The 144,179-nt window shown below is 39.7% G+C and overlaps 7 protein-coding genes across 39 annotated transcripts; 4 read left to right on the top strand and 3 right to left on the bottom strand.

The window, feature by feature from the left end:
• The first annotated feature begins 394 nt into the window (after positions 1-394).
• Positions 395-4,793, top strand: LOC127370270 (kynurenine--oxoglutarate transaminase 1-like). The gene is given in 14 exon segments (XM_051412197.1): positions 395-461; positions 543-601; positions 1,797-1,809; positions 1,811-1,945; positions 2,125-2,274; positions 2,393-2,479; positions 2,571-2,696; positions 2,880-3,000; positions 3,269-3,345; positions 3,429-3,518; positions 3,789-3,975; positions 4,153-4,229; positions 4,325-4,411; positions 4,513-4,793. Coding segments are annotated over 13 exon segments (1,257 nt in total). The 5' UTR covers positions 395-461; positions 543-548; the 3' UTR covers positions 4,567-4,793.
• A 568-nt stretch (positions 4,794-5,361) lies between these two features.
• spout1 (SPOUT domain containing methyltransferase 1) lies at positions 5,362-9,624 on the top strand. Its single transcript, XM_051411944.1, has 12 exons — positions 5,362-5,433; positions 5,517-5,556; positions 6,171-6,284; positions 6,369-6,528; positions 6,626-6,715; positions 6,801-6,850; positions 7,512-7,642; positions 8,014-8,086; positions 8,200-8,298; positions 8,407-8,509; positions 8,993-9,140; positions 9,301-9,624. Exons 1-12 carry the CDS (start codon positions 5,386-5,388, stop codon positions 9,385-9,387), a joined length of 1,143 nt encoding a protein of 380 aa, XP_051267904.1. The 5' UTR covers positions 5,362-5,385; the 3' UTR covers positions 9,388-9,624.
• A 10-nt stretch (positions 9,625-9,634) lies between these two features.
• On the bottom strand, positions 9,635-18,306 carry st6galnac6 (ST6 (alpha-N-acetyl-neuraminyl-2,3-beta-galactosyl-1,3)-N-acetylgalactosaminide alpha-2,6-sialyltransferase 6). 2 transcript variants are annotated; one of them, XM_051411945.1, is made up of 6 exons: positions 18,190-18,306; positions 17,679-17,757; positions 16,705-16,899; positions 12,862-13,274; positions 12,652-12,759; positions 9,635-12,251 (listed from the first exon to the last, which is right to left on the bottom strand). In XM_051411945.1, exons 2-6 carry the CDS (start codon positions 17,700-17,702, stop codon positions 12,065-12,067), a joined length of 927 nt encoding a protein of 308 aa, XP_051267905.1. In that variant the 5' UTR covers positions 17,703-17,757; positions 18,190-18,306; the 3' UTR covers positions 9,635-12,064. The 2 variants fall into 2 exon arrangements, with proteins under 2 accessions (XP_051267905.1, XP_051267906.1); XM_051411946.1 differs by lacking the exons at positions 16,705-16,899; positions 17,679-17,757; positions 18,190-18,306 and adding an exon at positions 15,648-15,968.
• A 533-nt stretch (positions 18,307-18,839) lies between these two features.
• On the bottom strand, positions 18,840-24,696 carry st6galnac4 (ST6 (alpha-N-acetyl-neuraminyl-2,3-beta-galactosyl-1,3)-N-acetylgalactosaminide alpha-2,6-sialyltransferase 4). Of its 4 annotated transcripts, none has more exons than XM_051411948.1 (7): positions 24,581-24,696; positions 23,838-23,937; positions 23,548-23,754; positions 23,302-23,448; positions 22,136-22,545; positions 21,088-21,195; positions 18,840-20,982 (listed from the first exon to the last, which is right to left on the bottom strand). In XM_051411948.1, exons 3-7 carry the CDS (start codon positions 23,557-23,559, stop codon positions 20,796-20,798), a joined length of 864 nt encoding a protein of 287 aa, XP_051267908.1. In that variant the 5' UTR covers positions 23,560-23,754; positions 23,838-23,937; positions 24,581-24,696; the 3' UTR covers positions 18,840-20,795. The 4 variants fall into 4 exon arrangements, with proteins under 4 accessions (XP_051267908.1, XP_051267909.1, XP_051267907.1 ...); XM_051411949.1 differs by having other exon boundaries at positions 23,548-23,736; XM_051411947.1 differs by having other exon boundaries at positions 23,548-23,672.
• Positions 24,697-24,731: 35 nt separating this feature from the next.
• On the top strand, positions 24,732-35,895 carry miga2 (mitoguardin 2). Of its 4 annotated transcripts, none has more exons than XM_051411943.1 (16): positions 24,732-24,832; positions 25,695-25,972; positions 26,133-26,343; positions 26,442-26,557; positions 26,662-26,782; positions 27,189-27,316; positions 27,582-27,699; positions 27,892-27,998; positions 28,190-28,302; positions 28,897-28,969; positions 29,997-30,083; positions 30,221-30,319; positions 31,364-31,498; positions 31,588-31,641; positions 31,757-31,873; positions 32,061-35,895. In XM_051411943.1, exons 2-16 carry the CDS (start codon positions 25,877-25,879, stop codon positions 32,259-32,261), a joined length of 1,776 nt encoding a protein of 591 aa, XP_051267903.1. In that variant the 5' UTR covers positions 24,732-24,832; positions 25,695-25,876; the 3' UTR covers positions 32,262-35,895. The 4 variants fall into 4 exon arrangements, with proteins under 4 accessions (XP_051267903.1, XP_051267900.1, XP_051267902.1 ...); XM_051411940.1 differs by having other exon boundaries at positions 27,865-27,998; XM_051411942.1 differs by lacking the exon at positions 24,732-24,832 and adding an exon at positions 24,861-24,967 and having other exon boundaries at positions 27,865-27,998.
• A 2,433-nt stretch (positions 35,896-38,328) lies between these two features.
• dolpp1 (dolichyldiphosphatase 1) lies at positions 38,329-44,815 on the top strand. The gene is made up of 8 exons (XM_051412890.1): positions 38,329-38,494; positions 39,182-39,282; positions 39,441-39,525; positions 40,412-40,511; positions 40,849-40,947; positions 41,543-41,671; positions 41,816-41,905; positions 43,408-44,815. The coding sequence occupies exons 1-8, from the start codon at positions 38,419-38,421 to the stop codon at positions 43,442-43,444; spliced, it is 717 nt and encodes a 238-aa protein (XP_051268850.1). The 5' UTR covers positions 38,329-38,418; the 3' UTR covers positions 43,445-44,815.
• Positions 44,816-75,743: 30,928 nt separating this feature from the next.
• On the bottom strand, positions 75,744-140,369 carry ntng2b (netrin g2b). Of its 26 annotated transcripts, none has more exons than XM_051413001.1 (42): positions 139,968-140,369; positions 137,909-138,661; positions 125,441-126,084; positions 105,593-105,765; positions 103,116-103,145; positions 101,997-102,200; positions 98,558-98,644; positions 96,322-96,711; positions 94,038-94,145; positions 93,544-93,648; positions 93,354-93,452; positions 93,079-93,186; positions 92,798-92,899; positions 92,552-92,647; positions 92,214-92,312; positions 91,915-92,013; positions 91,634-91,741; positions 91,347-91,448; positions 90,956-91,042; positions 90,690-90,779; positions 90,402-90,491; positions 90,112-90,201; positions 89,823-89,912; positions 89,534-89,638; positions 89,237-89,344; positions 89,025-89,144; positions 88,273-88,371; positions 87,988-88,080; positions 87,656-87,742; positions 87,380-87,463; positions 87,086-87,181; positions 86,841-86,939; positions 86,583-86,699; positions 86,275-86,370; positions 86,057-86,152; positions 84,780-84,884; positions 84,563-84,685; positions 83,858-83,971; positions 82,873-82,947; positions 80,858-81,025; positions 78,260-78,394; positions 75,744-77,080 (listed from the first exon to the last, which is right to left on the bottom strand). In XM_051413001.1, exons 2-42 carry the CDS (start codon positions 138,125-138,127, stop codon positions 76,857-76,859), a joined length of 5,364 nt encoding a protein of 1,787 aa, XP_051268961.1. In that variant the 5' UTR covers positions 138,128-138,661; positions 139,968-140,369; the 3' UTR covers positions 75,744-76,856. The 26 variants fall into 26 exon arrangements, with proteins under 26 accessions (XP_051268961.1, XP_051268964.1, XP_051268962.1 ...); XM_051413004.1 differs by having other exon boundaries at positions 89,534-89,623; positions 89,823-89,891; positions 90,187-90,201; XM_051413002.1 differs by lacking the exon at positions 82,873-82,947 and having other exon boundaries at positions 89,823-89,927.
• Positions 140,370-144,179: the final 3,810 nt, after the last annotated feature.

Below are 144,179 nucleotides of genomic sequence, written 5' to 3'. Positions count from 1 at the left end.
CATTCCTGTTGTCAGCACACTGCTGACAACAGGAATGCGTTTTAATGGTGTCTGTGAAGAAATTTAAGAGAAAAATTATCTATGTAGAAATGAAAACAAAAAGGGTAGAGACGTTGAAGTAAATTCACCAACAAAAGAAGCCATTTTCCATGAACAATCGGAGCAGAAACACCATAAAATCTTGCACAATTAAGAAAGCTGTAAAGGCTGTAAATGAGTATATTATTAGTTTTAACATTCTTACTGTTTCTTGCAGACTGCATCGTTACCTGACCCTGATATTATTTAGATGTCATGACTCTGCATTTCATTCAATAAAGAATTATTAAAAGGAAACCAAAATGTCAGCATATAAAGGTACAAAGGGTTGAAAGGTCAGGGGAGGGAAGGAGGGGTGGAGGCGACTGAAGGTTGTGGTAAATTTGACTCTCTGTCTGAGTTCAATTAGAAGCCATTAACAGGTGGGTGCAGCCGCTGTACGGAAGAGACAATCATATAATAATTGAGGCTTTTGGCGAACTTTAACTGTGCTTTTATTTCAGATAATCATGTCAGGACGGCTTCATGCACGCAGGACAGACCGTGTCGTTAAAAACGTTTGGTAAGTGGTAATGACACAGGTGGACCTTTGACACCTGAGCTACGCCTGAGTTTATGGGCTATTAACTATACAGACAACAGGTTAGTTCAGTCAGCTTGTAAGCAAACAGTTTTTAATCATTCAGAGCGATAGAACAATGCATAGGGAACCCTGAAGTAAAACCCTGAGTTGAGCCTGTCAGGAAGCTGTACTTCCTCAGCTTTAAATCCACCCATCTTCTTGATCATATGTCCTAAAATATCTTCTTACAGCAACATGATCCCTTGACTTTCTGTTATTTTATTGCTTTATTCATTGATTTACTCTCATTGAATGAAAACCCAACTTTTACACTTAAATGCAGCATTAATAATTGTGCGACAAAATAGAGAAAAAATACGACAGCAGGTTTCATATAATCTACAACTAATCAGATAGTTGGACGTGTTTCATGTTTATACTCTTTGAACATATTACAAAGAGTTTTTAACTGGTTATGAAACAGTCTCAGTTTAATACGGATGCCTCTGTGTGACCTACATAAACAAATAAGACTCTCAGTGAGAAGATTGGTTGTTTCTATATATTTGTATTACATGGAACTGGGTCAGATTTGGTTGGATTTCCCTTGAAATCAATAAACCTATGGAGTAGAAACACTACCACTTTTGTCCACAGAGGCTCCCAGAATCAACAAATAATTAAAGTCCCATCTTGCAGCTTTAACTGCATTTCATAACTTTTTACTGTATTATGCTCTAAAATATTACAACTGTGGATTCAGGAAAGTAGGTCTTAAATGATCATCCTATAAAAACAACAAATTTCTGTCGATTAACAAACCAAATCTGTTACTTTCAGATGAAAGCATACGTGGAAATAAGTGGGTTTCTTTTCACAGTTACTGTTTTAATCCCTCCAGTATGTAAACATCATTGATATTTGGGTATTTTAGTTGATGAACGCTCTCAATGACAGTCCTATAAGCATTTATTCTAAAGCATTTCTTATCGTCATTTACTATTTATTTATGATTGATTGATTATATAGATTTGATGAAATGGCAGGAGCACATGTGCCTCAAAAGGCCTTACATGATCTTTTACATACTATATTGTTATTTAGAATATGTTCATACTTCCTATACGCCTCTATTAACATTTACAGATAATTGTGATGTCATTGCAACGCTTGACAAGCAGTTTTGTACCAACAGGGTTGAATTCACACAACTTGGCAGCAGACTACAAAGCAGTGAACCTCGGACAAGGATTTCCTGACTTTTCCCCTCCAAAGTTTGTCCAGGAGGCTTTCTGTAAAGCTGTGAATGGAGGGCCCCTAATGCATCAGTATACCCGAGCTTTTGTAAGTGGAAATACACACTTTATCTTTCTATGAATGTCAGAGAAGTGCTAAGAGAAACCATGCTGCTTTTTCCTGGGAATTTCCCAAATCCTGAGGTTCCAGTTTAGTTATTTTCAACAAATAGATGCAGAACAAATAGTGAGAGACGGCTTATGTTTTCATGTAATTTCATTCCTCAGGGCCACCCGCCTCTTGTAAAAAGTCTGGCTAAATTCTTCAGTAGGATTGTGGGACATGAGATCGATCCATTTGAAGACATCCTGGTCACAGTTGGAGCTTATCAGGCTCTCTTCTGTGCATTTCAAGCTCTGGTTGATGAAGGGGATGAGGTACAAACATTTCTTGCAAAATGTAAACAAATTATGGATGGGGATTTCTCCTAATTTCTCCTAATATTACTAACAAGTATAAGCTAAGAGATCAAGAAAACCAAAATGTGTCTTTCAGGTTATAATTGTTGAACCGTTCTTTGACTGCTACCAGCCAATGGTGAAGATGGCTGGAGGAAAGGCAGTGTATGTACCTCTGAGGCCGGTGAGTGGTTTACTCAAGAGTTATAAAGAGACTGTTGCAAGCTTTTCTCACCTTCCCATCAGCCTTCAAGGATTTATTTTGTTACTTACAGAAAGCTGAGGGCAAGGGCGTCCTGTCAAGTGGAGACTGGGTTCTTTCTGCAGAGGAGCTGGCTAGTAAATTCACTCCACGCACAAAAGCCATTGTTATCAACACTCCCAACAACCCATTAGGCAAAGTAAGACATTAATAGACTATAGTGTCTCTTTAAAAGCCAACTGGTTGATGGACTGCTGAGAGAAGGTTTGATGTGCTCAGAGATTTTGCAGAAAGGTTGAGAAAATTATTTGTTGAACTGTTAAACTTCACATTTTCTTCTTTTACTGGATATAATGTGTCTTGGACTTCATGTCTCCTACAGGTTTACAAGGCCGAAGAGCTCCAAATGATCGCTGATCTGTGCATCAAACATGATGTGCTGTGCATCAGCGATGAGGTGTACGAGTGGCTGACTTATGATGGAGTCAAGCATGTAAAGATAGGTGTGTTGGAGTAATTCTTATAAAAGATTGAGAGTTGGTAGTTCTCTGAAGAATTTACCGACACAATGGTGCTTTGATCTGACAGTGTGACTATCAACAGATTCTTCTACTTCCTTCTACCATAAAAATCAATACCCCCTAACCCAAACTTAATACATTGATTACTCCATCTAAAACATTCATCTCCCACTGATGAGATACAGACAGAGCTCATCAGATTGTATAAAGCTGCATTATTAATATATTCATTGTATTAATATATTGACAGCCAGTCTTCCTGGGATGTGGGAACGAACCATCACTGTTGGCAGCGGTGGAAAGACCTTTAGTGCTACTGGCTGGAAGGTAATGCACAGACTGTCTCAGTATTCAAGTCGTGTGTTCGTCTTAACTGCACGTTGTTATGATCACATGTTCTTTCTTTTCAGGTTGGCTGGGCCATCAGCTCTGGGCATATCATGAAACACATGAAAGCCATGCATCAGATGTCTGTGTTTGATTGTGCAACAGCTGCTCAGGTAAACACACCAGTAATTTGCTTGTGAACCATATTTTTGCAATAAAACATTACTTCATAAGATTTGATCAGAACAGGCTTAAAATGAAAAATCTGCTTCTGCTGCTTCTACTTTTAATCTTGATTCTTAAAATCAAAGTATCGTCCTGCTGATTTGTGTCAGAAATTTTGTCTTTTATGAAGTTCTTCTACATGTGCCTCCAAAAATGATCTTCGGAGTTCTGAGTTATATCAATCTTTTGGACTTTTCATCCATTCCTGCCTTCATAAGGAGGCAGTGGCTCAGGGATTTGAGAGGGAATATGAGCTGTTTGGGACTCCAGAGAGCTACTTCCAGCAGCTGCCTGCGATGCTGAATCACAAGAGGAAGAAGCTAGCTTCATGTCTGGAGAGTGTGGGTTTGCAGCCCATCATGCCAGAGGGAGGATATTTTATGATCACAGACATCTCCTCTGTCAGTGAGTGTCACTAATATGGAGATATGAAAGGCTACAGTATAATAAAACATAATATTATTATCTGTAAGTGCAAACACTTATGTGTATATATACACATATACATATGTATTAATAATAAAGACATTATGTTTATTAGCGTACATAGTGTATCTATGACTAACTTTTATTTTTTGACAGAGGTGGACTTCAGTGACCAGAGCACTGAGGATGAACCCTATGACTTCAAATTTGTTAAATGGCTAATTAAAGAGAAGGTAAAAATTTAATAAGTTGTGAAAATGTTATTGAAGATGGGAAGAAATGACTCTGATGTATTAAGATTATCCTGTTTTGGGTTTGTTTTCTGCAGGGTTTAGCAACAATCCCCGTCTCCGCATTCTACAGTTCAGAGCACAGCAAGGAGTTCGACAAATACGTCCGATTCTGCTTTGTCAAAGTAAAGAAAATGCAATTTATTCAGATTAATTTAATCTTAATTAAATTCAATTATTTTATTTTGTGTCAGTCTCACTCAAACTCACTGTTTTTGTCTAAAAGGAGGACTCCACTCTGGATGCAGCTGAGGACATCTTAAGAAGAATCAGTCAGTAAAATATAACACAATGTGTAGCATGCAGTCATCCATTACCTGTCTGGTGAGATTTTAACAGGATAGTTAAACCTCATGCTGTACTGGTGAAAACACTCAGGCATTTGTGTAATCATTTTTATTTTAAGCAGAAAACTGTACATAAAATACTATTCAATATTTTATTCCTCAGACATATTTGTCATGTATCCAAGTATTCAAAATGTTTAATAAACCTTTTAAAAATCCACATGTTCAGTTTTTGTTATTACCTTATTGGCACAGTGTCTCATTAAGGAATGTGAATGTTGAATGAGTGTTTTGTTGTCCATATAAAGAGCGGAACACTTTGTCTCTCATTCATTGAATAGTTTCAGCACAAAATGAATAAATAAAGAAAACAATGATTTTCTTGCAATAGTGAATAAATCCCACTATACCAACCTGATCAAAAATTAGAGTAAGAAAGGTTTGTAGTGTTGATATTTGATTCAGAATCAAGCAAAAGCGCCCCTTGCTTGTTTTTATTTTTTATTTTTGGGGATTCTTTGGCATGTTTTTATTGTATACAATAATAATTCACAAAAAAGACAGAAGTCACATTTTTAATATATCGCCTCCTAGTGGAAATTGTAGTTTCCTATACATAATGTAGGTAAAGAACGATAAACACTATTTATAGGCCAATACCTCTATAAAGTCACAATTGTGTGTTAATAAATCACAGCACTTCAATTAATAACATACTCGGCTTTTTATCAGCGAATACCGACAGACTTTTATTTTGAAACGCAGATCGCAACCCGGAAGTAAATAAACCTCACGTGTTGGTGTGTGTAGAAATGTCTACCGACGTTGCAGTGAAAAGACCCAAAATGATGTCCTCTCAGGTATTATAACACAAGTGTGTAGCATAACGGTGACACTGTGGGTTTCTTTATATCACACACAATGTGTTTGTTTGTTTTTACAGCCTGAGGAGAAAGTGGACTGGAAGAAAAGGAAAGGAGAAAGTGAGTAATGAGCTAACTAATGCTACATGTAGCTGACTGCTTCCAGCTCAGTTTGAGTTGATAAGTTACTGTTCTGTCTTTTATTCGCTTTAATGCTCAGTTAAAGTGTCTTTGGTCGACAGTGAGTGTGTGCATAGTGTTTGTTTTACATTGTTTTATTGTGACATCTCAGTATTTCATTCACAGCATTGATGTTGAATTTATGGTCGTTTAATGTTATATTCATAAACTGAGCTGAACTTTATTTAGTGAGTTAATTAAATAATACATATGATATTATTTAGGGCTTAGACAAGTGGTTCCCAACCTGGGTGTCAGAAGCCCCCCCCAATGGGATCCGTAGATAAGTGAGTCACAAGATGATTAAAGAATTAAGAGAAAAAAAATATATTTTTTTTAAATGTTTTTTTTTTTTTTTTACACCTTTTTTATTAACTTTTAGCACTTAAAACCCAAAGATATTCAGTTTACTATCACATAAGTAAAAGAAAAAGGGGCAAACCCTCACAACCGACTCGTTGTTTCAGCTCTTCAAATCTGATTTGAGGTCATTCTGTGTACACACAGTATATTTAATTTTCTTACAAATGTTATTGATTCTTCCTCAATAACAGTAAAGGAGACTCAGAAGAAAAGAAAAGAGGCCAAGCTCATCAAAGAGTTGGAAAAGCAGAAGCAACATGAGGCTGCAGAGAGAGCAAAACTTGAACAAAGCCATGACAAAAAAGGTAACCTTACTGCATGGATTGCTCTCAGCCATCATACCTGTTAATAGAGTGCTGTAATGTGTGCTCTGTACATGTTTCTCTTAGGTCGGGCTTACACGGTGAGCGTGGCCCTGCCAGGTTCTGTCCTGGACAACGCTCAGTCCACTGAACTTCGTACATACCTGGCCGGTCAGATCGCCCGAGCCTGTGTCGTGTTCTGTGTTGATGAGATCGTTGTGTTTGATGAACAAGGGGAAGATGTCAAGTAAGTTTAATTGAAGAGGCACAGTTTATTGGGAAACACTCCCTAAACCATTACAAAGCTAATAGAGACTATTTTGTTTTATTTTTTTGTTGCTCAGGAGCGTTGAAGGAGAATTTAAAGGTGTTGGAAAGAAAGGACATGCTTGTATTCAGCTTGCCAGAATACTCCAGTACCTGGAGTGTCCCCAGTAAGTAGGAACGTATTGTAATCGGATCACCACCAGTATCAGCACATTTATCAGACTGTTTGTACAAGCTTTTCTTCTCCACCAGGTACCTGCGCAAGTGGTTTTTCCCAAAGCATCAAGATTTACAGTATGCAGGTAATTGTCTAGATTTCCTTTTCATACGTTCAGTAGCAGCTGGGGTTTTAAAAGTCTGACACCGACAAAACTGAGACGAAATGATGCTGAATTAGCTATTAGGAGCTCCTGTATGTAATGTAATGTCACTGGATTACTTTGTTACTGAAGACCAACCTTTTTAAGCAGATTTATGGATGTTTATTAGCAAATGGATTATCGGAAATTATGCTATCCTTGTTTGTTTAGTTTAAGTCGCACTGAATCTTAAAATATGTTTATTATGTACGTATGTTGAGATTTATGTGAGTTGAGACTGAGAGAATACAAGCATTAAGGATTTTTAAGTATCTTCATTTCCTCTGTTTTCTGACAAGATGTATGTAAATTCAGCCATCTTCACTACCGTTGGAGTAAAAGAGCAAAAACCACACCACTTTTAAATGTTACATCATCTCATCTGTAATGTTTTCAAACACTAGTAACAAAAGCAACCTGTTTTTTTGTGTTTCCTCCTACACGAGTCATAAAAGACTATTGTTGCTGTAGTGAATCAGTATATAAATAGTTATCTGAATACTATATCTAGGTAGAGATTAGGTATAAACAGACCTTTAAATGAAGGCAAAAGAAGACACATTTTCACTTACTTAAGTCACTTGTCTTTTTTATTTCCTACCAGGATTGCTGAACCCTTTAGACAGCCCTCACCACATGAGGATGGATGATGAATCAGACTATCGGGAAGGAATAGTCCTCGACAGGCCGACCAAACAAGGACAAGGCTCATTAGTCAACTGTGGAATGAGAAAAGTGAGCATGTCTTAATAGAGGTTACTGTCATCATATTGTGGACACTGATCAAATATATTGTTGTCATTTAAAGGAATACAGACTGTAGGGCTGCAACTAACAATTGTTCTCAGATTAATCTACCAGCTATTTCTCTAAATTAATTGATTATAAAATGCCAGGAAACGGTTAAAATTGTCTTGTTTTGTGCAACCAACTGTCCAAAACCCAAATATATTCAGTTTACTATCACAGCAGACAAAGTATTTTCAATTCAAGAAGTAAATTCTTGGCATTTGTAATTAAAAATGACCCAAACAATGAATTAATATGAACTGTATCAGATTATTATTCCGTTGATCTGACTGAACTTTGTCCATCTGCTCCCACAGGAGGTTCGGATTGATAAACAGCTGCAGTCTGGACTTCGAGTCACAGTACAGCTCAGGAAGACACAGGCTCAAGGTAATTCAAAAATCACATCTTTTGATTGTTTTATGTATATTTACTCTTTTCTTATTGCGTTCAAGATTCTGCACATCAGTTCAGTGTGTTTGTGTCCATCTGTCCCTCCTCAGAGAACAAACTACATAAAGGTGTGGTGGTGGCTCCTCACGTTCCCCGGACTGAAGGAGGTCTCTACTGGGGTTACAGTGTCCGCCTGGCATCTTGCCTCAGTAGGTTTCCTATGCTCATGATACACTCGTATAACTCAAACATGTGACTCCAGGCTTGGCCCTGCTGTGAGTGCTTTATACTTATTGCTTGTCTGTCTGTTAATGCAGGTGCAGTTTTCACAGAAAGTCCATATGAAGAAGGATACGATGTGACCATTGGCACATCAGAAAGAGGCTGCAACATCGACCAAACCACGCTGTCACCATTCAAGTAGGTTCAGAGCCAGTAAGACGCCTCTTTTTATTAGCCATTCTAGCGGCATGGCAATGTTGGTCTGGCACTTGGTCTTGTCTAAAAGATTTTATTGCCATAAAATTTAGTACAGACATTTATGTCTCCCTCAGGATGAACTGTAATAACTTTGGTTATTCCTTCACCTTTCCTCTTGAGCCACCATCAGGTTCATATTTTCAATTTTCCAATTTTTGTGACCAAGTACCTGCTAAACTAATGACATTCCCATCAGCCTCAGCTGTACTTTGTCTTTAGTGGTATTTAGCAAATATTAGCATGGCAGCAAGGTAAACTAAGCTGATGAACGTTGGTGTGCTGACATGCTGTTGTTAGCATTTAGCTCAAAGCACTGCTGTGCAGCCTCACAGAGCTGCCAGCATCGCTGTACACCCCTAGTGTTACACCATTAATTGTATTTTATCATTTTTAATTTAAACTGGACTTTTCCCCACTTTTTAGGCATCTTTTGGTAGTTTTTGGAGGCCTTCAGGGATTGGAGGCCAGTGTAGATGCTGACCAAAACCTGGATGTGAATGACCCCGGTGCTTTATTTGACCTTTACCTCAACACATGCCCCGGCCAGGGCAGCAGGACAATTCGCACAGAGGTGAGGGAATATTATAGGACACAATTAAGCATTGTGTGGCAAGATAAAATTACTCTTTGTATAAGCAAATGCCTTACAGTCGGTAAGCAACATGAGTTTAACTCGCCTCTTTCTGCTCACCAGCGTGTTCATTTAGTGTTTCCTATTTTCCTTTCAACAGGAGGCCATCTTAGTCTCCATGGCAGGGCTGAGACAGAAGATCACAGCTGCCTTTTCAGACGTGTCCAGTGATTTATTAAAGAGTTAGCAATGGAGCAAGGTGTAAACAAAGTCATGCTGGCAGACGTTTTATCATCTTACTGGCGTTCACTATGAAGTTTAGCATTTCTTACTGTTAAAACAGCTTGTACCTCAAACATCACATCACATCAGTGCATTGTATGCACCTGTTGTTGTTATTTAGTCTTCATTCTGTGTGTCTTTGTTTCTAAACGGCTCAACAAATTGTACATATTTAAATACAAATACTATCCACAGACTGAAACTGACTCGTATTGTATTTTTCAAAGCATATAATTTGTTTTTCGATAAACAGTACAGAGCTTTTCATGAAAAAAACAGTGTTGAGACCAGCACAACATGGACAGACAAATGGCACTGAATTGCTGAGTAAGATTTTTACCAATAAACACCACTCTACTTCAGGGTTTGTGAGCAAGTAGGCCAAACACATGCCTGCATCAAGATAAAATCTGTGATATCTGAAAATTGGAAGATGTTGTAGTACAAGACTACAGGCCTCTCAGATTGTGTTGAGGATGCAATCACTCTCCAGTTGCAATGCATGCTGCGTGCATGTTCCCTTAATATGAGCATTTGTTTCTCCCATATCAAAACAAGAAAGACAGGCACATATTTATTTATATGAGGCCTGCTGTATTATTCTGTATATAAAGGGCTTGATACACACTCAGTTTCCAGATTACTAGGTACACCAAGCAAAAACGATTGCAGTCTGGTGCAGCAGCCCTGCAGTAAATCCTACCTTCAAGGAGGTTTTAATGTTCAGTTGAGGTTGAAACTGTTTTTAAAGAGGTGCTTATTTAACTTTTTGGTCATTTTGGAGCTAGTAGTTTGTGGTGCTGCTGAATTGTATTGACTTTTATTCACAGGTAGTCTTCCCTCACTGATAAAAACTGGATTGACAAAAGTTGAGAAACGGCTATGCCATAAAATTTGAGTTTCAGCTGCTACCTGGTACTCGGTTCACAGTTGCTCAAAACATTTGCATCATAAAAAAGTCAGTACTGTTACACTTTCAGGCTAATATATAAATACATTTAGCAGGCAATTTGATTTAAATAGCACAACAGCTGATGTGGTGCTTGTATTTTCTTCCTATTCATTATTGTGTACATAGTTGTGATAAGAGCCTCTCCTGAAGATGAATATTCTTAAAAAATATGTCTACAGATAAATAAAAAAAGGCAACATAGTTTAAGAAATTGCACCCTTCTCGGCTTCACGCTTCTAACATAAAACTTGCAGTTTAACTTTTAATTTAATCGTGCAGTCCTTAGAGCAACATACTGATATATAACACGACCATGATGCATTGTGTGGACCATCTGAACTTAAGCTGCATGCACTGAAATACCACTAAGGTAAAAAGGTTCCCATGAGGTTCATGAGGCAACAATTTCATGTACGTTGTCCAATTTGCATGAAAACATTAAAATCCACATCTAGTGCAGCAAAAATGTTACAATGAAGTACTGCTACCATCAAATTGAGGGTATATCAACTTGTTTGAGATCACGACAGACTGGAAAAGTGAGTGACTGTGTAAAGTGACAATCTGTGTCTCTGGAATAAACCTGGTGCCACAATTTCTGCAATCTAAATGATTATTATTGACACACAAACAGTTGTGTACTTGTTTGTCTCTGTTGAATCAACACAGATAAAATCCTTTAAACTTTAGCTACCTATGTGTGTCATCCTAATCGTGATCTTTATTATCTTTATTAACATTGTGTGACATTGACATCTGTTCCAGGGTGGAAAATTAGCACCATCCAAATGCTGCTGAAATATGAAAGTAGTTGGTAGATTACAGACACAAAATAATGAGAGTGGGTGGTGAGTTTGAACGTGTATCTGTCAGTGGCTTGTAGATGTTCCCATTTTGTTAATTACGTTCCTTTCCCACCATGCTGTTAACTAGAGCTGGAATCTGAGCCTCAAAACTTGTTTTACTTGCACCAAGTAAGCTGTCATTGTATCCTTACACTGTTACACTGTTAACTTTAATAAATGTTAATAATCAGATATTATCTGATTTTAATTTACAATAAAGCCTATTTTAGACTTTTATTTAGTTGTACAGATGCTTTATGTTAAGATGTTAAATACTAATGCTTTTAAATGCAAATGTATGTTGAAATGTATAGATTCAAGCTAATATACTGGAAAAAGTATGAGTATGGTATCTGTTCAGGAACTGCTTTTGTAAAGTATCAACAGGTACTGCAATGTGGGGCTCCAATGTACTTTGAATCTGTAGATTATATTAGTGATCTAATGTATCTGACTGCAGTTACTGTAGAATAATCTCTGTATAATGGCGAGCTAATAGAATATAGTATTTTGTAGGCCACTTTGTCGCATCTGTAAATGCTTGCTGATATAATCCACCCTCAACATTGGAAACACGAGTGCAGTTTCGATACATATTAATAAAAATTATATAAACATATAAAAATTCACTCCTCTTCGACAGAAAACATTCCCAGACATCTCCTCCAGTAATTTGGTCCAATAATAGTTTTCCAAAAGCTTTTTTCATCCACGTGGCAACTCTTGAAAGTAGCTGTCATTCATCATGTGGCTGTTTAAAGGCTCATTCGATCGGACATTACGCTGAAATCCAGCACTCATTCAGGCCTCTGTGAGATCTCTTTGTGGTTTTCACAAAAGTCTTGTCACCATTTGGGATGAATGAAGGTGATGTTGTACTGTTTTGCCCAGCGTGCAAACACCTGTTTCTCTGTAATAAAGCGATGGTGGTTCCCTCTTCGGCTGCTCTCGTTCTGTATGTATGTTACGCATTCATCAGACCCCCTGGGCTTGTAGTAGTGGTAGGGCATCTTCTTCAATCCAGATTTCTTTCTAGAAAAAGAAACGTGTGAATATTTTTAATTAGTTTAACAACCAGCTTATCTGTAATTTGTGGCAACTGATGGGTTGATAGTGTTTCAAAGAACCAGTGTGTATGATTAAATGGCATTTACCCTTACTTTTCAAGTGCGATGGAGAAACTACGGTAGCCGGGAAAAAAAAAAAACGGATTCTAGAGCAAGTGTTTGGTTTGTCTATTCTGAGCTACTGTATAAACATGGTGGCCTCCATGGACCTGTGACGTATGTAGATAAAAACTGTTCAGGTAATAAAATATGATTCCTATATTCAGGTAATTAAACTCCAATGAAAACATACCTATTAATATTATATTGCATTTCTGCCAATAGATCCTCTTACGTATGTTGATTAGTGCCATGGTTATACTCACCCACAGTGGTTGGGTGGAACCATCCCATATACTTTGATGTTATCACATATCTCAATGGCTATGACCATGGTGAACCAGCCTGTGCTCAACCACGAGTGAGATTGTTGTCTGGAAAAAAACAAATGGGGAGTAGGGAGTAGAGTTTGTAACATTTACCCAATATACTCAATAAAACGTGATTCACTTTACACTAGCTCCCTAAATACTCACCTATCTCGCCCCGTCTCCCTATGAAACAGACTGTCAAATCTGCGCATCTTGTTTGCTGTGATACTGAAACACGACAAGTTGCTGTAGGTCATGCTGACTCTCTGGATCAATCTGTACAAGGTTCCTTTGGCTTCCTTCCCAATCTTGTTTGGGGGTCCCCAGAAGATGATCACAGGGTTGCTGTCTGCCCGGTGTAAGAACTCATTAGGCCTCCGGACCACCCTGAAAACACTGGAGTGAGCCACGACCCTCAGAGAGGTCTGGTTCCCTACATCAGTCTCGTACCCCAACGTGGGGGCGTCGTTCATACGTATCACACACTCCGTACGGTCGATCTCTTCACCTGCTCGAGTACCCAGGACGTGGCTGGAGCTCGTCACCAGCGCACAGTTATGACAGCGTAGGGTCATATTCTGAAAAGAAAAGACGACATGAAACTTTTTAAGCAAAAGGTCCATCATTAGTTACAATTATCCATTTTAGCCACGTTAGTAGTGTGGCTCTAGAGATGGTGATGTCGGTCTGTTGATCACAAATATTACTACTAGGTCCACCATGAGGTTTTTGGTTTTTAGTGACACGTATTGTCAGCTATTGGCTGGATTGCCGTGATATTTGTTGTACACATTAATGTTTCCCTCAGGATGAAATGTAATATCTTTGGTGATACCTTAATGTTTCATCTAGCACCATCATCGTGTCAAAACTAAGTCGCTAGCATGGCTGTTACTCATTGTATACACCCCTGCTGTATATATACTTGTTATAAAATGTTAGTATTATATATTTAGTTTTATTTATATATATATATATATATATATATATATATATATATATAACTGAGTCAATTAGTTGAGTTACCAGAGCTCATGGCAACACTACTGGGAATAATGCGTAGGGTTTAGACAGCTACTTTCAGTGTCAGATTTTTTGTTTACAAGTGTTTAGGCTCATCTAGCACCATCACCGTGGTTACTGCAGTAACAGGCAGAAAGAAAAAAAATGATTTACACACTGAGAAACCGAACAGGAAGGCGCTATCTCCCTCACGTGACAGGAAAAATCAAGAAACTGTTCACTGCAATTCCACACAGTATTAAATGTGTCACATAAGCTGCAGTTCCCTCCTGCTGTGATGTGGAGGTTCATGCTTTTCGCCGTTCATATAAGATATGATAATGAGAACAAAACTGTTCAGAGGGTTGGAATCACCTGTTGTATTGATGTTTTTCTTCTTTCCTTCCATCATGGCTATTTTAACATACGTACTCTAAAAAATAGTTTTGGCTCTCAAAAAAAAAAATCTTCTTCTCAAAAGAAGATTAAATAATTGACTAAAACTTGTATTTAGCTGATGTCCCCACACTGTTGCATGACAGGAGAGAGTAATGCAACCATTCTTTCCCCCAAATACCTGATAAAGAAAATTCACATTAAGGCAGTGCAGACTTGCTAAACAAGTGATATGTGGAAGCCAGTTCTGGCCCGCTCGCTTGATCTGGTCTGTTGTATGCTCCTTGATCTTGTCATATAACAAATGTGTACTCTTGTTGTCTCCTTCCCCCCCTTTGTACATGAGAAATGTGGATTTGGACAAGCTTCTCACTGAGCACCATAAATCTTTTTACAGAGCCACCTCTTATTTTGGTAAGACCGGATCCTGTAGAGAGAGGACTTCCATCTTGTCTGAAAACCGTAGCTACAGCTACATTTACATTTCTATCCTTATTATTTCTATTCTTAGAAATAATCTCTCTTTGCTACTATTACCTGTCCTACCTTTGCTGATAGAGAAGTAAGTGCCATACACAGGTTATATAATTTGTCTGAAGTAGCTGAGCTAAATGTACTGATGAGAGCCTGTCATCTGGCAAAAGGTCAAACTGTGTAACATTTACACATATTACACATATGCTCATGAATGTTTACATGACTTTGGCACACTGTGGGCAAACTCAGGATTCATTACATCCTTGGGGATACCCGATAAACATGGCAAACTGATTGGGGAACAGTTAGATACATGCCAACTACCTTCATCTGTTACTGTTGTTAAATGTGACGTCCAAACCAAATCCAACCCCTGTTTTATGAGGCAATGTTTGGGCCGACCACGCAGCCAAAGCAGCTGCCAGAAGTGGCATTCCTCACCATATAAAACCCTGTCACTCTCCCAATGACGTGGTTCTCTTACAGGAGAATACTGATGTAGAGAAACATAGGTTGTGGATTGACCATGGATGTGTAAATGTATGTAAATCCCACATCCCTGCACCCATCGCTAGCACACATTACATGGCTTGTCACATGTGAGCAAAAAGAGGATGTGTTGCAAAACTACAGACGACAATGACATCTGAAGCTCTACAAATTGACTTTTGTATGCAAAATATGATCGATACGACAATATTCTTGTATGTGTTTAGGTCTTCATACTGGCCTTGAAGCCTGAGCTTGCAAAAATGCTGACATTGTTTCTTTAGCAAAAAGCGTGCTGTAAAGAATGGTTCCAAGTTATTGTATTCCACACACCATCAATTCAAACAGAGGTAGGCATTTCACTGGTCATATGACTGAACTCTATAAATCACATCTACAGGGCTAGCTGAAAGGCAAAATGGAGCCTGAAATTCAAACTAGTCAAGCCGTGTACTGAAACAGGCCCTAAAGACGAGAGAGGACCAATGAGTTTTACCAAGTACCGAGTTTACTCAGTACGATGTAGGAAAATATGTTCTGCTCTAACCTCTGCAGTCCAGCTAATCCACAGACAAGTAAAAACTGACCAAGACAGCAGTGAAGTGCAAAGGTCCTCCCACTCCTCCATGATGCACCAGGAAATCAACAGAATCCCCCTTTATCCCCTGGGTCATACATCCCCAGGAAGGACTTCCTCTCCTGAGAAATAACGCAGGACCCAGAGTCCCAGAAGAAGACGTTGGACACCCACAGTCGTCAGAAGAGTAGAGGAAAAACCGTAGTGGATTATTTCTCACCAACAGAGAAATCCACAAAATACCAAGAGGGGAAGACACCTACTGCAACAAACACTGATAACTGATAATTCCTTAAAACCTACGGACTGTTACACGTGTGGATGGCTTTGCCTGTCACTCCCTGAGGTGCTTGTGTTGCGCCATCCGTCACAAACTAGAAAATTACACTGTGAACAACTTTGATCATGTGATACCAGCCATGTGAATCTTTGCAGGAAATACAAAAACCGTTTGAAAAGGACGTTTCATAATCCTGTCACCACTGGTTTGCTTGGCTGGTTTAGGGAACAGTTAAAGGCACTGAACCCAATGTCAGCATGCTCCAGTTAACTCCACAGCCAACCCTCTGAACTGGTTTCTTCCTGATTTCTTCAACATACCATTCAACTGTGAATTTGTTTTTCAGTCCAGAAAAGTGTGAGTGACCCAAGATCGTTATTAATCCACGACAGTGCTTTCACCTTTTTCAAGTGGTTAGATTGAATAAGTTTAAACTGTGAATTGTTTGGTCCATAGTATGTACAGTTGATATTCCACAATCAAATTCCAATAATGCCAACCCTAGAATAATCTTGTATTTCTATTCTGAAGTTTTAAGCAACTCGTAACGGGGCATTATTGTGCCCTTGAGATTGAAACAGGAGCCTGTTCCTCCGTCTGATTGGACTTAACTAAGCTTTTAAACAGCAGTACCACTTTGTTGGCTCTGAGTTGTGTGCAGTTTGCTGGCATCATGTTGCATTTTCTTTTAAGTGAACAGATTTCCGCTTCCATACTTGCCATATTAACAAATCACATGACATCCAAACTAGTATTAAAATCAGTCCGTGTACAATCTATTAAGTACCTTGTTCCCATTAACTGGCACATAACCTTCTCTCCCAGCCCACTTCTTCAGATCTGTGGTCTTGAGTGCGTGATTTGTAGCCACACGAAATGGAGCATAGACCTCATCGATGACATTGTTGGACCCATACAGGATGAGGAGTGTCATGAGGACGAAGATGGCCGCCAAGATCACCATCCTGTGGCTCTGTTGTCCCTGCAGAGTGAACACGAAAGCTAATTTACACAACCAACTTACTTTATACTTGTACTCTACTATGATTCAGAGAGAATGAATGTATTTTTTTTTACTCCACAACTTTATTTAACAGCTATAGTTGCTAGTAAATTTTGATTTTGCATACAAAACCTATGAGGAGTTTATAAAAGATGGTGCATTATTATGGATTAAACTGTCCAACAGTATATAATCTGCAACTATTTGAGCAACTGATTGATGTAAAATGTATGGTTTCATGATTATTCTGCATTTCCTTGCACTAAAGTATCAATTCATTAGCTTTAACCACTTACTCTTTACACACACATACATATGCACAGTCCTAATGCAAACTTAATGATTATGATTAAATCAAAATACATTTATATTATTATATAAATGTAATATTACACTATCATATTACATTTACTTAAGACGATAAAGAAATCTGATGAAGCAAGATACGAAATGCATAGGCTGCTCCTTTTTTATTAATCTTTAATGTAATTAAACTCTTAAAAATCTTAGTATCTGTGTGCTGGAATACATTTGATAATATTCTATATTCTATATAATGGCCTACTGTCACCTGTGATACCTACTGTACATTTTACAGAGGATACTATAAGATTCTTATATTTAGTAATAATTGTAAACATAATGCCAATGATAAAAGCCTGCGTGGGTTTAACACTATTAGCACTAATAATATTAATGATCATAATGATGATGATGAAGGCCAAGAGGTCTGAGGGGCCACACCCCAGCTGTCTTACCTTGCCACTGAGCTTGAGCCCCATGCTTTCTGATCAGGCTGTGTACCAACACACTGGCCGCGACTGTCTGTCATCATAACTGGGAGGAGACACACACACACACACGCACACGCACACACACACACTGTAGGTTGAAATTCTAAACAAAATTTACAACACGAAATGTACATTTTTCTAGGTTTTAGGTAGAAAATTTTAAATGTCCAGTATCACAGCGACGTCTCAACAATACGTGAAGTATGTAGCCTACAATTGAATTAGATAGCGGGGGTTAATTACAGTGCCTGGCGAGCTCTACCTCGTATTATTACCTAACGCCACATAACGCTGCAGTCACTGCAATCTAATGTCTTATTATTATTATTTTCATTAAATACAAATGCCATCCTGCGCAGCAGCTCGCCTTCCGTTGCTGGAGTCCCACCGTTTACCGAGGACACAACATCCCCGCTGATGTGATTAAAGGTATAAATCTAATGTGAGCTAATAATAACGGGATAATCCGGTTTACCGTTTCATGGCCTATGCGGTCCTGGTGATTTTTTTGAGGTCTCCCTCATCTCTCGTCGTCCCCCATCTTCCTGCAGCACTTGCTGACGTCACCGCTACGTCTCTCACTGCAGCACAGTAATGGTGCTGCCCCCCCCCATCATAATAAACAACAGTGGTAGTTTATTCTTACGCAGAATTTACTGGGTGTTCCCCGGATTCAGGGTTAATTAGTGGACTCTAAAATGAGAGGTTTTTTCCCGGATGGGTGGGGACAGTGTGCTTCCCAAATAATACAAAGCAATAACAGAACAGAGCAGCTGATAAACTGCAGGAAGTTTGTGTAAAACAAGTGATTTGGATCAGATTATATTACATTTTAAGGAACTTTTTATACAATTCTGTCTGTATTATGTATTTTTTAACAATCATACTTAATAGGCTTCTTTTTCTCTCTGATGCTGAGCCATTGTTCTGTTTGCTCTTTGGTTGTTTTAACTGTGTTGGCTGTTTAACAGAGACTGAAGGCTTCCAAACCATCTTGGGAAGACGTCTAACCAGTGAAAACGCGTGTGTAGAGCGTTTACGTGAGTTCACATGTGCAGATACAAATCAAGAGGAACAGTGGTAAAGTCAGTTTGTAAAATCAAACTCACACACAAGCAGACAGTGTTTGACAGCAGGTTGCGGCAACCAGACAATAATACATTTTAATTCAAATGATTCATGTCTGAAATGTACATGACAGCAAAATGATTTGACACAGTAGTTTACTCAGTAGTGCAAATACTATTACGGTCTTTGGAATTAGTCACAAAATAAGCATTATGCAAATGAAAAGGCAGCGCTATGTTTTTTTTTTTTTTTTAAATTGTAAACAGGTAGCAAAATATAAAGGGTAAACCATTACAAAGTAGTTGTCTGAAGACAAGTAATACATTTTGTGTGCACGGTATATCGGGCCTGTTATAAGAATCCTTTTCTTAGCCTTTAACCACAACTTTCTGCAGATTTCTGTCAGAGGGTGACACTCAGTGGTGGAACTGCACCAGTGCAAATATCCCATCAGCCTTTTAAGAAACCTGGTGGGTCTCGATACCCCCTCCCCTCGAACACAGATAACACACATCAACCACAAAGATCTACAGGCTTTGTTTGTATGCTCTCATCATTCACGTGGGCTGTGCATTACTGGACTGCAGCCGGTTGACAGTGGACCCATCTGCAGTTACATTTTAATATTCTCTGCTCTGTGGTTGGTGCAGTATACACATGACACACTGTGCTCCAACACCCATGTTAAACCACGGATGCCACATGTAGCACAACTGCAAACTGAACAATCACTCTTTCGGTTAAATGGCACTCCCAATGGCAATAACTGAACACTGTTCACATTAACACTGGTTAAATGACTACTACTACTACTACTACTACTACTACTACTACAAGCTTTAAAACACTGTAAATGGCTGCAGTCAGGGCAAGTAATCAGCATAAAGCTGCAATATCAAACTTTACAAAAATAACACTAAGTAGTTTATGAAGAAATAAAGTATCAGCCTGAAGCTGCATGACCCAGTTTGTTCATTTGTTGTTGTCTGGTGTAAACTCGAACTGCTGGCTGTAGAGTTGAGGCCCAAAGCCACACCATAGACAGGCAAAAACAACAAAAACACCAGAGGAAAGAAAAAAAAGGATCATCAAATGAAATGTGCCACAAACTAGACTTTGATTTTTAAAATAGACTGTCTATGGTTTACTATGAACATGACTCTGCTTCAAGGCAGACATGTCACAAGAAGAGCGTCATGTTTTGTGGCAAAATACTGACCAACTTACAGGGAGGAGAGCAGGAAAAACAATACTGGAGCTGAAAAGATTCAATTAATCAATTAGTCGCTCCACAGGACATTAATTTGTCATTCTTTACACAAAAACGGCAAAAATGTATTCAGTCATTTAAATACGTCAACTTGAGTTCTGTGAAACAGGGATTTTTGACAATTTGTAGACCAAAGAATTAACTGATTAACTGAGAAAATAAACACCAGATTAATCACAAATAATTGTCAGTTGCAGCCCTAGACAACACACTTTGTGTATCAAAGAGTAAAAGGTGCATATTGTAGCTGCAGGCCAGATAGCAGCATAAAATAAAAACAGAATAAAACAAAGTCAAGGCACAGATACAACGAAATGAAAAATTGTAAGCTTTGGTATAAACTGGTTTAAGTGTCTAGTTTAGTAGCTTAATATTCTTTATCAGTATCTATACTGATATATGGCTATACAATACAGAAGTATTCAGTAATACTGAGGGCGTTACCACTTTCTGGTAATTTTTCATCTTAAGCATAGAAACAAACTATTATTTTATGTTTATGGTTGCAGATAACTGTATCCACTATTCACTAGTATCAAATGGGCTCTTTTTCTTCTTCTTTTTTGAAAAACTGTTGAGTTGGTAAAAAAGTGGAATAAAAGAAGTGCCCACCAGTAAAAATGCCATGTGCTTGATAAAGTTCCTGCTCAGGTAACACTAAAAATCTTCAGCAAAGACGACCAAAAGCCAGCAAAAGTGAATACTACTGTACAGTCGAGGAACATCTTCCTCCGTCTCCTCCTTTAGAGGCTCCATGTCGGATGTTTAAACACCATCTTGTGCCGCGTTGCCCATCTGGCATAGATGGCCTTCTCAGTGATGAAGCGATGACCCCCGCGCTGTGTGTGCTCGTGGACCCTGTACATCCTGCACTCGTCGATTCGGTTCCTCTCGTAGTAATGGTAAGGAACAACACTGTGATTGGCTCGACTGTCAGAGGAAGAGCACGGGAGGAGGTAGAAGGTTATTTACAAAACTTAATGATTAAAAAAAAAGCTTGATTATGATCGTATAGGTCATGAAATTGAGCCTCACCTGCAGTAGTTGTCATCAATCATTCCGTAAACATGGATGCTGTCACACATGTCAATAGCCAGAATCATTGTGAAGAATCCTGTACTGAGAAACGCACCCGTCTTCATTCTGAGTGACAGACACCAAACGTCTGCTGTTATAAACTCTTAAATGACTAAAATAAAAGCCTAAAGCTAGGACCAGTCATTAACTGCACATTACATCATCACTGTCCACATTACTATACAGCACACTCACTGTAAAGGACACTAATATCAGTGATTGACTGTAACTAAGTACATTTACTGAAGTACTGTACATTTATGATACTTTACCCTTCTACTCCACTACCTTATGTGATCACATTTATTCCTTCCTTTCCAGATCATTAATACAAAATAGAAAATGAATATAATATGCAGTATAATGTTGCAAAAAATGCTTGTGGTAATATATTGGTCTCACTGGAAAGTTTATCTAGCAGAGAGTGCTGTGATTTACAATAATGTGGTCAGCAGCAGAGAGAGAGGAGAGGAAGCTCTCAGCAGTGTCAGCTAGAGTGGGTTCACTACGTGTATGTTCAATTATTTAACATGTTAAAGTAGTTTGTGATTCTTATGCACCAATGTACCAAAGCAAATTCCTCCTATGTGAAACATTAGTTGGCAATACACCTGATTCTGATGCTGATTCATATGAAAACTTTTGCATTGGTGCAAAATCAGTGCACAATCCACATAGAAAAGGTATTTTTTCATCCCAGCAGTCAGTAATCGGTACATTTTTTACCATCCAAAATCAGCATAACCCATATTCGTCAAGCTCTAATTTAAATACAATAATATATAAATGATTCTGAAATAGGCCATTCTGCACAATCAGTACTTTTATTACTTCGATCGAGTACTTCTTCCACCAATGTCCAATACATAGTGTGTCACTCATAACTGAAATGTGCAAAGTTTACATTTCAGTGTGTATTTTGTTATTTCCTTTTATTTTAAAGAAAGTTTTGTGACAAACAGTAATAGTGGCTATAAAAAAAGATGAGAGTAATCTCATACTGTACCTGTTTTTTCCAGTTTCATTCTGAAACACACTATCACAGTACTGAATCTTCTCTCTGGTCACAGCGTAGATTCTCACATTTGGATACTTATTTGCTATTTTCAGGAGAGTATTGAAGATACGTCCTTTCCCGTCTTGCCTCATGTTCCTCTCGGGGCCCCAGAACACATACGTGGTGTCTGCTGATTGCTGGAAGTAGTAGAGCTCGTTTTTCACCAATAGGGGAACACTGGTGTGAGACACTACCCGAACACTGGTGCGGTTCCCTACGTCTTTCTCATATCCCCGCGTGGGTGCATTGTTCATCCGGATCACGCATCCGATCTTGTCTATCTCCTCTCCGACGCCAGCGCTGATCATCTGCCCCGAGCTGGAGACCAAGGCACACTGGCTGCAGTGCATGTCCAGGAACTGTTGAGAGAGAAGAGGCCCATATAAGAAGAGTTTTAGGTTTGAATTTCTGTAAGTAAATACAGTAAATTGTCAGATGAACTCTAAATAAAACATTTAACACTATTATTTATATAAAAGTGGATATAGTAGTGCATGTTACAATGTTTAGTCAGTGTTTTCAGATTGGTTAAGTTTGCACACTGCTTGGAGTAGCAGAAGCTGGATGTTTAAACTGTTAATCCAAGACTTTAAACTAACTATTTCAACTGTTTATGCATTTCTTTTAGCCCAGCAAACATGCGGACCAACTGGGAGTTTAGCGTGGGCACTTTCACTATTTTAACACATTACTGAACAAATGATTGATCAACTAATCAATGAATTGAGAATAAACCATTAAGATACAATAATATTAAGATAATATAGTCTTTATTTATCCCACACTGGGGAAATGTGCTTGTTACCGCAGCTGAAGAGACAACACAACACAATAAATAAGAGAAAAAACTCTTATAAAAATAAAAAATACAGTAATATAAATAGAAAATAAGAGTCATATGTACACTCTATACACCTTTTACATACACAGATATGTTTGATTGGAAGATTAATCAATAAGGAAGATATTTTGTTTATTTTCAGCCTTATTCCTGACCAGTATCACAGCAAGATACTAAAACAGCACAATGCCACCATTATAGCTGAACTATGACTTAAACCCCAAACCCTTGTGGGTGCTGTATGTTGTGTGACTCCCAGCCCTGCCCCTCTCACCTGGTCCACCTTGCCCGGGGTGATCCTCATATAACCCCTGAGGCCGGTGCTCCGCACAGCAGGCGACAGGCCGTCCCGTCTGATCACATGTCCGAACCAAAACAACAGAGGAAGGCTCAGGCTAACCAGACAGAGCCAGCGGAGCGTCTGGAAGAAAGGGTGTATATCCATGTGCTGTAACATCCATCTCATATATAAGAGTTCACACACGTTACAATAAAAAAAACACAACACACTCGTTCTTACCAGAGATTTCATGTCAAGGCCTTTGGGAAAGCCCTGCTCCAGAGAGCCAGGCGACAGTCATTTTACCAGCCGCTTAACGTGAGGCAGAGGCGGCGAGAGAGACGAGCCGAGCCACGGACGAGCCCCTGATCAACAGGATTCATATTTATAGATTTTAATGGCTGCCCTCGGTTAATTCTGGCGAGTGCTCTGAAACACACGGACGGACTGCAGCTCCGCTATTATTGTCTCATCTACAGCATGTATTAGTTTAAAAATAAATATGTTCAAATGTTGTACTGTTATCTTACCCGGTGTGTTGACAGAGTAGCCCACTTATGGTTTCTAGGATCCGCACTGTTTCCTACTATCCAGTTTCCGGTCCGACTTTTTCCACAACAAAAGTGTCATCTGAACGATTTGAACACATATAACACAAAATACAGACCGGAAAAGGTGAATGTATAGTTATACAAATAAACATGGCCTTAAATGTTTACATAAAGTGCGTACAATACGCGTGGAAAACTCCTACATAAAAGATATAGGTCAACGCACTTGTTGTACCTCCCATGCTTTTATTCTGAAAGCTAGATGCCACAACCGGAAACAGTTTTATTGTTTTATTGTTGTGAACTTAACCAGAGAATGTCTGCCGCCTTCAGGTGCCACTCGTAAATTGACCTTTCCATTATACAAAGTCGTAGAAATTACTGTACTAAAAAAAAGACCAGTCTTCCTCTCTCTATATATAAAAATGTTATTTACGTGAGTTTACAAAGGCATTAAAAGTATTATAACAGAACTAGACAAAGATGGGTCTGTTAAATACTAAATACAACTAAACACTGGCCAAAATGTAATTTTACGCCCAGGTGCAAAACTACCAAGAAAATAATATAATAAATAATTATTCAGGTCTTATACATGTATCCTAATCTAAATAACTCATCAGATTATAACAAACACAATTTATTTACACGTCTTCCATTTTTTTTTTTAATTTAAATGTTGTCAAAAACATAAAAGCACCACAGAAAACTTTCTGCTTTACCTTTTGATTTTTGCTCCTGCGGGGACGACGCTTTATGATCTACAACCTGATTGGTTCCTGCCCCTCTCACCTTCCATCCGATTGGTCGAGCGGGACTCAACCGCCGGTACTCGTCCCCTGATTGGCTGGTGGTCGCGTCAGTAATCCCGAGTTTCCAAACGCCTTCGCCCCCCGAGCAAAAAAAAAGCTAGTGTGCGGCTTTCATTTACTGTGACACAGGAATGTCCTTCCCTCCCGCCTCGGATACTCACGGTATGTACCTATATGAGGGATTATCTTATGAGTTGGGCTGCCGGTGAGCCACGCAGAGCCGCTGGAGCCACCGACGTGTCCGCTCAAAGCCCGACGGTCGGTGTCCGGTCGACCGGATGATGCTGTGATGTTTAGGTGACAGATGAGGCTGAGCTAAGTGTGCTAGCTAACGTTAGCGTGCTTGCCTGTGAGGACTGCTGCCTACTCGCTCATGGTGATTTCGGCCTGTCATTAGCAGTTGAATCAGAGACAGAAAGCTCAGAGTTTCTACGTGTTTTACGTAAAATCAGAGCGTTTTATTCCTGCTTTTTTTTTTTTTTATAGCTGCCTGGAGATGCTAACCGCCTAGCTGGCGATTCACGTTTTTAGTCAAGTGTCTGTCATCTAGCAGCCCCTACATTATCAATACATTGTCCTGTCTGACTGGAAATCTTCTGTAATCTGTTGTTCATTCTGTACATCAGTCGATTTGTTAATTAAATTAGCCAGGTTTGCTCCAAAGAGAGAGACAATGTCAGCCAGTCTCATGTTGTAGTCGCACCTGCTGTTTGTCTGTCAGTAGGTGTAGGACAGGCTGATCCAGACAGCTGCATACCAGACAGTGTAGATTGTTAAGTAGCTGGAAGAATGTCAAGTTGCCCTGCTGCTTAACAGTTAATGCGAGCTCGATTTTCCCAGCTTAAACCATGGACCTTTTGGAAGTTAATTCTCTTTTTGAGTCCAGAGGGTTTTGCCCTGGAGGCGACAGCCCTGATAATTATGCCTGTTGATATCTTTATTATCACAAGGCCTGTGCAAGGTAATGGGAAGAGGCTGGCGCACTCATAATTTCAATTTCAAACTCATGTCTTGTCCCTCGTAGGGTAATAAACCTACAGTCAGACACTGGACCAGTGTGGAGTACAAGCCCAGGAGTGGATGACGACAGGCGGTTCATCAGCAAGCCCTGAGCTGGCTGATCTCAGAGCAGAGAGGACACCTCGTTTACGGCGAATGTGAGGGAGCTTCCAAGAGCTGCGGCCTGAAGGCATTTTGATTTCTGGGATGTCAGTCAAACAACCAGACGGGATGTCCATTGCTCAGGCTTTGGCCATGACCGTAGCAGAGATCCCGGTGTTTCTCTATTCCACATTTGGGCAGGTAAACTTGCACGTACAGCTAAGTTTTGCATCTCCATACACAAGCACTATTCGCTATCTCGTGTAGACTTGTTCAATAAAAGATAAGTAGTAACACTGGCTATTCAAGTTTTATAGAGCCTTTTATGTTGACAGTTCATGTTTGCCTCTCCTGCCTTCAGTCCATATTTTCACAGCTAAAGCTTACACCAAGCTTGAAGAAGGTGCTGTTCGCCACAGCACTGGGCAGTGTAGCTCTGGCTCTCACCGCTCATCAGCTGAAAAGGCGAGGGAGAAAAAGGAAGCAGGCAACACAAGGGAAGGAGGGCCAGAAGACAGTGGGAATACCTGAGGCGCTGATGAAGACAGGAAGACCCTCGTCATTAAAGAGAGGTGTGCATGACTTAATGCTAATTTTGCTTTGTGGTTACTGGTTTATCAGCAACTGGTGAGAAATATGCAGACAAGAGAATGTTTCTTTCTCTTTACAGGTCCGTTTAGTGGCCGACAGATGATGAGTCCCAGCACTCGGAGCAATGACACCATGAGTGGAATTTCTTCCCTGGCCCCCAGTAAACACTCAAGTTCCTCACACAGCCTGGCATCTGTTAGTCAAACATTTTACAACACATTTGATGTCCTTTTTGGTAACCGTTTGTTTTCATTCACAGTTTCCTAATGTGTATTTTTGTGCGTATTTCTGTGGCATAGATGCGGGTCCCAAGCTCTCCAAATCCGTCTGCCAATCCGTCCACGCCCTGGGAAGCAGAGCCTGTGGTGGAAGAGTCCGGGGCAGTAGAGGATTCAAATGCAGAGAATCTCTATTTAATGGGTAGGTAGTTACTATTACTCATAAGTTAATATATTAAATATAGTGTTTTTACCATGTTATAGGAGCCATAATTTTAACATTGAATTGCAACACAGCATTTCCAACATGGTGTGAAAGCAGCACTAACCTTCTGCTGATGTCAGTGTAGAACAAGTGCAGAAAATCTAGGATATAATCAGATGAAAGTTGGACTCTTGGACCCAGAGTGCTGTTGTTTTGCATTTGGATTATTCTGTTTAAATTCTCTTTTTTTCCCTATTTTGGAACTGTACAGATTCAGGTCATTTAACCTTGCATTAAGCAATATTTTTGATAAAGTAATCATATCCACAGTGCTGAAAACAGCTCAATGCTTTGTTTTGCTCACAAATAGTTCACTTAAGTCTAATCACCTTTTTCCTGCTAGGGATGGAGCTGTTCGAGGAAGCTCTACAAAAGTGGGAACAGGCCCTGAATATTCGCCATCACACCCACTCGACCTCGAGCAACAACAGCCTCGCTCTGCAGGGAGCAACGTGTCAAGACTTTCCTTTGGTAAACATCAAATAATCATTACCAGTACAGACTAATTGAAATTATTGATTCATTTCCAGTTTTAGTACATGATTGTATTTTATGGTGCAGTTAGGTTTTCAACTGCTGTACTTGTGATGTTATTGGTTTGGTGATAGGAGACACACACCAATGCAGTACAATTAAAAGAAATTGAGTTGCTCCTGAATGTAAGCTTTTTATTATATACTATTAAAGTAAATTTCGCCCTGTTTTATGCTTTTTTTCCCTCCCCTCTTCGTTACAGGGTGAAACCCGTAACAAAGTGTTTGCAGAGAAGTTGGAGACACTACTGCACAGGGCCTACCACCTACAAGAGGATTTTGGCAGCACTATCCCAACAGACAGTGTGCTGGCAGACTTTGGTAAGAGTCATATTGAGCTTTAAATGACCTTAACAGAAGGTAGGAGTAGGATTCATACAGAGTTTTGGTCTGTATCAAAAGTAATACAGTTTTTCTTTTTACAGTGGGGGCATACGTTTTATATTTCTGTTAAGTACATCTGTGCTTTGATTCTTTCCCTGTCAGTCAGAGTTTATGTTGTTCCTTTGGCAGAGAGTGAAGGAACTCTTATCTTGCCTCAAGTGGAGAGTTTCCACAGACTGCAAGACGATGATGCGACTACTGTTACCTCTGACGATTCCTTCTTCTCGGCTGCAGAGGTGAGCTCCGTTCCTCTACTCTCTAAACACTGACAGAAAACAAGACACATGATGGCAGTCACTGATTTCCCAGGGCCCCCTGGTATTTGTATGAATACACACACTAGTACACTCTTATGTCTTGCAGATGAATTCTGCTTTTCTATGTAAAACAGATTGTACATTGAGGTTTGTTTGTTTTGTCCGTGCAGCTGTTTGATGCCATGTCTTTAGAAGAAGTCTACCCGTCACTTAGACCAGCGGCTCTATATGAAGAAGCCTTGTCTCTGGTTCGGGAGGAGAAAGTGGCCTATAGGTCCCTGAGGTAACTATGAAGTGTAATCTCTGTACCTAAATACTTAAAGCTGCACTTATGAGTATTTTTATATATGAACAGTTAAATGACTATGTGTGATGTCAAAGGAGTCGCCCTTTAAATCCGAACCCACAGAGAATTACCACTACTTTGCAGTTACCCTCGGCTCTATGGAATGTTTTAATGTCTTTCGGCTCATTGTTTTGGTTTTTCAGCCCACTAATTTTGCGTCTGTTTCGGTTCATCCTCCCTGCTCTCATCAGCGTCATTTCCACATGCAGCAGGCAGCTGCTTTCACCAAAAAAGCTCCAAAACAGACAAAGTTAGAAACTAGCTGGGGAACATATTGGAGCATTTAGCAGCTAAAGAGACAGATATTTTTTCTCAGGAGTTTGGTGAAAACAAAAACAGAGCTTAAAAGAGAGCGGACGAGGGACGTAACATCAAGTGACCAGAAACACGACTCCAAATGAATAATGTCAATATTGATAGCATGTTCCACTTCTCCTAAGCTGCCAAAAATCTATTTATTCTGCTTTAAATGTACAGTGGATAATAGAACGATGTGTCACTGAGCTTCATACCTCTCTCTCTATTTACCAGGACTGAATTACTTGAATGTTTTGGTGATCAAGACTTCCTTGCCAAGCTCCATTGTGTGAGACAAGCATTCCAGGTCTGTTTAAGCTCATATGACTTACCCATATTACTTATATTATTCTCTTTGTATGGATGATTGCCAGTTATTTAGTTTGTTTTGCCTTTTTTACAACCATTTCTTAATGTTTTGACCTCCAAAAACCTCATCAAACCACTGTTGTATAGCATTACAAGTGGTCGGAAGTTTAATCTTGTTCCTGTAAAATTGGCTGTGAACAAGTGTGGTATTTAAAACAAACTAAGAAAGCACCCATATACGTCAGCGTTTTTCCATGCTCTGTTGGCCGATGTCACTTTCAGCAGTTAGTAACTCAGCCAAAAGGCAATAGTTATGTCTGATTGTCAATTTTCCAATTTGTAATCGTAATATCGAGGAAAGGTTTATTTCTTTATCATGATGAATTTCAAAATGGCATTGTAATTCACACGTAAGCAAGTCACCTAATATAGTATAGCTCTCTTTCTCTTTTTGCTGCTATTATCATCTCATTCAGTGCATGTAATGATACCCTAGTAGAAACCTTGCAGCACATTCCAACAAACCTGATTTTGTGATCTGCTGCCTTTGTGCAGGTGCAAGTCTTAGCGCCCACAGGCGGTGAGTCACATTTCTTTGCTTAGGGGACATCCAGACAAAAGCTGAGGTCAAATAAATAGACAGCAGCTGCAGAGGTGACCTATGGTGTGCTTTAAAAAAATGGATGATACTATAGTCGTCGTCTCTACAACTTCAGATTTTTAGCTTTGTTCTTTAGTCTCAGGCAAACGTCTGTACTGACATGGAAATTCAATCCAGTGACTCTACACAAGTTTGGTTTATATGGCATGTGTGGACAATTGCACAGCTGGAGTTGAAGCAAGTTGTGTTTTTGTGTTTTCAGTGGCTGTGTTGAATGATTGTATTTTGCTTTGCATTGATCAATCCCTCCCAATGATGAAGATGATTCACTTTGAAGTTAACTGTGGAGATAAATTCAATGTTCACTGTATAATTATTAAGGAATCACTGTAGATAATGGATGATAATGCTTTGTTTTCTTCAGGTCTTGTTGTTAGATGAAACTCACCGCACATTTTTCATGGAGACCGGGAAGCAAATGATTACAGGTTTAATGGTGAAAGCAAACAAGGTAAAAGACTACTCATTTAGATCCTCTGTTATTAACTTGTCCTATTTGGCTTAACAGGACAAGCTTCTGCTTCATGGACATATTTGTACAGCTGTAACTAATTAATTCCTGCGTTGTGTTTTGCTTTTTTATCACAGAGTCCCAAAGCCTTCCTGGAGAGCTATGAGGACATGCTGCTTTACACTCAGAGAGAGGAAACGTGGCCCATCACTAAGATGGAACTGGAGGGCAGAGGGGTGAGCATTCATGTCATGTTATCTCCTCTTCATTTTGTTTTCCAGCATAGACCCCGTGTGTGCCCTCGTGAATGTGTTTACAGTGGCTCAAAAGGCTTATTAGGCTATATTACAATGTCATTCTTTGAGAAGACCAACATCAGACTACAGGATTTATGGGCAGATTTTCCTCAGATTCAACCCTCCCGACAATTAGAGGAGAAATCAGGTCCAGGACTTTGCTCGGTGCCGATGCTCGGCCCAGATTATCTGGTCATGTGAGGGGTTTACAGATCCAGTCTTAAACCTCCCGACCTGCTCGCAGACTCATTGGGGCGGTGGCGATTATTTTTCTATTTTGTGTGTTTAATATTTAGAAGTTGAAATCTGGATGTAGGGAAGCTTTTTGGCCCTTAAGTCTAATGTTAGCTAGCATGCTCCTGTTGACAGGTATTAAAACTGACTCAACTCTCACCTCCAGTTCTCACTGAAGAATAGACAACCCGCGTTTACCACACCTCCCCAACCGTTTTCTCATCCAGGCTCGTTTAGCCTTCTGCCTCTGTTTTTTCTCACTGAAAAGCATTAAAGTTACTACAAGGTGTGCCACTATGTGAGACTCCATTTTATTTACATCTGCTACATTTTATTCTAACTGTAAGCATATATGTTTATTGGTTTATTCATGGAAACAGCGATGCTCAGGCAGTTAACATGAATGTGTCTAACCTGAATTAAAGTTTAACTGAAGTACGGCCAACAGTCAGGTTACTCTGTGCTTTACTCAGTGTAAAGCTCACTTTCTGTAGTTGATTGTGCAACTGGCAAACAATCCATCTTTGTATAAATGATTGATTTGGCACAATACGCATCAGATCTCTTAAAAGAGCCGCAATGCACATGTGGTCGTTCCTCTTTCATTTTCAACTCGACATAATTGCTGAAATCGCCCACACAGGTTGATTAACAAGCGCCATCCTGAAATACATGTGCCATGAGTGTAATGTTAATCACTGTCCTATTAAACACAGTGTTGTTGGGGTTGTCATGTCATGATCTCTGCAGGTGGTGTGTATGAGCTTTTTCGACATTGTGTTGGACTTCATCCTGATGGACGCATTCGAAGACCTGGAGAGCCCTCCCTCCTCTGTGGTAGCTGTGTTGAGGAACCGCTGGCTCTCTGACAGCTTCAAAGAGACGGTTAATTTATACACACACACACACACACATTCCTTGAATATTCCACTGATAACTTACTTAGAACTTACTCAGTTGTGTTTTTCTGTTAGGCTCTGGCAACTGCTTGCTGGTCCGTCCTAAAAGCAAAAAGGCGTCTTCTAATGGTGAGTCTGAGCAACTTTGTATTGCATTTTGGTTTCACAAACCACCGTTATATATATATATATATATATATATATATATGATTCTGACAACTTGTTTTCTTACCACTCTCCATAGGTTCCTGATGGTTTTATCTCCCACTTCTATGCCATATCAGAACATGTGAGCCCAGTTTTAGCGTTTGGGTTTTTGGGACCCAGGCAGCACCTAAGTGAAGTGTGCACCATCTTCAAGGTGAGAGCATACACAACTAACATGCTGTGATATTGACACCATTTTGGACAGTGAGTGACTGTTTGTGGTGTAAAAAGACAGTATCGCGTTGCATTATGGGAAGTGTGGGATCCAGGGTTTTTGGGGTGCGACTTATACATTTGTACTGTCACTATACTGTCATTCACTTCTCTCTTTTCCTATGCAGCAACAAATCGTGCAGTACCTTAAGGATATGTTTGATCATGACAAGGTCCGCTTCACCTCCGCTCAATGCTTGGCTGAGGACATCCTGAACCTTTCCCACCGCCGGAGTGAGATTTTACTGGGGTACCTGGGAATCAATAGCCTCATGGAGCTCAATGGTGCCCTGCCCAGAGACACAGACGACTCCTCAGGGCCCAACTAAGACAACTAGAGGTCACTAAGGGCTTCATCGGGCTTGTACAGGCCGAACGCAATGGGCTGACCAGTAGAGAACGGCAAGGACTCACGGCTCAACACTTATTCTGTATCTCCATTAAGACTGGATTGAATCATGCTCCTGTGATACACTGAGAACCAGCATTATTGGTTCATCCATCTTTGCTCATCAAACACAGCTACTGTAAGAGGATGTAATTTCACCAGATCCACAGTATCACTTGTCCTTGAGCTAATGAGGGAGAGCGGTTGGAGAATATGATTCCATCTCTCCCTTGTTATCAGCTGCTGTGTTGCGTATCAAGAATGCCTACTGTAGTCGTGTGATCTCAGACGTGTGAGGACTTGTCTCTGCCTTGTTGGGTGACAGATTCTTCTTGAAAAAAACACACTGACAGAAGCGCTCCCAACGCAGGAAGACTGGGCCTTCTACACTATTACTCCACATGGATTGCGTCTCTTCAGAGAACCCGCGGTTGCACTGTAACCTTTCATTCATCTGACTTGTGGAATCAGATGGGATGTCATTGTCTTCATTATTGTGTGAAAACAAATGGCATGAGAGTTTGTGCGTTTGTATGTTTTACATAAAAGGGGAAGGAAATTTGTTAAAACCATGATGATTCCTGACAGGCTTGGCAACTGAAGACTTGAAGGACGCAATGGATTTGTCTCCACACTGATTGTTCTTAAATCCCCTATAATCTGAAGTATTTATTCCAATTTGGTTTAATTGAGGGGGCTAAGATGTCACATATCCAAGAGACTGTGTTAAATGCAAAAAGACATCATATGAAATTATTGTAGGGTGCTAATATGTTACTATTATAGAAGTTGCATTATCCCAAAGCTATAAAACCCCAGACCACAGTTTCTTGTCATACAATCTTCACAGTCGAAGTGGACATAGCTAATCCAGCTAAAATACAAATGGTTAAGTTGTACTTTCATTAAGTCACAGTGATCCCTCAGATTTTATTTGACAGTGGATAGCATTAATATTTTCAATTTTAAGTGCTGCAGAGGCACAAAATGGAACTTCCCACCACAAATAACCAAATACCAGATGTGAAAACATCTGTCTGAATACACCGCACAGAGGATTATTGCCAGATTTGAAGGTGTAACCGAAAACAAATATCTCAAACAATGTAACACATCAACACTCTCAGGAAGTAATAAGTAACATTGTAACTTGAAATCACTGTTAGGAAATGTGTTACTTTTTGACTAACAAACTCAATGGTTTTCTTTTTTCAAATTCTTACCATTAATGTATTTGCTGATTGGTTGTGGCACTTGAATTCCTTTCACATATTTAGGCCTACAACTTGCTAAGCTTTAATTTACTGAATAAAAGAAGTAATCAAAGTGAAAATGTTTAGGTAAAAGTACCCAAGTTGATATAAATCATTGTTTTCACTCTACAATTTAGGACAATACTACTTCCGGATTATGGTTGTTCTGATAATCTTAAAGGTTACTGACTGAAAAATAATCAGCTGTTTTCACTAGATATTTTTCACAGCCGGCATTTGACACAGTAGGAAAAAGCCCAGGTGTTACGTATGATAGCAACACTGGTTCTCTCGTACTTAAGTCACGATAGTGTGACAGAGAGCCAATATGCACAATACCAGGAGGCTGAGACTGAAGCAGCTAAATGGCATTCAGCCATCATTAATTGTATTATTTACACACTGTGCTTTTCATACTGTGACATGTCAAAAGGCCTAACGGTGTGTAGCTGTCTAACACCTTCAGAGACTGAAGAGAAAAACACTCGGTATAGTTGATTGATTACAAACACAGATATTTTCCATCACTATACACACTATACATGTGTTGCTGGTTTTTAATTTGATATTTATTTATTCAGTTTCTTAAAAATATCTGTCATTGTCAATTTATCAGTTTATCTAATTGTCTGTTTTATTAATAGACAACACAACCTCCAAATTGAACCGTGCCATCTACTAGTCTAAGCAAGAATATTGTTTTCTTTCTGGTTTCATGAAGAAGCGGGCATTGTACTGTCGGACTGTAACCTATACAACAAGTGCACTGATGAAAACCCCCAAGTTCTCTCTGTTTTCCCAATGTGAAATACTGTTGGAGCACAGAGACATGGACGGGGCACTAAGATGCCAAGTTAAAAGTTAGTTTTCTTATGCGATCCTAACTTTTACTCCACCACTGTAAAAGCAAGTTTGTGTTTAGCAAATTGTAGTTTAACAAATACTAAATGATCGTTATGAAATATGATGATAAGAGTATTTATTATTAACTGCAGTAGAAGCACAGAATGTATGCTTATGGATGTGTGCGTGAATGAGAAAAAGGGACGACATCTCTGTCAAATCATTTAGATCGTGGGGCTCAATAGTTTATCATGCACATTAGTAGAAGTCAGCTCTTTGTTATTCATAATCATAAGTGTGTGTTTTGTGGTCATGATAATCTAATTCTCCCTCTTGTTGCAACACGCCTCTGAAATTCAGAGCTCAGAAATGTGGTTTTGTTTTTTTTGGTTGCAATTCAATACGATTGTGTTCTCCTTAAAGTGAACCGTGTCGAGAGTAATCAGCTTTGCGTGATTATTTCTATTTCTATGTAACATGAACCAGAACTGTAAATAGAGCTTTTACAGACAATAATTTAGGTCTTTCTTTTGACAGATGTGCAGCTTTGTGTTTTTAAGCATTTTGCACTTTATCAAGAAAAACAGAAAGATACAGAAAAGTCCAACAACCATTTTTGAATAATCAGTTTGATAGTTTAACTATACATACATATTATGATTATTTATTACACCATAGAACTAACATTTTATTAATAGCATAGAGCCTAAATGCTGTATAGTAGAGAAACTATCTTTCCCAGAAAACTATATTATGGAAATCTATTCTGGTTACTATCCAAAGTTTTTGTTTTAGTCTCCATCTTTGATATGTTCTCCCATTTTAACTGCGTGTGGTCCAATCCGTGGTGCGCTGCTTTAAAAAAAAAGTTCTCCCATGTTTTAGTCCTGTTATTGTAGAGTCTCAAGTATATTTGCAACAGTATGCATCATGCAGGTGAATGCAATTATGGAAAAAATGCTAATGTTTAGTCTTGTGTTTGCATATTTGTCTGCTTTTTATGTGTCCTGAGAGTAGATGATCAGAGATGAGTTCCTCCAACAGCCTTTGCATGTAAACAGTGTAGATTCTCTGAAGTGCATCAATCAATGTAACCCTGCGACATTTAGACCCAGACTCAACTCTAGTTGTTGTTAGTTTTGAAAATCTCAATTAGAACTAAGCTAAAGAAAATGTTTAGGAACTTATAATCATTTGAAAGTCAAAATTCAGGCATGGACTCTCCTACTTAGCATATATTCGATAGATTATAGAGTTTTACAAGGATTTCAGGTGGCCAAACTGTGGAATGGATTGTTTCCTCTTTTTCTTTTTTTTTGAAAGTCACTGCTGTACATTACAAGTGTCCTATTCATGCCTTTTGTCTTTTCTATTGTTCAATTACAATGCCAGCACAAACTGTAAATTGATTTTGATTCTCCATATTAAATGTTATTTTTTGTTATTAAAAATATGTTTATTATGCCTTTTCCCAACTGATGACGGCTCATTCTATTTCATGTTCCACCAAGAGTCAAACTCGAAATGATTTTGTTACTGTGGTAGAGAGGTATATTTATATATAGGACAAAGTCTGTCCTAATAGAAAGTAAAAATAAGTGAGAAAATTGAGTAAAGAGGCATTTTGATGTTCTGAGATGGCTGAATTGTTCCTGTAATTATGAGAACAGTAATGTGAGATTGTCCACAAGGTGGCAAAACTCTGCACTCTACATTACAGTGTATCAACTGATACAAGATCCCAGGTCCCTGTAGTCCTATAATTCAAAACAGCTTTATTCTGATGCCTTTTGTTGACAATAGCCATGTTAAATAACATTAAACATTACATCTGGTACAAATATTTATCTTTCCCTCTGGATAAATAGACCTTTTTCAAAGCAGTTTTGACATGAAATAGTAGGGTAAACACGTGTTGCCAGTGATACTAATTAACTAATTAAGGTTCTGTTCCATTTAGTGTAGCAGAGCCTTTGCAGTCCGACATGCTCAATACAAGCACCGTGTTTGACCAAAATTAAACAGAACATTATTGATACCAACTGTAATTACCCTACTATTTCATGTCACAATGGCTGCTGTGAAAAAGGTCTATTTTAATCACTTTGGTCACTAAACCATCAAGATTGTATCTGTTAGCACTGCTAAGTAAAGTCTCAAAGAGCCTGTGGCACAGCTGTAGACTATCCTGTTCTTACATACCAAACATCTTCTGTTTGACTGTCCCCCAATCCTAGAATAATAAAGGGCCTGTTTGCTCGGTTGCCAGTGTTAGATTGGCTGCAGCGGTAAATAAGGTGTGACATTTGATGCAGGACTCTCATTAATTATTGGGTTTAAACCTACTCAAACCTTGAGAAAGTAAGCAGAGTCAGTTGGAGAGATAGAAGAGAGAAATCTCCTGTAGTGATTCAACATTAGGCCAGTGGAGGGTGCACAACTCTTACTGTAATTTTGCTGAACAAGTTTTAAAAACATGGACACTGTTATATCACAGGCTTTCCTCCCTTTAAAGAAAATTACAGTTTTATCACACTTTTCATGGAAAATGTGCATACATCAGATTCCAAACAGAATCAGTATTGATCTGGTTTGGAGGCACTGGAACTCTGGTTTGTTCTGTTTTTCCGGTTTGTGTGCACTTGTTATTCATGTCTGAGTTCAGGTGGAGGGGCACCTGTCACTTACTCTCTCATTTCATTCCTAAAGCAAGGCACATTCAGGTTGTATTCGCTGGTTTTTGTATGTTTTGTGCTCATTATTCAACTGTTTATTATTCATGTTTGCTACATGCTACACATACGTCCAGCGTCTTCATTTTCCAAAATCCTATTCCTGCTCTGTTCTTCTCCTACTGGGGGCTGAGCAACATCAACATTTGTATATCAGCAGTTATTCGTAACTCATGTAGATGGAACATACTGTATCTAACATGAATTCAGTGTCATTAGACAAACTCAAAAATAGGTCATGATGCTGCAATCCTCTAATTCTGGGAGATAGGCTATGTGCTTGTTTTGAGATATTGACACTTGTGCAATGTTTGTTTTAGGGTGTGGAGGCTGCAGTCTGTGGTGCTGTTTAATCGTACTGCTTTATACAGATAGGTGTTTTCTCTTATTTGACCTATGCTCCTTGATATAAATGAGACGGACAAAATAGAAACACCTGTCAGTATATATGAAATAATTGATATAATTGATATGAAATGTATGACATATCAGTTGAATATCTCTCTCAGAGTTAGTTGGTTGATCAAAACAAGGATTTTGGAGATGTAACTTTGGGCCCTGAGAAAATTAAACAGGACATTTATCACAATTGTTTTACTTATTTTAAATGACTAAATATTTTAATCTAGAAAAGAAAAAATCTGAAGATTAATTGATAATAAAAAAACAAGCGTTAGTTACAGTCCTGTTGCTATTGTTGCTGTTTTGATGTGATGTGTTGAATACTACTATTTGCGCTGTCTTGGTTAGGTCTCACAAATATATTTTAATCTCAATGTGACTTAGTTAAATAAATGTTATATACGAGTAATCATTTATAAATTATTTTATATATATATATAAAGCATTATAGTACACCAGCTTGTAAACCCTTTATAAGGATGGCTTCTTAGAAAGTAGTAAAACATCTGATAATGTGACACTATAAATTCAGATTTCCACACACAGTAATAAACCCACGTGATTAATAGCCTACATTAAATTAATAATCCTAAAAAAAATCCCTTCCTTTTTTTATTGTATTTTTTGAATGAGTGCATGTCTCTGATTTAATGTGGAATGCTAGACTTTTTGTGTGTATGTTTTTTTTTTTTTTTTTATTCATTCAATAATTCTTCTCTATGGACAGACTATCTCCTCCCCAGTGTGCGGCTGGGATTGGACCGCTCCTCCGCTGCCGGGGCCCGCTTCAACACAGAGCTCCGTTCGCCATTGGTTAGACACGTGTCTGGGGCGTTTCACTGGGGCTGCCCGGTTGTGTCCGGGTAAGATGGCGTTGGAAGAGCAGTGCTCGGCACCACCTCGATGGCGGTCCATATCTCTGACACACGTAGAGTTCCCTGAAGGTACGTAAACTCAAAACCCCTTTCTTTGACTACTTGAAGCTCTTGCCGGCCGCTTTGTAGTTTTCGTAGAGTGCGTGTGTTTTGCTTTGCCAGTGAATGGACACGGCCGTTGGTGCCACTGCCAAATTGTGAGCCGCTGTAAAAACCCCGAGCACAGCGGGGAATGTAACCCGGACTGCAAAATTGTGAGACAGCACCGCATGCGCAGTCGGCGGCTGTGGCCACAATGAAGGCTAGCTAGCCTGTTAGCTCTGTTAATATCGGCTTTGATACGTCCTCTCAGGAATTAGCGAATAAACCGTGTCCTATAGAGATTATTCGATAAAATTCACTCGGTCTGAACAGCAAAATATGACCAAGAACCGCGGTGGAAACAGCGAGCTATTTCACCTTTACAGAATAGTAGCCTGGACTATGGCTAACGTAGCTAGCTCCTTGGCCTGATACTGATTAATATAACTCATTAAAGCACATTGCACCGAGCTGTCTGAGTGTACAGAATAAAATAACGTGGTTTGTTAGCGCCGTGATTGCATCGCCGTAGCTTCCTACCTTAACTCACAGTTAAATTATTTCTACCATCCGGGTTCACTGGGTACCTCCAAAGTGTCCCTCCCACCAATGTTATGGGACTTTACTGGGGTTTGTGATATGCCTTAACAAAAGTATTTTGTCACTATGCTTTAGGTGATCTGACGGGGCATTTGCTGGCCTACATCAGTCTCCTACCCATTGCAATTCTTGTGGGTTTTGTTACACTCATAGTGTTTAAACGGGAGCTGCACACGGTGAGTTGTGCATACATGCACTTATAGTGGTGTTTTCCAGAAGGAGCATCACTTTTAAAGTCAGCCTGTTTTGAGCTGTTACTTGTCTTACATGAGTCTGGACAGTGGTGTCAGGCAGGCCAGAAGTTTGCATGTGCTAATGGGTTGTTTTTGCACAGATTTCCTTCTTTGGTGGGCTCATCCTGAATGAAGGGGTGAACTGGCTGCTGAAGCACATTCTCAGAGAGCCGCGCCCATGTGCAGGTGAGTGAAGCAACAAGCTGTTGTCTTCATGTGTAGTTTGCAGGGGCTCTGTTGCAAAATCATCATAATATCTATTTCTTATATCAAGCACATTATCTGTTAAGGTACAGACAGTTCAGTTGTTTCATCACATTGTATTATGATGATAAGATGGTATTCTTATGTACTATTAGCTGGGCCTCTAATAGGTTAAAGAAAATAAGGGCTTAGGTGGTCAATAAACCATTATTTTTATTTTACAGCATGTATTAAATTGGGATAACATAGCTGACATTACATCATGCTCAGTTTTGCTTTCAAATACAAGTGTTACTGAAACTGAAGTTGTACCTACAACCAACGTGTTTGGCAAGTTACTCAGGAAATGTAACTTATTTCTCCTTTAAAAAGTAATGGTATTACTTTATTCAAACCTGATGTGATATAGTATATGTATATATTTATACATATATATTAAAAAATGAAGCAACACATGCAACAGTCTTTCCTGACTTTTGAACTCTTTATATTCCTTCATAAGAGCAGCAATAAAATGTTGCATAACACCACATTTAAGCTGATATTGTGTCGAGCTTCTTGTTTTGTTATCTCTGCCCTGATGTTTTAAGGAAGGTTCTAATGTTAAGAGGTGAAACAATGATTGTATCTCATGAGTAGACGCTTCTCAAACCTCTTATTGGAAAGTATGATGGTTTCAAAAGGGTTAAATCATGTTATCCAACATAAAGCCAGATATTTATATAAAGTTAAGTCATTAAATGTGCTCACTTTAGTTGTATACTTTAGTTTTTATCCTGACCAAAGTAATTGGTTCTATATTTAAATGAGGCTGTACTCCATATTGTAAATGTATATATTTATATCAGGTTCTGTTGTCTTTCTGCAGGTGCTCACACAACCCTGCACACAGAGTATGGGATGCCCTCCAGTCATTCCCAGCTTATCTGGTTCTTTGTTGTTTACTTCTTTCTTTTCCTTTATTTAAGGTAAGCTTGTTTCTTCTTGGTGCTTGGGGGGGTTTAAGGGTGGAAACAAAGGGTTATGTTTGCTGGTATGTTTGTATTAGTAAACATTTTCTGTACAACTTCCCCCAATGTTGAATAAGTTTGTAATACATACATGCATTTTATCAGTGATCGATTACACCACATTCATGTAAAACATATTATTTATATGTGTATCTGTTGTTTACATGATTTATTCTTGCCGATGACTGTCATCACATGAATTACATAAATGTTTTTTGATTGTTACTCATTAGATGCTCTACACGAGGTAGATGTCATGGTGTGAACTCATGCTGATCTCTCTCTCTTTTCCCAGAATGCATCAAACGAACAATGCTCGGTGTGTGGACCTGCTGTGGAGACACATACTGTCCATCATCCTGTTGGGCATAGCCTTATCAGTCTCATACAGCAGGTAAGTGACTGACCCCCCCCTCCCCTCACACACACCACCTTTAAAAGTTCCAGCTAAATCCTAAAATCTAAAGTGAATATAGAAGAGGAGAACATTAACACCCAAGGGTTATAAAATGAGGCATTATATTCATTCATCTACTGCCTGACAAAGGACTAAAAACCAAAACCCAAAACAAACAAATGAGGGAAAAAAAGAACATCTGTTTTAAATCTTAAAGAACAATAACTGCCACAGAAAAACAGTGTAGACCACATCTTGGTAATGGTATCAACATTTGTGTAGTTTATTGATTAACTGTTTCACTTTTGAAAATATGTGAAGCTCATTAATCACAACATGTGTGGCCATTTCCAGTAACTGTGTACTAAGGGCAGGGGCCTAAGAACATTTTGAATATTGTTTGGCGTACCAGTCTGCTCACACTGTGACAAAGTTATACTACTTCCTGTGTAACACCATTTCGGCTGTGGGTGTAAATTAGGTGTGGTACTACTGTATTTGACGTGCATGCTGCAAGACTTAGTAGTTTTGTTTAGGATTAAATTTGTGTTTTCTCAAGCATTTATGTTTTTTTTCTCTCTCTCATTTTCAGGGTCTACCTGTTGTATCACACCTGGAGCCAGGTTTTCTATGGCGGAGTGGCTGGTTGTATAATTGGCATAATCTGGTTCTTTTTCACACAAGAGGTGCTGACACCATTATTCCCCAAAATAGCAGCCTGGTAAGTAGTGCTCTCATTTCTCTGCTCTCTTCTTGTGTCACAGGGGAAGACAATTCATCCTCAGCCTGAATAAGTGTCTAAAACTGGTCTATTGTGGCTGCTCTAACAATTTGTTCTTTCAATTTACTTTTTCACAATTGATAGGCCAATATCAGAGTACTTCCTAGTGCGAGACACAAGCCTGATTCCCAACATCTTATGGTTTGAGTATACAGTGACCAGATCAGAGGCAAGGTAAGTTGTAACCCGCACTACACCACATCTATCACCATTAGGGCTTGGTCACACCAGAAAGTGGCACACTGAAGTTTACCTACACAGCCTGGTGACATACTGAGTACTTGCAGGACTAGTCGCTGTAGCTCACAAACTAATGGCCAACATGCTTGCAAGCCAGGAACACGTCAGAACTAGTAGTCACTATAGATAGCCGAGCTTCTTTCTTTTTTCTGTACTGTGTGTTTTGTTCTCAAGATTGCACATGATTGCATTCAATAGGATTATAGAACCAATCACAATATTTGTTTACAATAACTTCTAGGTAGAAAAACCTGGAAACCCCAGAAAACATGTTAAATGTTTTATTTTTTCATGTTATTTCAAAGTGTATACATCTAATTAATCTAAAATTAGTAAGCAGTTAACACCGTCTTAAGATAGAAGAGATAAGATAAGATGGACTTTATTGATCCCACACTGGGGAAATGAACTTGCTACAGGAGCTACAGATACAACACAATAGATAAGAAAATACACATTAAATAAAAATATAATAGAAAAATAGATTGAGAGTTATATGTACACTATATACAGCTTTTTTATATACATATGTGACTGAACATTGCACAGGTCACAACAGGAGGAAGTGGCATGGTGTAAAAATAAATCCTTGCACAGGACAGAAATATGTACAGCAGTATAGTTTTGTCTTCAGATTAGATCAGTCTTTGTGGCCATTAGCTGCAGGCTGGTGTGGCGGTATGGGGTTGTTTATTCGTGCCTGGAACGTAACCGGTATGAAACAATCAGAAAATAAAGTTTTCTTTCTCAGCAGCTTTCTCTCTCACACCAAAGCACACTTCTTGGTATTGCTATTTTTCACAGCAGACAGCAAGCCAGACACAGACGTTCGAAGCTGGGTACACAAAATAGACCAAGCAAGAACACAAATGGGAGAGTATCATAGTTCAGCCGGCTGTCTGACCGGCAGTAAGATGTCTGGGTTGTCAAACATGCTAGCAATGGAACGCAGTTCATAAACTAATCACAACAGAAATGGATAAACTTGCAGGTTTTTGTATCTTCCACCATTCAAATCAGCTCCCAGCTCTCTATCAGGAAGTGACTGCTGTTGTTAGTGCAACATCACAGTGATTTGGTCTGTCGAAGAGGCAAGAAGAAGAAGGCATTTGCTGTTGAGACGTTCACACAGCTTATTTTAAAAGCATTTGTACCATTGACTCCTATCTCCTAACTGTCTGCAAACATTGCCACTGTTTACTCAAATTAAGTTTATTCTTTGACAGAGCTTTAATAAAAGTGAATGGTGCAACACGGAATAATCTAAAGTTCACTGGAGTTGGACTTGAGCAAAATATTTTTGTGGGTTTACCACGTGCCTGTTGCGGATCCACTGAACGCTACAGTGTTTTAAATGCTGGTGTGACCGGGCCTGTGGTACGTTAGAGACGTGCATTTGTTACGTGACTCAATTATCTTTTTGTATTTTCCTGTAGGAACAGACAACGAAAGCTTGGAACAAAACTTCAGTGATCTACGCAGTTTTATTGGGAAACTGGGTTTAGGACCACACACACACACACACACACACACACACACACCAAACACCACACACAGACATGCAAGTACACACACAAACAAATGCTCACTTAACAAAAACACACTGGAGAACCATCTTTTGGACTGACGTGGTTGCAAGGAGTAAAGGGCAAAACCGTTTACAGGTGGCGAAAGAGTGCCTGGACCTGGCCCGGAGCCTACAGCCTGAGCAAGTCCGTCCACCCGCCTCTCCTTCTTGTACAGCTTGCCCAAAATGCTCTCCAATGCATGCAAGACTGTGCAAGAGGCATACTATTTAATGATAGATTAATATATATATTTTAACTATAAACGCACGCTGACAGTAAAAGTGTACTGTAAGAGATTCAAGGAGCCTAAAAAGGAGGCTTTGGTCAAGTTTCAAACAAATTGGTGGGCGTCATTGCAGCATGTATTTAGTGATTCCTTTTTAAATATTCTGACGGATAGCTGGTGGGAACGGGGGGGGAGGGAGGGAGGGTGGTTATGGCTAGGTTTTCCATTTTTCATTGTTATATAATAGAAAATGAACAATTTCTAAAAATTGGTTATGATGTAATATAAATGAAAATTTGCACTTTGTGAAATTTACAAGTAAAAAAAAAAAAAAAAAACGACTAACACTAGTTAAATGTTAAGACCCTCCCCCTCTTTTCCCTCATCAGTCTTTGCTTTGTATCTATGACTGTCAGTCCTAATATATTAGACTCCAAAGCTGATCTGCAAGCAGTGTAAATTTAACGTACCTTCTGTACTATTGAGCATCGAGGTTGTGTTTTCTGTTCATATCCACGTTTGAGGATTATGAGACTGAATCACAGCAGCAGGTTTCAGTTATTTTTTTTTATTTTGTTGTTGTTGAACACACTTTGGACTGAGGTGGTGTTTTCTTAATGCCTCACACACAGTAGCAGCCTGGGAACAGAATTCTGGGAATCAGTTTTTTTTATTCAGTTTCTTCTTATCTTGTTTTCTGCTGTTGCAGAGAACCGTTTTTCTTTTTACCTACATTTCCAAGATAACATTCCATATCATTTAGTGAGAAAACATACACAATGACTGCTGAGGGGATATGTTTTCTTTTTGTATTATTTTTGAAGAAAGGAGTTTAAAAAAAAAAAAGCCTCAGGTCAGTCGTAGCATGTGATTATGCTTAATTCCTCACAGCCCACGGCAGCTAATGTTGAAAGCTGTCAAGTGGGGATCTGAAGCTGATTTAAAACTGTCATATCACTAGCTCCACAAAGGGAAGTAGTTCTCTTAGACTTTGATTTTTTTCCATGTGTAACCTATATAAGGCTAAATAAAATGTGTTTATGTACAAGAGATTGTTCAAGTGTTCTTTTGAAATATTGTGGGATCTTTATTTGCATTTTGTAGCGTTTTTTTCCTGGTGAGCAAATGTGGCACTTGATAAATGTACTAATCGTCTACTCGCTGCAACAGGCAGTGTAATCCCTGTTTGATGGCGGCTGGGCTGCTTTCCCACTACAGTGCCTCAGTTATTTGTCTTCATGCATCACTCACTATAAAACTGAGGACGGAGACAAATTGTGACAGAAGATGAAAAGATTTTTGTTAAGCACCAGACATGATAATATAGAGTAGATATTATTATCACAGCCCTTTAGAAATACTGCTGTGACGCTATGCGAGTGAAGAAAAAGGTGCAAGAAGGCTATAGTAACACTAGAAACAGCTGACTGATGCACAGAATGCATTTTATACAGTATATTGTGTAATACATTTGAACAAATGCAAACACAGCTCTTGAGCTAAATGCTAACATCAGCATGCCACCATACTCACAATGACAATGCATACTGATACTAAGCCGGTGTAATGTGTCACTGTCTTAGTTTTCTGTATTATCATGCTAATGTTTGCTAGTTAGCATGAAACACAAAGTTCAACTGAGATTGATGTCAGTGTTGCAGATTTTTGGTCATAAACCAAAGTATTGGACAAACTGAAAAGTTTAGAGACGACAATCAATTACAATGGATCCTGAGGAGTGCATGAGTGTCAACACCAAATTTCATGAAAATGAATCTAATACTTGTTTAGACATGTCACGCAACCATGGCAATGTCATCGTGGCATTAGAGGAAAAGTCAGGATCACCAAAGTCATTCATCCAGGGGCGGGTGGCAGCTGCCACCCTTAAAAATAACTGGCCACTGCAGCTGCCACCCCAGTTTGGTGTCAGATTTAACACATTAATTTAGATTAAATTAAAAAACGAGCAGAAACTAATTTAATCATCTGTTATGGACCCATTTTCGACTACATATCTTCACATAATTTCAATTAAATGTATTTGGAAAAATGTCTGAAGATTTGAAAAAAAAATGCCAACTTTACATATTTCTATTCAATGCTTTACTAATATGCCACAATAATGCATGTTTTTGAGTTAAAATGTCAAAGCAAATATTAATATATGTGATTGTTTACAATTAAATCAGAATATATTTCTGCCACCCTCCGGCCACCCCATGAATATTTCTCAAGATCCACCCCTTGATTAATCCTTTGGGAACCGTGAATGTCTGCACACATTTCCCTGGCAATCCATCCAATACATCTTTATCGCAGCAGCCATTCTGACATGAAATAGTTGGGTAAACACAGATGTTACCAGTGATACTAATTAAAGTTCCCTTCCATTCAGGTCAAACAGAGTCAAGGTGCTACTGTTGTGGATGTTGGCTTACTGGTAAGGTTCTGCCACACTAAATTAAAACTGAGTCTTAATGAGTATCAAAGTAGTAGTAGTCAAAATGGCTGCTGTGAAATGTGTCTATAATTGTAGGTATTTCTGGATCAAAGTGGAGGACTGACAGGCTGGGAAACAGATGGACATTGCCTTCCATGGAGCCATGGTGGTAGCATGGCTTAGAAAGGTAATATAAGTGAAGGCTTTCGAAACACATAAATTATCCGAGGACAACCCTTTTCTCCTCAAAGACACAAATTGGTGTGAAAAATGTGTAACAATTAATTAAAAATGTTGTGTGTATTGGGAGACTATACGGGGCTAGAATAGGTGACAAATGAAAAATAGCTTTCTGTTCAGTTCAAACAATGAACAAGCTGCTTGTATTGTGAAGGCAGCGTCATGCATTTCTCTCCCTGCACTCTATTCCCCGATGTGACTGCTGAACACTGCCTGAGAAAATGTTTCTATCCTCCTGACTTGTCGAGCGCAAAAGAAACATCTGCCCTATTTAAACGACCCATTCCATTTTTGATTCACTTTTCAGGTCTAACCTCAGGCTATCCCCAAACACCCGTCGGGAACGGGCATAGCCTAGATAAAAAATGATGAAGACCTCGACCTATTTCTGTTTCTATAAGCTATTTTCTCTGACCTGCACTGTTTGGATGAGACGTGAGCACTTCTGCAGAAACCTTTTTTGGATGTGAACCAAAGTGATGGTTCAGAGCTGGTGGTCACCTTCCCCCACAGAAATGTCTTTACTTAACTGAGCCTGACAGTACTGCACTGAACAGATGTTTAATTCTGGTCTCTCATACTGTCTGGGTTATAAAAGGTTAAAGCTATTGTCAGCTTGGACATAATACATGTAGATTTATTACACACTTCACTTCCAACAGAGGTGCCAAGCTGTCCCATATTGGCAAAGCCCACTGATATTTAAAACATACTGTAGGAGGACTGACATCCACTGGATGAAGCTTGTTATTGCAATGTTGTGATCATGTCACAAGGCTTAAAGATCCCCTCCCGACATGTATTAAGACATATACAAATTGTCTGCTGTGTGTGGCTGATGTTTTTTCTGAAATATATAAGTAGAAATATATAATTCCGACATATAAAATCCTTTAAAAGGACTTCTTCTAGCTCATTAAAAATGTAATTATCTATGAATATGCTAATTTTGTTCATTTTTAAGGTTTTTCTGCCGGACACAAGATATCACCTCCTTCACTGTAAAGTCAAATTCAATTTTAGGAACAAGAAGAACAACATGTTTTTGAGTGAAAGAGGACTTAAATGTAAGGAAACTTTCATAAAATAAGTTGTAAATGTTGTAATTTGTAATTTGTAAAACATGATATTAATCCACAGAGACATCACTGTATAATGTCTGTAAATGTTTTGCTTCTAACTGAGTGAAATATATAAATAAGTAAAATATAATGAATATGTAATCAGGGGAAATGAATGGCACAAATCAGAAAAACAATCTCTTCATTTTCTTTTATAACTTTCATAAGAGCATGTTTTGGCTAAACCCTGTGAGTGAAGAATTTTCCCACAGGGAACAAATACAATCAAAAGTGATGCATGCTCCATTAAAATTAATGGAATTTATTGAATAGTCTAAAGTAGATATTATGTTTTTCTGTACTGAAACACACACAGTATTGACATTCTTGTAGAATAATAACACACAAGCAAATACTACCCCATTGCATTTGCCTTCTACTATATTTCAAAGAGAAATCTTGTACTTGTTTTTGTCAGGTGGCTGTCATTAGGAGTTACTTTGCAGAAAAAGATTTGGCATGAATAAGACCTGATGAGCTCATACATATACTTTAAGATTAATTTAGTTTAGTTTAAATGATTTGATTGACCTTGTTGGTTGGGTAAAACACCACCTGGAGTAGCTAAAAGGTTAAAACACTGCACACACATTATCGCACCATTATTGTGTTTTGGTATAAAGTTGGCAGGACTCAGTTAGGGAAAGGTAATATAATGTATTTCCTCGCATCAATCAGGATTTAGGAACAGCTGAATCTAAGTCTTATGACAGCTGATGACTAGATCCCCAAATGTGGATTAATCGGCCCCTGTAAATAGTCCCCGACAAATACACTTATTTACTCCTGTTTGAGTAATGTCTGCTAAAAACTACAGTGCCCAGCTGTTTTAGAAATGTTTTTTAAGATATTGTTCTTCAGTAGGAGTAATGGGTTTTGGCCTGAGAGCCTCAAAGAGGAAAATCTTGAGAAATGGGCTAATACATTTTTGGTTTTGGTCTTTTCATGGGATTTCTTGACAGTTCAAAAAAATATACAGTTGTAAGGAAATTTTTCATTTGTGGTGAACATTTTTCACCTACCTGCTGATGTTCACTTTAATGTGCTCCCTGGGGAACAAATCAAATTGCTAAACAAACAGCGGCCTTAGTTTGATTAACAAGCTGCTGTCTAACTGCAAATCCTCCATGGTGGACTCATTTATTTGCATCCTATGTATCGCTGAATAGTTTGCTATAAATGACCAAGCTGGACACTTTTCAGCTAAGCTTTCCATTTCAGCATTTTAGCTTTGTATTGGTTTTGTAATAGAATGAAAATCTAAAGAAAATAAGCAAACAAAAATGAAACTCTGATGATTTTTGTCCAAATTGTTCATTCTTGTTGCACTAACAGTCCAGAAATGGTGACATGTTAAACTAGGTAATATTCTGTTGCTTATACTATCTGAACACTAATCAGTGGTTTTGAATCAAAGGGGTTTAACTGGTATTTTGGATGAAAAACACACATATCAAGTAAAAGATCTTGAGGGGATTTATTTAATGAAGTAAACAACTTGTTATTCGTATTTTTGTTGGGTCCCCTGGTTTTGGTTCGACTCTCCTGTAAAGCTCTGCCAAATCTGCCTCAAATCCCGGATTCAAGTCCTTGATAACGTATTTTTGAAGACAACTGCCTCAACATTTATTACAACAAACACTGAAGTTGTCTTTCTGATTTAGAATTTTTGTCACATTTTACTGACTGAAAAGAAGTTACATTTCTGCCAGCAGACATTGGCAGGAATTTCAGAGTGTAATCTCACAGGATACCAGCGCAGCTTTGAGTGTGTTCACTCTTTGGAAATGGAAGTTGTTCAGATTTTAATGTTGTCTGCTCAAGTCTAATGTCAGGAAAATGTACTGTGTGAGGCTTTAAAAATCCCCATTTTACTGTGTATGCATGTGCAGAGAGTACTTTTAACAGTATAAAAGAACATACAGTGTTCATAAGACAAATAAGAATATTCTTGATTTATAAGTGGTCACATTGCCTTAAGAGGATTTTATTAAGAATGTAAGAATTTATAAATGTTATGCAGTCATATTTGACTCTTCAGATACTCACATGTAACTGTTCTAAATGCAACAACTTCTGCATTAATAACTGTAATAATTTATCATTTTGGGATAAATCCTATAACCAAGAATTGATGGTCACATCTTTCCACCAAGCTGCTCAAAAATGTCAAAACAAAAACAAGTTAAGTCGAATTGACCAAGTACCTCACTGTATATGTTTGTATGTTTTCCACCTCTACTGTTGAATCAGTACCACTAGATGGCCCCCATCTTACATCTACCACCAACCACAACATAAGCAGACCTTCAACATGCATGTGAGCTACATTAAACTGCCTTTAACCCTTTTAATGGTATTTTCTGCCATTTGGTGGAGCACATTTTGAGTTCCATTATTTTATCAAAAAAATGTGTTGTATTTTATTTAACCTGATTAAGCTAGCACTCACAGTTTAAGTACTATGTCACGCCTAACAAATACCCAGGGTACACTGCAGTTTTCAGAACCGGCCCTTTAAAAAATGTACATAAAGCAAATGGAGTTTTAGGTTATCATGTTTGTTTGTTTGAAACAAACAAATAGAATATGAATAGAATTATGTAAATCGACAAACAAGTCTAATATTTGTAATATTTTTGCTCAACCAATCGTTTGAAATGGCCATTCATTCCTAAAAGTCTTATTTCTAATGTTTCTTTAACTGAACTGAACATTGCTGTGGTATAAAAAGAAAAACTAATGCTTACAATGTTGAAAGTGCACTTTGTGGACATTTCTACTGTTTAGCAGACTCATGATTTAAAAACTATAAAAGGGTTAAGTCAGTCAGTGCAGATGTATCCACAGACCTTTACTAATCATAATAATACTATTACCTTTGTTTTTTAAATTTTGCTAGATTTTGTTGATATTTATTAACTCGCTGACACATAATATCACTAATAAATGTTCCCTTTACATTCACTAACATTTCCATGTACTACTGCTAAGTTACAAAGAATCAGCCCATGTGAGAAATATAAATTATTATGACTTACTGTCTGTAAAGACTTACTGTCTCAGAAGTAAGATAATTATTATATTATTATCATAAGATAATTTCAAATGTATATTTTAAGAAGATACCCAACAAAATTAACAGTCAAAAGTTAAAACAAACAGATCCACCCATTAGGATAAAAAGAAACTATAAAAGACTCAGGAAAGGGTTTTAAAGAGGTTTTTAAAGAGTTTTATGCCGACGCAGCCAACTTATCTTGAAGACTCTGTGATAATTAGTGTCCAAAGAGCCACTATCTCCTCCGCTGATACATGCAAACAGTGTTTGTACAGATAACACTATTGTCTTAACAAATGTATGAGCAGTGGCATAAGGCGCGTTCAAACTGCCGCCCTCAGATTCCTTTTTTTGTCTCTTGGATAAAACACAAAATACCACAAGCAACCTGCCTAATCTTAAATTTAACTACAACTGTGTTCTAACAAATGTTGACTTCCATGTGCTGATTTCTTATTCTTTTTTTGGTTTTTGGCTTTGTGGACATATTTTTGATATTTTGGGAGTAAAATGAGCATTGTTCAGGAGCCAAATGATTGTCTTCATCTGATCCAAAATCCTAAACCAGATCACTGAGCCTGTTGATTCACTGAATTGGATGGAGAATAAACTTTCCTTTATTTCACCCCTACATTGATGTAATTTGCATGCTAAGAAAGTAAAATCATCAGGTGTTGTGGCAGGAGATGTCTTTTTTCCAGCCGATGGACCCCTGCTCTGTACTTTTTGAAGAAAAAGCTTCTGCACACGAGTAGATTGTGGCTGTACTCTTCAGATTCAGAAGCTGCAGGCACCAACAATAGAAGACTAACTGGAGCACAGAAAGGAAAACGAAACAAACAAACAAAACAAAAATAAAATTGTCCTGTTTGCCTGGGTTTGACGGTGAAAAACCAGTTAAATTATATAAAACCAAAAACTTTTAAGCCATGCTAGCAGAGTGGCTCCAGGGATGGCATTGTTTGTCTGTCTGTCGGCCCACCATTTGGTCCAGACTGAAATATCTCAACAACTACTGGATGGATTGCTGCTAGCATGGCTGTAGGCTCTTGTTTTCCCCTCAGTTATAGGTAAAATGAAGATGTGCGTGTGAGAGATTTTTGGATATTGGGTCCACGACCTATTTAGCAAAAGACATTTAGCTACATCTATCCTCTAATGTGTCTCCCTTTCAAATTAATTGAGATGAAGCCACTGTGGCCTTATATCCTTTGTAACGTGGACAGATTTTAGGTGTCAACTGTATTCCTGTTCATTATCAAGACTCATGAGAAATGTTCTAATCAGTTTCTGTCCATTTCACCTGAGCAAGCATATCTGTTTATCCTGACTGCAGCTCCTTTTTAATGTGTGGGGTCAGAGACATGAAGCGCTGATAATAAGTAAACACTGGTCTCAATAAGATGAGCAGCCATGACAAGCAACAAAGTACCAAACTGATATTCACTTCCACTTTTATTTTCACAAAATATTGTTGTCCATGAGGGTGTTACACATTTTTTATTCATTCATCACCTTATTCTACAAAACTGAACCTCATATGAATTCATAAAGTCTTGCTTTCCAGACCAACTCTTGGCATTTTCAGTTTTTACAATCATCAGATCAAGTACAACAAGATCCTGCAGTCAAAACTTTGCATAAGTAAAAACAGAATGTATTGACATTTGTAGTATCAGAAATAAAAATACTGTAGCGTGGCCCTTTTCATCTAGAGTAACATATAGATTATATTATTGATTTATTGTTCCTGATTCATTAAAGTTCAAGTTGCCTTTTACCATAGCAGCTGATCAACTTGGAGCTCTGCTTTGCATTAAAAGCAGGCTGGTACAGACAAAAATTACTTGATAAGAATGAGATGTCTTGCAGTGATTACTTGAAAACTCTTAATAAACTACTAACTGAAGCACAAGATAAATGTAGCAGAGTAAAAAAAATACAATATTTCCTTCAAAACTAGAATTACCTTAAAATGGAAATACTCTAAAGTACCTCAAAAATAAAATAGAATGCTTGAGTAAATGTACTTAGTTACTTTCTACCACTAAATGTACCTATAAAAGGTACCAAGTTTGTTAAATCTATAATTTATAGATTCCAAATGTCAAAAGCCTTCACTGCCTGAACGTCTGTGGTTTTTCCACAGTTCTCCACTTGGGGGCAACACACACTGCCCTGAAGTCTTTTATAGAAGGTAGAAGTTATCATGTAACATGGGTTGGTTCAAGGACAAAGCAGTTATTTAAAGGACAAACATTATTAGGAGTCAAACTGTGATATTTTTTTGGTTTATATTTTACTATTGTGTTGTATTAACAAGTTAAAGGCATTAAATATTTTCCTGTCTTTACAATTGACATTTTTAAGGGCTGGTTTAACTCTTGTCCTTGACTAATAACATTTGTGCACTGATACCTTCAGTACATTTTGTTATGGGAGTAGTTATACTCCATATCAAGCAAACTTCTAGTAGACTAATATTACAAGCTGATTTAAGGCTTTGATTGCTGAGATTTATTTTTGTTCTGTCCTCTCACCTCCAGTAGATTTAGTCTTTATTTAGACACAGAGAGAACAATGAGGGAAACAGTAGCGAGAGTCTCTGTTAGGTCCTGATCCAAGGCCAGCTGGTGAACATGTGGTTCTATTTTTACACAATATGGCGCTTATGTTGCACTAATTTTAATATTGCAGAGGGTAAAACAAACAAACAACACTGAAACAGTTCTCAAGCTGTGGCCTGGCACTATTTATACCAAATATTGTGTCCATGAACCACGACATCTGCTTCTGCACACCTGCTTTTGTGAAATCCCTGCCTCGCTGTCTCGTGCAACTTCAGAGTGCATCTAATTGCCTCAAGTTGTATACTAATTTATGAGTCACTTTCACATCTCAGAATGTCATCCCAGAGAAAGACCAGTTGGACTCTTGTGCTGCAGATGAGGGTGAAATCTGCACTGCAGTATGATTGATGCAATGGGGAAATTTTCCTTTGGTGCCATGCAGCCCTCCTCTCCTTAGTGAAACAGTGAGCTGAGAGCCTGTGGAGGAAAATAATAGTATTTTAATCTCATAAGCAACTACATGACTAATAGACCTTTTTCACAGAAGCCATTTTGACATGAAATAGTAGGGTAAACACAGGTGTTACTAATGATACTACTTAAGGTTGCATTCCATTTAGTGTAACAGACCCTTTCCATTGAGCCAACATGCACACTAGCAGCACCCAGACTTGAATGGAATAGAACCTTAATTAGTATCATTGGTAACACTTGTGTTTACCCTCCTATGTCATGTCAAAATGGTTACTGTGAAGGTTTATTGCTGGGGTGGTGCAGCAATTTTGAAAGTGTGGGGATTCTAGGGGTGGGGCAGGAGCACTGCAACCTCCACCTTTGGCAATATCCACAACATGCCGAATCAAAATTAATTTCTTTACCACAACATGCAAATAATAAAAGTTTAAAATGTACATTGTAGCAACACACCCTTCACCCCAAGATACTATATCACCAGCATTCAACATACCATAGTATTAAGCATTGACTCTTTAATGTCTGTTTAAAACATACATAAAGCAGTGTATAAACATTTAAAAAGGTGGTTTATAACGCACTATAAGTAAATGGGCGGCACAGTGGTTCAGTGGTTAGCACTTGCTGTCGCCTCACAGTAGTCATGGGTTCCAATCTGATTTCAAACCTATAAATTCTTTGTTATTTAAGCTTCACCATTAAGTATTACTTCTATAAGAGCCACAACTTTCCACAACTGCACATCCACTCCCTTATTGAAATATCAAACTGGTTCAGTTTCAGTTCATCATGGTTGGTTTGGTGACACCTGTGATTAATGTGGTAACAGCAAGTGCTGGTGGACCCCGCCACAAACAATAAAAACTACTATACAGGTATTTACAGAATGTAAATGCCTCTCTATTTATAGGGACGGGCTATTTCCAAAAAAATGTAGACCATAAATTATATCAAAAATTGGGTTTATTTCATAAAAAATTTAAGGACTGTAACTTTAATTTAGGAGATGTTGCTTTGCTCTAATGTCTTGGTGAGCAGTGATTTATATTTAATATGTGTATAATCATCCTCTGAAATTTGAGCCTAGCTGTTATGCTTACTGTTCTGCGTATACCTTTTTTTTATACTTCATCCTTCTCATGTACTTTTTCAGGTTTTTGCCTTCTTGTTCTCTCTCTGTCACCCCCCTTGTCCAATTCTTTTCAGCTGTTTTCTTCAACCACACACTTACCTCCCTGTAGCCCCAGGCCGCCACTTTCCTTCACCACCTAACCTTTTATTTCTTCACCGTCTCTCTGCTTTTTTTCTCTTGCCTCTTTCCATTGATGCCTCTTCATTTCACAACCAGACCTTTTGTCTGCTGCCCTCTCTGCTGCCCTACACTCTCTCCTGGTTATCACAGCAGCCAGTAACTGTTTCAGGTGATAGCCACTTTCTTGTAAAGAACCCCTTAAGTAAGAAACACTTGCCACGGGGCAGATATAAGGTGTTAAAAGAGCCACATAATGAAAAATGTAAACTGAAACACTGTATCATCTCCCCTACAAAACAGATAAGGATAGCAGAGTTTGCGCCTTGAAGAATAAAGATCATAAAGACCAACCTATAATTATTCAATATATGCTTGATACAAGGAGACTTCAGTTGAAACTATAAGATATAGTAACTGCTGTGAAGTGTTCAGAGAAAGAAGATATTAACCAATGTTCATAGAACTGTACCAGGAGTGACAATGTCTCTGTGTTTTTGCCTGCTTTTGCTTCTTCTGATCATATTCATATAAGTGGAAAGATAATAAGACCCACCTTCCCGTTTCCTACTCTAGCTATCTTTTATCAATTTTCTATCAGGTCAAGGATCACATTTGTGGAATTATTACATTCACAGAGCAAAATAATCTAAATCCCTCAATAAATATAGATACAGACTTAAGACCCTTTTGATGAACAAACCTGTCTGAACACTCCCACATACAAACACATGCGTGCATTCTTTTAGCAAGGTTAATGTGTGGCTCCAGGGATGGCAATGTCGGTCTGTCCAACACTTTTTTCCAGTCTGAAATATTTAAGAAACTATTGGAGTTTGTACAGATATTTATGTTCTTCAGAGGATGAAATGACTTTTCTTTCAATGCCACTGGCACATTGACATTTTTGATATTTAGTGAAATGTCTCTTCAACAGTATGTATTACCATTAAAAACAGAAATTCATGTCCTCCACAGGAATACATTTAATAACTTTGGTGATCCCTAGCTGTAATATTTCATCTAGCACCATCATCAGGTCAAGATTTTGTTACCTAAAAAGAATTTGACAGTGTTAGCTAGTTGCAATCTGCAATCTGGTCCTTTAACACATGTTAGCATGCTAACATGCTAAACGAAGATGGCAAATAGTATACTGGCAAAACATAGTATAACACTGGACTCACACAAAACAAAAAAAGATTCAGACTGGAGTCTGGATTTTAAATATTTCTATTTAATACATTCTCATACACATACTTTGTACACATTGTACACTGGAAATGGGACCCACTGGTATCGAAAGACAATAAGATAGATTAATAGAAGAGTGGTAATGTCTAATTCTTCCTTTAAGCTGCTGGGGCGTAGCATTTCAAGGTAAAAGATATATCTGCATTCACATTGGAGTAAAATTTGATGCACATTTGCACCACGACAATTAGGAAGCATCATGCCAATGCCACAGATTGCATTGCAACAGCTCATTTAAGATCAGTATGGCAGATAGCACAAAGTATAGCTTTTTAAGGCACAGTTCAAGCCCTGCGAACCACATATTTTTTCCTATTTTGAACTTGCCACATCACTTCTCTGCTGGTACTGAGATGGCCAAGATTTGGGGCCTGACAAAAGAATGCACGTACTTACTCCTTCACCGAGCAGGAGATTGAAGTCATCCTGTTTCAAAAAACTACTTCTCTAACTGCACCCACAGTCCAACGATGACCTTATAAAACAAGTCCAAAAAGAATCAAACCTCAACTGCATGGGTCAACTTTCAGCGAATAAGTTGCACGCAAAACGAATACCCAGAGGCTGGCGCATATAGAAGATACCAACCATTGGCTGAAATAATGAGGAGTTCTGCACAAAATGGTGGGAAATCTTTAACAAGGCTTCGCTGAACCTGACAGTCCTCGTGATTGATTTCACAGAAAAAGATCTTTAAAAAAACACAGCAAGAAATTGATTCTGTGGAAGAAATACTTAAAACTAATGAAATTGATTTTGATTGAAAAATGTGAACCAGTATTGCAGAAAAAAAATCTGGAAATTCAAAATAGATGTCCATGGCTATCAAGTAAAGAAATGTCAATGGGTTTTAGACCCAGAAAAACTCCTCTCCAACCTATACCTCAATATCAAGTGCTTCACTTCCCTCTGAAATTGTTTTAGAAGGGGGACACAAGAAACTTAGGGAGCCAAAGACTTGGCAACCGCCAGACATCTAACAGCCTAATCTATCTTCGTTCATTTTGTGAACTTGTTTGGCAAGGGCTTGAATGTAACAGATAGTATAGTTCATTTATATGTAAAAGACCTGCATTTGATTTAGTGGCATTGCAGCTCCCTTGCTTCACCCTCCCTTTCCGAGTGTGAAGGAGAAACTTTAGCGACAATGCAAACCAGCAGAAGAGCAAAGGTTTTTTGTTTTGTCCAGTCTGGACTACTGTAGAAACACAGCAGTCCAAGATTAAACCACATAATCATCACTATCTTGTTGCAGCTGTTTACATTCCCCCAGACGCAAATTCAAAAAATGCACAGCCAAATTATTTCCTAGGTGTATATGTATATATATTAATAAATAACTGTGCATATATTGTTTTATTTATTTAGTTATTCAAACTATGTACTATGTGTGTGTAGTAAGGAACTACATCTTTCTCTTCAGTGTGTATGAGAATGTGTCAATATGGAATTATATTTTTCTTATTTGTTCGTAATGGCTCGACCTTTTGGTTTCGTGTGTTCAGCCGAGCCCTGGATCACTGACTAGGTGTACCTGTATATTAACTAATAGGTCACTCCTCATACATGCCTCATTTTTTAGTCTAACATGGACTGAAATGTTTGTACAGCCTCACATGGCAGCTGGCTTTTTTCCTTTTATGTGTGTAATATCTTCTTATCTTTTTCTTCCTTTTCATGCTTCCTTGAATGCTTCTAATCTAAAATCTAAATATTTAGCTGTTTTCCTTGTCCTGACTAAACAACTCAGCTCAGCTCTCCTGGACCAGGAGGAGATCAGGCTCAGGATCACAGCCAGGAACTGCTGGTGTTCCTGGGACTCCCTCTTCTTTATAATCCTCACAGTCTGAACGAATAGCCTGTGATCCTCCTTAATGTTCTTGTGTGTTGTTTGTACTTCTGCTCTGTCTTAATAGGGATGTTGATAATTCCCCCTATATAGCTTCTTATTATTGTGCTGTGTTTTTTTCAGGTTCTGTTCAATCAAAAGTGATTATGAAAGTGGGTTTGGTTTAAATCACATACATTAGAACACAACAATACATGGCACCCATTATCATATTTGTACCTGTCCACTGGTTGTGTTTGTTACTGCAATATTTGAATAATTAAAGATAATAATTAATAAAAAAGTTCTGAAACAGTAAAATATCCAGTAAGAAAATCATCTGTCTATAAAAGACCCTCAGGCATGCTTTACTATTTCAAAATGATTAAAAGGCCCAATCAAACAGCTGACTCAAGTTGGGCCTGAGCACAAGCCTACTTTGTGGATTGTATATGTGTGTGTTGGACTTGAATTTAATTGCTGGTGGAGTTTGGCCATCACCAGCCCCTTGATGTGTGCAGACTATACCTGACTTGATAAATCACTTTGCCTTTTTATGAAATGGCTATGGTGAAAGATGCTGTTTGTATTCAAGAACCCACAGAGAACTTTGAAGTTCCTCTGAAAACTCTTAAGAGCAATATATTGTCTTTCAGCTCACTGTTTCAGTTTTACAGCCCAATACTTAACTGTTTTGGTTCACTCTTTCTGTTCTCATTTCTAGATGTAGCAGGCAGTTACAGCAATAATGCTCTGATAAACTGGTAATATGCTTGTCGTATATAAGGTGTGTTTGCATTTAGTGTTTAGTGTTCATTTTATGAAACTACAGTCTTCTGCATCATGCACTTAGAATCTCTCATTGCCTTTTTGCAAACTCCAGGCTGCTGTCTCCTGCCATCTGGCCACTCTCCCACACAGTCCAGATTTGTGAAGTGCTGCACTGACTGTTGTTTTTCCAGAAAATTCTCTTGTAGCAGCCAAGGAACGCTGTAGTTCAGCTAGACAGGTCCTTGGATCTTATTCACCTCCACAACCGGGGTCCATTGTTGCCTGTCGCTTGATTTGTGGTCAGACATCCAGCTCTGGAAAGGAAGCTTTACTCTGGCTGCTTCAATATTCTGTGTGTTCTCATGTAACCCTAACACTTCCCAGGAAATAACTTTTCAATTTGGCGAAATAGCATGAAGAAAACACAGTAAAAGCACAATAGAAACGCAGTATGTGTCTTGTGCAGTAAACAGAGACGATGTGAGTGGCGTGGGACACAGTTTTCTCTCTCTTTTGATGCAGTACTACTGCAGACACAGTAAGTTATTCCTGAGGAGCTCCTTGTCATGCTTTGTGTTTAACTGATGGAACGTGTCATCAAGTGTGCAGTGATGGACAGCAGTGATCCATTTGAGAGCTGCAGGGAGCTTAGTCCACATGCTTTTCTGATTTCCTGAGCTTTCTGACAGCATCATGAATATTTGCCCATACTGACACCCTTCACTGCTGCGACACTTTTTGTTTTATTCATTTGAATGTTTCCTGACTCTCATTAAATTCTAAATACCCTACAGGGGGTGTAGCTTGTAAGCTATTTGACCAACAGTAGGCCAGCAAGAAGAAGCATTTGTTGTTCATCAAAACATTTATTATATCAACACTGATGTACTAAATAAAAAATAAATAAATTGAATTGTAGTTGGTTTACCACAAGGACTTTTATCAAGCACTTGAAAAAACATAAATATAGTGGTCTTTTTCTTTGAAAAATAACTTTCCTCCAAGTACAGTACAGATTAGTCCACTTATCCCATCATCTAAAAAAAAACTCTTCATAGAAACTTTAATAATACCTGGGAAAATAATATATATTTTTTACCAATATTTTACTGAAGAAAATGTTAGACCTTCAGAAAAATAGTACTCTGGGCATCTTCAGTTTTAATAATGCTTCTTCCCAACTTGGAGCAATCCTAACCCATCTGTTTACCCAACATACCTTTCTCACAGCAGCAGGTGCAAGAAATAACCTTAATGACGTCTCTGTTCCATTTATGCTTGTCAGTAAGCAGTAACTGGCCATTGCAATGATGATTCTTTATACCTGTGTTTGACAAGTTCACTATAAGAAAGGTCTATTACAAATAATTTAGCAGTATTTCATATTCCACAGTCCCGGGGCACTGGTCAGAGGAAAGAGAGGAAAACAAAATGGACAGCAAGTTAGGAAGGTGGACACAGATTGACATAACTGCACAAAGCTGCACTCAGTCACACTGCTACTGTCTCCACTCTGGGAAAAACTGTATGAATGTGATAAGGTTTGACATGATCAGGTGAGAGGCAGCTGCTTGTCCAGCTGTCTGCCCTCATTTCCAACCAGGATTCAACCTTTTGGTGGCAGATAAATGTGTGCATGGTGTGTGTGTCTGTCTGAGAAGAGAGAAAGGTATTTGCAAAAAATACAAAACTAGAGCAAAGATGCTTCTGGTGTATTTGGAAAACACCTTCTAAACAGAATTACCCTCCCTCGTTAGCTCAATCGCTTCTTAAGCTACAAATCTCAAGGTAAATGCCTTTATCTAAAAAAAAATATCTATGAAATCCTCTTTATTAATAACAGAAATTATTGGTGGAAATAGTCACATTACTGTTAATATCCCCTATTTTATGTCTTACATTTTGCACACTGCATTGCAGATCTAATAACATTTGGCAGAGCTTTAGCTCTCCTGTCCTTAGGGAACCTCCTGGCACTGTCTCATCAATACCATGGCCTGGTGGCAGACTCAAAACAACAGCAACAAAGGAGATATGTACAGTGTGTGATACACATCATTACATTTTCAAAATTAACTATACTTTTGTACACCATCACTTTCAAGGTCAAACGTATATAACATACAAGAGTATATTATTGTCATTATAGAGTACAATACAAGATTGCACTATGAAACGTGGTTGTTCTCCCATCCACACTAAACACACTAAACACACTTAAATGCACCAACAAGTCAAATATTTTAATTTAGAGTAGAATAAAGAACAAGGTACAACAAAATAGTATAACTGCCGGACGAAACATAAAGGAAACACACATATATATACAGTTTCTATATTTTGGTCAACAGGTTTTATAGACAAGTTTAGCTTTTTCTAGCCTATCTTCTTCCAGTAACTCAGATGACTTTCTTAATTACTTGTTATGTTACATTCGTCAGACTGACATTAAAAGACATTAAGAAGAAAATGCAAAAGTCCTGGCAGCTCTACGGTCTCTGTGTGGCATGCAGAGACTGAGATGGTAGCCATATCCACTAATGTCACAAAAAATGAATACACTTTGATTAAATACAAATCCTAAGCAGTCTTATTTATTTATTTATTTGATTTAGGGGGGCTTTATTTGACAGGACAGCTCAAGGTAGACATGAAAGGGCAGAGAGAAAGGATGACAGGGGCTGCAGCAGGGCCACAGGTTGGACTCGAACCCATGCAGTGAGGACTCAACCAGGACACCCCCCTTACCAATATTCCTATAAAACTGGATACTTACAGAAGAAATTCACATAATATTAAAACTATACTCCCTTACATTTTAGTAAATACACTTGTCTGCAGTCTTAAACAGATTTACTTGAGATGATCAATAACAATTTCATCTCAGAACATCAGAGATGTGTTTTGACTGGCTCTGCTTTACACAAAAGCTGTTAGCAAGCAGGATATGTTAGCCTAGCTGCGTCTAAAGCTAGTCTTATATGTAGGAATCAACACATATTGATTAGAATTATTATTTCTGTCTATATCAAACAGAACTATGTTAAGAAAAACAAAATCCTGCATCCCGTTGGCTCCTCTCTGCTGCTCTCTGGCAGTGAAAGCAGAAGTCATGTGCTCCAACACGTTCTCATCATCAGTGGCAGTGGTACAGAGTATGATGGCATGGCAGACCTGGTCACAGATGGTACACTTAGGCGCCCCAGAGGCTGCCTGCTGACAGGACACACACGTTACACAAGAAACACTGTTATCCTCTGCTTCCGCTTCAGACACTCTGACCAAACACCTTCGTCAGGTCCTCCTCACTGATATGTGTATCACTGACACACTCTTTGGGTAACTGGCAGACTTATTCATATATCTGGACATAGTTATAAAATAATTGTGAATCAGTCTGGATTTGAATGCCCTGATGATCCATAAAAGCCCTGGATGGGACACGTCCTGAAGCATTAGTGCACTGAAAAACAGAAAACAAAAAATAATCATAAATTACAACCTAGATTTTGGAACTATGCCCATTTTTTTGTGGATATAATAATAATATAGAAAATCCAGATTTGTGCAAAATGTAAAAATGCCCATAACCTTCTGTGCAACCGATAATTGCGCTCTGTGGTGTTAGTTCTGAGTTTCTGCTCCCGGGTCTGTGGGGAGATTCTGAACAGCCTCACTTTCTTGCTCTTTCTAAATTGACCTTATTGACTCCATCTCTGTCTCTTTCTTGTGATAAAGTGCTTTTGGCAGATCTCATTAAAGCTAGACGTTACATCTAAAAGAGGCTTATAGCAGATCTCCCCAAGGCCTCACATCTCTTTAGCAACATCGAAAAGTTCTTAAATCAATCAGAAATTTGAAAGCGCCCGCTGTTCCTTGTCCTGACAGTCTTTAGACATCTTTAGCCTTGACAGTTGGAGAGTATAATGATGATATAACTACCTAAAAACCAAATATAAAACAGCATAAGTAAATAAAAGAGAGCACTGTGTTAGTACACAGTAATTCAAAAAGTGTAGTTTGTTTAATTTTATATGGGGGCACGGCTATATATATATGGAAATAGTAATAATAATAGTCTGTCTATCAGCTGGTGCAACTGAGATTCCTCGAGAACTATTAAATGGATTATGCTAAACATCAGCATGTTAGTATTATTATTATTATTATCATTATTATGTTAACATCTTGACTTTAGCATTTAGCTAAAAGCTTCATTGCCTAAATACAGCTTTACTGAGCCACTAACACGGCTGTGGGCTTTAGAGTCTTATTTCCTTCTCAATCATATTTTCCTGCTCATGCATAAGATGTCAGCTGCCCTTTTAGGGAACCTGCTGACTTTTAATGATAGATTTGAATGGAATTTGAAATCTTCTAACCTTGTGAAAGAGTAACCAACTATTGTTTCCTTATTTCAGAAAATAGTTTCTTTTTTCCATCAGTATACAGTAAATACATATCTGAAGCCTTCGCATGAACGTTCAGACGTGTGACAGTAGCTGACACAGTGCTCTGCCATCCATGAAGGAACTGCAGGAGTGGGATAGCTGTGAGTGTCTGAGAAAGACGTACAAGAACAGAGACCACAAAAAAGGGGGAAATACACTTTCTAACAGAGTGTAGAAAAACAGAGCAACTTGGGGAGCCTTTCCAAAATCAGACAAATAGAGAAAATCCCCTGAAAAAAAAAGATATCTGTGAAAATATCTGGAAATGGAAGTGCTGTTGAGCTGCTAAATATAGAGTATTAAGTAGCTACATGTCCCTTTACTGATATCATGGTGAGCTGCCATCATCTATTTATTATTTTACACTACTGTATACAATAAGTATGTTAATTACTTTTTGTGCCTTTTTGTATCCCGTCCACCAAAAAAACAAAAACGTTTCTCAGTTTGTTCTGTCAGTTTCTTTTGAAAAGGATGTTCAGACTGAGCTGTGCCATCTTCTAAGCAAAACTCTCAGTCTTCAGGTAAGTTAAAGCTACAGACATGTCACTGCTGGAGATGGTGTTTACACTGCAGAGTCATATATTTCTTAAATGTCAGTGCTTCTTTGTTCGTGAACCCAGCTTCCTTCCCCTGTGTCACTTAACTGCCAAGTGTTCTTTTGTATCTGATTTTTAAAAACTAAACTATTTCTTGCTCCAATTTCTCATGACCTTCATATTGCTGAGAGGTGGGTTTCTCTCAGATCTAATTTTTAATCTCATCTCAGTTGGACAGGCTGAAATCAGAGAAGTGGGTCTGTGAATTCCCTCCTGCTGCTCAAATTGAATAACTGTCACTGTGTTTACACAAATTCCTGTTTGGTCCCATGTATTTGGGCAAATTTTGCTTCAAAGGTGGTTCTTTAAAATACTCCTTCTCTCCTCTTCTTTAACGCAAAGTGTTTTCTTTCAGTCTCTCTTTGTGACAGGTACTACTTTCCACACAAATTTGTTTTTAGACAAAGCCATCTGGAGGTATGTGGACTCTGCTGTTTCCTACGACTGTGAGGAATGACGGTCAGGTCCCTCGTGTCCTTAATGGCTAAAGTTTCTTCAAATGAATAAAAGTGTCCAACCTTGCAGATGAATGCACCTGTGTCACCTGTGGTTTTGGCATATCATTGCCAAAAAACACACCAGATGTATCAATGATGAGTATGCAAAAATATTCATGCCCAACTCTCCAAACAAAGACTGATATTTAATTAGGAGGATTTATTTTGTCATCCAAACAACATCCTACTGTACTCTCAGCCAATTATTTTATTTTGGTATACATACATTTGTTAACAATAGTTTACACTGATTCATTAATTTGACCTATCGCAGTGTATAATGAATGTCCCATTAATCTGCAATTAAAGAAATGCCAATCACCTTATCACAGATTAAACATCGGATCTGTAAAACGTTTGAGACAAAATGTCTTTGTTTAATGATTATTTTTTGTTATGCTGGGTTTTCATTTGATTTGTTCCTTGTTTTTTTTATAACAGAACTCTGCAGGAATTGTCCATTTTAATTTGCCCAGCACCAAAACAATGGAAAAATACACTTCTGTAAGGGACTTTTGAATGACATAAACAGTTCATTATGCAATAGCATGTCAAAATACAAACCACTTTTCAGTCTAAAAAAAACACGATAAGTAGAACAGACTCTATGGGAGAGGATTATCTGCATTATACCTACTTGCTCTCTTTGGGTTTGCCAGCCACTTGTTACTGAGAGGTGAACTGTTTGATGTCTGAGCCCTCAAGGCTAATGAAGAGGAGCTTTGACAATATCTTAACTGGGAGTCTGAGCCTCCAGTCACTGAAGCCCCTCTGGCTCGATGCAGCTGAACGTGGCAAAACAAGGATCCGTTCACAAGGACAGAAAAAAAGGCTTAAATTGACGCATTACATATAAAAAACACTAAAAGTTCATACAGCTTACTGCGATCCTGGCCTGCCCCAAATAACAACTGCTACTGTTTGCCTGCAGTGGTGGAAGACGTATTGAACTTTCACTTGTATAATGGAGTATTTCCATAGTATGGTTTCACTACTTTTCAATCAAATGTAAGTGTTATTATAAAATCAGATCATCAGTATTAATGTTTTAATATTGAAGCTGTATTGTCAGTGTTGTAGTTGGTTGAGTTGGAGCTGATGAGTGTTGCGCTTGCAGATTTAATTATTGTAAGCATTACTCTCTGTATAAATAAAAAGTGTATTTTAATTTTAATACTAAGTTTTTACACCTGTTTATAAAAACGGTAATACATTAAAATAATTTATTGTCATCTTAAAAGCTTGTCAAACATTGTTGGACCAGCCAATTCACTGGATTTAGATCTAAAAGAGTCAAATCTTTGTATGAATTTTGACTGAACTTGGACACCGGTTTTCAGTAAGTTTCTTCCAATGAGTGAAACAGCGCCCCCCTGGGTTATAACAGCTGTCCAATGCCCCGCAAGGCTCAGTGGTGAAACACGGTACTACACCCTTAAAGCGAGGGGGCCTAATGAAGGACAGCCAGGTGCAGTTGCCAACTTTTGGTTTAAAAAAAACCATTATGCTAAATATAAAAACAAACAGACGAGGGGACTGCCGTGCTCTCTAAAGAGAGACTGAAAGGAATTGTCACGCCAACTTTACTCTAGTCTCACAACAAACAACAGAAAGTTATAATTTAAATAAAACAACCGAGATCTGCTATCAGCTGCTGTTAGCTAGAAGCAACCCAAGGAAGAGAGATGAGGCACTGTGACAGCAACCGGTGCAGTGGGACATGATACAGTATGCATATGGACTCACTTTACTTCATATGAGTGAGTCAGAATGTCTCTGTCTTTTTGCTTGCTTTCCTAATGGTTAAATGCCACGCCATGGCTGTGTATAGTTAATTCAATTACTTGCTGTGTTGTTATGGAGGTCATATTAAGTGCCTTGTTTGTCGCTGGTGTGTTATTGCTGCTGTCCACCTATTCAGCAGGGACAGGACAGAGCTGCTGGGGCTTTGAATAATTTGGAATTGACCTTATTTTGTAGCTATTTGTTGTTGGGTCATGTGCTGATTGCCTCTGATTAGTGGTTGTTTATGGCCTTGTGCAGGAGGTCTGCTAGTTGTTTGTGAGAATTTATACATTGTTGGTGTGTTTTTAAGCTGTGCTGTGCATACTGACTCATTTGCTTCCCTGTAAATAGCCAGGATCAGGATATACTGTGGGCTTTTGACAATATGCTGAAGATTTGGAAGAGGGTCAGTGTGTTTGATTCATTGATGCTTTTTAATGTGAACATGTATGCTTTTGGTGCTCTTTTTACTATTTAATACATGGCTGCACAATTAATTGAAATATGACTAAAATTGCAATATGCAAATAGCAGGAGCTGCAATTTTTTGATAAAGGTAAAATGTGTGACAAAACAGCATTGTAATGAAGTATGGTAGTGCTGCAGAGATGTCTTGGCCTACAAATCTTGTTCTCCATATTTAAGAAAACATGTTTGTTTGGTACAGACCCCCCCAAAAATTTCACATTATCATGATTTAAGTAGTTTTTTCACTGAAAATTAAATTTGTGATGCAGAAATGATCCTTCCCATACTAATCATAAATCATATTTTAGTTGCAAGATCTGTCAAAATAATGGCAATATGATGCTTTTACCATATTGTGCAGCCCTAATTCAATACTGAGCTGTATCTTTATTGGATTGTAAGTTTTGTAGTATATAAAGATACATAAGATACATACAAAACATGCATATGAAGAAATGTGTAAGTCATGTATCTGTGATATGTGCATTATTTGTTTTTGGCGTGAACATAATCTGTGGTCTTATAAATCATCCTAAATTCTACTTACTGAATGTTAAAGAGTTTGATGTATGCCTGCTATCATAGGAGGAGGAATGAGATGTGATAGGTTCAGCAATTGGGAATAATGGCGCACACTTTGCCGAGGCATTCATGTTGTTTTTCAGGTGACACAAGTGTAAAGAATAAAAAAAGATAGTTTCAGAGAAAAGTTCATACTTTTCCAATCGCTGCGTGAAGTGGCCGTGAATGCTGGATTGTCGGGTTTGGAACAGCTACACAATAGTGGGACGCAGGCTCCCCTGTTCTGTTGTCGGAAAGTTGTGGGGGGGTTTCAGATGCTTTTAGACAATTCGACAAGTACTTGATTTGAAGCACACTGATACCTACAGAGTTTGACACTTATCCACAACTCCATTCTGTGTGCTGTGTCTGAAACTCATTCGCTAAAAGTTTGATCAGACCAGCCGTTCTACATTTTGAGTCCTGTCAAAAGTCTGCGGTAGAAAGTGCTGCTTACTCAAGACCCCCCCCCCAAAAGGCAATTCAATGGTGCATATACTCTGCTGTCTTATTAAGATGCAAAACCCAATCATTTCCGATATAGGGTAGGGATATTGTCTTCGTGTTTACTCTTCATATCTGATTAGCCTGGTCTGCGGAAATTCTCGGACAAATTAGATGGTCGAGCTCCATCTTCTTCAAAACAAACTTAATTTGCCAACTGAAAGCATGCTGACATCCCTAAAAGCACTGCAGAATTCACCAAAACATCAAGGAGAAAAACATCCTTCTCACAGCATGCACAAACTCCATCTGTGACAGTAGTCTTTAAAAATTCAAAGACATTTCACTGAGACACTATCAAAGCTTATTACAGAAAAGTCCATGAAAGTCACTGCAGATGTTTCTACCAACAAATGTTTAAACATTGGATTCATGAGCTCCAAGCCAAAGGCATCGGTTCTCACATCTCCACACTGCTGTACGTCTGCAGGAGCAGCGAAGAGGGCAGACACCCCAGCCCATCCCTGTTTTACGACTCTTACTGCTCTGTTGTGAGCCCCGCTGGTACACTGAGCCTGACAGCTTAGTGAATTGACAAAGATTTCAATTTTTTGCCTGAAGCACAAGAGTTTTGAGGGTTACATACTGCACAGCGGCAGCCATTTCTCAGACATATGCCAGCATGTTTGAAATATGGCACATTGATACTTCAGAAGTGCGTGTGGTGGTAAAGGACAGTGTGAGAAACAAGGCAAAGACACTGGAAGACAGCCAAACTAGGGCCTGTTGTGAGGACTCTAAACTTGCTTATTCACAAACAAACAACCTCCAAACTTTGCAAACACATAATTGTCACCTTGATGTCTTCAGCATGGTGTAACAGGTAGAACAGTGTACTTACTTTTTATAGATGTAGCATATTGTAACCTGCCATTCATGGATAATTGACCAGACTTTCTTTATTCTCCTTCTGCTTTAAGGCGATAATGAAGACAATAAGCTTTTGTGATGTATCTTTTGCAGATGTTATTTATGTAGAAGGAAGTGGAAGGTAGGAAACAGACCAAAAAGTGACAGCAGCCAAAAAACGTCCCTCTTACAGGCTGTTTTCTTGTACTGCAGCAGAGTTTTACATGGGTCCATTTAAGATGTGGGACCTGTGAAAAACCTATCCAATCGCGACATGCATAAATTAATTTTTCAACAAGAGAGACACGATCTTCAGGGGACCCCAGCGCAGCCAGACCAGACCTGAATAGACTCGAGGATAATTAGACTCGATCCAAAATGTGGTCAGACCCTGAACAGAGAAAGAACACCAGCAGTAGCATGATGTCTTATCAGTTAATAAGCAACTGCGGTATAAAACAGCAGCAACATAATAATGATGTCCTAAGAACAAAAGTGAAGTTGTAGAAACTAATTCCAAAAATAATTTGCTTATATGCTTCAAAGACTAATTTATAGAAATAATTGAAAGTCATATTTTCACCTCCTGCATCAACAATAAAACATTCTGTAGCCAGCTGAGTGATAGGCAGAAGTTCATTATTTTCTTGCCAATTTAATATTTGTGAATTAACTGCCCAAATCATTATCATTTAATAGCATAAATCTTTTACATAGGCTACTGATTTCTTAAAAAAAACAAAACGTTCTGCCTCGGAGATTATGACATAGGCTACCACGTGATCAGAGCTGATACAGAATACGGACAGGGTGGATGCTGCCTGGCTTTTGAGGAGTTAATTATTCCATGGCGAATAATTAATTCAGAGTAATAGAAAAACAATAAACAAGGAATAAAGGCAGTACAAGAGGGCATTAACGAGAGAGGGAACATGCATATGGACAGAAAGACAGGTGAAAATTTATACTTCAGGGCCTCGGTGTAATTCAGTTGAGTGTATTAAGCTACAATGCATTACATTTCTTCACCTGCAGTTATTTGTATTCATGACGAAGATCCTGACTTACCAACCCTTTCCATGGATTTAAACCTCCTCCTCAGGGAAGCGTGTGCTGGGGGCTTGTGCCCCAGCACTTTTTTTAATGTTTGGAAACGCCTCTGGGTGTCTTTACAGATTTCCTTAGCTCGGCCTCAGGCTGGACGCCTCAGGAAGACATCTCATCAAGATGAGTGACGGGAACTTGACCAACTAACGGAGAGCAGAGTGGGGCTGCAGTCTGCTGACTCAAAGTTGCATAATGTATATTCAGTTTAATCATAATATAGGTTTGATTTTCATTTGTAAATGTTGTTCATTGTTAAGTCCCTCTATCAGAACTGTGTTTCTCTGTATGCCCTGGTTGAGGAAAAAGTAATGTGTGCACCATGCACATGTCGATGTCAAACCTCCAATCCAATTGTTCGCATACAAGTTGATGGCCTGGTGATACATAAATTATTTGTGCAAATTAATGTAGTTTTCAGTGATTTTCTACAGGTGCAACACTGCTGCCGCACCACTTTAAGTGCTAACAGGTGGAGTTTTAAAGTATAGTTTCATATAAACCTAATTTTAGTTACTCCATTCATACTCAACTTCACCTTCCATATCTCTGCACCCGACAAGTGGGATGCTGGAGGTGAATTTATTTTAGTGGTTTTATTGTTAAGTAGTTTTTATTCTTTCCTGTTCAGAAAAGGAAAGAGTACAGGGGGGATTGTTCTTTATTACCTTTTATTTATTCAGTTTCAGTGAGAGCAGTGCTCTCTTTTTCAGGAACGCCCTGATCACATTCACACAGTTACACATTCACACCTGCAAGCTGCCCAGTACACCCACAGTCTCACTCAGCCAGTTTTTAAGGACCTTGCTCAAGGGCACCGCAGTGATGGTAACCAGGGAGGAGCAAGCACTGCTTTTCACTTTCCCTACCCAGATATATGCTGCCAGTCCGGGAGATTGAACCGACAACCTTTCAGTCGCAAGAGAGATTATGTTGCCTGTGTGTAAAGGATTTTCTCCAGAGTGACAGCTGACAGTAGGATCCACATCTTAGCACTGTCTCCTTTAGGACAGTCTATTCTATGCAGATGGACATATTTCTTCCCTGTCATCAGTATTGATAAGCTTTTCTAGTCTTTCATGATACAAGTTATTTATCAGAAAGATCATTGTACCAGGAAACAGATTATTAAATACATTTGAACAGGAGGGAAAACATCCACCCAGCCCACCCAGTCATGACATTGATGGGTCTTTTATCTTTTCATTGTTTTTTAGGCAGTAGAAAATCTATAATGCTGTCCTAGAAGATTGTTTTTTGAGGAAATTATGTTTTAAAAGCCTTCCGTATCGTGTTTAGTTATTTAGTTTGAAGTCTGACTATTAGATTCTGAAGTATTTTGCTCTTTTTATCTCCTTGTTCTGTCTTAAAGTCAAACTACGGTAAGGTATCGGTGTACAGGAGTGCCTTTTAACAGCACAGTAATCACAGCAGCGTTGTAACCAACCAGCCATCATTGAGTCTTAAAAAGGTCCTTGAGCATCAGCCACAGGAGATTAGATTTGCGACTTAGAACCACAGACTGTGTAAATATTGACATCGTCATTACACATGGACTTGAGTGTAACAGTTTGACTATGTGTTATCACATGTATGCATTATCTCAGAAGAGATTTCACTGTACAAAGATGCCTCAAAAATATTTCTAATCCGTCAGTAATGGTGTTTAATCATGCTGGCACTTGTGTTGTTGCCTCCAGAATCACGATATGAACTGTAGATGAAGTCCAGGTCAGGAGGGACGGCATCACTATGTCCTGTGTCTATCAAAGCTGTCTGTACCGAGGTGCAATAAGCTGAAGGAGTATAACAATGTGTTTAAAGTCAAGCCTAATATAGTATAGGGTAATGATTTCTATCTAGGGATGCACCGATCCAGTCCTTCGGATAGGTGCAGGCTCTAAAACTGACCTTATTATTGCACTGAGGAAGTAACAGTAGATTTAATAACATGTTTGATGAAGCTTTGTAGAGGACAGCAGTTCAGAAAAAGAGGACTGAAGAAAAAAGAAGACACAATATTCAGACATGCACAGGTGAATTGGTTAGATGAAGAGCTGCAGGAACATGTAATGAAGCTGAGCAGTGCCCTTTGCCTTAGCTCTGGACACACAGAGGACAGCAAACACAGCATTGGATTTGGTCATTGTTGTTCTGCTATAACAGCTTACTCATTGTCAGCAGTGTTTGTGACTATCTGTACACAACTCCTGTAATGTGACAGCACAAACTGTGCCACATGTATTGGACTAGTTGAACCAACAACAAAAAAATGTTTGTCAAGACCCTAGAATGAAAGAAACGTTTGCTGATCTGATGATTCTGACAAATAAATCCATTTTATGTGGACTATAGCAACGTCACCTGACTTCCTCCCTTTGCTTCTGTCACAGTTACTATGGCTGCAGCTAGAAGGCTTTGTCACTTAAATGTTAACGTTGTTTTGTTTCAGTTGATCCGGATGGTGTAACCTGCCCTCAGGTCAGGATATGATAAAAAGTTAACCAGTTTTGCTTTATGCAATCCCGTAAGCTGTGTAGAAACATTTAATTAAAATTTACACAAGCCTAAAAAGAATGAAAATGAACATTCCCACTTTTAGTTTAGTTACTTTACAGTTACAGTCTGTTAGCCAGGGTCCAAAATTAACTTTTTGGCTCATTGGCCAATGGCAAGTAAACTGAGAAAATGCACCAGAAAACAATATTTTTTACCAGTTTTATAAAACTTATTTGACTAAAAATAATTACCTCATGTTTTAAACCTTTCTGAACCTTTTTGGGGTTCATATTGTTTCCAGGATCTTGGGGCTCCTAGACCCCTCCTCTCAAAAAACGTCTGTGTCTAACACTGAGAATGTGACGACATACAATGTATGTTTCTTGCGGCAAAATCATAGACATTGTGTAGTAAGCTGTTTTGATTTGATTAGCTGATGTCACCATAGGTGGTGATTGTGGACAGTGAGGGTCATAGTAGTCTCAGCTGGTACACAGTGATTAATTTATAAACATATGCTGTGATTTCAATTTATCTTCTGGCCACCTGGCTGCTGATGATTTACCCGCATTTGCTGCTTGGCGGGTTTTAATTTTGGAACCTGCTGTTAGTTTACCTAATAATGATCCCAATAAGTTTCATGCAGTGAGGTAATGTTACATAGATTTTTTTAAATTTGGGGGAAAAAGTACTGGTATCAGATGGGTACTCACTGTCAGCAGATATCCTCAGTTTAGGTATTGGATTTGGTATTGAGAGAGAAAAAGTTGGACTGGTGCATCCATTTTAAAATAGTCACTTTCTGTTGAAGATTTACACGTCAGTCAGGAACTGATTTTGCCTAATCTGAGTTCTTGATATAAAGTAGGACTTGGTTGACGTGGGGATGTCAGTGTACAAACAGATTGGGACTTCAGATACTAAAAACACAAGGTTTTTGGGCCAGATTGCATCCATGCTATCCTCCCAAAAAACACGAGGTGCCCTGTCAGGCCTCTTCCAGAGGGATTTGTCTCGCAAAGGTTTGCTGTACCTCTAACCCTACTTGTTTTTACAAAAGATGATGAAACATGAGATCAGCTCAAGTGAAACCTCAAAGAAACATGTGACCCTAAAAGGGAAACCAGGCCATGTACAAGAAATGCTGTACAAAGTATGGCTGACAAAGACCCATGGGCACAAGGTAACTGACATGTGTATTCTCAAAACAAAGCATGTCTGGAAAAGGGAATTTAAGGGCAATCAAGACTTGGACGACTCAAGGACCCGTGTGAAATTCACAGCCGAAAATAATCCAGACAGGAGGCAGTGGTACAGCTGGGAAAACAGTACAGAGATGACAGGGACAAATAGAGACATTTTTCACCAAACTCCGAGTCACATTCAGGAGACCAAAGACAAACTTGTTCAGCCGCTGCTCTCCCACGTGATGTCTTACACACACACACACACACACACGTAACAGCGTTGGCAGGTGTTACGGTCTACCTTTACGAGTCAATTTATGAGATCAGATAAAAGTGTTACGATCATGGTGTAGCTGTGACAGTATGTACTTATTTCTGTATCTGCAGTACTCTGTCCTGCTATCCATCTCTTTATGTTAATAAACCCGTTTGGGTTGTCTCACTGTATGTGCCGGGCCAGTTTGAAATGTAATTATGACATCCACTCACTCTCTGTAAAGAGATATGTATATAAAAGATCAAACATCATTTGAAAGATGATTTAGTTTACCACTCATTATTCAACTGTTCAGAGGAGCTTTTTGTTGTTTAGAGTTTACTCTCATTCATTTTTTATGTGTCTCCGGGTTCATCTCAAAGCAGAAAAGTGCAGCGTTGCTCCAGTTTAATTTAATTAGTCAGGTTGATCTGAATATTCATTTATTACTGTAATAAACCCTAATGGTAAAATTATTCACAGTTTTGTCTTGAATAGAGACATCATTTAGAAGTGTTATTTGTCAGATTTCATTCATGAGAAAAATTAACAACAGTTTTTTTTTTTAAATCTTGATTAACAGTGTATTAATGGAACATGCCTAATTAGTTAAATGTCAGCACAGATTATTTTGTTCATCAAGCCACTGGATGGAACAATTGGTCCTGTTGCACATTTAATTACAATAGACTTGTTATAATACAAGCAGCATATACTGTTCATTAGTGTTGCAATGGATCATAGCAGATCTGTGACGCTCACCACGGTTCAGCATGCATGTGAACTGTAGACTAACTCATTATATAAAGTGATAATTCCCTAAATCTCGGTGCAGTGGAAAAGATAGACAAAACAGATGTGAGTTGTGTGTTTTAATTTGAAGTGGAATAAATGGTAGGGAAGAGCAACTGCTTTAAAAGCTGATCCGTGAGTTTTGTACCCTATAACTAGTATCCAGTCCTATTTGGAAGTTCGGATAGGTGTATTTTAACTTTGGACAGAACCAGGCTGCTGTAGTTGTTTACCCCCTGCTTCCAGTCTTTATGCTGTGCTAACCTAACAGACTGCTGGCTGTAGCTTAATATTTACCGGACAGATGTGAGAGTAGTACCTACCTTCTCATCTAGCTTTTGACAAGAAAGTGATATTTGCTGAAATGTTAAACTATTCCTCTGACCTCTCTGCCAATGTAAACTTAAATTTCTATTTTTAGATGTGGGATCAATGAATTAGCCTATTCCAGTCCATGTTTGCACTGTATCTAAACACCACACTACAGTCAGTCAATAATGCATACAGTATACTGCAATACATATTCTTCTGGCTATGACACTCCCCGCTCTTTGATCCACAATGAAATGTGTTCCTTTACATCATTTCTCAATGTTCTACATTCATAAACTATTCCCTCCCAAGTCTCAGTTCTTGACACCATTCAGGCTCAGAGGGGATGAGCCCTACACACAGAATAGCTAATACAGCTACTACCAGCTCAGAAATAGAGGAGTAATACCAGAATCCCTGTCTTGTCATTTCTCACAGGCTTAGTCTCTCCTTTTATCTTTGATGTACACTGTATCCTGGTGTAATGCAGCATTCATGTCTCTTTATCCACTGTGTACCTGGACTGACTCAGCAATAGAACATTTCTCAGTAAAATGATGTTGATGTTGTTTGCTAAGGGAAAAGAACTTGAAGGACATTTTTGATAAACACAAAATGTCACAAGAACATCCTTGCAAACAGCAATCAGCGATCTCAAGGTGACTTAAAGATGAGAAACTCTGGCCTCAGGGTCAGTGGCTCTGTCTCTCAGGACTGTCAGGACTGTTTGTACCTTGGAAAATGTTGTTTAGTAGCCCATCACTTGGCATGTATCTGCAAGCGACATTTATAGATATAAAAGCTCTTTGCAACTTTTATCAGAATAAAATGATTTATATTCTCTCAACAGGAAAGCAATTCTGTGTGATTGTCAGACAGACTGTTGGATTTCAAACTAGAATAATTCATGTGTAATAATAAAAACATTCAACACCATGTCCAAAGTGAATGACATAGATCAAATGAATGACTTGGACTGGCGGCTCTCTCGTCTCATCTTGCTCTGTTTTTTTTTCGTTTTTTTTCACCCCGCTGGAAAAAAAAGTTGTTAACAGCACGTAATCATGAGCATTTGATTGAATGAATAAAGTACAAGCAAGAAGGCAAATAACAGTCATATTTACTGCAAGGTTTACACTCAGTGTAATAAAATGCTCATTTGGAATAATTGTAAATGTCATTTTTTATAATTTATTGTAACTCCAAACAAAAATAATTTCTACAAAAAATATTCAAATAATGTCATATAATATTGATACGTGGTTCATACCTTTTCTCTCTTTTAGACTTCTCATTTGTTAAATTCTGTTAAATTCTGCTTCCTGAATACTGTGTGAAGATTAAATCTCGCTAAGTGTGGCAACAATCACTCATTCCTATAACAACCATAATAGTGACTATTTTTTAAATAATTTGTAACCCCCTGGATATTATATAATATGTATAATCTCAGCGACTGTGGGCACATTAGATACAATGACTGAAGTTATAATTAAAAAAATGCAGCAGAAATAGAATAAATGTCAAATCAAGTCTCATCTTTTGAGAAGAAATGAAACCTGGTTAATATACTATGTAGGCCTCAGCAGCAGGATCAAACGCGCACCTCGCCTCCCGACCCCCGTCCATCGTGTCGACATGTCTCGTGCTCTCACTGAGTCTGAACACACACACACACACACACACACACACACACACACACACACACACACACACACGTTGGCTGTCAGTCCAACAGAGGCGAGATCCTTAACTCAACCAAGAAAAAAAGAAAAAAGAAAAAGGTCCTTGTGGTTACAACAGCCATTCCCTTTGAAGTGAAACAGTGATTTAAGTGTTTATGCTTTTTGGTTTGATGCACATTGCTCCAGCTCAGGAATAAAGGGAACAGTGGTTGGTATGATTCCCCCCCCCCCCCCCTCGTCTGCATCTCTTTTCTCTTAGGTCGCTCCCCTTTTTTTTCTGTTTGTCCTTCTCACACCTGAGCACACACTCATCATATCATAACAGTCCTGTGAGGTGTGTGTGTGTATGTGTGTTTTGAAAGGAGACTGAGGCTAGTTAGTGTTCTGTGAGCGTGTGTGCTTTTTGCGAGTGCTGCTGTGTGTGTTCGTCAGGTCCATGACTGGGGTGGCTCTACCCTCTTTGGGTCACCCGTTGCCTCATATACACACACATATACACACACTCCTTGGTCTGAGGGTGGTTTTCGTGGCTCAGTGGGGAGTTAACGTGGCCAGCAGGTGGGCTAGCAGAGTGCAGAGCAGCAGGGTGGCCGTGGAGAAGTGCAGGGAAGAGGCGGTGTTGCAGTCCTTGCCCGCCTCGCAGCGGGAGTGTTGGCACAGTACCCCCTTAAACTCTGGAGGACAGATGCATTTCTGGTTCTGGTAGCATGTTCCTCCGTTCTGGCACAGGAGCATCTCCTCGTCGCAAACGTTAGCTGTGAGCGGAGGCGGAGGCAGACAGACAGACAGAGCAGTAAAGGGAGAAGTAGAGGAAAAGAGGTGACGGAATTGCAGAGGTAAGGAGAATGAGAGAGAGAGAGAGGAGTTGGGAATAAAGAGGGCACAGCAAAGTGACAGAGTGACAGGTAGTAAAAGGATAGTGGGGGAGTAAAGTGCACAAAGTCGGAAGAAAGATGTATTGGCAAAGAGAGAGATAGGTGAGGGAAGATAAGGAGGGGCAATGTTAGAAAAAGCATGATGGGAAACAGATACATGGGGAGGAGAAGAATTCAGGGCAGAAAGAACAAAGTAGGAAAGAAAGCAGGAGGAAGGAAAGAGGAAAGATAAATTCTTCAGTCTTTGCCTCAGGGACAACAACAGGTAACACCTGCTTTTTTTGTTTTTGCAGACCTTTTCTTTGTCTGTTTTTCTACAGCCTGCACTTTCTCAGGGTCAAGTTAAAATCATTGTGTCAAACCCAGCAGAAAATACACTGCATGTGTGATATTGTGTTAGGTAATGATTGGAGGAACAAATAGCATAATTAAAATGCTATAAAAGGCATTAGGAAAAGCACAGAGGTAGTTGTGCTGCACAAGATGCTTGACCTAAAAAGGTTCTTTGAGAAAATAGAGAGCATCAGGCTTCCATGACAAGAAATAATTACAAGAGGTAACAATTTTTATTACACCAAAGATAATTGGCTCTGTTGCATTCGAGTATTTGAGGTAAGGTGTCAAATCTAAAACATACTGTGCTACTATTTACTTAAGTACACCCTATGTTGTAATAAATAAACCCACAGTAAAGATGCATGCATACCTATGGAGGTGTGTGTGTGTGTGTGTGTGTGTGTGTGCGTGTGTGTGTGTGTGTGTGTGTGTGTGTAGATGGGGAGGGTCTATGTGAGACTGAGGCCCTCGACTAGATGGTAGATGGGAGAGGAAGGCGATTCCCTGTAATGAGGTTAAGGAGTGACAGGGTCATCAATAAAAGGAGCAGCTGATGCTGCTAATGAGCTACATGATCTATTCCCATGGGAGTAAAGAAAACATCGTGAGATGCCTGAGCTAAGTTGCATAGTGCACTTGCAAAGGTCCTGGTAGGCTACAACATTTGTTTGTCCCTGGATTTTTAGACATGAACCCACCAAAAATCAGTCTCCCTATACTCACCGTAACAGCCTTGTTTCCAGTAGTAGCCTGGCAGACAGTCGTCACACTTGGCCCCCGTGGCACCATCTTTACATTGGCAGAAGCCTGTGCCGTTACACCGGTCATGAACAGAACCCATCTGGTTGCAGTTACACTCTGAGAGAGGAGGGTGGTGGAGGAAAAAGAAATGGAGTCATTTAGAAATTCCTGCCTTTTGTAATTTTAGGGGGATTTAAACTAGAGTTGAATTAAGTTCAGCCAAAAATGTGTGCATTTGTATTCAGACCACAGTCTTCGGTATTGAAGCCTTTCAGAGCTACAGTGCTGTGCATGTAAAAGGTGGAGTTTCTTCAAAGTACAGAGATGTTCCAAAATTCAGCAGATTCAGAACTGAAATTTAGACCCTTTTCAGCCCAAAAGATTTCTGTGTTTTGCCCATCATCTGTACCTTTTGTGGTCAAAATTCAGATGCAAAAGCACAGTCTAGTGTGTATTTATGTTATAACTGCTATTGGATCCCAAGGGTCTGATTTTTTTTCTCATACAGTAACCAAGCTGTCCCAGTGTCTCCAAGAGGTTCACTGAACCAAATCCTATCATACAGCCGACAACACTAGGGAGAGACTACAGTGACTCCTCTTCCATCATCAGAAAAGTGAAATGACAGATGTCCTATGTCAGAAAGTACTGTATATATCAGATGTTGTTTGGGAAACTAATGCCATCTAAATAGGACTGCAAGTTCCTTTGATAACAATATCTGCTTTCAAAGGCAGTGTACGTGTACGGGACATTGTGGTATTTTGAACAGATGAGGGAGAAGCAGAAGTTTAGTCTGTTGAAATTTGTTTGATTCTGATATCCTATCAAACACCACACACTTCTCTTCTATTCTCAGAAACACCCTCAGCTCTCTCCCTTCCTACCAACCTGTTGACATGTTTAAACATATTTTTGTTGTATTGAAATGCTAACTACTTTCTGAGATTCGTGTCAATGTCAAATCAGTCAGAGACAGATTTACAACTCTAGAGTATACCTATTTAACACAAGATGACGTTTAATTTTTCTTTAGATTTGTTTTCTTATTTCTGCAAGTAATTATTATTACAAATACGTATATTTATAGAAGCTGACTGATATTCAGATCAGTGAGCTGATCAGAGATGGTAACAAATTGCAGAGCTACGTATTTGCATTGCATTTGTCAGTTGATGATGAACCAATGTTTCTCTCACGATTTGATGTAAGCCGGTAGTTTGTCTTTCACTTAAACCCAAGATCAAATTAACTAATTTACTATAAAATGTATTATAAAATATTCATAAAAGTGAAACAAGCCAAGAGGCCCAGATGACACACAACTACAGCAATGCGGTTGGTATCCGTGTGTTTGTGGGTCGTGTCCATTAATTCTGGAATTCTATGTGAGCCGCTGACAGTGAATGTGTGTGGAGAGTGCATAGCTGTGTAAAATGTGTGTGCAAATGCATTAGTGTTTGGTCTCTTGCTCACCAGAGACTCTGGTGTGAACTGATTTCTGTTGCCGTGCTCGGTGTGCCAGTATGCTGGCAGATGAGCTAATGGGGCCTTATTTGTGCTGACTCCAAGGCCTGGCCCTGTGTGTGCCCCAACTGTGGCGAGTTTACCCTCCAACCCCCTGCCGTCCACCTACAGATGGATCCAAATCAACACCAGATTTTTAGCTCTGCAGCGATGCAAACAGTGACCTCTTACAGTATTAGGACATGCCCTTATTAAGACTGAGTTTTACAGAGAGTAAATACTCTGTGGAAGAGTACAAACAGTGTATATCATATAGAGGTACGAGTATCTATACAGTACATATTAGAACAGTTGCATGTTTTAGTTGTTTTGGCTCTGCACTCCTGCACATTGGATTGGAAATGAGGTTTTAAGTGTTGACTTTTAGCTTTAAGGCTGCTTGAGGGTGTTTGCATCAGTATTATATGAACACTGTTGGACTTCTAATTCATCTCTAGATTAAGTACAATGCAGCAGCGCAGTGAACCTAAAACAGTCAAAATGTTTTTTATATAGGAACAATGGAAAGTTCTTGACTGATCAAGTCAGTCACCTGAGCGTATTGTTGCATTTGCTTAAGACAGGAATCCCTCAGAACTAGCAAAGCAGTGGTGAATGTCTGCTGCTGCGTCTGGCATCTATATGCAGATGAGAGCAGTGAGAGTGAACCAAAATAGAAGAAAAAAAATTGCTGTAAAACCAAAACAATGTATGGAAAGACGTTAAAAAATATTCTCTTTGGGTTCATCAAGGGCCACAATTTATTCACTATTAAGCTGATGTGGATAAACACACTCAACTTGAATCTGCTTTAATTTTATAGTCATTTTAAAATCCCGAGCCAACACAAAAATATTTGATAAAAATATTGTTTCTTCGTTTTTTTCCCACTGTGTGCATCCATTTAAAGTTTCACCGCTAGACTGCCTTGATGTGGTAATCTTCACTTTAACATCTGAGTAATTGTATTAATTTTAAAAGCAGCAACAATTTAAGCATCTCTCCTTGTCAATCACACACAACACCCCCCCCATTCACTCTCTCTCTCTCTCTCTCTACCCCCTACAGACTGACCGATGCAGACGCTCTCATCATCCAGTTCGGCAGAGGCGTTGCGGAAGTATCCCAGTCTGCAGTGTTGGCAGTTCTGGCCCCTGGTGTTGTGCTTGCAGCTGACGCATGTGACGATGTTCAGGTAGTCGATGTAGCTGCAGCGGTTGGAGTGGCCGTAGCACTCACAGTCTGAAAGAAAAGAGACAGATTTAAGTTTCTTTTATTAGATAAAGACAGTTATACATGCTCATGATGTTGAAGTATACAACTTTGGATAGGATGGGGTATTTTTTTAAGCATTAACGCAGGAATCCTTCACTGACAGCAGGAAGTGATAAATGACTTGAACGGATATGTCTGAAATGTTTTGTTTTACATGTCAGTGAACAAATGAACGACTCTGAGTGTGTTTTATGACTTGCCTTTCTGACTCTATATTGGTTCAATAAAGACAAACCACTCCCTCTCCATTCCTGCACTCACAGGTTTGCTGAGTCTGCTTCACTGGGCTGCACTGATTACTGATGGGAATTCCACTACCTGTGTGTGTGTGTGTGTGTGTGTGTGTGTGTGTGTGTGTGTGTGTGCGTGCGTGTGTGCGTGTGTGCGCGTGTGTACAAGCTTGTTTGTGTATATACGTGTGCCAGCCTGTGAGTACAGGCATGTTAATTGTGTCTGGGAATTTAATTGCATTACTGGTTGAGTAGATTATAAGCTACAGTATCATAACTGAGGGAGTTTGAGGTGAGTGATACAGTTCAGTAGGTGTTTTCAGACTGCACCTGACACTGTGAAATCAGTCTGACCCTGCTTAACCTGATAGAAAGCCTCCACTGCCTCTCATCTCTTTTCTCTGTTTGCTCTTCATTTCCACAGTCTTAAATTCTTTTTCATAAAGCGCTGCACAATCAGAGCTCTTAATTAAATTTTCTCTTTGTAATTCATGAATTATCTGAGAGGATTTGATTGCAGGTTTTAGTCTGTGTGCTTGCACGCTTCATAAATTAAGACCTCTTTCAAATTTCACACCCTAAAACCAAAGCTAAAAAAAATTATGCTGTGGAGAATGGTGTAAGACCTTTTGTATAATTTTCCACAGAGAAATGAAAGCCTGATATCATTTACCGTAGGATCTGCGTTGTGCAGTGAGAGGTGGAGGGGTGTTGCTCTACATTCTCGATTATCTTGGCTGAGGCTGGTACCTAATTAAGGTTTTATTAAGCTTTAGAAGTTGGCTGCAATAACGTGCTGCAAGGCATCACTGTCCTCTAAAGAGGCGTTTACCAGGCATGTTTATGCAAATACACATTTAAATGCACATTAAAAAGTCGGAGTTTAGCTGTTTAATCAGCCGTCACATTATTATTTTATTATTGTTTGGTTGATGATGCCAGCTGAAATATTAATGAGCTGGTTTAAAGGAAGCCAGCGAGAGGAGCACCATAAAGTGCCTCTCTCAGCACTGAGGGAACTATGCTAGCAGTGGGGGAAGAACTGCCTAATTAAATATAAATGGCCAATTACTCCACAGACTAGAGAGGCAATGGGACATTGTTCCGCAAATTAACGTTACGAGTCAAGATGCTGCTTTATTGGTGTTTATCAATTGTGAATTGTTAACGGTGAAAGACAGTTAAATTGAGAGAAAGAAACAGAGCTGCCTGCTTCAAAGAGTCTGGGAGGTTGAAATAATAATGCTAACAAGCATCTTTTCTAAAACCAATAAACAGGAATGTCAATGTAGGCAATTATTTGATGGTTTAATATGAATTAAAAGTCTAAACGCTTACCTTGATCATGCACAAAAAGCAAACACAACCACGAGGGAGTCACAGATGCATAGGGAAAGAATGAGCAAAATGAAAAACATAAAACATGCAGTGATAGGAATTTTTCCACAGGTTTTAAAGTTGGAAAAACAGCATCCAACGAGTTTAAAATCCACTGATCTGAACCAAAGAATCCAGAGGATTTAACCAAGCTCGAGTCTCTTGTCTGTATCTTCAGACAGCGTGCTGCTCGTGTTGGTCTCTTACCTTTGAAATCATCATATACGATCCCAAACAACTGTCTGGCCTGGGGCTCTCCTGAGATCAAGAGTTTCAGAAGCCCTTGAGGGATGAAGGAATCTTTTTTTAAGATTTTTCTACCACATCATTCGCCCTGCTGCAGTCATCTACGGTACTATACCCTCAAACAGCTGGAGCAGGTTTAGCCTATAGGTTACTATCAGCACTACAGAGAGGTCATATGTATTAAGTAGATGGGATTCCCACTAGATTCTACCTTTAAAGAACAGGGTTGCTTTGTTCTATAAAGCTGACATAATCTTCACCTAGTGCAGTGTTTCTTAACTGGTTGAACAGAATCCAAAAGCCATCCACAATATTTTAGTAGTCTATATGCAAAGAACTGTTTGCTGCACCTGACTCAAGTCAAATCTGATTTGACAACTTAATATTTGACTATTTGTGGACTGGAAACTGATGTCAGGACACTTTCAAGTATTCAAGTTCATCTTTTTGACCTTGGAAACAGCAGTTGGTAAAACAATCCCACTACAAGTGCCATCGTGGTGAGATCAGTAGCTTTTCCGGAGCTTTTGATCTTCCAAGAAGAACGGCAACCACCATCTCCAAGGTCAAGAATTTAACTCTCAGTCCAACATGGACGAGAAGTCTTAAAGTGCTAAAAAAAAACGAAGAAACAACATCTTTCATGACAACTGGGCATGGGTGATTGAAAGCTCCCGAACCGCTACCAGTCGACCGTGTGATGAAATAATTTTACCACCCCCCCCAAAAATTCAAACTGGAATTAAAAACTGTTATGGAAAACATTCATCATGATTGTTCTTGAAAATACTCCAAGTGCTTTCAAACTTCAGACTTAGAAACATGGCAAATGGAGCTACGACTGCAATACTGTGCCAACTGTTAACCCCGTCATGATAAATGTTGGGTCCGAATGTGCAACCAGTTCCGAATCACTGTGCTATTATACTGCACGTTCAAATTTTACCTTTCTTTTTCTCTCTTTCTCTATCTTCTCTGTCTTCATCATCTTTCCCATGAGTGTGTTTTGGGCTCTCATGTCTCCCTCTTTCCCACTCAGATTTTTCAATGACTTGATGCACTACAAAGGAGCAACAACTCACAGATCAATCTATATTGACGTCGCACAGATTATCTTGGGCTGTTTTACCAAACCAAATGCAAGAAACAACATCCAATGACTTGCGAGAAACCTTTGGTAATATAGATCCAATTCTAATGTAACTGACATGGTATTTAGCACACTACAGAGCTATTTAATTCAAAAAGTATCATCCAAACAAAACGGAAAATGCTCTTACTATCAAAAATCAGACATCAAGACATGAGCGTATTTAAAACTTGCATAATTATGAACACAGAAACAGATGTGTTTATTTCAATGTCAAATTCACCTTCTTATTCTCGTCTGTTTTTTTATTTCTTGCCCTACAGTGTCAGTCATTGTTTCATAAACACAAGCGCTACAGTTGGTATCAAAAAGATTTAGCCTTATAGCGTATGTTGACTGACAGGCTATGATGAAGTTAAATATAGATTTAGATATATTTGTTGTTTCCACTTTCTCTCTTTTTCACAGTGAGCTGCCAACTTTAACACGTGCAGAGTTTATCTCCTGTATATTTACTGCGCCATCAATAATCTACTCTAACATCGCTACCACTATAAATACCTCTCTTTTCAGCTTTTCTTTCGTTATGGTCCTCCTCCCATCTCGCCCCGTGCCCAGATGAGGTTGTTATTTTGTGGCCATGTTCATGAGTCTCATGAACATGTCCTTCAAAATGATGGGAGACTGAAATACCACAGTTGTCATTGACAATATAACCAGCAAAAATATGAGGTATATTTTATGAGAATATTGCCATCACTACATAGAAAAGAAATACCTTTCCTTTCAGCATTTCTTTCCTCCTCCCTTCTCTCTCCGTGCCCAGATGAGGTTGTTCTGTGGCCATGAGTCTCATGTACGTGTCCTTCAAAATGGTGGGAGACTGAAATACCACAGTTGCCATTGACGTATCAAGCAAAAACATCATATAAGGTAAACTCTATATGTTTTTTCTCAACAATCTAATAATTTCACAATGTCTACTTGTAGTTTTTGGTTGAACCTCAACAAAGTAAGCCTATGAATGCAAATCTGTCCTTGACAAAACTAAAGTTTAATTTTTAATAGGCTTTGCCCTCCAAGGCTATCACTACTTGAATAAGGGTGAAGCAGGATGTGGTCCGTGCCCCACTGGGTCCGCACACACGACAACCGCCCACTTAAAGAGAAGTCGACGCCTAAATGTCACAGAGACAGTACAGTACCTGATTTTCACCATGAGGGAATGAGACTAGAAAACCACATAAAACCTACTGCTGTGAGAAGCAGAGACAATGGTTGCGCACCACAATAGTCCAGCATAGAGCCATGGTAGCAGACAAAACAGCTTGCCATGCATAGAGAGGCATAAGTGAACAGTTAAAGCACACCAAATAATAATCAGTCCACTAACTATCTGTGTAACAAGTTTGCCTCAATGTAGTCCATTGACCACACTCTAGAGCCCTGTGCGGCACATTTTCCTAATCCCACTCCGGGTGGATTTCTGACCATTACCAGCCACTCCCGCTGTGAGTGTGTTACACTCCTGTCTGCTCCAGCAAGCATTCTGACCCTTCATTCCTGTACAATAGAGATTTTTTTGTCTTCTCCTGTCCAGCAGGTGAAAAGACATTATTTTAATGTGAAATTGAAAACTGAAAAATGCCAGATTTGCCTTGCTTTGCTGTTGTTTTGTAAAACCGTGCTGTAATCTTCTTTTCAACTTTATCTGTTGACTCCATCTCCATCCTTCCGGTGGGTGCAAACTAAATCCCAGGACCCGTTGTTTATTTTTTGACTGCCAGCAACAAAGAAAAAACTGCCCTCTTTCGTGAGATTTGTGTTGGGTCCCAATCCCAATGCAGTCCTCTACCACACACGGTCAAGCCATATGCTAAGTTGCAACCTAGTCTTGTTTACTTGGGCCTTTTCTCCTCTTGCCCTTATCTTGACTCTCAAATAAAGAGATGTCAAGTGCCAAATTAAGACTTACTGCTGCTGTCTACTATTTAGTGTAATCTTCAGCATGTAAATCTAAAAGGAAATTGCTCCCATGACATATAAAACAGATACCTTTTCTGTCATGATGCCCCTCTTCCCCGTGCCCAGATGAGGTTGTTGGTTTGTGGCCATGAGTCTCATGTCCATGTCCCTCAGACTTGTGGGAGACTGAAACACCACAATCGGCATCAACATAAGAAGCAAAAATGGATGTATATTTCTGCTGTTTCCCGTTTTTAGGTGGGCATTTTGCACTACAAGAACATGGTTATTACTATATATATATATACCTGTATGCCCCTCCTCCTCCCTTTTCGGCCCGTGCCCAGTTGAGGCTGTTTTGTGGCCATGAGTATCATGTCCATGTCCCTCAAAATTGTGGGAGACTGAAACACCACAATTATCATGAACATAAGCAAAAAATATCTTGTGAGGTTCATTCTTAAGCTTCAATTGATCCAAAGGCAGTCATGTCACTGAGACATTTCTGTTTATTTCAGTTTCTAGGATCCCATTTTTTGGCTATAAGCTCAGCTTGCTGTAAAAGTTTAGCACTGCATAGTAAACTTCACCATCTACAAGGACATTGCCAAGATACCTTTCCTTTCAGCTTTTTCTTCTTTATGCTCTCCCTCATGCCCATGCCCGTGCCCAGATGAGGTTGTTGGTTTGTGGCTGTGAGTCTCTTGTACGTGTCCCTCAGACTTGTGGGAGACTGACACAACATTTTTAATTGATATAGCAAGCAAACAACCTAACAAATGGTGAAAGTTTATTTTTTACTGCATATTTCCATGATTATGTGTGTCAACTACAGTTAGCCACAGCCACCACTGCAGTACATGTCAGGATATACCTTTATGCTCCTCCTCCCCGTGGCCAGATGAGGTTGTTGTTCTGTGGCCATGGGTCTCATGTCCATGTCCATGTCCATGTCCATCAAAATTATGGGAGACTAAAACACCATAATCTTCATTAAATTTTTTTGCAGTGATTTGCCAAGTTTAACTCATGGTGATTGTTTTTCTACTGCATATTTCCATCACTACATGTTAACTACAGATAGCCACAGCTACCACTGCAGTACAGATAAGGTTGTACCTTTATGCTCCACCCCGTGCCCAGATGAGGTTGTTGGTTTGTGACCATGAGTCTCATGTCCATGTCCATGTCCATGTCCATCAAAATGATGGGATACTGAAACACCATAATAGTCATTATCAAGACAATCAAAAGTTTAGATACAGTTTTTGTTCTTTCAAGTTTTCAAAGGCCAATTTTTCTTGGTGATTTGCCAAGTTTAACTCATGAACTCTTTTTCTACTGCATATTTCCATCACTACATGTTAACTACAGTTAGCCACAGCTACCACTACAGTACAGATAAGACTGTACCTTTATGCTCCTCCCCGTGCCCAGATGAGGCTGTTGGTTTGTGACCATGACTCTCATGTCCATGTCCCTCAGACTTGTGGGAGACTGGGGACCACACCGCAGTTGTCAATACAATAACAAGCAAAAATCTAGTAAACTATATATAAATCTATATGTATAAGTTTAGCCTAGCTACTGCATATTTCCATCACTACATGTTAATTACAGTAAGTCACAGCCACCACAACAGCACATAGAAGGCTATACCTCTATGTTCTTCCTTCTGTCAGGATATACCTTTATGCTCCTCTTCCCCGTGCCCAGATGAGGCTGTTGGTTTGTGACCATGACTCTCATGTCCATGTCCCTCAGACTTGTGGGAGACTGGGAACCACACCGCAGTTGTCAATACAATAAAAAGCAAAAATCTAGTAAACTATATATAAATCTATATGTATAAGTTAAGCCTATCTACTGTACTGTATATTTCCATCACTACAGTCAAACTACAGTATACTTGCTACCACTACATACAAAAAATTACTGCTTTTCAGTTTTTCTCTCTTTTTATCCTCTACTCTCATCTACAGATAGACACAGCCACCACTACAGCACATATAAGGATATACCTTTATGTTCCTCTTCCACCCTTCTCTCCCCGTGCTCAGATAAGCTTTTGTGGCCATGACTCTCATGTCCATGTCCCTCAGACTTGTGGGAAACTGAAACCACATCGCAATTGTTAATACAAAAAACAAGCAAAAATCTAGATATATTTCTGTTTTTTTCTAATTTATTTATTATATTTTAAGGGCAAAAGTTAAGTTTGTCTACTGCACAAGTAAACTATATATAAATCTACATATATTGTAGTATGTTTATATACTCTCCACCAGTACACATAAACATTATACCTGTGTGTATAGGTAGGTGTGTGTTCTCCCCGTGCTCTAATGAAATTGTTGTGTGGTGGCCATGAGTCTCGTGTCCGTGCCCCTCAGACTTGTGGGAGACTGTCCCACCATAATCATCAATGACATATCAAGGAAAAGCACCACAAAAGTTTAATTTTATTTATGTACTTCCTACTCAGCATTCTAAATAATAAACAATATATCTATTTCTTATTTTTTCACTAGATCCATTATTCATCCATTCCATCTTTCCCTTTCCTTGACCTTTAGCTTCACTGTCTGTCTGAGACAAAAATATTTGTTTGTGAGGAATATGATTTGATTTCATTAGAGGAACGTTATGGGCTCCTCTGTATAAACAGATGTGATGTTTTTTGATTAATACACGTTATTTTTTATTTGCTATGTCTGTTTGTGTTGCACTTTGTGGCATTTTGTTTTTATCAATGCGCCAACTTCTCCACCTCAACCAAGTGTAAAAACGGTTTTGTGATATTTTGACTTTTTAAAACATTTTTGGTGTTTCCATTGCAACCCAAAATGTGCTTAAAAACAGGTAAATGGAAACGCACTTACGGAACAGACAGATGCTCAGAAGTAACATTTCCGCTGTTTTCAGTTTACAGTTTACAGAGGATGTTTTTATGCCGTGAGTTACAAAGTTTAACTCCATAATAAAAGTCTATCAAATGCAACTGCATCACAAGTAAACCACAGTATACAACAGTTCCTCCATTAAATAAAACAAATACCTTTATTTTCAGCTTGTCTTTCTCTATGCTCATCCTTCTCCCTTTCCTCCCCGTGCTCAGATGAGGTTGCTGTTTTGTGGCCATGAGTCTCATGTACGTGTCCCTCAAAATTATGGGAGACTAACACACCACAATCATCACTGTCATAACAAGCATAAATATAAGTACATATTTTATGAGAAAATTGCCACCACTACACATGAAACAGATACCTTTTCTCTCAGCTTTCTCTTCCACCTCCTCCCTTTTCACTCCGTGCTCAGATGAAGTTTTGTGGCCATGAGCCTCATGCATGTGTCCCTCAGACATATGAGGGACTGCTGCCACAAGTCATCATTGCCATAAGCAAAGCCAGCGAGCAAGCAGAAATAATTTAGAATAGGGCACATGTGTCGCAGTCAGTTGCCATGTTTAACTAGTGGTAAAAGTTTATCTACTGCATATTTCCATCACTTGATGTTAACTACAGTTAGCTGCAGCCAGCACTTACAGTAGCTATAAGGTTGTACCTTTATGCTCTTCCCCGTGCCCTGATGTTGGTTTGTGACCATGAGTCTCATGTCCATGTCCATGTCCATGTCCATCAAAATTATGGGAGACTGGAACACCATAATCTTCATTATCAAGACAGTCAAAAGTTTGGATACAGTTTTTGCTGTTTCAAGTTTTCAGAGGCCAATTTTTCTTGGTGATTTGCCAAGTTTAACTCATGAACTGTTTTTCTACTGCGTATTTTCTATCACTACATGTTAACTACAGTTAACCACAGCCAGCACTACAATAGCTATAAGGTTGTACCTTTATGCTCCTCCCCGTGCCCAGATGTTGGTTTGTGACCATGAGTCTCATGTCCATGTCCATGTCCATGTCCATCAAAATTATGGGAGACTGGAACACCATAATCTTCATTATCAAGACAGTCAAAAGTTTGGATACAGTTTTTGCTGTTTCAAGTTTTCAGAGGCCAATTTTTCTTGGTGATTTGCCAAGTTTAACTCATGAACTGTTTTTCTACTGCGTATTTTCTATCACTACATGTTAACTACAGTTAACCACAGCCAGCACTACAATAGCTATAAGGTTGTACCTTTATGCTCCTCCCCGTGCCCAGATGTTGGTTTGTGACCATGAGTCTCATGTCCATGTCCATGTCCATGTCCATCAAAATTATGGGATACTGAAACACCATAATCTTTATTATCAAGACAATCAAAAGTTTGGATACAGTTTTCGCTGTTTTCAAGTTTTCTGAGGCCAATTTTTCTTGGTGATTTGCCAAGTTTAACTCATGAACTGTTTTTCTACTGCGTATTTTCTATCACTACATGTTAACTACAGTTAACCACAGCCAGCACTACAATAGCTATAAGGTTGTACCTTTATGCTCCTCCCTGTGCCCAGATGAGGTTGTTGGTTTATGACCATGAGTCTCATGTCCATGTCCATGTCCATCAAAATTATGGGATACTGAAACACCATAATCTTTATTATCAAGACAGTCAAAAGTTTAGATACAGTTTTTGCTCTTTCAGGTTTTCACAGGCCAATTTTTCTTGGTGATTTGCCAAGTTTAACTCATGAACTCTTTTTCTACTGCATATTTCCATCACTACATGTTAACTACAGTTAGCCACAGCTACCACTACAGTACAGATAAGATTGTACCTTTATGTTCCTCCCCGTGCCCAGATGAGGCTGTTGGTTTGTGACCATGAGTCTCATGTCCATGCCCATGTCCATCAAAATGATGGGAGACTAAAACACAACAATGGTCATTATCAAGACATTCAAAAATGTAGATACAGTTTCTGTTGTTTCAAGTTACCAGAGGTGGTAAATTGTAAAGTATAACTCGTGGTAAAAGGTTATCTACTGCATTTTCATCACTACACAACTACAGTTAATCACAGCAACCACGACAGCACATATACCTTTATGCTCCTCCTCCCCATGCCCAGAAGAGGTTGTTTTTTTTTGGCCATGAGTCTCATGTCCATGTCCCTCAGACTTATGGGAGACTGAAACCACACCACACCACAATTGTGATTGAAATAACAAGCAAAAATGGATAATAAGGTAAATTATATATGCTGTTTTCTCAGAAAACGAAAACACTATGACACTACTGTTGGTGTCAAACTAAGATTCAGCACTGTAGCTTAAGATGGTTGTTTCCCAATTTCAGGGGACCGTTCTCTTCTTTAAGTTTCCGTGTTTAACTTTTGGGGAAAGTTTAGCCTATCAACTGTACTGCATATTCCCATCACTACAGGCAAACTACAGTTAGCCACAGCCAGCACTACAGCCCATATAAGGATGTACCTCTATTCTCCTCCTCCTCCTCCCTTTTTTGCCCGTGACCAGATGAGGCTGCTGCTCTGTGGCCATGAATCTCATGTCCATGTCCCTCAGATGTGTGGGAAACTGTAACAATAATTTGATTTAGATTTAGCAGCACTGCTAAAGTAAGGATAAGTTAAATAAGAATATACCTTGCAAATATTCATTTTGGTCTACTGCACATCTGAACAACAAATAAACTACAATATATAAATCTACATTTTGTAGTGGATTTATATACTCTCCGCCACTACACAAATACACTATACCTGTGTGCTCGACTTTTCTTTCTTTCTCCTCCTCCCTCTCCTGCCCGTTCTCAGATGACGTTTTGTGGCCGTGAGTCTCATGTACGTGTCCCTCAGACTTGTGGGAGACTGACACACACCATTTTTCATTATCATAGCACGCAAAAAAATAGTTATGCTGCTTCTAGTTTCTAGTTTTCAGGAGCCTGTTTTTTGCTTTTTAAAAGTTTATCTACTGCCTATTTCTGTCACTATTGTTAACTACAGTTAGCTATAGCCACCACTACTGTTTAAGGATATACCTTTATGCTCCTCCTCCTCGTGCCTTTTCTCCCCGTGCTCAGGTGAGGTTGTTTTGTGGCCATGAGTCTCGTGTGTGTGTCCCTCAGACTTATGGAAGACTGACACACAACAACAGTTTTCATTGTCAAAACAAGCAAAAATTTCAGAAATGCATGCTATTTTTGGTCTAGGTTTAGGGTTACTTTCAGTGTTTAAACTCATGTGAAAGCTTACTGCTGCTTAAAGCATACTGCACATTTCAACCAATGCAGTTTAACTACAGCTATAACTACAACAACAGTACATACAAAAGAGATACCTTTATGCTCCTCGGCCTCCCTTTCCTCCCCATGCTCAAATGAGGTTGTTGTTTTGTGGCCATGTGCCTCATGTACGTGAACCTCAGACATGTGGGGGACTGGAACACCATAATTGTCATTAAGAATAGATCTATTTTTGCTGCTGTATTGACATTAACAAGCAAACATTTTGATACATATCTTCTGTTTCTGGTTTTCAGGGGCCCATTTTACACCGTAATTTACCTCACGGTTAGTTAGTTAGCTTGGGGGGGAGATTTATCTACACTGCACGACAAGTAAATTGCAGTATGTAAATCTAGGAGAACATCGCCTCCACTACATATGAAACAAATACCTTTCCTTTGAGTGTGTCTTTCCTCCCCGTGCTCAGATGAGGTTGCTGTCTTGTGGCCATGATTCTCGTGTGTGTGTTCCTCAGACTTGTGGGAGACTGAAACACCACAATTGTCATAAGACTAGATATATTTCTGCCATGTTTTGCAGTGAGATACTAAGTCTATCCCGTCTGAAAGCGTATGTACTGCATATTTCCATTTCGATTTAGCTACTGCTATAAATACAGTACAAAACAAGGATATACCTTTATGCTCATCTTCCTGCCTTTTCTCTCCGTGCTCAGATGAGGTTGTTATTTTGTGGCCATGAGTCTCATGTACATTTCCTTCAGACATATGGTGGGAGACTGAAACACCATAATTGTCATTAAAATAAGTAAAAATCAAGATATATTTCTGACATATTTTGCTGTGTATTGCAAAGTTGATTTTTTATCGCACATCTGAACAAGTAAACTACAGTATATAAATCTACATATATTGTAGTAGATTTATATACTCTCCACCACTATACATTAAACTATACCTGTGTGCTCAGTTTTTCTTCCTTTCTCCTCCTCCTTTTCCTCCCCGTGCTCAGATGAGGTTTTGTGGCCATGAGCCTCATGTACGTGCTCCTCAGACTTGTGGGAGACTGACACACACCATTTTTTCATTATCATAGCACGCAAAAAACTTGCATACATTTCTGCTGCTTCCCGTTTTTAAGTGTTCAGGAAGCATTTAGTTGCCATGGTTAATTTATGTATTATATATTTCCATCACTAGTTAACTACAACCACCACTACACTGCATATATACCTTTATGCTCCTCCTCCTCCCTTTTCTCCCCGTGTCCAAAAGAGGCTGTTGTTTTGTGGCCATGAATTTCATGTCCGTGTCCCTCAAACTTATGGGAGACTGAAACACCACAATCGTCATCGAAAGATAAGAAGCAAAATTATGAGGTAAATTTTCTGAAAATATTGGCCAGCACATAAAAACGAGATACCTTTTATTTCAGCTTTTCTCTCCTCTTCCTTACTTCCCTTTCCGTGCTCAGATGAGGTTTGGAGGCCATGAGTCTCATGTAAGTGTCCCTCAGACTTATGGTAGACTGTCAGACCACAATCATCAAGCAAAAACATCTTATGGTATAAATTATATATACTCTTTCTCTGCACCGCACTTCATCCTTACTCTATCTTACTGTCTGTTTTTCATTTCTTGCCCTTCAGCTTCAGTTATTGTCTCAGATAAAAATATGACACTGCTGTTGGTGCCAAAATTATGATTTAGCAGTGTCGCTTATGTTGACTGACAGACTATCATGTCAGTGAAAAGATAAATTTAGATACATTTCTGCTGTTTTCAGTTTTTAGGGTCCCACTTTTCACTGTGAGCTGTCAAATTTAAAGTTTATCTACTGCATGTTTACCGCAGTAAAAGTAAACTACAGTATATAAATCTACCAGAACATTTCCACTACTACCTATAAAGAAATACCTGTCTTTTCAGTTATTCTTTCTTTTTCCACCTCTGCCTCCTTTTTCTGTCCGTGCTCAGATGATGTTGTTGTTTTGTGGCCATGATGTCCCTCAGACTTGTGGGAAACTGTCACGCCGCAGTCGTCATTAACACAACAAGAACAGACATCGTATGAGGTATTTTACATGCTCTTTCCTCAGCAACCTGAACAATAAGAACTTTATAATTAGGCTGATACTGCAGTGGGTAAAGATTACTGATATCATCTGCCTTTCTTTCCCTTCCCATCTTCCTCCGAGACCTTGTTTTCCTTTTCTCTTCCTTTCTCTCTCTGTCAGATAGTGGATTGCCCCATCAGGGGCCTCAGCCCTGGGCTTGGGAAAAAGCTGTGAGAGTCAGAGAGGCTTGAGAAACTCCTTCATCACTACACTTTGACTCTGGGTGTGAAAGAAATGACATGCACTTCCTTTTATCTAAATGTCATGAAATTTTCTGACTGGCACTTGTTCTAACTCTCCGTATGTGCTTGTTTCTTTGTTCTCCCATAATAGAAAAGGGAGTTCTGTGACTGCTCTTATTTTTGTGCTGTATTTACCCAAAATATTAATATTCATAGGAAGCTATATGCTTTTTTGTATAACAGTAATATCTTCTCATGGGTGTACTTCCTTATGTTGAGATTTAATGCCCTCTATGGTGCACACAAAGCATCTAGAATCAACATAGGTACTAGACACAACTTAGCACACACATCCCGCTTTTACTGCATTTTTAATTGTCTCTTGCTTAAATTTTCCCTTTCCTTCCCTTTTTCTCTGTATGTTCCACTTTCCCAGAGGGCTTTAAGCCATTCCCAGGATCCTTTGCTTCAGGTTTTAGGGCTACTTTGAACACAAATAAAGGAAGAGAAATGTGAAACTAGTTCAGTTTATGGATCAAGTCTTACTTTTACCTCTCCATTTACTGCAGCACAGGCACAATTCAGTAAATCAAGATAAAACAGTCCTCAAAGATGATTAAGACTGAAAATACAGATAACGCCACGTGAAGCGACCACACTGTGCACGTCATTGAGGGACTACTGATCACCAGACCGCTAGAGAATACGGCGAGGCATCCTTCCATCTGTGTTTCCCCTTGAGGTGTTTTTGTACAGGCGATGTACGTCTCCAGTTATTCTTCAGAAGGGGGCATCCTGCAAGCATCCTGCTCCCCTGCGGAGCGTCCCCCTTCAGGCTAACTCCCGCCCACTCGCTCCCCTTCATCCCACCCCCTCCCTGGGGCTCCAGTGAGACAGGATGCCAGCAGCTGTTCTCACAGCACCCTGGACCATTTCACACAACTGGCATCATGCCATCATTACATCTCATCAAAGTAACCCCTGCCTACCTCTACTCATGTCCGACTCTGGCCCCACTAGACCTATTCTCTCACACATCTGTCAGGGCTGCACACACACATGCATGCACACACTGGCTGAAAAAAGAGGTCTCTTGTGGGAAAGCCGGATTCTGCATCACGATTGTTTCATAGGCTGATGTAGCACAGCAGCAAGCATAAACACATTTAATCTCAGTAACCCATACTGCCTTGGGGGTAGGAGTGATTCAAACCGTTCTTGGCATTAATCTCAATCAGCTCAGCCTGAACTGTCTGACACTGGCAGCCAGAGTATTTGGGGTTCCCACTTGCTCTATACTGACTGAAAGAAGAGGACCTGAAAGACCACGTGATCCTTTTATTTATATCTTGACACTTCGTACAATTTTGTAATCTAACGCAGTAAATTGAGATTAATGTTGGGGGATGTTTTGGGCTTAGTTCTGATTCTGTCTCTCCTGTTACCTCTATATCCTTGTCACTCTGATCCCGTGGCTGATGCTCCACAATCTTCTCAATGTCTCTCAAATGATGCAAAGACAATGTCAAACGAACTCAGACTTTCAACAAACCTTGTACTCGCACACCCTCATTTCTGTGTCTCTCCACCCCTCAAAACTGCCTCTCACTCACTCACCCACATTAACTAGATTTCACTGCCACTACCTAAATTGAATAAGCGTCTCTGACATGCAATATGATGCTGAACAACATAAGATTATGATAGCTGGCGTATATGAGGATGTTAGTGACTTTTACCTCCTGAAAATTGTCCATTTCAGAGGGCTTCCGCATCATAAAAACCATAATGCTGGCTGTAAATGAAAATGATCTCCTGATTCTAAATTAGATTATTCTATTTTCTGGCAGTCTCTACTCTACTCTATATCTACTGTCATCTAGAGCTATGGGTGTGCCTTACCTCCTGTCTCACTATGTCTCGGCTCTGAGTGTCTTTCCTCTGTTCCGAACTTGCTTGTATGATGGTGATCATGAGTCTGGGGGTGGAAGATGGACTGGATTGAATGGTGATGATGATCAGCAGCCGAATGATGTGTGGGCTCCTTTGGGACTACGTGAGACAGATGTGAATGTTCAGGGACTGTTTCTGAAGGTGTGAACTTCTCTAGTGTCAGGGAAACTCTGTGCTTCTCTGACTGAGAGGATGCTGAAGGAGGGAGGACCTCTGCCGCAACAGGAAGTGTGTCAGATTCTCCCATGGGTATCAGTGGATGCTCAGACAAAGGGCTGGTGGGTAACAGATTGTCTGTTAGCGAGGTTGAGCTGGGTTCTGCTGGTGGAGCTCCCGTGTCTGTTGCATCAGGTGCATGAGGACAGAGAATGCAAATGCAATGAGGAATGAGCAGGCTAATACATTAGCATAAGAGATGCTGCCTCAGATTGTTTATCCAAAGAAGGCTTTCCTTTCTTAGCTTTTTTCTCCTTCAAATGTGTGCACACACACACACACACACACACACACACACACACACACACACACACACACACACACACACACACACACACACACACACACAAGCAAGCATGCACATTCACACAGAAGTGAGAACACACAATGAAAGTGTGATTTCACACTGCTGAGATAGGCTAAACTCAAAAGCTGTTCCAAAACCCTTTCAGTGCTGGAAAATTGTGTTTTTCCTGCAAAACACAGTGACTGTTAAAGGTGTGACTATTGTTAATATGGTTGTAAAAATGAAATCACACACTGTTTGTCAAAGTGTATTACTCTGTTTTACACTTACAATCTTGTGTATGGATGTGTGCATATGTGTTTGCACACAGTCAGTTTTGTTATCTCTAAATCAGAGAGAACAATAATGGTCATCTTTCATCTCAATGGCAATCAATTAGTGATCTATAAACACAGCACTGAGTAGTGGTACAATATACTGAGTTTATGCATTCAGACATAATCTAAAGCATAAAACTCCTGGTATAAAATGTCCCTGTTAAAACTGTTCTGATGTCCTGCCTAATCATCACACTATTTTCCACTAATGTGAAGCAAAAATGGTTCCGTGGCTACATTTTTATTCAGCAGTTAGTTAATGAGAGAAAATAAGAGAATTGTGATGCTAGACATTCAGTTTGTGGCTGCCGCACTGTTCTTTGTGAGGAGATTTTCTGGAATTACTCCATCTACTGGTCTGGTTGTACCTGATAATAAAGATTCACAGTCAGTTGCTACAAATATATATCTAATAATATCAGTTTTTATCTCTTTTGGTCTACAATTGTTACTTAAAACATGTGATGTGAACAAGACCAACTACATCAAAACTGCCTTGTAACACACCAGTGGTTATTTTTTTGACAAAAAGCATAAAACTCATTCTATTTCCAAGCCACTACATAACATTTAGTTCAAATCATTCTGTTCCTTGAAGGACTGCACTCATATGCCCTTTAATGCATGTTACTAACTCCACTTCTTCCCCGGAGTTCTTGTGCTTTCTCGTCTCGCAGGTTCTCATGGATCCTGGTGGAGCCTCCTGCCATGGTCCTGCTGACTGCCATTGCCAATACTGTTGTTGCTGTGCACCTGTCTGTCTGTCTGTCGCTCTCTCTCTCTCTCTCTCTCTCTCTCTCTCTCTCTCCACCCCAACTGGTGAGACAGACGACCACCCACCTAGAGCCGGAGGTCGTCCTAGGTTTCTGCCTTTTAACAGGCAGTTTTCCTTGCCCTTGTCGCCAAGTGCTTGCTCATGGTGGTACTGTTGGGTCTCTGTAATTAATGTTAAAGAGTTCGGTCTAGACCTGCTCTATTTGAAAAGTGTCCTGAGATAACTTCTGTTATGAATTGGCGCTATACAAATAAAATTGAATAATGAATGACAGTGGGTTGTCCACTCCCATATAAAGTATATATTTTTTAATTAATGAGACAGTTGGAAAGCAGTGATGGAGAAAGTGTCGACCAGGCACAGGAAAGAGGGATCTGGCAGGCTTTAATCTCGGGCTAGCAGGGGATTTGGGGTCCAGGGTTTTTGTAAGCTCTACATCATCAATAATAGCAGGAGTTTACATAACTTTTAACCATCTTACTCATCTATTCTAGTATAATCACACTGCAGTCATGACTAAATTACATTATGCACAAAAAGTCTCATACTACCTAGTTTGCAAGTGCCTACCTCCACTTAGACCAAAATGATGAGGGTTTAGGGGGTTGAAATGTGAGCTCCCAACCCCAGAAACAGAGCCGCTGGAGGCATTGGACTCTGTATGTAGAAATAAAAGGTGGAAAAAAAAAAAAAAGGCAATGGCAAGGTCTTTAGTATCATTTTCAGCCATGCAACAGCGCCATCACTCTCTTATGAAGTGAATCTAAGCTGATTCATTACATAATCCTGTGACATGTGCCTGTCTCTCTGTACAGATGGACTCACTTACTGTCCCATGACACACTCTCTGGCACACACACACACACACACACACACACACACACACACACACACACACACACACACACACACACACACACACTTCAGCGAGCACACAGTGTTGGGTCGTGTACATTCCCTGCTCGGACACATTTTCAGGTGTCTTCCAACACAAATGCATTTGCATTTAATGAGATCATTTGTCACTTGCATTAATAAAGCCTGAGAAATGATAACAATAATGTTTAATGCCACCTGTCAGTCTTAGCATTCTCATCATTTATTACCAGAGTGCTAGACATTGATTTAGCTCTCCACTAATGAAGCCATTGCAATTCAGGACCAGTTAACGTTTGCCAGAACACCTAATGGCGGTGGACAGAGTGACAGCATGGATTTTATTAATATGTCACATGATTTTCCAGACATGATCCAGTCTCTCTGAGTCCAATGGCAAGTTCAGTCTTGATAAAATGCAAGGATTTAAATGGAGATGAGGATGGTGCACAGATAGGATTGTAGTTGGATGATTTAGTGTCTTACATCCCAAGTGTGTGTGAGTTTGCGTACTTGTCTGCATGTGTGTGTATGTATGTGACTGCGTGTGTCTGTTTGTACTGTGTCTGTACTCAGGCTCTTGAATGAAAAGATGAAGTGGGGTCACGTGAGGTCACGGTGGCTGTTAGATGTATGACTGGTTTTTAGGATTTGGTTTCTCTGACCTCCCCTCCCCCTTCGCCAAACGCCCATCTGTCCAGCTGACCAATGGGCTGTGGGCTCTGTGGATCAGACTCTCTTGCCAATAGATCGCTAATCCTTATCTGAGCATGCTCAGTGACTTAACTGGGGCAGGGACATGACAAAGGGTGCAACTACTATGACGTGCTGTCCAACCTATAAGTCCTCCGCTGTAATGTTTATAAGGATACGTTTGCTTCGGGAGCACGGGATACAATCAGAAACATATTATTGGTTTTAATGTTAAATCCCACAGTGCGTACCTAAAATTGGATTTGCAATTTCAATTTCCTGGAAAAAGTTTGGAAGCATGTTTTTCTATTTTTCATCCACATTTGGATGATGGATGTTGACAAGTATTTTTTTTTCCGTATTAACACTTTTCTACACAGTTCATGGAGATAAAGTCAACATTTATACAAGTATACTAATATCTTAAAGCTTGGAATGTATCTTTGAGTGCAGTTGAGAGTCTGAGAAGATAACTGAGATTACAGGTTATATTATTCAAGATAACTAATGTTGTAATGTGATCTAGTTATTAATGTTACAGGACCTTCAGCCACACAATGTGATAAAACCTCTCTGTGTGTGTGTAAGTGTGTGTGTATCAGTGTGCAGGTACAAACACTAGTGGCGGCCGCTCTGTGAGAATGGAACCTAAGACCTCAGATCCCCGGGAGGAAAAGGAGGGGATGAAGATGATTTATGGGTTTCACTGAACTGCACCATATGCCCGCCATAAATCTACACCACACACACACACACACACACACAACACACACACACACACACACACACACACACACACACACACACACATAACAAGGGTTTGCTCACATCAGGGTCAGGTTCAAGCCAAATACAGTTCTCTAAACCTGAGATAAAAAAAGACAGAAAGACTCTTTGATGCTATGATCTTTCTTTCTGGTGTCCCAGAACTGCAACTTCTTTTTAGGTTTTATATGTTTCAAATTACATCAATTAATTGTGTATATTTTGTGCTTTCATAATTTAGGAGTACATTATTTTATGAATTAAATATAATTGATAGTTTTATCCTAACAAGAAACAGCTTATATCTGAATAAGAGTTTGACATTGTAGCTTAAAGCTGCAATGATTATATGATTAATCTATTAGTTGATGGATGAAAAATAAACAACCGTTACACAATCAAATCTAAACAAAGTCCATTTTTATATAAAAAGTAGTTTCATCTTTGTAAATGTGTGGGGTTTTTTTTTCAAGTTGTCTATTTTAGTTGAATACCTTTTGATTTTTGGACTGTTGTTTGGAAAAATTTTAATTGTCATATGGACGTAAACATTAAAACTATAAACAAGCGGGCTTTTAAAAAGCTTTACAAAGGACTGTAACTCTGTTTATACAAAGTGAAAGCTTCTGTCAGCCCCTCCTAAATCACAGCTAATCAGTGAGTTCTTTGAGTTCCCTACTGATGTCAGCCAAACAACAAAAGTGCTGTGCTGTTCAACAAAAGCTCTTAATGGATTTCCTTCAGACAAAAAAAAAGAAGTCTGACGACATCACAGTGGTGCCGAAATCCCAGCTCCTCCCATGTCCTAAGTGCTTTTCTGGTGGAACATGAGAGGTCCGCTGCCTACCAAAATGGCAGGTTTAAATTTAGCATGAGGGCGAGCAGGAGTTTGAGGTCCACTTTACTGTACATTGAAGCGGCTGACAGAATCTGTTCACTTCCGTCCCGGGTTGTTTAAAATCATTCAGTCAGAACAAATACAGTCTGAATGTCCATATAGTTTGACGCTCTCACACTCAAGATGGGACAACAAACATCTGGCATTAACGTCACAAATATATATACGGCCAATGTACAGCTTAAGACCTAAGTTGCAGGTTGAATTATGTATGAAACAAACACAAATGCACTACTTCTCAGCGAATAAGCACATCCATATACCGCATTTACTTGGTCACAAGTCTCCACAACACTCGTGCTGTATCATTTGATCAGCTGTGGCTCAAGTAAAAGTAACAATATCGCACTTTACAAATACACCAGTAAAGGTACTGCATTCAAAAGGCGTATTGTCACCAGAATGTACTGTAATATCAAAGCTAAAAGTACTTTTTACTTATGGATTCACATGCAAATTATTATTTAACCATTTTATGATCATATTTTAAGAACTGCATAAAAATCAACTCATTTAAATGAATAGCTCGACATTTTAGGCATTTATTTACATTCTGGCCGAGAAGTAGATGGTACCACAGAGAAACTAAACTATTACCCAATCTATTTCTTTAAGGGATTTTCACCTTATTCAAATAAAAATTATGAAACCACCTATTTGAACTATGTCACTGCAATGAAATGATGGTTTCACTTATTTTAAGAAAAGAAGTGAATAAGTAGTAAATGTGCTCAGTTACTCTCTACTTCTGGCTATGGCTAATCTACTTTTCCGCACCTTCCCGAGGGGCTCCAGAGTGCTCATGGGTAACAGCAGGGGGCTGCTCGGCTTCTGAGATGGTTATGGCACTCTCTGCTTCGCCCTTGGGTCCAGCCCCACCTCCAGGTTCACCCTGTGGTTCACCTTCAGCTTCAACTTTAGTTTCACCCTCTGCCTCAGCTCCAGGAGCAGTAAACCTCTTAGATGAAGTTGATGTTGTGGCTGTTCGGCAACACAGGTAAAAATCTTGATTAACAAACTAAAACTGAATCTACAGGAACCTGAAACTGAACCTGTAAACTAATTATCAGCCCATTAGAAAGCATCATTCTTGTCTTTGGTAAATCACACCCATTATTTTTCCAAATAACCACACAGTTGTATCTAATTGTGAGAGGAGACCTTTTAAAAGCAGACTTCTGCAGTGCAGTCCAATTGCTAAGTCTATCCATGCATCAGCCTTTTACTGTCCGGCCATGTGGAGAAAAGCCCAGTGCTGTCAGGGTTGATGTTGCCACTTTGCCGATCGTTTCTGTCTAACAGCTCGGAGGCTGAGAGCCTCTCCACAGAGAGAATCCCTAATCAAATTCCCTTTTATTCCTGCCTCCCCGAGCTCCTCACCCAGAATCACACTGCATTACAACACACTAACATATGCCAACATCCTTCTCTCCCATTCCCCTCTCTTTCTGTCTCTTTTCTCTCTCTTTCTGAGCTCTCTGTGCTGCTCCATCCACCACGCATTCTCATCCAACCTTTGCTCGTCCCTCCCTTCCCTAAATCTATCAACAGCACTGTCTTTAGTCTAAATAAGAAAAGCAGAACTGTGGAAGAATTCCTCCTGTGCAGGTTAGTGTGATGTGCTGTGATGAAAGGACACGGCGACAGAGAGGCCTATTAATAATGAAGCACACAGGGCCCAAGCTGCCGCACCGAGAGAGGAGATGCAGGAAAAGAGAATTGACTGACTAGAGAGCCAGCTGAACATCACAGGAGAGAGGGAGAGTTTAGGAGACATACAGAAGGCGAGGTTTGGGGTTGAAACTTAAATTTAAAAAACAATGCAACAAAAGGGAGGGAGAGACAATACAGGAAGAGAGTGGAATACCACCTCTTCTGCTTTGCATTATTACTTACTAGAACCGGAGGGTGAACCAGCAATTGTACCTGAAAGAGAATAAGAAGAGGAAGAGGAGATGAGAACTTGTTTATTTATGCATTCAATTTGCCTAAAGACTTGACTCTGCCTCATTCATCAGACTCAGGTGGCAGAGAGATCTTAAGAGCTGCTCTGCAAAATAAGGGCTTGTTGTAGACCACTTCTCAATGTCCTGGAGTAATTACTAGGTCTCCAATGCCTCCCCCATCCACCCTAATTTAACCTGTTACTCTTGCCCACATCCCCCACATTCAGAGGTCCTCATCATATATGTATGTTTTAAGAGAGCGCTACCACTTTGCAACGCTTGAATCAGAACTTTTTGCCTTTCTTGCACATTTTCCAAGATTTGTATTTATAGGTAGCTTAGCTTGGCATGCATAATGCAGTCTTTAGAGACCAAACTGTTTGGTGAACCATGGCCATTTTGTGTAGCATTTCAACCAAGCAAGTTGCAAACTTTTTAATTTTTAAATTCCACTAATGGGATTCAAGAGTTTAAAAGGGTTGTAATGGGCTCTGAAGGTGTGTGTCAGTACCATTAGAACTGGGTTAGAAAAAAATGCATGATAAATAATAGGGCTGACAATAGAGCCATTCTCTGCAATGTGTGTGCAGGTACAGGTGTATGTGAGTGTGTATCCGCCTGTGTTTCTCTCTCTGCATGTGAGTGTGTCTGTGTTTGTCTGAAGGAGAAAACTAGGGAGGGGCTGCCCTAGATTATTATTTTATCATAGCTAGCTACTGTAGCTGGCTCCACTCTCCAAGAGGATTTCCCCCCACGCACTCCCACGTTGTTACACAGCTCTGATCTGCTCTCTGCACTGAGGTGACGACGACTCAGAGAGCTCAGCCTCTCCATCGTCTTCTCTTAACTTCCGCTTTCTTTTCAACTTGCTCCCTTGATCGTACTTTTCATTCAGGACCTCAGTGTGATGAGAAAAGCTATACGTTCATCAATCAAGAATGCTGGAGATGGAAATAAACTGCATTGTTGCCACGGGAGAGTCAGGGATCATTACAGTAGCAAAAAATGAGAACAGCATAAGAGATCAAAAGGGAATAAACGGAATATGATCAATTAGGAAATAAGAAATGTTACTGTGAGAATAAAGAGTTCCCACTGGTGTAGAGGAAAAACTGTGTCGTGACCATTACAGATTTTCTTTAGTCAGAGGCACATGTTTTCCTCAGACCAGTTCACTGAGCCGGTTTACTGGCTGTACAGAGGGGTTAAAGTAGGATTTATTCCCATTCTTGGCTCTTTAGTTTGCAGACATCAGTTTACAGGCCACTGGACACTAGTTTGCTGTGTACTGAGCTGGAGCTATCGGTGATCCACTATCAGCAACAGGACACAAAGCTAGCATAACATCATCGGGGTAAACTACAAGCAATAAAAGCTAAAAGGGCACTAAGGTATCATAAGAATAGCTGACCTACAACACCAACATGTCCAAGATGTAACTGGAGCAACTAGAAAGCTTATTAAATTAAGTATCTTAAAGCTGCACTAATCTGTATGTTTATATTAGATTCAAATGATATCACGGCGCTGCAGTTCCCGTCAACTCTATGAAGCATTTTAGCCTCTTTTAGCTCATTGTTTTGGTTTTACCAGTCGCAAATTTATTGTTTTGGTTCCACTCTCATGGCTCTCATCAACATCGTTTTTCGCTCGTTTCAGTGACAAAGATCTATTGAACCCATTGTACACTACCTGTTCAGCACCAGGCAGCAGACAGACAGAAGTTAGTGACTAGCTGGTTGTACATAGTGGAGCATTAAGCATCTAAAGAGACAGATATTTCCCTCAGGAGTTGGTGAAGACCAAAACAAATCACAAGGAGAGTGATTATTAGACCTGCATTTGCTGGGGGGGTCAGAAACACAACTCTGAATAATAAACTAAATTAATGTCTGAGCTTCAGAGGTGCTAATAAAGCTAAGCTAACCGGCTGCTCACTGTAGCTTTTTATTTACCGCACAAACATGCAAACATGAGAGTGATATCCATCTTCTCTTCTGAGTCTCAGCAAGGAATCAGAGAGAGAACTTTTGCAGAATAAATCATCCTAAATCTTCAGCAGTCTCTTGTGATTTGTGCCCCACCTGGGACACATCTCCTGTCTGTAGTATTGTATTGCAACATATTTAAATGTTGACTTAGATCAATAGACCGCAGCCATATTGACATGAAATGGTCGGGTAAACACAGGTGTTACCAATGATACTAATTAAGTTTCTAAATGGAACATAATCTTAATTAGCATCCGTGTTTACGCTATTTCATGTCAAAGGGGCTGCTGTGAAAAAGGGCTATTAATAGTCGTATTCATGCATGATATAGTAGAGCAAGCTGACAGACGTCGAGCAGTGTTGTATCTAACTGTGTGTCAGATTTATGAGTTGGATCAACACAGTACGAACAGATAAACATGTTCTGGGTACGTACAGGTGTTGGGGGTTCCATTGGGTGTCGGCAGGTAGGAACCAGCCTTCCAGGACTTGGCTTTGAAGCCCTTCTTGCAGCGCTGGCAGTCCTGGCCCGTGGTGTTGTGTTCACACTGGCACTGGAGGTTCCCATCCTGCAGCAGGCACTGGGAGGCATGGAGGTTACACTTACACCTTAAAAGAAATAAGAACAGACGGATGACATAGATGAGATGAGATGACATTAGTGGAAGGTGTAATCACACACTGGTTGTAAGTACTGTGTTAATGCTATTATATTGCTTTTTACACCAAGTGCAAATACTGACTATTGAATGTCTGATGCAAAGACAGAACATAAATCTCTTGTGGGTGAATTAGATTAAAGTAATACATTTAAAACAAGGAAACAAGATTAAGATTGTAAGATTAAGGTCTTACAAAATATGCATTGTACATAATTTCTTCTTTACTGAGTAGATACTGTAAATTGCACTATATACTTAACAGATACTTAAAAAGTAAGAAAAACTTCATATTAAAAGTTACTTTCTTTATATGTATGTAAATGTATGTGTGCATTCATACTGTACTGGTGGTGTTAGGGGTGTATACATCTACAGTATGCACGTGTCAGTAAAATGTAGCAGAAAGCAGATATGAGAGTTGAAACACATAGAAATATGTAGGCACTGTCCTCAAGATTAATTGGCTAAAAATACATTTATATAAGGAAAAGTATAACCGTTACTATGTTAAGTTTACTATGTTGTGTGTAATAATATTGTCTCAAATGTAGTTTTCTCTCAGAAGTCACTGGCAAAGCTACAGCACAAATTTCTATTTTGATGTTTGCCAATGCAGTTTGTACAGTTGCCAGTCCATCTGATTCTGTCTCATTTGATTTTACCAGCAGCTTTACAAACTACACCCTAACTGATTTAAGTAGCAAAAATGAACCTGAACTGTTTCTACAAAATGTGAAAAGATTAAGTGAATATAGCACTGAGGACCATTCATGAATCAATCATCGAGTTGTCGATTAACAGAAAATGAATTGGCAACAGTTTTGATTTTCAAGTAAGGAAAATCCCCAAATTCTTGTCCAAATTCTCAAATGTGAGATGCTCTTCTCCATCATACACGATAGTAAACTGAATATCTTTGGGTTTTGGACTGTTAGTGGGATGAAACTAAATTTGAAGACGTCTCCTTGAGCTCTGGGAAATTATATTTTCTGGTAATTTGTAGAAGAAACAATTTTTTGAGTAAACAAAATAATCAGACGATTGATTGATAATGAGAAGTGTCATGACTAAATGTCATGACATGATTATATGTTCAAGAATTTGTATGATCAATATATATATTCTTTCTAAATAATTCTGTAGGATAGGAAAACACATCAGCAGGATGTAAACTGGAAAAAAATTAATACACACTCCAAAAGTTGAATGCAAAATATTGTAGGTTCAAGACTGTTGGGAATCTATTTACCCACACTCTATCCAAATCCACCATCTGGGAGCAAATTGTTGTTTACAATTACTGCCTGTGAAATTCAAGTGTCTGAGTGTGTGTGTGTGTGTGTGTGTGTGTGTGTGTTAGTCTGCGCGCATGCATAGACATAATGTGTGCCTTTACGCGTGTGCACAGTGCGACCTCAGCAGAGGGCAGGACCCAGGTGGGCTGATCCAGAGGTTGAAGTTCTTCTGGGAAGGAAATGAGGATCTTAAGGACACTCTGCAGCTACGACTTCAAATTACAGCCTTTTCCAGATGAGCGACTGGACTCCAATCCAGTTTGTTCCACTGGAGTGAACAGCTATCCGTCTGCATCAAATATTCAAAGAATGGCCCCTGTATTCTGGCGAGATGACTACTTCAATCTTCCTTCCCCACACAAATCTGCGCTTTCTCATCAGTTTTTTTGTTTTGGTTTTTTTTAGGCTTTTCGGCCTATCAACCTCAACCCTAGTCTCACATTACTTTACGCACAGAATAACAATGACTTAAACTTACAAACACGCAGTAAGCTTCACAAGAAAAAAATTGAGACACTCGATCACGGTGAGTTGTGTCTCATATCACATTGTTGCTCTCAGTCTTATAAATTACCCACGTTTCTCTCTGATCACCTGGACGAGCTGACAGGACGTGCCAGGGAGAATCCATCCACCGACAAGGCCTTGTTTCCTGCATGCTTTGTGAAGGACACGAGCTGTCCACTTAGCGAAGAGGGAAATTGAACATCTCTTTTTCATGGAGAAAAAAGAGAGACTGTGTGTGTGCATGTGTGTAAAATGAGACAGGTGTGTGTGTGTGTGTGTGTGTGTGTGTGTGTGTGTAGAGAGATTGTGATGCATTTGTCTGAGCGCTGCGATGACAGACAACAGATCAGAGAAGCAGAGGCACGGTGACTAATGCCTGCATTGAGTGACTGACAGCGCCGAACGTATCACTGCTTCTCATCTCCTGCATCTTCAGTGATAAATCTCATCTGTCTCATCTTAAAAGTGGAAGTGCCGCTGAGTGCACGATCCAGAAGTTGTAGTTTAAAATCAATACTGAAGAACAGAGTGATTTCCTAGGTATGCTTCTGTGCAGTTTGCGTCTTGCAGACCTAATGGCTGTAGTGTGCTAGAGGAAATGGCCTCCCTCTGGTCAATTATCTGGACATTTGACATACACTGAAGTTAAAGCCTGAATGAGATGCGTCCGGATACATTAATAAAATCTCACCGGCTTCCTAATATTAACCAAATCCTCTGCTTACTTAATCATTAAAGCAACATTTTGAGTGGCACAGTCTTGCAGGTTGAAACTTTGTGGACACTCCATCCCCTTGACCTGCTTTTCTGACTCCTGCCACAGTACAGCCAAGGAAGACCAAGAGTACTTCTAGCCTTGCACTCCTTCCGCGCGAATGATGTGACACTCCGAATTTTCAAGTGCCGTGTCTCTTTAGCTCTCTCTCTTTCGGATGACAGCTTGCACTGGGATTTCTCCCGATCCCTTTCTTCAGTCCCTTCATACACAAATAATACATGGGCACAATCATATGTTAATGTGCAAGATGTCTGCCTTCACTGCAAAGTCATCAAAGTGGGAGTAGCTGCTCTGAGCTGAAGGAAGTTAAGATGGGACAGCTGGATCCATCACAACCCTGTCTATTTACTTAGAGAGAGAGAGGGGTGATGAAATGAGAGAAGGTGAATGGAGCAAGAGACAAAGAAGGGCAAGAGTCTAGGAACAGACGGAAATAAGTGATTCAAATGTATTCCAGTCTACATTAGAAACCACACACACAAGGTGGTGTTTTAATTAGCTGGTGTAATTATGGGTCAATACTTCTGTTTATCAGTCTGTTGGAGACTCTCCCCCCAAGTAAAACGAGAGTATCAGTTGTTTCAGCAAATCTTTACATTCAAGCGACAAAGACCCCTAACGATTGTAGGAATTTTGACTCTTGTCCGTTGAGAGCAAAGGAGGAAGTATGGTGACACTATTATAGAGCCACAAAGTCTTCAGAGGCAGGAGGTCGGGGTGGATGGGTGGGTCAACAAAACATTGGACTAGACTGGAGTTCGCTTCCAGTTTTCTACCGACAATAAATGGTTTCTTTAAAACATGTTTCTTTAACCACAGCAGTATAGGATCAGAAAACGGTTTTATTTTTTATATAGCATGTCATCTGGTCGATATTGACGTCACATCAGAAATGTCTTGTTCTGGAGGGCGTGGACCAATGATGTATTTGTTGGCTGTGTTTCTTTTCAGTTATAATCCCGAGGATTTCAGTCCTGGTTGATTTGGTGGCACCTGTGATTACTGGTGGCAATCGCTATCGTTTATATAATACAGGGTCCAGATCTTAGTTTTTTGTTTCCTTTGTTTCCTTGCTTGTGTGGGAGGAAAGGCGGACTCTGCCACTAACAATAAAAAATTACTATATACAGACAATTCAAGAATGTAAAAATGGTTGGTCAGAAATGAATGTATTTGCACAAAATGTAAATACTAAAAGAAAGTGAGCACTATGTAGTAGGTAATGATAAGTTACCTGAGAAAACTCTGTTGCCACTAATGAACCAGTGAGTAACAACTAACCTTCTGCGTAATGACCAATTTCTTAATGAATCATTTATGATTTCTATTTTTGTGTCCCCTCAACTAAAGTGGTCCAACATACAGTATGATGGAATGCATTAGTCCATTAATGCTTTTAGCATCCATGTGTCTTAAAAATTACTATTATATTTTTCTAATTTGCAACCGTGGTATATTTTCACACAATATTCATATAACCTGTCGTAGCCTAAAATTCCATTTGGTTGTGTGAGGCTTTAACTTTTTCTGGTCCTAGGGGGAGATTGCTTAAGAATTGGTCCTAGGCCAAGGACATTAGGTTTGGCGGAAATCAACATCCACAGAATGAGCTTCAATCAGCATATCTTTAAAGATGCAAAATGTTACACTTAGGGTAAGACATTAGTGCTATTGCAATACAATATTAACTTGTAGCAACGTGGCAACTACCACATGATTAATATTTTTATGGTTGAGTTTAGGAAGCTCAAAGCATTTTAAGGTCAAGGTTAGAGAAAGAGTTGGGGTCTTAAAAATCCTACCTTTTCTATATTTAACCAAAACCTTGATCTTTCTCAGCGCTACGTATGGATAACATCCATCCTGCCAACCTCCCTGCGATGTCTGTGTGGTACTAGAAGTCACACTTTGTGTGTATAACATAATCCAGAAAGCAATTATATAGCATTTTTGGAGACGTAAGATCATGTAACATCATACATGCAGTTCTGTTATCTATATATATGTGTGTATGCTCACACTATGTTTTGCATCTAACCAATGATCAGAAGTAATTATGTCATAGATACAATCATGGTCAGCCTATAGTTATTGGTGTGTTTCTCTGTCCACTCTCTTCGCAGTATGTCTCTGTGAAGTCATGTCGTTGCTGTGTATTTAATGATACGAGGGCTGCCTGTTTTAGACAGCAGAGACGCAGCAATTAGGGGAATAAATAATAAGAAAGATAAACAAACATCAAGGGGGAGTCATGTGGTGGCACAGCCTGAGAAAGCAGCTGGAAGCAGCAGTTAATGGGGCTTTATCTGTCTCTTTACTGTAGTCGACGCTTATTCCTCTATTCCTCTCCGGGGACACAGCTATCACTGCCTCTCTTTTATTTTCTGTTTTGCTCTCTCCTCCCACTGTATTTTTCAACTTTTGTTCCCAAATTCCATTCACTGAAACTGTTCCAGTCCTCCAGTCTTTCCTGTCTGATTCCCCATTTTATCCTCCATCTCTTTCTGTCTTTCTTTGCCCTGCCATGCAGCCATACCACTTTAGTTCTTTCGCTACTACCCGTTGCACCAGTGCTCACTGAGGAGCGCATTGGATAAATTGGGTTGTGGACATGTGTTTGAGAGGAGTGGGTGGAGGAGAAAATAGGGGGGTAGAGACGATGCGGGGGGCTGAGCAGTCAGTACAACAGGGAGTAGGGCAGTTGTGTGAAAACCCTGACAGTCTGCCTGCCTCTCTGACTACAGTGGTGAGACTCTGGAGGAGGAGCAGGAGGAGGGTCCGCATTGACGTGCTCTAACCTGTGATGACAGACCGCATTGATGCAGCTCTGACCCAGCAGGAGATCTCCCTCCTCCTCTATTTTGTGTTCGATCAGCCGGCAGATAGAAGGCCCACTTGCTACTCGCAACAACTTCCTCCCCTGATACCACAAAACACACAACTGGCTACACAACCTGCTGAAGTAATAGTAGAGTGAGAGCCTAATGGGCAATGAGTGTCAATGCTTTTGTCAGAGAGGGACTTAACATCCAAACCAGGGCTGACTGATGACACGGAGGTCCACGTGCATATGTAGAGACTGAAGAAAATGGACAGGAAATTACAATGTAATGCAATCAAACACGCCCTACATTTAGCTCTGTCTTTGTGAAATGCATAATTAAAAAGTTTTTATATTTTCAGATTCATTTTTAGGTCCTTTGTAAAGTCCCGCACTATTTGAAAGTGTGAAGAAAATGCAGAGCAGTGGTGGGATGTAACTTTTAGTACATTTACTCAAGTACTAATATTGTACTCTGAGTATTTCCATTTTAGGGATTTATACTTCTACTCCACTATATCTCCGACTAATTTTCGCCAGCTTTAGTCATTTGTTGCATTTCAGATTACAAGTTTTCATACCCTTCCTGTCCAGTGAAAACCATGTGTAAACTGAAGGATTAAGTATTCATTTTATGAGTTGAGAAAACTTCTTAAGCTAAATAAACTATTTAAAACCCCTTTTGGATTAGCTGGAACACAGTGATCACAGTGTGGTATTAGTACTTTTACTTAAGTGAAGGTTTTCAATACTTCTACCACCATGGCTGAAGAGTTTGACACAAGAAGATATTCATCTGCTGAAAGGAAAAGTCTCTGTGCTCACCTTAAATCTGAGTTTAACATGTGTATGTAGGAGCAGGATTTCATGGACATCACAACTAGTTTGACAGCCAATCATGGTTCGGTATACAACTCACAAAAGTGTTTGATGTGTTGAAACTTAATCAACAACTAAACAAAATTTGCATGTTCATAGATTGTGGATTTTGCAAAGAGGGAGGAGGAGTAGATTTCATTTTAAGTAGGAAATAATCATATCAGACATAAATGATTATTCAAAACAGAGTATTTTTATATGTCTTAAAACTAACTGGAGGTGATTGATTGGCAGAGGGCAGCCTGCGGAGCCCGCCAACACAGTGTATCCCGAGTGGAAAGCGACCAAGCGAAGAGTGGGAGTAGCGTGAAGATGGGATCATTGATCAGCAGCACGCCTTATTGGCTTCTCCTGAAGTCTTTATCACCACGTCCCCTCCCACTTCCTCCCCCGCCTCGCCTCGTAAATTCAGAGCAGCTAATTGGACATGACTGCGTTTATGTTCCAGCTTCATAAATTTCTTTCTCTGAAGGGAGAGGATCGATTTTCCTCGAGTGCAGCCTCCTGTAGCAGGGGAGTCTCTTCAAACGTTCCCTCTCCTCTCTACCCCACCTCCACCTTTTCCGCCCCCCGCTCCACCATCCATCCTTTCTTTCACATGTGTGTGCTCCTTCTCTCTTCCTCTTGACTAAACAGGTAATCTATAACTGACCTCCCCTGTGATCATGTGTAGAGCAGGAATTACATCGCGCCTCTTTTCATAACCACAATAGTTCTTTCACACATTTCAATCAACCTCTCTCACTCTCATTAATAACAGAACTGATGACATTTTTTAAACAAATCATTCCACCCAAGCTCATTATCTGTCATTATCTAATAGAAGTTGTTGACAGCAAAAGACCACAAATGTTTTAGAGATATTTCCTCCCTCGATCCTCTCCTCCTGTTTTTCCTCCATTGTTTTCAATGTTTTCTTGGTAAATCCCAAAACACATTCTACTGGAGCATCTGAAGGAGCCAGAAGGACTGTGTTTGGAGTCTCCCATTCAACATGCACACATTTACACACACATGCACTCGCTAAATATGTTCAATGTTGAGAGGTCACTGTGTGTTTTTGGCCTAGAATAAAAAGATGAGTGAAATGTCCGGCAAAAAGACATCTTAAATTATTCAAAGCGCTAGAATGACCTTGATTGTCTTTGAAATCCACACCCTGTGTGTGTTTGCAGTGTATGTGTGTGTCTCTGATATGCAGTGTAGTGGGATGTGTGACCTCCCTGGTGTGTATGTGGGATGATTCATTATATTAGCGCAGTTTGCTCTGAGTTAAAAAAAGTGTGTCTTTTTTTGTGATTTTTTCACTAGATAGAGAGACAAAGAGAGAGAGAGGGATATTGTGTGTGACTAAGCGTATGAGTAAATTATTTACATAGGATAAAGTAAATAGCTATTGCGTGCATGGCTAGCCGGCGCGCAGACCTGAGAGCATCTCTCTGATTGGTTAGTTTTGGTCACGTCAAAAGCAGCAGGCAGAGTCAGGCCCACTTTGAGCTACCTGCTCTCTGAAGTATGTACTGTATGCAAAGGACCAAATAACTAAATAATGGAGCCTGGGCACATCTTGTTCTCCAGTCCAGACCTCAGAGGACCATTCTCATGAGCACAGCAGAGACGTGTGTGTGTGTGTGTGTGTGTGTGTGTGTGTGTGTGTGTGTGTGTGTGTATGTGTGTGTCTGTGTGTGTGTGTGTGTGAGAGAGAGAGAGAGAGCTATATATTGGAACAGTTCAGGTGTGGGTTACATGCCAGCTGTGTAAAACTGTACTGTTTTTGCTGGCCTTTCAAACTGCAGAGGTAATTAATTTGCTGCTTTCACAGGATTTTGTCACCCTGGCTGTTTCCAGTGATACTTTGTTTATGAGGGTAATTTGTAAATAACTTTCTTTCTCACTTAAACTGTGGGTGTAACTCTTCTTGTTAAGAAGCGACTCAATGAAATGGTTTCCTTTCTTCATGTGGAAATTAGGTGTTCCACATCTGACTCATACTATAAATCTGTTAGGATTTGGGGTCCCTTTATTGATTGTAACAGTAAGTAAATCAACGCAGCTGCAACTAAGTAGTGTATGCTGATTTATGTTTTCAGTCTGGCTTAAGGTACACTTCATTTAAATGAAACTCATTGTACATCCGCAGACTGTGACGAGCAATTGCAGCCTGTGTGGACATTTCTGTCACAGCTGTCTGGTGCATATCTGGACATGCAAGGAAAATTATTTGCTACTCTGGCAACCTTGTTTTTGTTTCAGGCCTGTATGTATATGTTGTCTCTTGATTTTGCATATTCTTGCTCTAAAAGTTATTTTTCTGTTTGATTCAGTCAAAATAGTTCATTTAATATAAAATTACATTACGTATAACATAACTGCCATTACTTCATGCACAAAATACTTTATGTATAAGTACAAATTTAAACTTCTAGTAATTCACTCTATGCTTAGTTTTTAGACTTAATCCAAATATTGCATGAACGCTTCACATCAGCAATTTTACCGAGTTTTCTCTGCTTGTCTCTACATGATATTAATGAAATGTTATTGCCCTATGAATAGCATATGCTGAATGTTATCACCCTGGAATAGACGCCCTCTCAAAAGTCACTGACCACTGTGATGGGTGACCCTTATTAATTCGTCCACACAAAACATATTTTACTGGCATTTGGCACTTGGCGGGTGGTAATTTAAACTCTGCACGCCAGCATTGTAATATTCATGCAGCATGATGCAGCATGAATGATGCAGAATGGCTGACACCATTCTTACTGAAGAAGCCATGTCACTGCATCTCAAGACTCCTTCCACTAAAGAGAGTCCGGCCTAGCTCCTTCCAGCCCTAATCGTCCTGAGATCACTGTATAACTGTGCTGGATATTAGAGTGTAACCTCCCTGCAGAGTCCTTACCGCTGCTGAATGTGTTTTAATGAACACTACAGCAAAGCGTAACACCTGGGGAGAGAGGAAATTGGGTGTGAGTTGGAGGGGAGGACGTTATTATACATCCTCCTCTTATTTAAGATATGAACAAGGAAGAAGAAGTAAAGGGGGTTGGGAGGCAATGGGAGGAATGAAAAAGTGATGAAGAGACAGAATCTCTGGGACGACATGGGGTTTGGTGGGAGGTTCTTCCTGTTGTGCTGTCCCCCACAGAGTCTTGGACCCCCAGGGGTGATGTGGATCTTTGTAGGTCTGTTGTGTGTGTGTGTGTGTGTGTGTGTGTGTGTGTGTGTGTGTATCAGAATGAACAGAGAACAGAATACACTCAGCAGACAATATGCCCGCCGCACGCACTTTTGAACCTGTAATGTGTAAAGACGTGTTATTATAAATTAGCCTGCCAACACATCTGCACCCGCGGGCCTCCACCCATCTTCACCCATGCACCTAATTTTTTCGCATAAAAACAATTACTTTACATAATTTGTCTAATTTTCTTAGCTGCATGTCCTCTCATTTAAATGATAAACCCATTCGCAGAAACTCTCCTAAAAGTCACCAAAACTTACATACACACAAAAATACAAAACACACCTACAACTGTTCTTGTATAGCCATGTGTGTATTAGTGTCTAATTCCAGTGAGACCGTGGAGGGGAGGATGCCTGGGGAAGAGAAGCTGAGCTGGGATCAGCCAGAGGACAGGGGTTAATATAATTATCCTGCTAAAACCTTGAGACTGAAAGAACATCATTAGTCATAGCGAGAAGAGAGCTGCCCGAGGAGGAGGTGAGGAGAGAGGAATGGAGGAGGAGAAGGGGGAGGAGGAGGAGGAGGAGGAGGAAAGGAGAGCTTCAAAACGTAACAGTGCAGTTAGCTAGACAATTAGTACAAGGACTAAAACTTGGGGGCCTTTGTTAAAAAAAAACAAAAAACAGAAAGGACAGTGTTTACTGGTGCTCTGAGCTGTAGCAGAAACTGCTTCGCTTATTCGGTAATTATGATATTTTGCTACATAAATTAATTACTTCTGGTGAAATTAGATTCATATCTGATGATACTCTGGTGTAGCAAAGGCCCAGCACTACTTTGCAATTAATGAAATGACCTGTGGTTTGTGCAGATTAAATATGAAGCTGTAGTTATTGAACTTGATACTTTTTTAGAAACTGAATGTTCTTAGTGGACAACATATGAGTTGATGGATAATAAAGCACAATAAAGCAATTCACACAGGGCTCATTTAGGGACCAAGAGAAGGACTCATCTAATGACTACAGGAGGTGCATTCAATGATCTTTCACACTGCACTTTCTTGTTCATTTGAGTTCAAATGCAAAATGATGGTGGGAAAACCATATGCAGCTTTGTACCAGATTTCAAGTTTGGGGAACATGGACCGGTGACTTTGTATAACATAAATATGACTGACTAATACTGATACCTGATTGAAAATCAAACTAGAGTTGCAACAAATTATTATTTCTTAGTATTATTTTCTCGATTCATCAATTAATTGTTTGAAAATGTCAGAAAAAAGTAAAAAATGCCCCATCAAAATATTCTAAGGCCCAAGGCCATGAAGTTGCTCATTAAACCTTAAATAAATTAATCTTATCATCACCTAAAACAAAAGCAGAAAATCTTATTCTAACTCTTATTTTCAGGTGATTCTACACTAATAAAAACATGACTATGATTATTATATTCCATTTTTACCAAGTGATGCTCCTAAATGTTACACATTGGACCTTTAAGGGGACACAAAAATAGTAACTGTATGTATGATTACATAAATGTAAATGTACATAATTAGGTAAACTATTAATTTAGGGAACGGTCATCAAATAGATTCACAGAAACTGGTCATTTTACTGGTTCATTATCATAATATGAGCTTGACATTTCATTCTTGACCCCAAGGTCCAGTTACTCGCTTATTACAGAGCTTTCGATTGTATCACAAGGTCATTAGCAGATAAAGCAAATGAAGCTCAACTTGTACTACAGCATTTACAAGAAGGCATAAAAATGCTCAGAATAATGGAAAGTTTAGTTCAACTCCATATACTTAAGGCTCTTATAATTATGAGCAACATAGTTCTTTGAAAGTTTTCCTCTACTTGTACAGTAAGTTATTCATTAATGAGCAGTTCCTGCTTTTTTACTCGTTCTGTGGTTTTGTGTCTTATTTGAAGTCTTACAAACAGTAATCACAGTGATATCACCTGCTGTCTTGTTTGGCTATATTGAAAACTTGCAGGCTCTTGACCTAAACCGCCCACCATGGGACGACGTCTCTGACATCAAAAACTGACTGATCACAGTATGAGCTGGTGTGTTTTTCATTGACAGACACATGGGTTTATTTTCTGTCTCTCACACAGACTCCAATCGACGAGTTGTGTATCCGTACCCATCTACGTACTGGTAATGGCAGTGACAGAAAGACGCCGGTGTGTTTTTGAACACACCATGCCCGTAATAATGCTATGCTAATTAATGTGGCTGACTGAGAACAAACCATCTTTCCAAGGACACCCTCCCTCTACCTCATGTTCTCCCACTTACAATTCCCAGCATGCTTTTCAGCTTTAAAGCACGCTTGCAGTATCAAGAGATTCCCCTCTCACCAGATGCTGGGTAAGGCACAGTGCAGGCGCTAGTGGGGAGAATTCTTTATTGTATTTGTGAATTTAAAAGGATATTTATGGGATGAGTAAGGTGGGGTCGGGTGGGGAAGGTGGAGGAAGAAAGAAAAAATCTATTGAAGGAGGGGATGAAAAAAAAGACGTTCGTCTGTGAAACAAAAGACGGGGAATGAAAGGAAAACAGGCAAAATCGCTGACTTTAACTTTCTTCCCTTCTGAGGGGAAATAAACTGTGATTATCAAATCAGTTACAACCATTGTGTCATAAATCATCGCATATGAGAGGAACAATGACACATTCCTCATTGCGGTCCCTCAGCTTTCTGCATGCCTTTCTTTTCTGGGGAGTGCTCATGAATGATTTAAAAAGTGATCTGTTTCCGAGCCTCGGCTGCCACGGAGGGAGATAGCTCTGAGGGGGAGGAGTCTGAATGGGGTGGGAGGATCCACGCATGAAGGTATCCTGTCTTCGGTGAGAACACACGAGTCACCGTTTTTATGTTCTCCTCATCACACATCAAACATGGATGCTATATTTCATTCATGAGGGAAAGTGCAAAGCGGTTTTCTCATGAAAGGGAATAGTTTTCAACCGAGGGTGGAAAATATGGAGAATATGTGGGGGAGACTATGTTACTCTGCTCTGTGGTGGCCGTGTGAACTGGAGAATAATATTTACAGAGCATCACACCTCACATCATTCATCACAAAATCACACACCCCAGCTAGTCCCATGAAACTAGGAGTTAATCCATCATCTGCCTCCCTTTTTTCTTTCTCTCCCTCTTCCCCTGATCCAGGCTTATACCTCCCATCCTCTCACCTTCACTGTGCAAAGGACATGAACGAAAAAACTTTGGTGTAATTCAGAAATAGTGGCGACAGTTTCCAACGTCAAAGTCACCCTACATGGATAACAAAAGACACAAAAACACTGGAGGCTCCAAAAAGGGAGCAGAGGAGAAGCATCTGTTCTTCCTTGTTCTCCAGTGGAGAAGATGGACAAGCCTCGAGGCCACAGAGATTCCTCACTATCTACCCTGTCATCTTCATTCATGCTTCCAGTGAAACAATAAAGCTTTGTAGCAGACAGATTTAGCCACTGCAAGAGTCTAATTAGTCCATCCCTCAGGAGGCAGTGTGACTGCAAAAGTATATATCAGGGTTAGTGAAGGTTTATGATTTCCAAATATAAATGGGTATGTTGCAGTTACAATTTAAATAATATATATATCTATATATCTATATATATAGATATAATTTTTTTTTAAAGGATTTTCCTTCTTTTTTATTCTGTTAAAAGATAACTACCAATTTAGCATTGCACTCCACTTCATTATGAATTATTTATTTATTTATTTTTTTAAAGGATCAAAATCAATGCAGCAGAACCAGAGATTCTTCTTCCGAGTCAAACCCTTTGTTGTTTAAGGTATCGGTGAGACAATGAAATAAGATTCATGACATCGAGCTGAAGTACCAGATTAATGCGTTTAAGGGCTTATCAGACACCAAAACACTGCGCTGAACGGTTTATAGTACTCACAGACAGGATTTGACATCATGACGTTGTGTAACATCAGTGGAGTTCCCCTTTTATCAATCAACCCCTCAAATTTATCTTATGACCCCCAGGTTGAGAACAACAGTTTTAGTTGATGGGTCAAGTCATAGCGATAGAGTTGTTGTGCTTCACATTTACTTACTTTACATATTTGCTGAAATGTAATAAGGTTTGGGTTTAAGTTACCCTTTTACCCTATTTACATCTGTATCTGGATATCCCATCTGGATAAGGAAAAATGTGTTAATGCATACAGAGCGCATTATGATCAGACTGCAATCGGATGAGGCAGACCACATCTGAATTTGCAATATTGATATCCGATCACAATACGGGCAGAACTATAATAACGAGAATGTTTACTAAGACCAGGTGTAATTGGCTATTGCCTCATTATCCAGATGATGTATCCAGGTACAGATCTCATGATATCAGGTGTTCCAACCAGAATTGGCCATGTAATCTTTTGGTCCACTTAACATCATAGTCCCAAAATCAGATTTCATAGTTTTCAGGCTTATAGTGTGATCTGATGTCTAGATAGTGTGCACACATACAAGCTACAAAGCACACATGACACCTGTCCACGGCATTCCTTCCCTTGACCTGAGACGCACCAAGTTTTCCAGCCGTAATAATTAGCATATTGAGATCAGATAACAAAGGCGACAGATTTGAGATAAGATGATGCCTAAAACCAGGTGTAAATACAGCAGCCCTTAGGGCAGATTAGGTGTTATTATCATATCATATATATAATGTATTCATGACTACAGTTATGATTTTTGTAAGAAAAAAATCCATTTGATGGAGAATTACAGCTGTTATATAAAAAAAAAAATAAAAACAGCTACAGAAACATGAAAGCCATGAAACTGCTTTGACTGCCCTTTCTCTACTCTCTGCAAGATGTTAAAAGACACCAGTAAAGTTTTCTGTGAGGAGATGGAAAGCTTAAACCTCTCAGCACATTATCTGTGTCAGTGGGGGGGCCATGGTGGCTCTGAGAGGAACACAGACACACAACGATAAATGAGTCATGCAGGCATGAAACAACATGACCATGTAAAAACACTCTGAATATCATTAGCATTCATATGGCTTGTTTTTTCTGGCAGGTCTGCTTTTAACTAATTTTCACTACTGGAAAATAATTAGTTGTTGGGAAATATTGGGTCTTTAGACAAGACTGGGCCTATCAGATGTAATTAGGGATTGAAGTCTACATAACTAAATCATTACACCTTGTGTACTGCTAGTAGCAGTAGTAGGGTTATTAATATTATTACTATTCTTAATTCATTTTTAACCAGGCTTGCGGCTGTAGGGGTGGCAATGTTGGTGTGTCAGTCAGACACTGTGATTCAGACTGAAATATAACTGGAGAAGGACTCTGAGCAACCAAGAAAATACATACTAACGTCCCTAAAAGGAAGAGCTACTTCTGTCGCAGAGCCGTTGGTTTAAAGTCTGACACGGACCAGAAAACCATACCTTTTTATATATTATACATTAATATTTTATATTTTGTCACATGCTTAATTGGAAATTTGTGGAAAGTTTCTAAATAAAAGGAGACAGATAATCAAATATGAACAACTACTTTTTATTATATATAGTATAAGTATATAATTCAAAATGTAATAATTTTAAATAAACTATTCACTGAATTTACAGAAAATGTGCTATGTTTTGATATGTATCATTATCTGGATATGAAATTACCTTTATCGGTTATGAGATTTTGGTTATATTACACAGCACTAATGGTGACCATGGTAAACACTATATCTGCTAAACATCAGCATGTTAGCATTGTCATTGTGAGGATGTTAGCATGCTGACATTAACTTTAAGCTCAATGAACCATACAACATACAGCCTATACAGAGCTGCTTGGGTGGCTGTAGACTCTTGTTACAATTTACTTACAATAATTTAGATTGTGCATGATCGTAATCCATTCATCGGTTCTTTATTCCTCAAGAAATATCACCATCATCAGCAATGATGTGTTCAGTAGTTTAATAAAAAGAAATTTGTTTCTTTAAATGCCAATAAGGGGTCATTTTTGTAAAAAAGTTTGGTTGAATTTTTAGATTTATACATTCTGTGGGCACAATTATTCGTCAAAATGTGAATTTCCTTTCGCTAGTTGCATGACAATCATGTTGTACATGTGCTTAACTTTTCCTTTCCTCACTTGCTCAGCTGACTGACGTAGGGGAATAAGATACTGCATACTTGGCTTCTCTTAAATGTCATTCTTCCCCCATCAGCCAATCAAACCAAATTGAGAAGTCGGGGAGAAGAGGGCCCGATGCTGCAGCGATTGCCAGCGAGGAGAGAAAAACGATGCAGACTTCGTCTTCCTCCTCATCCTGCTCCGTCTCCTCCTTTCTGTCTTGGCCCTAATCCACTTAGTTAGCTCTTCCTGAGCTTACAGCCTTTCCTTTATTCCATTATAAAGACCCAACGTACGACCTGCTGCTTATTTCATTAAAAAAGGCCCAATCCATGACCCCACGTCTAATCCATAATGCAGACTACAGTCTGGCCACAGCCCGCTATAGTCCACACAACAGTCCAGCAGGGAGGCTGACAGATGGGACAGAGAGAACAGGGATGGAGAGATGGCGCGCCAATGAATGAGGAGGGAATTTGAGAGCTCCGCTTATGAGTAAAGCTTCCCGGTGAATATGATTTCACTGATGTAAATGATGATAGAGTTGAAGCCTTGCTACTCTATCTTTGATGGTTGGAGATGGCTTTCACATGGCCCATCAGTGATATGGAAATGGCCACATCTAAGGGTTGAATATAGCCTGTAAAATGAGCATAAAGCCTGAGGCTTTCAAAACCCAAAACACCTTGGCTTCGAGTTTATATTGTAGTCACTACTGTAGCTCATTACAGTTAACCTTGGGAGAACTTTGCAACACAAAGTGAGTGATGCTGAATCATATAATAATATTCTATCGACTCTATCCAATTTGACTTTGCCTCCACTCCACTCCCTCTGTTTGACCTTCTCCCCTCTTTGCCTGCTTTAAAATCCTTGCTCCACCTCTGGCTGCCCTCCGCCCTAAATGCCCTCTCACAACTTGCTCAAGATCCAGTTTGCTGAGTGTTGTCATTGCGTCCACACATCTAAATTTACAACCCCCCTCCCATCAAATCTAACTTCCCTGCGTTTGCACTTAATGGCCTATCGGGTTACGTATTTATTGATAAAGCAGCACTATTTAGCCCTGAGTACCTGCCTTCCCGCATACCTGCGCCCAGCTCTTTCGAGGCCGGCCAGTCACTCTGACAATGCAGCGTCAGATAAAAGAGACACGTCCCATAGAGGTAACATCTTACACTGGTTGATGGGAAAAGGGCTTGTTTTGCTGTCTGCGTCCTGGCTCAACTCAGGTCATTAAGAACAGTTAACTAATAATAATTACTTTTAACTGGGTTCAGCAAGAGAGCCACAGCTAGAGGCCCGGGGACATACAATACGGCCAGGAAGTGACTACAACCCTCTATCCATCGATAACACCAGCATATCTCATTACCGTGGCGACCTGCTGTACACTGCCACTCGGTCTTGATCATATAAAACCCATTTCAGTGCGCCGTCCCCGCCAGAGCACCAGCGGAGCGGAATATTCATTATTCAAATTTTAAGCATTGGAAATCCCAATATGTTACTAAGGCCAGATGAGATGAGATGAAATAGCTTAGCCTTTTGTCCAGGGAACATTGACTAATCGTCTCGCTCCCCAAAATCAATTTCCCAGCCGTAAGCATCAGACACTCCTGATTGTACTGTACTGTTGAAGACCCCCCACCACTATCACCTAATACTCCTGCTGGCTGCCCAGAATAACTTATTGATTAGTGATTATGTTACGGGAGGTGTGGGTGGCCGGGGCGGAAGACGGACTGGCCTCAGTCATCTCCACAGGGCTAAATTTGGGTCCTCTGTTACCAGATCCAGCACATACTGACACTATCGCCAGCTGTCACCAGCCACCAGCCCTGCTCTCTGAACGAAGAGAGAAATTAAGAAAGTGTTCTGGAAGTGTAAATATGAAGAGAAATGTTTTAGATCTGGACGAAGAGAAAGATTAAGAAAATGTTCTGGAAGTATAAATATGAAGAGAAATGTTTGAAAGCTTACAGTGTAGGGGGTGTTTAAAGCAAAGCGGCACAGCGGGGAACGCGAGACGGATGATAAATTCTTAGATGTGGTGCACTTGTGGACTACTAAATAAAGAAATAAGCACAAATATTTCAAAACAGGGATGTTTGATTATTAAATTCACTGGATATGGTGGAGGTTCTGGGATAGTGATGGACTGTTTCACCCCCAGGGTATTGGGCTGATCTCTCTCTCTCTCTCTCTCTGATTCTATGCTGAGCCTGAAAAGTGGCTGTGATCAATACCTGCAGGCCCTTTCCACAGTGCCAGAGGGCTGTGTGTGTGTGTGTGTGTGTGTGTGTGTGTGTGTGTGTGTGTGTGTGTGTGTGTGTGTGTGTGTGTGTGTGTGTGCATGTGTGTGCTGTGTCAGCATCCACTCAGGACTTCATCAAACACCCCCAATACCTCAACTACACATACACATAAAATGCCCACATCAGCCAACACCCCTCAAACAGTCGCTCATTTTCACTTTCCCGTTCTCACCCACCACCACTTTCACACACACACACACACACACACACAACACCTCCTTCCTCCCATTCCACGCCATCCCAACAAGGATGTTAAATACCATTCAAATGTCAGCCTGCCGTATTGATTGGAATGATAATTCTGAAAGGTAGGAGAGATGGCTTGTTGATGCTAAGCAGGCGCGTGATGGCCCAAGCATCCTTCACTGTCACAAAGTTGCCATGTAAGGGTTCCCTGCTCCCCGGCAGAATGTGGATGGCGGTTTACGTTAGACCACCGAGGCCATGTGTTTCTGTCATTAATCATTGTCCTCAGGGGCCGGTGACAGGCAGACCAGGATTCATGTTGAGAGAGATAGGGTCATTTTAAACACCCTCAGATCAGTCTGTGAATGTGTGTGCATGGATGTCAGACCAGAGGCTACGGTCATCACCAGGTGGTTTTCTTTTATATGCTACGTTTGAGAAAAGATATTCAACAATATGGCCATTGCTTTATCATTAAAAGTATGATCTGCTAAACATATATTTTATTATTGATTTGTTTTAACTGGTGTAATTTCAACAGCTGATATTGCTGTGGGACGTGATGTCTATGAACAAACTGTTCAGTGTGTAAATAGGCATTTTAACAGAGAGAAAGGGGTCAGTTCACTCATTTCCACTTACACCCAGAAGCACCTATTTATGTGCTGTGCAGTTTTATGTGCAGATGTTTTCAGATCCATTTCTGCTGCTATCCCAATACGATGGGTGAATGGGATTTTGTTTCTAAAGCTCTGAAATATGACATTTGAAAACTGTTAATAGTTTTTGCTAAATCTACATCCTGCTGAAGAAATAGTCCCTGTGAAAAGGCTTTAACTTATACACCAGACCATGGTGGGGAACATTTTACTTTAGAAGATTGCGCAACAACAAGGATCGTGTGAGTTTATTGCATGTCACACTGTGTAAGATGGGTTTAATAAAATCTGTGTCAGAATTTAAAGCATGTCGGATTGTGTGATGAATGTTTGGTGGTGAAAAGTAGCGCTATGACGTAAATACAAAAAAGTATAGAGGGCAGAGGCACATCATCAACTTGCATCCTTTATCTGTTTTTGAAAATGCAGCAAAACAACTCACAAGCTTTCACACCTCCGCAAGGTTTTCTTCTTTGCTTGTTGAGTGTGTGTGTGTGTGTGTGTTTTTTTCCCTACACTTGCAAAAAGGGCGCTTACACAATGTCTCGCCAGTCAGTGTATTCCGTGTCATTTCATGACGTGTTTTGAGTGTTTGGTTTGTGGTCATAGTAGCAGTCGTAGTGTGAAAATTTTGTCCTAAATTTCTGAATTTGGCTGCCAAAATGAATAAAAAATAAAAAGAGTTTTACGCAACATTATTACCATTTAACTCTCATTTTGTAAATGTGTGGTAGTTTTGTTCCAAGTGAATTCTGTTTTTATGTTAAAAGGAAAGAACATGTATAAAGGCATTTAGTTAAAAATGTTGATCCCTAATAAAGTCATCATTGACCCTCACCTGGCAGGTACCTCGATGTTGGAGATGGCATAGAAGTACTTGAGTAGGTTGTCTCTCTGGACATAGGTGCCTCCGAGGGCAGGCCTGAGAAGCCTCAACCTAAGGTTGGTGAAGGTGAAGAAGTCCCTCAATCCCTTCATACTTTCCATACGAGTGTACAGGCTGTCCATGTTCTGTAGCCGTGGTCCTGCAAACACAGCAAAGCGCGCCCGCACCTCGAACTTCACGTTCTTGTCGTTCTTGGAGCCGACCCAGCGCGAGTACTGCTCGGTGCAGATGACCCGTGTGATGTTGGCGGGTGAAAGGTCACGCACACGTTTGGGTGGCATGTTGAATGCGTCCATGCAGTCATCAGCGTAGAACTGGTAAGGCTGCCAGGAGCGTCCATGGTCCATGGACTTATCCATTACCATGATAGTAGGACGGCCATACTCAAAGGTGATCTGGATGTCGTCTGTGAGTTCCAGACTCTTGTTCCAGGACATGGTGATGTTGGCCAGCAGTGGTTCTGGGTGGCGTCTCCATGTGACTGTCTGCCAGTAGGTGATTAGGCCATTACGTTCACGGTCCTGCATCAGCTGAGGAGGGTGGGCCAAGTCTGGGTTAGAGGCGTCACACTCGTCACTACACAGGTATGGGTTCTCCTAAAAGAGAGAGACAGTAAAACATCAGTCAGGGTTTGAGAATTAATCTAAAGATAGCAGCCTTTAGATATAAATACTATATATTTATAAACAAGTCACAGACTCTCGGAAAGATTAACCTACTCAGGGGCCCTGGGGCAAAGCTTTGGACCCCATCTCCCAGGTACCCCTGCTGTTTGTGCTCATGTGTCTGTATCCTGTTGCAATTAAGTACCCGTCTGGTACAGAGCACACACAGACTACACATCTTCATTTTATTCTACCCAGAACCCCTAAAACCAAAAAGCACTCCAATTTTACTTAGTGGTAGTGTAATGTTACTTAGTGGTAATTTCAGTGAACACAATATTCTAAAACATATTATAAATTGATGTAATAATGGAATTGAAGTTACATCTTGACACAGAGCCTAAAGATTGGTTAAAAGAACAGGAGCCACCTTAATGCCCTTATTATTTCAGTGTATAATATGTTTTGATGGTGCATATTTCCCCTCAAAAAATTGCAATTAGTCAAATTAATACAAAGTAATTGCCACACAGTGAACATGGGGCCTTTGGGGCAGTTGCCTACTTTGCCCATTTGGTAATGCTGCCTTGCACAGACATTGTCAAAAATGTAATTTCAGCTAAAATGTCTTGCAGCAAAATTTGTAGCTCAAGGTCTCAGTTAAGGCAACTGAAGACGATCTTGAGCTGAGGAATTACAATGTCTCCACCCAATCTAAAGTATGGATGTTCCCCTTTATGTGATCATATTTCAGTTTTTCTGCTGCGTCTATGACTCTCCACAAAAAACATCCATATTGTTCCCACAAAGGGTGGTGTGTATCTGAATGAGGAGTGCCTTTAAACCCTTGCCAAGCCACTGAGGGACAGAGAGCTTAAAAGTAAACTTGCCAAACAACACAACAGGAAGTGTGAAGGTCAAGAGGATCGTGCATCATCACTGTCTTTGCATAGACAGCAGTGCTGCTGCACTTTTAACTCCAGAGAATTGATCCTCCTCTTCTAGTGATGCCAAGACTTTCAAGCTGCGGCCCCTCCATAGAACTCAGAAGGAGGAGTACAGGCCTCTTCCTACCTGCACTCAGAAAAGCCTTTCACTCTTTTTACGAGATTTCAGGCCGCTCCTTTTTTGTCGTTTTCTACCAAGAAAACCAATTCATTATCTGTTCATTCAGATTCCTACATTTCTAAGTACCTCCCGTGACCCACATTGATAGTCCACCAAACTTCAGATAACTTTATAAATTCCACTTGCCAGAATCCTTAATTCCACAGTCGTTGGCTCATCATATTGAGACATTTGCAGACATTTCAGTAAAATGAATGTAGCTTACTCTTGTAAGCCAGTTGTCTGACATCTACATCACCACAGAAGTTAAATATTTGCACAGAGAAATCCCAGAGATCCTCAGTCATCTCTCCTGGTGCTTAATTTGCAAAATGCAGCTGCAACGCTGTTTTGATTGTATCACATTGAGAAGGCTCCACGTGCCCCCAGGATGTACTAATTAGACTGATAAGGGGTTATTATTTTCTCCGATATTTAGTCATTTATTGTATCAAAGCGGTCATTATTTGTATTATTTGTAAGTATTTATCATACACTGGTTCATTTCGTTAAATTTAAAGTGGACACATTTGTAGTATTATTTGAAAATCCAAGCCCCCGAACTGTCATTTACATCTATTAACATCTATTAACTGATTAGTTTTCTGCTGTTACATTTTATTTAGGTCAAGAATTAGCAGATGCAGATGTCCATGATATTTCCACTCAACTGTGTTTCCAACCTCCTCTCCTGTTTTCTACACTTCTATGCAGTAACTGATTAAATTTTATAGCTTTTTTTCCTTTCTTTTATTTAATGGGAATCCAATAGTCTTTCTAAATTTTACTGCATTCTGCTTAACAAGCTCTTGATGGAGTGCAGAGCATGTCTTAAAATATCCTTCTTTTTTCTTCCACCTCCGCCTCCTCTTCCTCTCTTTCTTCCTCCCCTTTCTTCTTTGTTTTGTTCCTTTTATTATTTTTGCTCTCAGTGTTATTACCACTTCTAATTGTAGTGTTTAAGAATGCGACCAGCTCATCTTGAAATGCTGTTTGGTAAGGTAATGGAAATTATGTCGACAACAATAACTAAAGAAAAAAGCAGATTTATTTCAGTGATTATTTTGGGATTATATTTAGATATTTGAATAATAAATGACAAAGAACACATGACAAACAGTAGTAAGAGGCGAAGTAGTCCAAGTAAAAACTCAAATCTAAGCCCCGTTGACATGTGACAAATGAATAAAAGCAGCAAATCATGCTGTCAGTTTGGTATGTCTCTGACATTGCAGAGCACTGGCCCCTTATTTATCAAACTTTTTAAGAATTACACTCAAGTAAGCTCAAAAAAGTCAATTTACAAATAAAAAGTTATTGTCTGCAAGTGAATAATAAGACAAACAAGACAGTGACTTACTCCTACTTACACCAGAGAGTTTAAAAGCAGCTTTCAAGTGATCACATGTATGCTCAAAGCATAAACAGCCATTTATTGACAATTTACTTTATCAATACCTGGATGTGATCTTGTGATTTTGTTTATGTAAAATCCTGTTTGTGTAAGATATAAACAGGGATTAATAAATATAGATTAAATAATGGAAACAAAATAAATTCAGTGTGCCACATTGAGGAATACAGCCAGTTAAAATCAAACACTAATATTAGGCTAAAACCATTCTAAATTACACATATTGCTTCATTTAACATATTATTTACCATGACTAATGTCTGCCTAATGCAGCCGTCTAGGATCTGTCTTATCCACTTTGAGCTCTCTGAAAGTGCTAAGAAGTTTGATAAATAGCCTTTATTCTAAAAGTTCATCAAGTCACTTTTATCTTTCTTTAAATCCCAAATTGCATATTTAGCAGTTTGATAAATTGAAGCCCTGATATTAATACACTTGATTGATGTATCTTTTTCTTGAAAATGTCTAGAGACTATTGTACTGTTCTAAAACCATGTCATTAAATTCAAGTAAGAATTAGAAAAAGACATGTTTTAATGGGTGTTGATAAAAACTGTGGAAACACAGAATAAAATATTTTATGCAGATTTTCTTACTCTGGTTAGAGTGATGCATAAAATTAACTTGCCAAAATCACAGCCCACTAACACTGTAAAAATTCATATAAGAATGTAGTGGGATCAACTAATCTATTCTCATTAACTCAGTGTAAATATACAAGTTTTTTTTATTTAATAAACGTTTACTGTTAATAAAATTAAAATTTCTAGTTTTTATTTTCAGACCACTTAAGAACTTCTAAACAAGTTTTTCTAACTTTTGATGATGAGTTGAATGAATGTACCGTACAGAGTTCAAACAACTTATTACATTTAACTTCTTAAGAAACATGATCAGCATATTAGCAGACTTCCCAGCATGCTTTGTTTAAAGCTCTCTTGACACTATAATTTTTTATAGAAAACATAAAGGAAACTTACTGTGTGCCTCTAATACAATTTGAGAAAAGTCATGTTAGTCATTTGTCATTAGTCATTTGTCATTAGTCATAAGTCATTTGTTTTCACAATAATGAAAACATTGTGAACCATAATACTGAAACAAAGTAGCTCCAACATCAGCAGCTGCAAATCAAATTTGTTTGTAATGTTCATCAGTGTGACCTAACAGTTGTCAGTTCAACTTAATATCTTAAACATATTGGACGTGTTTTTTCAATAAACACAACTAAAAGAAAAGACTTTAAACTAAATGTTGAACCTGCGTTCAGTTATTTTACATTTGTAAGGCAGTGCTGCACTTCATTTTTTAAGTTGAACCAGCTCAAAGTGATTTACAGTATAGACATTTATCAAATTATAGTTACTGTATAACTAACATACTGAGCTTACATTGAGAACATGAATCACACAGATTGATGGAACACGAACGTAATGCCGCAACTGCTTTAAGTTTACCACGGCAGAATTAGAGTGCATGATGACTTCTAAGTGATATCCCCCTCAAAATCTGTCTTTCAAGTATCAAACACTCACCCCCTGTAGACTTTAAAGTTGGCTGGAAAATCTTTGTAGTTTCATCCTTGATGAAAAATGGCGGCTGTAGTCAGCAGGAGGCTTTAAGAAGCGCAAACCAACGCACACGCCTGCTAACGAGTTTAATAGAGGATTGAGATGCAAGTTGTGTATTTAGCTATATTTTGCGTGGAGATGAGTGTTTGTAACATACTGAGAAAACAGATGGAAAGTGGAGAAGTTTTTTATGGATGTTTTAATACTTTTCCATTGTAGTCCATTGAAAATGACATGAATTCAAGCTGACCAAACTCTCTACAGCCCCTGTTCAAAACCTACAAATGCTGATTGTTCAATACTCAAAAAATTCACTTTAAACAGCAGTTTCTTCTTTATGATGTAAGCTCTAACGTGAAAGCAATACTGCATAATATCGATGTACTGTGCAAGCACAGATCATGTGTCACCGCTTCTTTTCAGACGTTCATTTTTTCACTTCCCTTGCCAAGAAGCTGCATCTACCGACAGTTCTGCCTTTTGAATAAAGTCATTGGACTGTACCAAGGGAAAGTGAGCAGTCAGTCAAATCCACTCTAGTGGTCTAATAACAAAAGCAAAAGTTACAATCCCGCGAGGCTGAGATTATAAATCATCTGATTTATGGTGACAACGCAGAGTGGGAAAACTCCAAACATAAGCAAACGCTGAGCCGGTGCTGAGGGAAGCTGTACGGCCCAGAAGACACTATACAGGATCATAATGCATGTGAAGAAACAGCAGTGGAACTACAGTATCTGTATACCAAAAAAAAACTGCTGATAATCTATCTCTCTCTCTCTCTCCTCACTGGAACGACATAGTTGCATTGTTCTCTATCTGATAACCCAATTATCTCCCTTGCACTGACTCAGATAGAGATCACTGTCAGCGCAAACACACTTAGGATGATAATCTACAATGCTCATAAACAACTGCAACCGGAAAGGTAATTGGAATTAGATGAAGGGGGTTATGGTGAAAGTCAGTAGCTACTTTAGAAAGCTACTCTGTACTGTAGTGGCCCTGCTGCTTTTATAGCCCTCCATTAGAGCATCTCCTGACCTTAGTGCAGACACACGTTTACACACACGGGACTGGATTAGTAGGCTGTTGTTCTGGGGATGACCCTCGACCTACAAATCCTATTGAAAATGATCACACTGTCACACTGTCCCAGATACAGCGCATACAACTCCATATAGTCCAGCTTCTGAAGTGTGTTTGTGACAGGGTGTATTTGTCTGTGAGAAAGCAAGTGTTTGTGTGCAGGCGAATTCACAAACTAGACATGAAGCAAGGATCAATACAATATATATATATATATATAATTTTTTTGTACATCTTGTTGTTGTCTCTTTGCTGGATTTGAGTGTCAGGTCAAAGAGCTGCACATTGCTGTTCATCAGTCTGCTCTGACTTTTCCGAGACCATTAGGATTAGCTAGAGTAGAGGTGATATGTGCTGTAATATAGCCTGAAAGAATTTTTATCCTCCATGAGAGACTTTCGCGCGAGGTTATGTTTAAGCCCTTTGTGCGCCATGTCCTCCTTATCCCACTCTGCCTCCCGCCACTACTCTGCCCCAGTATACATCTATGCCAGGATATACACACACCCACAAACGCCCGCAAACACACACACGCATACACACACAGATCCCGGCCAACTGCTGCGGCAGGTGGCCCGCACTGCTAAGCCCCTCCAGCAATTATCCTCGCTGGGATCCTGTCTCCACGACAACAGCCGCCATGATGCCCCTGCCGATGAGTGACTTCCTTGTTTTCATTTGCAAGATAACAATGTGATTCTAAACACTCATTAACAACTCCTCAAGTGCTGAAGTTTGCCTCATGCTCCAAATACAAGGACTAATTGTGAAATCATTGTGCAACAAAAAAAAAAGAGTTTAGTCTAGTTCTCTAGAAAATTGTTTAAAAGTGAGTGTTTGAACACAACAGCAGTAACAACTGTAACAATTACTGGTTGCCTATTAAAATAGCAAGCTGCCATTATGCATGCACACAGAAATAAAGCATGAAGAAAACCATGCTCTGCATGTCCTTCCCCCTCTCTTCCCTCACTTTTATGACCATCTCTGTCCCCTTCAAAATATTTTCTTGTCACCGCCTTGCCCTCTCGCTCCTCTTTATTTCTTCCTCCACTTATAGAAGTTTCTAAGTTATATTGCTAGCAAGGGGAATAAAGGTAGGGACACACTCAGAGAACACAATTTATTTTGTTTTGGAGAAACATCAAATGAAATGACCCTCCCATTAAAAAGGCCACAGAGGGGAAAAGAAAGGGATATTGCTTTTTCACTTATAACATTAATCTTTTATTTTGTGGAAGATTTTTCCATCATACTGGAGATTCCTGTTACCTTGAGTGAAGATGACGTGTGTGTGTGTGTGTGTGTGTGTGTGTGTGTGTGTGTGTGTGTGTGTGTGTGTGTGTGTGTGTGTGTGTGTGTGTTGCCCGAAAAATGTGCACATACATGAGTGTGTACGTGTTTAAGTGAAATCACCACCCTGCCTCTTACTTTTACCTGAAACAGTGATTATTCTCTCGATGTGAAATTTCTCAAGTACCAAACAGCAGTCGGCAAGTGTAAATGTGTCTTAGCTGTGTGTGTTTGCGTGGGTGAGTGTTGTTTATGTCTGTGTGTGTGCGTGCACGCAAAAGTAAATGTTTACTGTAGGCATGTGTGATTGTGCTGGAGGAGGAGAAAAGAAGGACAGAGCAAGAGACACCATGCTGCTCCAAAGCAGCAGCAAGGCTCGTCCCGCTCAGATCACCACAGTCGGACCAGGACGAGTTATATTGGGAACTCTTAGAATTCAGTACTTCAATACTTACAGCAGATACAGTGCACTGAAAGAACAGAATATGAGTAGAGAAGAGTTTTCTTGAAGTGCACTGATGAGGTGAATTCAGGTAAAAGCTATTATCTTTATTGATGCCCATTATTAAATCTAAACCAATCACAAAGGAGGAGATGTAGCTAAAGAGAAGCAGACGAGCTGGAAAAGAATTTAAAACTTTGAGACAACTGAGATGTGGATTGTGCAACGGAGATTTTTATATCATTTTGTACTTTCTGCATTTCTTAAAGTAGTAGCATTGCCCTCCTATAACATAGTCAGCCTCTTGACAGTTTCAAAAAAAGGATCGAGATCGATGCAGCAAAACCATATATGTTGCCTACATTACCCACAATGCAACTAGTCTGCCAACAATTCAATTGAAGAGTTGTGTGTGTTATGCTAGTAGCGGCTAATGTAGTCTCAAGCCGCGACCCTCAGGCAGAGATGACAAGCGGGTTACGGTCGGTCTGTTAACACTCCTGGATTTCTTTCAGTTGCCGACTGTCACTTGAGGCCATTTGTAAGACCTTATGCATATCCCTCTGGAGACTTTATACATAGTTTTTCACAAATGCAGTAGTACTCCCCAACATCTGTAAACAGACTTCGATGTGCAAAACCAATTAATTGAGGTGTTACAGATGTTAATGGGAAATTATAGAATTTGTGAGCCTGGGTGTTATCCTGTTTTTCTCCATTGGTTATGATAACATTTCACCCATCACCTCTGTACAGATGGTTAGGAAGAACAATGTTAATTGGGGAAATGAGTGTGTCTGCAGATTTTTCAGAAAGTTTCATATCATCAGAAATCTAACACGTGTATTTGAGTCTAAACCCAAAGCATCCCCTAATACATCCTTGCATTATTTCAGAATTTCTGTTGATTTTAGGGTTTTTGCAGGGCTGTAGGACACTGGATGGCTGTAGGTCGTTGCCCCCAATTAAGATTGTTGTTGTTACAGTCCACATTTCAATAATGCATTTGCCATCTCCTCCCGAAAATATTCCAATTTTCAAAACAACTCAAATAATCTCAAAAACTAGTCTATGGGCATTTCCTGGGGACTTCTTTTTGTCTGTATTTTCAAGATGGATTCTGTTGCATTGACGTTTTGTTGGACAGTGAAGAGGCTCACGCTCCTTGTCCTTGTCTGTATTTACCAAATCTCTACAGCCGAGGTGGGAAGTAAACATGTTTAGGGACACAAATATGATAATAACAACCAAGTTGTACAAATTTCACACAGCCTCTGTAGTTTTTATACATATGGTGTCTCGTCTCCAAACAGCCGTCAGTCCTGAAATCCTGCTCGGGGAGACGAGGCGGCTTGCTAAGTCCACCTCGGGCTGTCTAAGCCCCTGCGGCCAATCCTTCTTAGTATCACCTCAGTGAGAGATAAATCTCACTTATAACTATCCCCTCGCTCTGCCAACACATCTAAACACACTCTGATCACTTTCAACTGTGTCCTAATGGGGAAGCAAGCCATGCCATTACATCACTACACCCTCCCCCACCTCTCTTGTTCATACAGCCACTCTTGCTGTCGCTCTCTCTAGCTGTCTGTTTCTTTCTCTCTGTTCCAGTTCGTTAATTATGCCCCGCACTGTCAGGCCTGCTCATGCTAAGCCCAAATTCACCTCCAAGGGTGTATTATTAGTACACTGGCCACCTGGGCTAGCTTTTACCCCAGGGAGATGCATCAGGGATGGCCCACTGCTGGTTGTGGGTGGCCCTTTTGCATGGCCTTGATGGCCCACTGCTGGGCAGGGCAGGCCAGCCGGGCCTGGCAGGGCTACACTGGGCAGGGGGTATGAAGTATGGCCATAGGCCCAGTCTGGGAAGCACTGATCCACGCTACCAGCTGCCATCTTCCTCCCCTTCCTGCATGCACCCCTTCCGCTGCTGCGCGGCTTCTCTCTCTTCTCATGTCTATTTTTAGAGCTGGCTGATTTCTACCTTCTAAAACGGGCAAATGTGTTGTGGAACAGGAAGGTGTGGTTTTTTTTTTTGTGGGTTTTTTTTGTCTTTCTTAGACATACTACCGTGCACTGTCAGCCAACTCGTGCACATGTTTCACACACCCCTGCTGGTCCCCGTTAACGTCACCGCACTCTGTACTGTACATTCCTGCACACATCCCATTTGCATTCGGCTGCTCTCTGTTCTCCGCCCCAAGAGAGATGGTTGATTGAAGGTTTCGGTTCAAAACCAAAAAACTAAATAACAAACAACAGCACAGCGAGACCTTTTTGAATGCAGCATTTTTATATCGACACTGTGAGTACTACTGTGGAACTGTGGTCTGATTTCATCTTTCTGCTTAGCTAAGCTTGGATCTTCCTCACCTCTCCCTCATCATTAGCTATCCCCCACTGCAACACACTGCCTCACCCCCCTCAAACCTCCTTACTCCATCATCCTCAACTGCAAGCTAAGACTCCATACTAGCTATCATACGGAGAAACTACAAAGAAACTACTGAAGATCCTAACACAGCATTAGTGACAGTAGCATCTTTGTCAAAGTGCTGGAAGCCCGTCATGTTGAAAGAAGCCAACATGCTGGCCTGTTTGGCTGAGGAAAAAGGATGCTGCATTCCCAGAAAACAAGAGAGATAAATAGATTGGAAAAAATGCATCCCTGTGGAGATGGTGGGACCAAAAACTACTGTAAACCAATGCAAGCAGGAAAAGCTACAGTATGCCTCAACATCAACCCCCCCACAAAAAGTGAATTCTACCATAGTTTTTAGGAACACACTGTAGCACTCATAGGGAGAGAGAAGGGGGAAAAAATATATTTTGCATCTTCCGCAGTATGTCTCAAGTCTTATTAAGGATGAGCAGCTCTGCGCACTGGGTGATGCAGTCTCTCTCTTTTTTTTTCAGTGCCCTGACTTTCTCTTGACTTGTGGGATTGCTGAATGAGTGAATGTAAATGTACACCAATTAGATAAGAAACTGGATTTTCTGTAAAGCTGCCAAATCTGGGGGCAAGAGGAAGAGGGAAAAAATGCTGCTTGCCTGAAAATAAATGATCTGTATACCAATAACCCTCAACTAATACTCCGTTGGCGGGTCCAAAAGATAGACGGTGAAGATTGTAATGGCCTTGATTCCTTGCTGAAGCGTGTACAGATGGATTCAAACTCTGTTAGGAGTAGGACATGTGTAGGTGCTCAGTGATTCTTAACCCCAAATGAGATTTACATTTAAATAAATGCAAAATATGGATTATTACATGCTGGATAAGCTCTTTTTTTTTTTACAAAGGACCCTAAATTAGTAAAATAATTATCTAGTTACAGTATTAAACCAACTCTGCTCTCTCATTATGTAGGAATTTGAGTCTGACATCCCTCACTTCTAAAGTAAACTTTCATCTCGCAGCTTCTTCAGTCTCTAAATCCCCCAGCTAGTGCACTAGGGGGCCTGGTACAATCCCCACAGCCACAGATGACCTGAGAAGAACCAGAACTTTCCACTATAAAGACCCTGTCCGATGTAAAAGTGCTGACTAAGACGAGGCTCCTTCCTGTCCCGCCCTCTACCCCTCTCTCATCAGCCTAGCAGCACACTCTGGATCCATGGGATGGAGCAACGCTAGCTAACCCTTGTAAGGAAGCCCATTAAGGAGCCCATCAATATTTCATCATTGCTCACTCAGAAACATAGTTATAGAAGTTTCCAGGCCAGGACCATTAGGGGGCAGACGTCAATACGTTATGGCAGTGAGCATCTCTCTTCACTTCCCTCCCCCCTCTCCCTTGCCTCTGTCCGTCTCCCATCTCAATAGAAGTCATCGGAGAGGCTTTCTCAAGACGACAGTGGTTTCCGCTACTTCTACAAATCATTAACCATTAGGTATCCAAGGAGCACAATATCCTTTCCTGCTCCTGTTAAATGATCCCAAGTACTGTTATTAGTATCAGTGAGAGGAAGAGAGGGAGACTTGGGTGGAGGGTGGTTTGTAAAAATCTGTCTTAAGGTAACAAATCTCCACTCACACAGAACACAAACACCTAATTAACGACATGACATGATTGTATAATGTGATGTAGACACTCTCTCTAGAAACACTTTTTGTGAGACTTTGACTCATGGCTGTTGAGACAGGTCTGGCACCTTCAATGCTGGCCAACTCAATGAGTGGACACTCAATGGCAGTGGGGCAATCATCAAGAGGACGAACTTGCTGTCTCTCTCATACACACATACACACACACACACACAGGGAGTCAAATGTTATGAGTCAAATATAAAACTTCCACTGAAGAGGCAGGGGCAAGCTTAATTGCAGTCTTCTTAGGATTACAATGATTTTATAACCCTTATTTCAAATTATTACACTTACATTAGCCGGGATGGGAACTAGCCTGCAGGCTAAAGTGTGTTAAATATTGCTGTAGCAGACATTTTAACGAGTTTTCCTCCAGCTCACCCTTCAGTGTCCTTGGAACTAAAAAGGTCCCGCTATATGCATTTTACCAGGGGAAATGTGAAGTCCTCTGGAAGCCCAAATCAAACCGGATCCCTGGCTGCCAAGTCCATACTAATGTAAACAACACCTCCGGACCTCTCTGAGGGAGGTCGAGCAACGCCAAGTCATTGCACTTGTGTCATCCCTTTTAGATCCCTAAAGCTTTTATAGTGTGAATCCTGTTCTGACTTTAATTAGACCTTTTTTTTGTGTGTCATTACTTTTCACTGTTATCACTATTCAGCTTAACTGCATGACCCTGGGATCTGTTGCAAAAATGTTTTCAACTTTTTGCACTTAGAATTGAGTATTTTCAGTATATTTCTATTGTGGATCACTCTATATATCTTTAAGTTGTTAATACAGATATAAAAGTCCCGACATTGACTCACCAGAGTGCAGAACCTCTCGGGTGGGTTCCCACATGTGATTCCGGGCGGATCCACTTTGATCCGCATGTAGTCTTTCATGGACGCGGTTTTCGGCTGACACGCGTAATGCTCCCACACCGAGCCCTCATCCGTGCTCACCAGGGACTTGCACAGTTCGTACTGGCCCAGGGTGAAGGCCAAGCAGTGCAGCAGCAGCAGAAACACGGCCTGGAGGAGCATGGCAGGCTGGGGGGGTGTTTGGAGCGGGGTCCGGCGCAGGGTGAGGGGGCCACGGAGCTCAGAGGAGAGGTGAAGCGCATGGAGCGGTGATCATAAGGAAATAGTGCACATCCCTACCACCGTACTGCTGTACTGTGAATGGAGAGGTGCCGGTAAATTGACACAACTCGCCTCCAGGCTTATGAATGACAGGAGAACACTGTATCGGCTACTTTCGCTCAGTGTCTCTTCACAAATATTGACGGCCCCCAGAGAGCCGAGAGAGGGACGCTTTCTTGTTTTGACGGCTGACTTCCTGAGGAAGATGGGCGGTGGGTGGAAAGGCGGATAATGTGACAGAGATTAATCTCGACATACACTTTAACCATAGTGTTGCTGTGAGTTGGGTGGGAGATATTAACGCGGATTCATGTCTCAGAGAGCGGTGTCCTGCGGGGAAACCGTGGAGCTGGTCGGGGAGGATGATGGAGAAGCTGTTGCGTCTTCAGGTATATCCATTGGACGTTGTGCACTGTCCGAGCTCCTCTGATTGTCCTGGGGCGAAATAAGGACAAATGCGAGAGAAGGGAGTTAGTGTGAGGAGTAATGTACCCTCACCAATCCATCACATCCTTAATCTCACTGTAAATACAACATCAACTTGAGATGAAATGTATTCCTGCATAGTGTTTTCTCTTTTGCATGAATAAAAGTTTATTATCAGTCTCTGAAATATACATGTGGATGGGTGGATTGCGTTCTTACTTTGTAGCATAATTAACTCCTTAATTATGCTGTAGTAATTGGCAGTAATTTAGCTTGGAAAGGGAAAAAAACATCTCATTCGTCTTCAGACTATGAGAACTTTTTAAGTGAATGTGTGGCACAGCAAGTTGGTTATAAGGCGGGCAAGTTTAGTTGAACCCGCCTCTAATCTGCGTTGCATTCGGCTACATATTAAATATGAATAGTTTGCACATTAAAACGCACTAAGAGGCGCCGCATTGTGTGGATAACCTTGTGCGTAAAAACACGTGCTGCTGCCGGGTGCAGCCTGTGCGTGCAAGAGTTGTAATTGCACCTATTACTCTGGAGATTGAGAGTAGGCTACAGATGTTTTAAATATTGCATTGCGTAATGTCAATGCGAAAGAGACATTTAATAGCCTGTATCTTCTTAAAATATGCGATAATGCACAAAAAGGAGAGATAATTATACTCACAAATGAACTTGTTTTTAAGATTCTGCTGGAATCATGTGTCATTTTCTGGGAGTTTAAGAATTAGGGCCTTTTATATTATTCTGTCACGCTGTCATTAATTTAATAATAAACTTTAAGCAATAGAAACTGCACTGGGAGTAGTTGTTGCCGGATTTATTCACTTCATTTAACTATAATTCGATTTTAAAACTGAATACATGAATACATGAATAAATATGGTTGACATTTTTTGCAGTGTGCCCTCACTGATCATAATCCGACTGTCATCCCACACTGACAGAAGCCTGGTCCTCGTACAACCTATCCCACACAACCCTGTGGACTTGAGTTGGCAAGTGAAGTCGCCAAAGCTATTTCCCGGCACTGACAGTCTTTGTAGGGGTGTGTCAGTAGTAGTGCATCCCACCGCGGAGCATCGCTCACACTATATAGATATTGCATACTCACACATGAATTGCATTGGTTTCGTTTGTCTAAATTGGTGTAAATTAAGCCGAAAGTCCTCTCACCCCCTGTCTGATTATCCTGGAGTGGTCCGGTTTTATTCTGGGAAACTCAGAGCAGCTTCTCGGTGCAGACTTCAAAGAGCTAAATAGCCAAAAAAATGCATTGCGTTGCGAGATTATGTCAGATACTTACTTCTAAAAATGCATCCGTGAGACAGGTCAGCACTTTGTGTGGCGTCGGAGTACGTGCACGTCTCCCTCTTTAGGCAAAAAGAAAAAGATCCCCCCGACCATCCACTGTACTCAGTCCCCGCCGCGGTCCTCACTGTACTCCGGTTATCTGCCTGCCCGGCTCGCTGTTTGTTTTTGCCGGATACTTTTTTTTTTTTTATCACACCGTGGATCTCTGCGCACGGTAGATCGGTGTCCTAGATCTAGAAACGGCTGGGGAAAGAGGACTGAAATCCAGCGTCAAGGAGTATCAAAAGTATAAAATATTGACTTTGAGGAAAGGCTTGTGCCCGCCCTTCATCCCCCCTCTACTCCTCCTCTTCCTACTTTACAAGCTCGGGTTTACCCGGGATGCTCAAGGGCAGAAAAGAAAGAGAGGAAAAAAAAAAAGGCTTTATGGAAAATATCACCCTCCCTCCTTCTCCTCCTCCCTCCCTCTCTCTCTCTCTCGCTCTCTCTCTTACTCTGTCTCTCTCTCACTCTCTCTCCCTCTCTCCCTCCCTCTCTCAGTTAATGCCCAGGCTAAATCCTTTTACCATCACTTTCAATCACTATCTGAGCTTTTATCTGCTCCAGCCCTGCTGTCTGAACCGGGGCGGTGCAACTTCCCCTCTCCGCTCCTGTTCCAAACTGTTCCCCATCAGGTCCGGTCTGCACCCTGCTTAAAGGACCAGCGGGGGAACACGGAGAAACGGGGACTCTGTATTGCTTTACTCTCGCCCTTAATCATTCCACTGTTTACTTGGAGGGTGAACTCACAGTTGTCCCTGCATCAATAAAAAATATATTTCTCTTACTGACTTATAGTTGTAGATGCAGCGAATGGTGACCATATCCTACTTTATTGTATAATTTATCTGCTATAATGCTGTTGTTTGGCATTCCCCTATAATATTGTTTTTAGATATTAACTGCAGTATATGCAATATTAATGATCTATAGAATTATTGCACAGGATTATCTGTGGATCTGAGTGTATTATTCAAACTGTAAATAAATGCATCCATCCTGCAGCAGAGTGGTGTGCTGTCCATGGTGCTGATGTGGAGCAGGGCCTTTTAACTTTCCCTTCACAGAACGCCACTTAACTCACATTGATCATTTTGTGAGTTTCAGCTGATTTTGTTGTTGTGGTTGTTGTTGTTGTTGTTGTTAAGATTTCCATGGTTTGGTAGTCCACGAAGTTGCAAAACATTGCCTGTTTTGGGGTAATTCAGTGGTGCATAAGATAACCAACAGGATAGGAAAGCAGAAAAAACTTCTTATGCTACACCGTGTTTATGTTTGTTTATATGTGCTCTTTTAAAGGGACACTTTACTGATTTTACACATGAAGTTCAGTTTACTCACCAGGAGTATTTGGACTGTAAAATGACAGTTTAGACACAGAAACTCTTGACTTGCAGTGTGGGGTTTGAACAAAGCACAAAGGGAGTCTAACGAAAAACACTGTTGAATTGCATTATGGGAAATGTACATTCCTGCAGTGTTGGAGATTGACCTACACTACAGGCCACGGCTGCTTTGATTTTTTCAAGACTAATTTAACACCTCATGAAGTTTGTGAACCTCTTGTTTTTGGTGACCTCCAGTGGTTTAGTTTCTCACCTTGCTGTAATTGCTGTAGTGATGTTGAAGTGTACTCCGGGATGTGTCAGTACACCGTGACATCACTGCTGGGTGTGGTCAGAGGTGAAAGAGGCTTGAAGCTAAGTCAAGAGTGATTTTCTCTTTAATCTGTCTCTTGTGAGTACCCCAACTTTATGGAAGTACAATGCTATATTGCTGAAATATCTATTTTTTTTAACCTATGAATTACTGGATGGACCTCTTTAGGCCTCCTAAAAATGATTCAAATAAAGCAAACAAAAATCAATTACTCTCCAGTTGACGTGGTCACAACCCATAGACAAGATGTACCCACTCTCTATTGAAGAGAAACAAATCTCAATTAAGCCCTGCATGCACAGCTAGTTGTAGCAGTCAGGTGCTGGCAGGTTGCAGAAAACGTCTTAGGTGAGGATCAAAATTAACGACAGCACATAACCGAGCAAACCCGAAGAAGCTACAGGCGCAGCATGTTGTTTGCTCCTAATAAACTCACACTAAAGTAATTCACATGTACGGTGGCCAATTTTGATCCTCATGAAAGAAATGTGAATTTGAACGATCCCTCATTCTGCTGGGGACCTGCTGCAACATCCTCAAGAACCCCGAAGGTCCCTGCACCTAATTTTTGAAACCACTGAAGTAACTAACACCATTGTACTGCCAACACAGGAACAGATGTGTATAATCAGCTCAAAGCAAGCTAGGACACTGTAATTCACACTGCAGAGGTGAGTGACACGCATTTTAGCTTACATAATTCACATCGCTGGTCACATTTTAGGGCAACGGAAGAAGAAAGAGGCCAGAAGACAAGGGGAGGGAGAAAGAGATGTACGATTCAGAGGAATTATGAACCTCTGTATGAAACACTGGCAGTACACCCAGGATAGGATCGATAGCTTGTCCTTGCAGGGCCTTCCCTCTCTTTTTCGTATCTTTGAGATGAGCTTTAACCCTTTTTTTCCTGCGCAGGTGTTTTAGAAGAGAGCCCCCACCCCCTTTCCATGACATCATGAATAGTGCCAGACTGAAAGACATCACCAGTACGACATTCGCTGGTGTAACAGGCTCTTGATATCAAATGACACAGGCCTTTAATCGACACTGCACCAGGGCAAAGGGAAAAAAAAGGGCCTGCTGAATTTGTTAAACAGCTTCTGAGTCAAAGATGAAACACAAACTACGTGGCATTTGTTAGAGGTTGAAAACAAAATGTAGCAGCCTATATTTCACTGGTTAGAATCTGAGATCTTGTATAACAAACTCCTGTTTTTCCTCCTTCTCTCTCGCTTGGTGTGAGTGATTTAAAGCAGAGGTTCATCAGTGATTCAGCGATGGTCAGAGAGAGTGTCAGCCGTGCTTGAAACATGACTTAGTATGATTAAGCTCCAAACGTTTATTTCACAAATGGATAAGGATTACACGTGTAGGCAGTGGAGCTGATTACATTTGGTTTCAGCCTCTATAATTCACAGGTCTGTGCTTCGAACAAAAAAATCGCGATCATATTTAGCCAACTCCGCATTTTCTACATCTATATGTGCTTTTACACTTTACTAAATTCACTTGAATGTGCATCAATAACCTGATAGAAATGTCAGCCCACAACATGATGAATGAGTGATATTGTATTTTGGAATTCAATTATGTCTAACTAAATAAGAGCATCAATAACAATAGAAAAGCCTGTCCTGGCTAATAGACCTGTACACACTACACAATGTAGCACAACGGGGCATTGCTGCATTCATTTCCTGCAAAGATGTTAGTGACTTGACCATGCTATGTAAAATTAGACATCCTTTTGAAAACTGACTTAATTCCGAATTGGCTGTATGTGAATATTATATAATTTCTGTGATCTGTTTAAGAGTTTATATAGAAATCTGCTCTGTGAATCATTCGGCTCCCCGGAGTGCCTTCACTGAATCTGAAAAGTTGTGTAAAACGCTGAGTGTCAGTATCAGATGACAAGACTCTCCGCTGCTATCTTTTTTTTTTTTGTCACTCTCCATCTTTCTTTATACTCTCCCTCTCTTTCACTCTCACTCTCGCCGTGTTTGTATTTTGGCAGAGGATTGAACTGTCAGAGTAGCCTAGCTGGCAGACCTTGATAAAAAATATACCCTTCATCGTGGCAGCCTGCAGAGTTTGGACAACGTTCAGGATGGGCCTCCTCCCTCCCATCCCTTTCTCCCCCACTTCTTTCTCTCTCTATTTGTCGAAAAGGATGACGCAAAAGTCAACTTGTGCAGGAGTCATGCTCTCCCATAAATCAGTTTGGGAACTTTGGGAAGGCCCCCAAACAAGTTGTACAGTATCAGAAATAATTTATCTCTCCATCGTGAAATGCTTTGACCAGATGGCCAGGCTATAATCTCACACACATACACACACACACACACACACACACACACACACACACACACACACACACACACACACACACACACACACACACACACACTGAACCCATTAGCTCATATGTATATGATGAATATATTTAAAGGGGAACTCCACCGATTTTACACATGAAGGTCTGTTTATTGGTCTTGGGAGTACT

Source organism: Dicentrarchus labrax, unplaced genomic scaffold (assembly GCF_905237075.1).
Source record: "Dicentrarchus labrax unplaced genomic scaffold, dlabrax2021, whole genome shotgun sequence".
Lineage (NCBI taxonomy): Eukaryota > Metazoa > Chordata > Actinopteri > Moronidae > Dicentrarchus > Dicentrarchus labrax.
The sequence above is the reverse complement of the archived record's forward strand: the minus strand, read 5'-3'. Positions and strand labels throughout refer to the sequence as shown.

Bases quoted from the DNA above. Each gene is read 5' to 3' on its own strand.
- st6galnac4 (XM_051411948.1), bottom strand. The intron at 21,196-22,135 runs GTACAGTATGAG...TCTGTCACTCAG, and splicing joins AATGAAACTGGAAAAAACAG to AATGAAGACGGGTGCGTTTC. The intron at 20,983-21,087 runs GTGAGGCTCAAT...TTCCTCTGACAG, and splicing joins ATTGATGACAACTACTGCAG to TCGAGCCAATCACAGTGTTG.
- dolpp1 (XM_051412890.1), top strand. From the start codon at position 38,419: ATGGCGTTGGAAGAGCAGTGCTCGGCACCACCTCGATGGCGGTCCATA. The intron at 38,495-39,181 runs GTACGTAAACTC...ACTATGCTTTAG, and splicing joins ACACGTAGAGTTCCCTGAAG to GTGATCTGACGGGGCATTTG. The intron at 40,948-41,542 runs GTAAGTGACTGA...TCTCATTTTCAG, and splicing joins TTATCAGTCTCATACAGCAG to GGTCTACCTGTTGTATCACA.
- st6galnac6 (XM_051411945.1), bottom strand. From the start codon at position 17,702: ATGGGGCTCAAGCTCAGTGGCAAG. The intron at 12,760-12,861 runs GTGAGTATTTAG...GTTTTTTTCCAG, and splicing joins AGGGAGACGGGGCGAGATAG to ACAACAATCTCACTCGTGGT. The intron at 12,252-12,651 runs GTGAGTATAACC...TTCTTTTTCTAG, and splicing joins GTTCCACCCAACCACTGTGG to AAAGAAATCTGGATTGAAGA.
- ntng2b (XM_051413001.1), bottom strand. From the start codon at position 138,127: ATGCTCCTCCAGGCCGTGTTTCTGCTGCTGCTGCACTGCTTGGCCTTC. The intron at 96,712-98,557 runs GTAGGCACTTGC...CTGATGCAACAG, and splicing joins TCATTTTGGTCTAAGTGGAG to ACACGGGAGCTCCACCAGCA. The intron at 90,202-90,401 runs GTACAACCTTAT...ATGGTGTTTCAG, and splicing joins GCACAGGGAGGAGCATAAAG to TATCCCATAATTTTGATGGA.
- spout1 (XM_051411944.1), top strand. From the start codon at position 5,386: ATGTCTACCGACGTTGCAGTGAAAAGACCCAAAATGATGTCCTCTCAG. The intron at 6,716-6,800 runs GTAAGTAGGAAC...CTTCTCCACCAG, and splicing joins CAGTACCTGGAGTGTCCCCA to GTACCTGCGCAAGTGGTTTT. The intron at 7,643-8,013 runs GTGAGCATGTCT...CTGCTCCCACAG, and splicing joins TCAACTGTGGAATGAGAAAA to GAGGTTCGGATTGATAAACA.
- miga2 (XM_051411940.1), top strand. From the start codon at position 25,877: ATGTCAGTCAAACAACCAGACGGGATGTCCATTGCTCAGGCTTTGGCC. The intron at 30,084-30,220 runs GTAAAAGACTAC...TTTTTATCACAG, and splicing joins TAATGGTGAAAGCAAACAAG to AGTCCCAAAGCCTTCCTGGA. The intron at 31,499-31,587 runs GTTAATTTATAC...TTTTTCTGTTAG, and splicing joins CTGACAGCTTCAAAGAGACG to GCTCTGGCAACTGCTTGCTG.